This window comes from Megalops cyprinoides, chromosome 3 (assembly GCF_013368585.1).
Source record: "Megalops cyprinoides isolate fMegCyp1 chromosome 3, fMegCyp1.pri, whole genome shotgun sequence".
In the NCBI taxonomy this organism is placed as follows: domain Eukaryota; kingdom Metazoa; phylum Chordata; class Actinopteri; order Elopiformes; family Megalopidae; genus Megalops; species Megalops cyprinoides.
In genome coordinates, this window is record NC_050585.1 from 9573366 (window position 1) to 9697714 (window position 124349).

Consider the following 124349-nt stretch of genomic DNA (forward strand, 5'->3'; position numbering starts at 1 on the left):
TCATTCAGTTGCAGTCCTCAGGTCTGGTATAGACCCACACTAGATACTTAAAGCCAATGATAAATCTCAAGGTTTTCTTCTCATCCTTAAGGAAAAAAAAAACATGATAATACTGTAACAGGTGAGACGCAGAGCAGCAGCATGATCCTTTTCACTAGGAAAGGGGCGCGTCGGTGATAGGGGAGGGGGCTGTGACAGAGGGGGGTAAACCAAATGGAGGAAAAAAAAAATAACAACAAAAAAAATTCAACCTCGATTAAACAAAGCTGGAGCGGCATGCGCTGGACTTCAACCACTGCGGTTGCCATTATTTGATTTTTTTTTTGTTTTTCTCGTTTACTTTTTTTTGTTGTCGTGTCCATTCCTGTCCCTCTGTTGCGGTTGCTTATAAAGATAACTAAAAGTGGAATAATATTGTAATAGTAAAACCTATAGCAGCAAAGTAAAACAAAAACGAAAAGGAAGTAACTGAGATATAGCAACCCCTTGTTTTAAGGAAGGCGTGGGTTAAAAGAGAGGTCCGTGGATGAGTGCCCAGGGTTGGGGGGGTGTGGTGGGGGGGGGAGGGGGTGAAGAGGAGGGGTGGGGAATAGGCGCGCAGCTCATCTCCCGTCAGCAGGTGTTCGGCTCAGGGAGGTCATGACGCGGCTAAAGCGCTCGCACAGTTCCAGGGTGGAGTAGGAGGGCAGCTTGGGCGGGTCGTGGAAGCTTTTGATCTCGGTTGAGCAGTCAAGCAGCTTGGGGAGGAAGTCGGTCAGCTTCTCCTGGAGTTGGGCTGCGGGGGGGAGGGGGGGGGGGGGGGGGTGCAGAGAGAGGTCACACGTTAGAGGGCACGTAACAACCTCCGTTTAACATTTACTTACATCCAGAGCAACTTACAAGGCTAATACGGCACAGCACATTAAACACAGACCACAGGAGTGACCTAGCACAACACCACAGGTTCAGAATATTCAGAAAATTCTGTAAATATGTATCAACAAAAGCAGGGCCAAAATTAATGTACATAACAGTAATAACAATGAGAATATCATTCTTAAGACCAGCACATGTTATACTACTTGAGGGAATTTTAGAGCCTAACACTGATCTATAAATGTAACATTGCCTTAAATCATAGTGTGTACATGGAGCCAAATAATGATCTAAAGGCACAATAACTTGACTCGTACTACAAAAAGTGACTAACGCCGATTTAAAACAGCTGCATTATGCTATATCAGAGTTCACTTAGGGACAAAGTTCTGGGTGCTAGGTTTAGGCCAGGTCCAAGCTCTGGACACCAAGGTGAAGTATGAAGTGAAGTGTGTATTCACACTGGATCTTGTTTCCACTGTTTTGCGGTAGCTACGGGTTCAGGAGATCCACACGATGAGTGCCACTTTAAAACCATACTGGATCACGGGGTGCTGCTCCACGCATTCCCACTTCTGTGCCACATCACCAGGGAACGGTTCAACTACACTCTTACCCGCAGGTAGTTTTAAGGAACCTTTTCGTTTATAATGAGAATGGCTTCCAGAGACAGTGGTTCAGAGGCTCCCATAAAGCGATGAGGACTTAAGATTTGGCAGTGGAAGTTGCAGGAAGGGGGGAAAGCAGGCAAAACCAGATGTTGGTCCCCTCTCGCTGTGACTTACCCTCCATCTCTTGGCCCAGGTAGGAGCACCAGCGGTTCCTCATGTCCTCCACCGCCACCATGTCCTTTTCCTCCGTCTCGTCCACCAGCAGCAGGGGGATGCAGGGCACCACCAGCTCGTTCATGATGCTCAGGCCGTTGTTGACCTCCGGCTCCTCCCCGGACTCGAACAGCGCCGCCGCATGCTCGTTCAGTTTCTGCGCGGGGGGGGGACGAGTTAGCGGGGAAAACCAGGCACCTCCGCTTCGCCGCCCTCGCCGTGGGAAAGGACACGGCGAGGCGCAAGGCGGGGCACAGGACGCCTTCCCCAGCCCGTTCTGCATTTAGGAACCGTGGGGAATCGGAGAGCGTCCTTGTGCGTTAAATGCCTCACCGATATTGATATGTTCCATTAAAACAGACCAAAAGTAAATATTGTGGCTTTAAGAGTAGTCAAAGTGCTTGCTGGAGACGTGACAAGGCAGGCTGAAACTTCAGGCGGGGGTTAAGTCAGGACAGAGAAATGTTTCTCAGTAATGTGTTTACACTTACGGCACTGGAGGCTTCCTATTCCAAGCCTGTTGATTACAGTATAAGTGCACTGCCAGCAAGGAGGTTACTGAGTGCATTAGTATGAGCTACAAAACCGGTCTCTTCTGCACCATCCACCATCTTGGATTAAAATAAAGAAGCATGGCCTAAGCTCCGGTTTGGGAAGACAGGTTGTAAATTCTAGCAATTAAACCAGAAGGTGTTACATGAACATGACTCTGCACTGGGAAACAGGCTATTTTTTAACATTCTAACATGGAGTATATGCAGACCGATACACATCTTTTGCAAGTGCATAACTGTAGGGTAAAAAAGACAATTTATGTATACATTCCCACACCTCTGCTTTCATTCCCATTGTGGGTGATACTATTTCTAGCACTATTTGAAGTTGCAGCGGTTAGCATAATGCCAAAGTAATGTCTGAGAGATGACTTGCTGTTCATGCACTGAGTATGTGCGGTTATCTTAGCCCGACACCAGGTGACAGGAAGTTAGTGGGGGTGGCGTGAGAGACTGGGTCAGCACTGCCGCTCCTTTGTGAGTGGTGACTTCTAGTGCACTCACCAGCAGACACTCTCTCCGGTAATAGGCTATCAGCTCTTCGTCATGCCCGCGGTAAGGACCTTTCGAGAGCAGCTCTTTGTTGTACTGATAGGAGTAGATCAGGTACATCAAGGCCTCCACGTAGCTGGGAGGAAAAACAGGGACATTAAACAAGCACAGCACATGAAAGCGAGGATTCTTTTAATTAGCCCCCAAACCTAAAAAAAAAACATGACTGCCAGCGCTCCTTTGTTTCTGTAATGATGCAGTAGTCACGGATCTCACGCTCGGTGTTCCCCAAAAAGAAAATGACATGTGCTCCCCCCTTCCACACCCCCGACAATACACAAAATTGAAAAATGGAAAAAAAGACTGGTAAATGACAATACTGGAAAGTGGAAAATGGAGGAATGATTTAATAGACTCTGGCCTGAGGAGCAGGAGAAATCTACGCAGCTAGAAGTGGTAAAACCGGGCAAGAGGAGCAGATCTTGGTAGAATTGATTCTTGGAGAAAATTGATCAAGGCCTTCACACCAAAGAGCCTCTACTTAACTCCTCCTGGGAGTGGAATATAAGGGTACAGAGAATGACAGCTATTGATCCATAGCCTTCAACAAATCTATTTTTATCAAAATTGGGACTACGAGGCAGTTAAACATCCACAACATTGTTCTTTCTCCAGTGTATGATTTAAAAGAGCACATGGAACAATTTTAGTGGGAACTTCAGTCATTGTGTTTGGGTATCATGGATGCGTACAGCATCACATATACATGAAAGTATTAACAGTGTCCACTGGCTAAAATGTAAAGAGAAAATTATCTTATGCTATGCAGTGGTGGTAATACTAATGTAACATTATTTCCCAAACTGTATGTAAATCCAAAACATGAAGAGCATTTGAGCACCATGAGTCTATTCAAGGTCACAGAAATACTCATAGATAACGAGTGAGTCTTCCCAGCCTGAAGGTGGCAGTAAACTGCCCGTCTGGCTTGCTTTGGCTCTAAATAACATGAATTCTTATGATCCTATGTTATAAACATCCCCTCTGAAGAACACCTTCGATGCTGAATGCACATTTTCATGAGAGAGTAAAATTTTAATAACAAAACTGCAAAGAAACAGACCACCGGATACTGTCCTCCAGATTTTGGCCTGAATAACAATGGTTATTTTCAAACCATTGTCACTCAGGCCAAAATATCTCATCCCCTGAGACAACCTCAGCAGAATGGAAAGAGGAAGATTTCCAAGCCTTTGCTGCCCTCTGCAGGCAATGGTGGGAATTACAGATTGCCAGAACAGAAGGTGCAAAGTGAACGGTGACGGGTTTGAGCACAGGTAGATTTTGGGAGACTTCTCACCTCCTCTTCTGGAAGAGCTCCAAGCCTATCATTAGGTAGATTGTCGTCTCTCTAAAATTCCTGTAGTCCTGGTGCCACATCTAGCAGGACAACACATTCAAGACGAAAGAAAGATGTAGATACAAAAACAACACTGACCTTAAACAGCACTAACCATACACACCATTATGGGCAAAAATTACATGCAACAACTTGACAAGAAACAATCTAGTGCTGATAGGAACATTAAAACTATAACTTAATATAAATGTCCATTTAATTTTATTTAATATCCATTTTATTTCATCCACAATTAAAGTCTTCTTCTGGAGAACTGTTCAGGACAGTGAAAAGGCAGGTAAGAACAACTAAAAAATTATCTATAGAAAATGGGGAAACCAGCATTACTTCTTCAGGGAACAACATGACTGCAGAAGACAAAACAGTTGGCACTTTAGAAATGCTGACCTCATATTCTTCCATGTTCACCTCATCTGGCTTTATAAGATCTAATTTTTGCCGTGCGACTTTCATGATGTTCTTACATCTGAAAGAAAGACAGACATTACAACAAAGGCATTCATTGGGTGGGGAAAAAAAAAAAAGAAAAAGAAGTGCTTGAAATTTAGCAGTGAGCCGAGCCGATACTCTAAGACCTGGGGCGATGAATCAGCCTTTATTACTGAAAACAAAATGAAACCAGTTCTCTCGAGGTTCCCGTTTAGGCCGCACTGGCACACAAATCTAATTATGTTCCTTAAAATAGAAAGGAGCGGAATCAATTTACTTATAAATATGGAATACGTTTACCGCTCCCCGCCACGTCCCACTGCTCCTGGCACGAAGGGCAGAGACTTTTAGTGGGGAAAAAGCAAAAACATGCAAACAAAACAATAGGGTTTTCCTCGCGTGACCATGACACTCTGACAACTATAGAGCAGAGGGTGACTTGTGCTGAAACCCAGGGAGAGTTAAACCTGTTCCACCTGAGGGCAGCTACAGGGTTCAGGAGAGGTGAGTGACTCTGACAACGGAGGAAGGTAGATATGCACTGAGGAAGAGACAGCTGTGTACACTACCAGGAGTTACAGGTCGTGAGAGTGCCTGAGAGGACTGAAAGCAGGATATGACAGGAAGTAGCCACATAGTGCAGGCACATCCTGAGGTTGTCCATTAACATTGCCAGATCCTGGGCAGCCTGGGTTGTCAAAGCTAAAGCCTGCAGGGACGTCAGCCTCTTTGCTTTCAGCGCTGCCTGAAAACCCTTTCCTCTTCAACATGCTCATCTGCTTATGCCCCAGACCACATTTCTTCTCAAGAGTTTCCTGGAAGCTTTGGGACCATATGGCTTTCCCTCGGACTATAAATGCCATGCTATTAGCTGATTTATTTATTACACCCATCTAGACCAATGTGCTGGTTACACTGAACAGAAGTGATCTCTGCACAGTGCGTATATCAATAAGGTCAAGTTAATGAAACCAAAACACCATGGAGTGGCTGACTTCATGTGAAATCGACAGGTGTGCAATGCTGTTCTGATTTGCTCATTTTTGCTCATATGTAGACTACAGCTCAGATTTGAAACTTGGCCAAATGCAAATCTCATGGAATAAAAGTGAAATCATTTGGAGCATTGGTGTGCAAATCAGGGAACAGGAGATGCTGGTTTTGGAAGTGTATGAAGTAGTATAGAGCTTTGAACTGAGTGGCAAGGAGCTTTTTGGGGAATTCATTGGACATTCAGTTAACAGACAGACAAGAACCGGGGCAGGGATCAAAAGATGGTGAAAGAACAGTGGTCACAGAACACAGCGGGTCTAACTGGTACCGTTCGTCAAAGCCGAGGTTTCGGTCGGCAAACTGCATGAGGAGGGTCCTCTCCAGGATCTTCTTGGGAGCCTGGTTCTGGATGAAGTAGACGATCACATGCTGAAGCCGATAGTCGTTTTCGGGGGCGGTGTCCTCCTGGGCGAATCGCAGTAGGCGGGTGTACTCTACTTTTATGGCCTGAGGGGGAAGAGATGCACATTCTCAACTGCCTGCCCGATACAGCCGGCCAGAAGGGGGCAGCAGCCTGCAGAGAACGGGCACTCCATGCCAGCAGCAGGTTAGGGGAAGCCACACCTTTCAACACAAACCTTTGTTAGAAACTCTGTTCATCTTCCCTGGTCAAGGTTCCCACCGTCACCAGATTTATATTTTCAAATAAAGTACAAATGGGAAATTATGATACTTTTAAGAAACATTAAGTGGGCAAATGTGTCTTTTGAGACATTCGTTCCTAAATATTCTGCCTCTGCCAAAACATACTTGTGGATGTTCTTAGCAGCAAAACCGGCCACCAGAAACAGCTAGCTAGACACTTTGTTAGCTATTTCAGTATACTGCTCTCTCTAGACCTTATAATAAATTACACCAAGATAGTGAGTTAGCAGGAAATGTGGACTAATTTTGCCCACTCTAAGAGGAAATAAAGTTAAAATGAACTTCCAGATTTACGCAATCTTCTGTGACAGGACAGCTGGGTATTTCACCACTTTCCATATCTTTAGGATGAAATTTCTAAGGACCGTGGGGACCCCGTTGTTATATATGTACAGCAGTACAATCAGGCCTTCATTTACAGAGCATTTGTGTAACCGCTCTTGGTGACCCTTCAATGCCAACACTACATATAGCTGCATCTCAGAATTATTCAGTCTCTTTGTGCTTCTCTGCTTCACTCTATATGAGAATAAATACAGCCACAAGTACCACATGCTTCTCCTTTCCCTGCTATATATTACACCTCAGTGCTTACCATGAGGTCAAAGAGGAAGCTGACTAACAGTGGCTAAAAAAAGTGATGTGTGAAGCAGCTGAAAGAAGTGCTGACTTAGTTCCGAAAACAGAACGTTACCCACTACAATAATATCTAGTCACTCACTAGCACATCAGTAAAGGTCATAGCTTTCATAAACTACGGTGGTCATATGTTTTCACATAACTTCAACAATGCAAGCACAGTGTAAATGGAGGCCCAACTTTTTGTGCATTCCAAGACAATACATTACTGTGCAGGTTCTTTACATACTGGAGGTGAGGCTTGTCCTGTCAATGTCTACAAATGTTAATCATACATCAAAACAAACATTGAAATGGAAAGGAAAACAGATCATTGTTATTTTACAGGCACTGCAGCACCATGGCATGTGTAGAGGTCATTTCAGCCACACAGCAGCCAGTGTCACACCAAGCCATTCAACATCATCTGGAGCCACACGGGACACTTCAGGCAGCCAACACAAGGATCTGTGTGAGCATGTAGCTTTTATGTGAAAAGGATCCACTGTCGGATTTCTTTGTTCTCATCTCCTTCATGTATGCTGAATTCCTCTCAATAAATAAGAATGCAACAAGCCCCTGGGCAAGTGTTGAACAGATATGCATACCTATAAAAAGGCCAACATCTTAATACCCCCCCGTAATTCACATCAGAGATGTTCCAACACGTGCCATCTGCAAGTTTTCCTTTGCTACTCCACCACCACAGTCAGTGGTGTGGAATCAAAGAAGCAGAAACCCTGCCTAGTAGGCCAGCACTCAGAAACGTTGCCACCTTTCAGCTCTGTTTGCCATAGGCTTGCTCCAGCCACCGACCTTCAAGACCCGCGAGCGGGAGGATATGCGATACGCTGAAACCTAGGGCATCCGAGCTTTCAAAGAGAGATCAAACGGGACGGCAGCACCTGTCTTTGGATAGGTGTCGGAGACGGTTCTCTTCGCAATGCCCGGTTCGAAAAGAGAGCGTGTGGCAGAGAGGATTACAGAAAAAAAAAAGACGAGAAGAGAGATGAGAAGATGGGAGGCATGCAGAGGCAGGAAGATGGGGAGATGAATTAGAAGCATGCGGGAGAGGAAGACCCGGGAGAGTCTTTGGGAGAGGTGACGGGGCTGTACCTTGAAGAAGGCCGCCTCGGGGCCACTCTTCTCGTAAACACTCGAGGCTTTGCCAATGGCCATTATAATGCCCTGCATGTTTGGGGTCAGCATTGCCTGCCCGGGAGAAGGAAGCGTGTTACTACATCATCGGGAGTGCGCTTCCTCTCCATATATGAGCATGCTCCATAGAAACCACTTCCACGAGTGGCCAGTGCCAGACTTGCACAGCAGTGCGCTCTGAGGACACAGACTTTATCCATCTGAGCAACAGGAAAGGGGACGAAGCAAAGACACATGGGGTATGTCTGTTCCCTTACTGTGTGCAGGACAAACGTGGCTTGTCCAATAACACAATGTCCATGTCTTTTTCCATGTGAGCGTGACTTATTTCAAATTTTATGCAAGTAACTAAATGTGTTCTGCACTATACCCTTCTCATTGGCAAGGACATAAACTAGAGAGACAAATTAATGACATTAGAGATAATAGTTGATCATTTCCAATTCAGCTGAAATTGCATTAAGTAAATGCAGGTCTTGGCCTGGAGTACATGCTTTTAAGAAGGAAATTATGTCAAATATTTATGAATTCATGGTACTTCAAAACATAAAAGTAATGTGATTTTTAAAGAGCTGCTCTCAACATTCAGAAAATGCCATCAAATGTATTTCCATATCATAAAAAGTTCCTTCAAAGATATCTGGTACATCTTATCTGAACTAAGCGAACGCCATTTAGGCAAGAGTTCTCTGGATGCACAGTCCATATCATTTGCACTAAATTAAGATGTGAGTAGCTGAATGGACAGAGTTGCATGTATTTATTCCCTGTATCGCTGTGGGGCTTGACCACTCAAAAAGGACAGGAAAGCAATACTCGCTATGACATGAATGGAGACTCCAGAACTACGGCAGTCTTTTTAAAAGGTAATGGAGTCTAAAGTGAACCACCTACACTCCCCTTCACCTGGTAATAAAAAACGATGGGGGAGGGGCCTCTCAGTGCCCTCCTATAGAGCAGGTGCTACCTCGTCATCGTAACCCCCTTCCTCTGTCTCAATGACGAAGGTGCCCACATGGGGGATGGCCACCTCCACTATGCGCTGGGCGGAGGGGGCCGGGGGGGTGGCCGCCTCCGCCACGTCATTGGGGGGAGGGGTTTCGGGGGGACTGGCCACACCCGTGGGCTGAGGGGGAGATGTTGTGGGGGTGCCGTCAGAAGTACGCTGTAAAGACAGACACAGAGAGACACAGAAAGGGGCAGGGGCAGGCAGGTTTGTGAACTCAAAGCAGGAGGGCAGGAGAAAGAAATAGAAACAAACACGCAGAGAACATGATCCTATCACTGAAGCTCTGCCGACTGGTGGGCAATTTCCATTAAAGTCACACACATACTTAATGATAAGCCTGATTCTGACACGCAACAGAAATGTTGTGATAAATGCTCCAACCATCTGCATCTAGATTAACTTTAGGCAAGTGTTAAGAATACCAGGAATCAATTTTCAACAGTATGTAATACACAAGAGAACCTTGCTTTTATCAAGGTACAAGTTCTAAAGATTCCTGCAAATTGGAAAATCAGCAAATACTGGAGTACAGTGAGCTGGACCGGACTGGAGTGGATCAATACCAAGAGCTTATCAGCAATGGGACACACAAACTTGGATACACAAAGTCTGCTTATCAGCAAGGGGGCCACACAAAATTTGCTCCAGACACAAAGATAACCCCATTTCGAGTATGAAAAATAATGCATTAATGGCATAAAGTTGTGATTAAAATGTGCTTTCAAATGATAATGCAAGTACAAGTGATTTGCATATGTTAATTGTGTAATAACAGGCAAGGAAAAATGAATACTGCCTGATATGAACACTTGTAACCGCAAATCCAAAATTCACAAATGGTGAGGGTGCTCTGCTCTGGGTATGGCTTAAGCTCTCCAAACACTAAAGTTCCTTCTTGTCCCCTTACAATGTTTATGCTCAGTACAGAGCAAACTGTACGAGAAACATTTTCTCTCTTGGCAGAAACAGAGAAGTATAAAGGAATGACTCATTCCTCAGAGACGAGGTCTAGAGCGGCACTACCATCAATAATTGCAGTATCGTAGCTGGGTGCTACTTTAAAGCATACTTTGCAGCAGACTCACTTGGGTAATGTAATCCTGCCAAATCAAATGGAGAAAATAATAACAATGTGCTTGTTCTTATGTTGTCTTGGAAACCTCTGGTGAATACATAGTGCATTTCAATTAATCTGCTTTAATGATGCCATCAACCAGGGCATATATATTTTACATACAGCTGACTAATGGATAGAATTCTGTCTTGCTAGACAGCTACAGCACTGTCCTGTCTGATACGAACACATGGCCCACAGGTCCAGAGCCCAGGGCTTGGACTGCTACTCTAGGTAGCATGTATCATTCACAGAGCAGCATACACAGCCTTTTAACCTTACAGTTAGTGCACATCAAAGCCAGTAAGAATCTAAAAGAAAACAGAGCTCAAACCATTAAAAAATCCTCTCAACAGCACCTCATTTTTAATGGTGCAGAGGGCACTTAAGATTTTTATTTGAGGCAGGCCCCTTCTCAATATCAGTCCTTGGCATATAGCAGCTTCTTTTTACCACAAGTAAGTCGAAAGAAATGGAAAAAAACAATATCAACATATTCACTCACAACACTGGCCTGAGTGGGAGAGTTTTCTATGGTATATCTTAAAGACACTGTGCCAAGTGTCCCTTCAGTGTCTGAAAAGCAGGCCTTTTCTTGGCTTTCTGGGTGGCACTTTCAATATTCACAGGGAGCTCAGTAACAGTCATTTAAGTAAATGCACTGAAATGTGAGCAAAAAGTCTGAGGAGTGAAATGTGTTTGAAAGCCAATGACATGGGGTGAGGTGTGACCGCAAATGACTTAAAGCGGGTAGTCTGAAAATACAAGGACCTAGTAAACCTTGCTGCAAAGCTCAACTCAATAAAGCCCAGTAGTAAAACCCCTGATAGCTGTAACTGCAAAGAACAAAGAGCACACAATTCCAGTCTGTGAAGATAAAGGACTCCGTGGAGGTGTCCTGCACCTTGAACAAAACGCTCACATATGAATCCAAGCAGAAGCTTGCTCTTACTCTAGATATCTGTGAGTATGTGAGCCATACAATTCCTGCTACCTGTGTACTGGGAAAGCAAGAGGATTTTAACAAAAAATCATTCAGAAAATGAATTCTAGGGAGCGGGTGGATGAAGAAGGGGCGTTATCTGAGGAAGAGGAGAGAACGGCTGTGGGGGGGGGGGGGGTACGTGGTCCCCGCCACAGCTCCGCTGCCCTTACTGCGGTTAGCAGGGCCTCCGGGCTCCTCTCCTCCTGCTCGGCTGCGGCCTTGGAGATGGCCCTTTCCATGTCCTCCTTCAGGTGCTTGGAGTCATCGGTGGGGGAGGGCTGCTCCATGTACTCTGGGTCCTGCAGGGGGGCTGTGAAGCAGAGGGATCGGGGTTACTGTATAAGTAAGCACACCCATGCCCATACGCAAGTGCACATACACACACACACACACACACACGCACACACGCACACACACACGCACAGGCGCCCGCATGTGCACGCACTAAACACAAATGCAACAGACAACATCGAGTTCCCATGGTACGCACACGACAGGCCTCACTCACACTGACGCACACTGCGTCACATCATTCACACTACCGAGTCTGCAAATGTGTGAGGTGAGAGATCGCCGCTCTGTGATAAGCTGCCTGGGAAGTTCCACATGACACTTTTTTTTTTTCTTTTTCAGCATGCGGGCACTGTGCGGCTGGGCGCGGCGGCTGACCTGCACTCTCTGGAGGGCTTGGCTCCGTGCTCATGGGCTGGGAGGAGAGCGTAGCCGCTGCTGCCGCCAGCTTCTCCTGCTGGGCCTTGCGGGCCTGCATGGCGTCCCACTCCTCCAGCTCCTTCTCGAACAGTTGGTTGTCCTCCTTCACGTACTCCTTCAGGTCCGGTGGGAGCTTGTCCAGCCCACTCAGCATCTGACCCGTCTCCTTATCAAACTCCTCTGGACAGACAAGAGCCAGGCCACATTCATACTCTACTATTGGTGACTTAGAAATATGCAGTTCTACAGGCCCCTACAGACTCCATTAGATGCATCAATAATATAATACTAACTTGAAACAAATGTTAATAATAATAATACTAAAAACAATGGCTGTAAATTTACTGTAATGGTGGAAACAGTCCTACAAAAAGGAAGCGGTCAAATGAAACGATGCCCCACCTTCTATCAAAAAGGGCTTTTTGTCGTTGATGTACATGAGGCAGTAGGCGCTGGCGTTCCTGTAACCCCCGAAGGAGTCCCGCATCAGCTCCTCCCAGGACGACTTGGTGACGGAGATGTCGTTGTACTTCATCCAGCGCCGGTGGTGCGGGTTGTAGATGTAGGCCCAGTAGTGTCCGGCGTTGGCCTGGCCCTCGTGGACCAGAACCGCATGCAGCCGGTATGGGACCTGCAAGTAACAACACCCTCAACAGGCCTGTTTGGGGTTTCTCAAAGATGCAAACAACGGACACTGATAATCACACAAACCTGTTTTATCTGTCAAATAGTATGTACAGTATTTTGGTTTTTTTTCCCACAAACTAAGTAAAAAAAATTGGTAAAATTAAGATGCATATATATCTTACATACCAGTTATTATTATCATTACGAAAAATGCTGATATAAATTATTATCATTACGATAAATGCTTATATATCCATGTGTTTTTGGAACAATATGGTGAAAGTTTAAAAGCATATGCGTAAAAGCAGTAAAAGGCACTCACCTGCATCATTGACTTGTCAGAGTACATGAGCTCTATGGTTCTGTGGATCCTGGAGATACTCGCCTGCAGGTCTGGAGCGGGAGAGGAGAGGCAGACAGAAAAGAAGTTCACAGGAGTCAGTGCATGCCAGGTGAGGTGAGCGAGATCACAGAAGAGTATGCATATGAATGATAGGAAAATGATAACTAGCTCACAAGATACGCTGTTTGTGAAGCAAACAGGCTCACAGGGGAGGCTACGCGCTTGAGGGGGAAGGGAAGCGGGGTCGTGTGAGGAGAGGTGAGGCGAGGCGGGGTGAGGCTCGTACCCCGGGTGTCATTCTCCACCTCGCTCCTCCAGCGGTGCAGACAGCCCTCCAGCACCCGCAGCTCCTCCTCGGTGATGTGGCGCGGCGCCGGGTGCATGGGAAGGTCCGGCGGGAGGCGGGACTGTGTGAAGGGCTTGTGGATGGAGACCCGCTGCTGCGACAGGGGGCCCACGGCGGGGGTCTCGGGGGAACTCGAGGGGCCCTGGTCGGCTGTGCTACAGGGTCAAGAGCAAGCATGCCTTTGTAAAGTTTGTGAAGAATGACTTCCTAAAATCATAAAACATTTTCTGAAGAGCCAGAAAAGAAAGAGGCCATAAATTATTCATCACATTATAATTAGTTCTGCCACAGCAGGCTGACAGCCTCTGGACTTTTATTTAAATAGCGCTCTGTGTTGGGAAAATGAAAGAGCATGCCTTGGAGCTGGCTGCAGCTGTGCCGTTGTGCCACCAGGTGGTGCTGATGTGTCAATGTCCTCCACAGGTGAGGTGCAGACAGGCTTGCTGGAGGCAAACTCCATGGCATACTGGAGCACGTCTGCCAGAGGGAACCTCTTAGGACCAGAACCATAGCTGAGATATCTGGGGAGGGAGAAGAAACAGCTTAACATACGACCCCTTAAACATTCTCCTCCACGGAAACCAAAAATTCCAAGGACATCATGATCCTGGAGATACAGTTCACATAATAAAGGCCACTGACATTACGAATTCACTCTGTTAATGTTAACCACACTTGCAACAACCTATTTTTTTCAAAAAGCACTGATATCAAACAACTGTGCAGTAATGTGAAATTCAGATCAGTCTTTGATCAGTAGCTCTATCAAACTGAATAAACTGCTTGGATGGAATGAACACCAGCATAAAGAGCTGGTCTCCAGGGCCATGGAGAAGTTTCTGCGGTTGTAGTGATGCGATAGTGTGGCATAATGAAACCTAAACCGGGGTGAGCCATCACATGTTAACAGCAACCTACTGGCCACATTGTACTAGAATGGATAACTATGCCTTCTTATTGCTTCACTGACAGCGCATGATTGACAGCCGGGTTGACTGACAGCACACGATAGTTCCACCCTGTGAGATGTTCGTGAAGTTGCACTCGGATCACTGCAGCAATTTCAGTCTTTGAATTTTAGCATTTCCTGACTACTATGAACAATGAGGCCCTCTCATCTAACACCCACATAAGTGCCCCTTTATTAGCCGTGTGCTCTGCCACTAAAACGCGTATTGCAGAGGCACTCAGACGCTCCGTTTCAAACAGAACTCGAAAGTAATCGCAGCCGTTTCGCAACGTGGCGCGAGTGCACATACCTCTCCAGCCGCTGCTGAAGTACTGTCAGGTGCTCCTTCAGCCTCCTGATCTCCTCACGCTTAATTCTGGTGATATCTCTATTCCTGTCCATGTACCTGCAACCAGACAGAGAGGGCAAGAATTACAACCATTTGTAATAGCTCTATGTTGTATGCAACACCTTCTTAAAGGTTGCCTAAGGCTGCTGATCGGTAGCTTACTCTTCGGTTATCATTAAAGATGTAGATCTAATTGGAATTTGGAATTCATTGAAAGCGCTCTGGAACAAGCCACAAACTGCTCGAAAACACATGCCAGGGCAAGTCTGTAGTTACAGGTGCTAACCCTGCGCCAAACCCTTAAAAGGTAGACACAGAAATGCTCAGGGCGTCCTAACACACACTCTCCCTGTTTTTTTTTTTTTTTTTTTTTTCTCTCACAGAGTGCAAACGGACCTGTCCATGTATAGCATGGCAGGGAACTCCAGCTTGTTGTGGATCTTCTCGGGTCGCCCCAGCGCCTGATTGAACTCGAACCGAGAGAGCTCAAACGTCAACACGGGTGGGAGCTCGGTAAACCAGTGCTGAAACACAAAGGAAAGAAAGACGCTTTACCATCAGAGTATACGTTCATCTACAATTTGATAGAGAGTGACTCGCAATGGGACACCAGATTGTTTCATTTGTCATTGATTTTCATCTTTTTAAAACAGCCTTTAAGGGACCATGTCTGAAAGCGGCTTATGATCTGTTAAGTGTCTCTGTGTTCAAAGCTGTCTGCTGCAGCTGATCTGCGCGCTGCAAGCACACAAAATGTTACAAATGACTTATCTGGAACCAGCAGTGTGTAAAAAAGAGAGCAGGCTCCCGCTTTTATTGAATCTCGACTCCACTGGCTGCAGGGTGAGCCCTGCTGTCTGAAGTTTATACTTTCCATCTGTGCATGAGTGCAGTCATTAGCAAAGAAGCAGCTGGCAAGTGAGGGCATGGGCAAGGCTTGCTGGAGAGAGGTGCACTGATTGGCAGCCCAGCGACAAGGGATCTGGAAACCTGCGAGGTTAACTGTGAAGAATGAATTTTTGCAGCTTTGGGTTCAAATGAGGTTACAGAAAAAAAAGCTTATTGTATTTGATTATTATACAAAGTAAACTGGATCCAGAAACCACTTCCTGTCCTTGTTACATCAACTCATAAAACTAATGACATAAATAGATAGCATATGTGTCTCAATGCTGCACTCTCCTGGTCACCCTCTGCAACTACAAGACCCATGCCTTGAATATACCCTCCAATAAAACTCCTACATTCAACAACTTAAGAAAATAATATCAGTAAAAAGTGGCACAGTGGAAGCGTGCCTATGCGTGTGTTGCTCTCCTGTAGGCTGGGCACTGACCTCCTGTCCGGACTTTGCCGAGTTCTCGGAGTGTAGGGACTCGATCTCTCCCTCGATCATGGCTGCCTCCAAGCATTCGTGAAGATCCTTAAAACCATTCACCTGCAGAGGGTACTGACCGAACATCTCAGAGTTCTCAAACTTCTTTCCTGAAAGCACACACACATGCAAATATGCACCGTGAGGCACATTCAGTTACCCATAAAAGCACTGACCTGCAGAGCCCATAAATTAATAGCAAGCTACACGCAACAAAAAAGTCAGGGGGGCCATGATTGTTTTGCATATTCAAGGACAGCACAGTGGATTGTGTATATTACATGGAACCATAAAAGAAATGACTGCACTAATGTGATTGGCAAGGGGCCATGTTTATATGACTAGATACCATGGACACCTGTCCGTTGGACAACTGGACAACGAACAAATGCGCTGAGGACCTATTCTAAAGTTAGCTGATACACTAAATTAGAAACAGTTCAGAGGAGAAGGAGGAAGATTGGGGGTAAAAAAAAGGAAAAAATGCAACAAAGTCAGCTGGAGGAGGACACCGAACCTGCTCAAGTCAACTCTTTGGCTAGATAAAAGCACAGCAGGCCGGAGCACAGGCTGCCTCTCAGCGGTACAAAGGTGAAGCTGAATTTATGCGCGAACTACGGCCGTCCCCTGTTCGCGGCTGTGTCACGGCTCAGAGCTGGTATTGTCAGGCATTGTAATCAGTGCCAATCAGACATCAAGGATCTCTCAGATCAATAAAGGAGCCCAGGCCTTTAGAGATGTTCCATCTCATTAATCCAAGGTCACCTTTCCTTACCTGGGGCAATGATATTCCAGCTCTTACACGGGAGGAATAGTTAAGTCCCCACCCCCTTGACTCACCTTCAAGGACACCCACAGCCAAGAAGCGACCGTAGAAGAGCTCCACCATCGGATTCTTTGGCTTTTCTCCCTCCCTGCAGAATGGGAAACCAGGAGAAGTTTTAATAAGTGCAGATAAGTGACCATGTTCCATATAAGAAAAACAAAAAACAACAAGATTATGTTCACTACTTCGTTTGAAAGTGTTTTTGTCCCACAGAAAACCAGTTACTCTCTTTTAAATGAAAAAAGTAAAAAAAAAAAAAAAATATTCAGAGATAAGAATTTGTGTTAGTATTTTATGGGCCAATGGGACAAAAATAATTCCTTGAATAGTCATCGTCAGTTGGATCATCATACTACAGCTACTTGATGAGGCATATAAGCTAGTGTTTGTGTGAGGCCTTAATGCCAGTAATAATGGTTGCCATGTTCGGATGTTCCTTTACCTGTCCTCCTCAGCTTTCATCTGGAAGGCGTCCTCCAGCCAGTCCAGCAGCTTGTGGGTGAACTCACTCACATCCTGCTGTGGAATAAAAAGCAGAGAGCAGATGAGCAGGACCGAGGGGCCCCCATTCACTCCTGCCTCAGAGTCACACTCAAAAAGGACAGACACACCAGGCCATGAACTACTCCCTGTCATTTTCAGTGTGATCAATGCGCCGACTTTAAGCATGAGTATTTTGGGTACAGAAATGTTAATGCAAATTGGCAAAACATCTGATATTGCAGCCGGCGACTTAAACGCTCAGTCCCGTTTAATCTCGTCAATATCTGTTCACGATGCCGCCGGCAGGTGCTGAAACACAATAAGGCTTCGTTGACATTATAGACAGGAGGAGTTTGACCCAGGCAGAGCCAGGGACAGGGACGAGCCCCTGCTTCAAGGGTCGGTGCTTTTCTGCCAAGTCTGCAAAGCTGTCTGGGGGGCGGACTGCCCCCCCCCCCCCCCCCCCCCCCGACCGCCAGCGTGGAGGGCGAGAGGCCTACCTGCTGAGAGTCGCTGGACTTGAAGGCGTCCTTCAGAATCTCCACAGCCCGGGATGGGTCCACGTACTTCCGTTTGGAGCCCACCATCAGGGAGAAGAGGTGCCTCAGCTCCTGCATGAAGGGCAGGTTCCTGTGCTCCTGGGGGTCCACACACAGACACACAGCATGTTAATGTCAAAGGACTGCACCCTGGTGGCCATGGCGGAAACTTGGAGCAGATTCAGTCAAACTGTAATGCACTTCCATGTTACGTCTGAATATGTTTGGATTATTATACATTTTTCAACAATATTTAAAACAACAAATCATTAGTTTTGCCATCGGTTTCAGTGAATCTGGGGGAATAAAGGTCATTTCTCAATAGGAAACTGAAAGGACCAGTTAGGAGCCTTCACTGAAATTCAATTCATGCGCTTTTGCCACATGCTGTGAATAAAGATGATTATGCGTCGACTTTCGGGAAGTGATGCTACTTAGCACTCTGAGACGCACAAAGAGGAAAGCTCTGCCTGGTCAATGGCATGTCACAGAAGCCAGAACACCTGCATATGCTTAGCCCAAATGACATATGTACACAACAACCTCCTCCTAAGCACTTATGATCAACATTTTCTCTTGTCTCAGGCATGTTTGAGGCAGCTAAGGGGTTAAAGGCTGTAGGTGTCCTTTTACCTGCAGGGGAACAGGGCAGACGATCTGATGGGGACTAAATGTGCTCAGAGCAAGAGCTTGGAGCAGATCTTGGGTGCTGCGGCTGCAGTCGTAGCTAAGCTGAGATTAGTGGGAGTGCACTAAGTACTCTCTGGTGGTCTGAGGAGCAGGGAAATCGCTGCGCCAACGAGATTGCTCCCCAGCTGGTAAATGAGCTAAGCTGCTCAGAGTCCTGGATCCCACTGAATGAGGAACTGTCACCAACAGTGTCTGACACCGACCAAACACAGAGTGCCTGTGATTGCGTGAATCTGTCTGTCGCTTTGGCGTTGCGTGGAGGCGGGGCTAATCTTCCTCGCGGCCGGTTTCACATCGCACACGTCTGGCGAGTTGCCGCCGCTCTGGAGCGAAATGGGGATTGCAGAAGAAACCGGAATGAGCCGTGAGAGATTCGTTCCAGGAGTTGTCACAAGGGCGACTGCGCGACCTCACTACTCATTCTGTCCCACTTCTGAAGGTTCTGCCACTCTGGGCCCCAGGCCTCTCTCTGCGTCACCAAGCATGAAGGTCATAACGAGACGTATCCGGTGAGAGGAAGTGCTCTGTGGGTGACGGGCACAGCAGGGACGTGGGCCGGGGGGTGGGGGGAGGGGATGGGGCGGTGGTAGGCTGGGGGTGGTCTCTCACCTTCTGGTTGCGTGGGAGGTCCTGTACTCGCGAAGGCGGGGAGTAGTGCAGCACCAGCCTCTGGAACTCCAGCAGGTTAAAGAGAGACTGTGAAGAGAGGAGGAGAAATCGCTGAGTGGCCTGGAGACCTCGGGCGTCACGACGGCGTTTGTCAGGCCCGCTGACTGGCGCACCGCTGGGACAGCACAGCTCAGTCGGGCCTCCATCTCTAACAGCCCCCCGAAGATCAGTACACTTCTCTGTGACACAGCAAACCGCACATCTGAGACGAAAGATCAAGCAGTCACAGACATTCCTGTTTTGATGAAATATCAGGAATATGTGATTCACAGACACATGGAAGATCTAAAACCGGGAATAAACCAACAGCACTCTGATATTTCTCACGGCTCAGGAGGTATATTTCTGAGCATATTTGTGTGTGCGTGTGTGTGTCCACCTTCAGCACAGAGATGGGTGTTAGCAGAGCCCCTAGAGGGCTATGCCAAACCACAGGCTCCCTAATGAGTCCTGACAGAGTGGAGCACCAGGAACTCTGACACCGGGAGTCAAAGAGCACAGCTGCCTGGCCCTTCCCCCTCCATCCCTCTGCCTTTAGCAGGTGAGCGCAAAAATCGCAGAGCGTGCCATTCCCGAGACCCGCGCTCTCGCAGCGCTGGTCTGCCTGGCTGGCTTTGGCGCGCCCCGCTCACATTTCTCATGTCATCAATCACATGCTTGCAAAGGCAAATGAAATTAAGCCATTGTATCACACACGACTTTGACCAAAATCCGATACCGCCCAATGTGTTTAACACGTCAACAAGATTAAGCCCTTGATACATGGTGGCGTACAAGTTATATATATACTACAAAAAAGTTTTTTGGAACTGTAAATAATATGCAAAACTAATGGAAAAATGACAATTTTAAATTCCATCACACAAAATGGAAGATTTATTTTGTTTTTGCCTGGTTATCATCAGTCAAAACAAATCATCATACTCAATTCTAAATTAATGTAAAAACAAATGTTGACGAATGAAAATGTACTTCATATAAAAGGGCTCCCAGGGCTACAGGAGGGTTTCGTTGCGTGGTAAATATGCTCTGCCTCCTTTAAGAATTGAATTACACCCGGTAGGCAAACAGCATGTGACCGCATATCTTGGGTTTGTGTTCCCTGGACATATCTCAACAAGGCAGTTTGTTTTCTGACAGGGGGGCTTTTAGGTATGCATTACATCATACAATGTGTCCCTCCGCTTAAAGCCACAGCGGCGGTTCTGATGATTGCAAATCACTCTTCAGCCCTGTTCACATGTAACGCAGTTCCCTTCTGGATGAAAACAAGCAAATCCGCTGTGGCGGCGGTGGTTAGCAGCGGGGGCGTCGCTTACTGGCCACGCCTACGTGTGAACTTCATTCTAATCGTTATCGTGCAAAGTGTGCAAGCTCCAAGGAATCTTTCTGTTAATTTCACACATGCGACTCGGACCTTGTGTACAACCGTTACGCTGAGGTTACATAAAGGAACTAAGGCGCAGATCTGCAATTATGTTTCCCCTTGGCAATAATCGTTTGGGTACAGAGTACAGTCAGCCTAGTTTATAATCTTCCAGTTGAATTTTTTTTAAAGAGAGCCACATTTTACATATCGCTTGTGTGGTCCATCAAAAACATATTTGTTATCATGCGAGTACACATTTGAATAAATAAACACAGAAAAAAAAAATCCCTCAGAAAAAAACAAAAATGTTTGGGTTGGTGTGCAGAACCAAAAAAATGTTAACAAGATGATAAGGAGGCCCACCCAATAAAAAAATATTTTGTTCATTGTTTGTTTTTACTGGCAGACAGCATACCATGCTGATGAACGCCCAACAGCTGAAAAGCCTGTGGTCATTCTGCGCAGTTGTGAAAATTATAAACTTAAAATAAACAGGATGCTTATGAAACATAGAGAAGACTTTTGAGTGCCGATCTGCTTATCTTCAGCAGTAAATAGCAGGAAATGCACATGGCAGCAGTCGCTCAGTCTGAATGTGTGGAGCTTGTGAGCGCAAGGCCTGCTTCTCACCTGGATGACAGCACTGAACCAGCATGTGTTGCCAACATTCTTTAGCCCAACCGGGCAGTTCTCCAGCCTCTTCCTCTCGTGAGGGTTGGGCGAATCACTCCACACCTCTGTGTGGGTCCGCTTCAGGCTGGCCTTGTTTTCTGCTATGCTGGCCTCCAGGACTCTGTAAAATCGAAATAGGATTTGCCACACATGTAGAACTGCCGGCACTCACTCTGCTCTGTCACACTATGGCCTGTGGTTCTACATTATCTGCCATTTCAAAACATATCAGTACGTCAGTGAGCACAGTTCGTGTTTGTCATGAGCAAAATGGATCTGCCGTTTCAATGTAAAAACTACAATGACCAGAATGCTTCATGTGGCAGGCAATCAGCCAGCAGCGGGCTTGTTCTCAGCTCTCCCACCTGCTGATGGCCTGCTCCTCGTCCGTGATGCCCGTCTCCCTGAAGGCCCGGTTGGACTCCTCCAGGCTGAGTGCAATTGCTCTCTGAAGGTCATCCTTGTCATCTCCAGTCAGATCTATGACATCTGAAAGAATACCCACACATACTCTCTGATAAGCCCATAAAGAATCAGGAGACAGGCACGACATTCCTTCAATAGATACGGAAGCATTTTACCTCTGTTGCATTCAAGTGAGCAAAGACATTTCTGTGTTCCTTTTGTGTTCAGAACTCAATGACACATAAATCATAACACACATCAATATGCAGATCAGCAATAATTTGTAAATGGTTATATTTAGCTAAACTCCTGGCATGAGAAGTTCAAACTGTTGCCCGCGTTAAAAAAAAAAAAAAACCTTTTCATGTACACCAATGTCAAAACTCCATAAAGCCTAAATCACCCATTTCTGACTGTGTTATCAAAAACGGAACTGTCTAATACAGACTAAAATGCAGATATAATCGTAACAATCTCCCAAATCTGCCATGGCAGAATCTTACACAGGTTGTAAAACCTTTAATATAACCATAGTAATACTTGAAAAATCCTTTCAATATCATCCAAATTTTTCTACAAGTTAAGCCATAATCCAACAAAATTTCACAGAATGTTCCACATGTTATTCCAGCTTTACTGAGTGCATTTGTAATATGTTGTCAACAGCCTGTTAGAAGGCGTGGGACTGGGCTGATAGTACAGGCTCCTTGTTTCCCTCTGTTCTGTTGAGGGTGACTACCTTCATACAGCAGTCTGAACTATATCAGACTGAACCACAGGGGCAATGGCAGTGACATTGTGAGAGTAAGACCTTAAAAGACATGGTCTTTGTCAGCAGTAGTTGTCAGCAGATTCACAAGAACAAGAGTTGAGGTTGAACAGAGAACAATTCGCAAAAAATCTATGAGACACTTTCACAATATAAACCCAACATATGAAACACTTTCACAATATAAATCATTCAAACAAATAAATTTACACCAGCTGAAGGCAGTACTTTTGTTCTGAATGTTTATCTCGATTCAGGGATGGGAAGTGTGTGATACAGTGAAGTGCAGTTTTGCTCTGCATTGGCTACTGTATACATTTGATGTGGTAACACAAGAAACCGCCACAATCAGCGTTTTCATCTTAGAGTGGTGAACAGCCACTTTTTTTCAGAAAACCCATAACCACCTCATCAAGAAGCAACAATTTGCAAAGCTACTGTCAGGCTGGCTTTGAATACAACCCAAAGAGGGCTAGTCCTTGCTCTTCTCGAGCATGGGTTGGCTTCATGCACATGAAGGGAAATATTCTCGTGCCTCTTGGCCCACTAAATCCGACAGCAGTTATTGTTGCCACGTTTACACAGTTCCAGTGAAGTACTGTATGTTTGGGGAAAAAATACTCTTAGTTAGTCAAAGTTTGAGATGGGACCACTGGTGCTTTTAGACAACACATTACAAACAATGTTACAAACAACTGGTACCAACGCAGTTTACCTCGTGCTAAATTTGCCATCACACAAACAGTGCAGCACATCTGCATAGTCTCCCTGGACTTGTAATACTTACTTGTGTCCGCCTGGCTGCCCACGCTGATGTATCTGTCATTCCCGATCTGCGCCGTCTGGTAGTAAGTGGTCTCACCCTGCTGGGGCACCTTGGCGTTCTTCTCCGTCAGAAAGGCCACCGCCTCTGCAAGGTCTCCATTACTGACCTTAAGAAAGGTACAAACGCCGAAGGCAGAGAAAGCAAACATTATCCTTTATTGTCAGGTGTAGCTAATTCCGGGCCCCCGGCGTTTGCGAATCCCAAACCACAAAGTTGTCTCCCACAGCTTGTAAACAACTTTGAGGTCAGTAAGTGTGCGAGTCTTGTAACACTTCAGTCGTGCTTGGGTGGATGAACAAATCAACCTGGGACTGGTTAGAAAATGCCTGGGGTTTCCATCTAAACATTAATTCAAGGATTATTTATAAAAAAAAATAAAAAAAATAAATAATTCAGTGCTTTTTGCTATGATGTTTTACAGACAACTTAGAACTAATGTGAAGCCTACAGTGGGTTTTGTAACACAATACTTTAAACAAGTAACTCTCTTTTTCCACTAAACGAGGAATCCTTTAACACACAAATATGTTCATTTCACACAAACTTGAAGTAATATAAAGATAAGACAGGAGGAAGGATCTGAACTGAAAGGAAGTATGTGAGCAGCATGCACTGTGCTATGCTGGATTGCACTGTACCTGCAGGGCCTGCTGTAAGAGCTGGGCATCTGTGGTTCCGGTGACCTCTCTCAGCTGGTTCAGTAGTGTCTGTTGGTGCTGTCAAGAGGAGTACACACACCTTTCATCAACACACGCACACGGCCAGAGTCAGCACACCTTCAATAAAAAATTACACACGAGAAGGCCAGACAGTACATTAACACCATCACATACATGGCCAAGTATGTTGGATGTTGCTATCAATCATTGTCAGATTAAGGACCGATGTCTGTCTGTAACAACTATTAACCTCCCATGAAAAAGCTGTGTATCTTAGGAATTTCAAGTTCTCTGATCTCTTCAAATGAGACTGTCTGCCTCTTAAGCGAATATGGCATATTATTCTTTGGGGGTGATCAGTGAAATCTGACAGATTCTAATTAAGTCCCTGGTATAACAAAGGCATGGCTTCAAGAAAACATCCACAAGCAAACAAGAAACACACTCTTTATTGTATTAATGAATTGAACTGGCCTTACACTGTTGTGATCTAACACTCTATAAAATTAATGTGGACACACTTAGAGAGCATCTCCGTGGCAAAGTAAGACTCGGAATCAGCAAGCCTAAAATGCTGTCAGAAGGATTTAGGTTGGGGAGATAGTGATAAAGGAAGACCTGGAAGTAAATGCTGTGACGCCAAACACAACAGCAAAAGAACCAGATGACCATGCAATATAATAACCAGAACAGAGCAACAACAACAGCTATAAACAGGGGTGCACATAAATTATCATATATAAGTATTATACATATGTTTATACAGATTTTGAAAAGCACGAGAAGAGTAAAGAGCGCATGAACATAGTGCAAACTAGATTTGTGCAGTGTAAAAGGAGAGCACCAGGCAACATCTTCAGGAGCTCCTTTGAGAACCAGACAAAAAAATGTTATGTGCACCCCTGACTATAAACTTAGATAGGCAAAATAAGGTACTTTCAGCTTAGGCCACCACGTAATGTGCAACGCAAAAGTATAAAGACAGAACTGAAATGTTTTTGTGCGAATACATGCACCAAAAACACAAATGTCGAACTTGACTGCTGAGGTTTTCAGTCAATAAGTAAACTAAACCCATGACGGCGCCAATAAGGCCAGCCCATGCTCATGTGAACCACACAAGTATTTAGGCTTGCGCTTTAGGTCGGCCCAGGTCACGTTCATCTCCCTCTGACAGTTGCCAAAAACAGCTGATGCACTGGTTTCCACGGCAGCAGGCACCGCAAGCAGGTCAACTCGAGTGTGACGGCTATTTGCACTTAACGTCAAGAACTCTTTGTGGCCACTTCAGGACGAGCACCTGTCACGGCTTCTTAGAAAAGTTAGTGGAAGGAAACAAGGCTCACATCTCTCTTAAAATCCAAGGCTTATTAATAATGCAACATCACTCTCCCTCCAGCATGTCTGCAGACAGAATATGTAGCTGACCATCTACAAGCACAGAAACCCCTTTTCATCTGTTAGACACAGGAGAGTAGAACTGGTAAAATCAGTCGCATTAACTATCAGATTGAAAAAAAAAAAAAACGGGGAACTATGGAGTACTGTGGGACACTGACGTCACTAACACAGGCCTGCCTAGGTCTGACATGAAATGTGAGAGTTAAGCTAAGGGCACCAGATCGGTAAACCCTCTGAATGGCATCATGGCAGGTTTTCGCCTAGCGAGGCTGAAACGAATCCCCAGCACATATCGTTTCCACAGCGCCTGACTGTCGCCTCGGCTGTCTCCGCTTACCGAGCGGCCAGTTCAAGTGAATGAAAGGAACCGCTTCAGTTGGGGTGAACTGAAACTGAGAGTGGAGCGGGCAACCAGGGAGAAACAGCCCTCCTCTCTGTGCCAGGCAAGCATTCCATGGCAACTGTTACCAAACTTACTGTGGACTTCACAGAGCTGCCCACAACTCTTCCAGTGTGTAGTTTCAAAGCAACCCAACTACTTATAACAAATATATTATATATGGACTTCAGATACACCACTGAGTTCTGAATTAATCTGACTCCACTGTTTTTGCTAAGCCACTGTGTGGGCATGTTGTCCCGTGGCATCGCTCATAATCATAACTTGGTCATTTTCTCACAGAGATGCTTTCTTAAGCTTCATTGCTGGGGTTTCCTGGTTGAGAATTAAATTCAAAATATACCATGATCTTTAGTAAAATAAATAATAAACTGCTTGCGTATATTACTACATTCACTGTGCAGCATTCAACACTGGGATTTTTGGCAAAAACTTTTAAGTATAAAAAATAATATAATACACCGCCCTGAAATTTGCTTCACTTCCACTTATATTCCATTTATAATCATGCCGTGAGTACTTGGTGTAATTGTGTAAACCATAGAATCGTACTGTGCTTTACTGATTTTTGGAGGAAAGACTGAAGCATAATGTGCATATGTAACATTCAGCCTGAGTCAAGTCATGAACACAAACAAATCAGTTGTGCATATTGAGCCACAACTTGGAGGGCTGATTATCTGGACATAACACTGAACGCCAGTGTAAAATTGTGTCGACATCCTTTAAAGCACGATAACAATGTCCCATGTTCAAAAAAATGTATTACTGAACTGTCAGTAACACTGTAACTAAACCCTACTAAACTGTATCGGTCCAGTTATATAACCAATTATGTGGTTTACAAGCCAAAGATAGCAATGGGGTATGTTAAAGGCTCGCAGGACCTTTATACGGGATAGGTTAACTCCAATACCACTCCAATACTTTCCAGCGTTCCTTCAAAATCAATTGACCCAACATGAAAACTGACACAATGCGGCACAGCGAACTGTTCAAGAAATCTAGACACATTCATCTTTAGACACAAAAAGTCAGCTTATCCTGCGAAGTAGCTACAAAGGCAACCCTTCAAATACGCACATAACGATTGCGCACTTACATTTAGCCAACTACGGCTAAGCAAATACTGCAGTACAAAATAACTGAGTGACATTGTTAATGCATGTTCCAGCGAAATGTAAGGGAGATTGTAAACGCAGAGATCAAGCATAGCTAACTCGTTAGCTGGCTAACTTGTTTGTAATACAAACAAACCTATGAGAATAACTGCACACACCCTTCGGCTATGATTCAGACCGTGGACCGCGTTCAAAATACTAGGTTCGTGCTTGGCCTTAGCGTGGCTACACTATACGTAAACAAATATTTCATACATGTAATATGAGTCGCTAGCAGTCAAGTTATCCAACACAACAAGGCGCATGGCCAGATTCTGCGCATCTTGAAGTCCAAGCTCCGATCCTAGCAGTGCTCCTTTGCACGTAACTTAGGTAAAGCTAGCTAGCATAACTAACAATCATAACCAATAATGTTACACTTTTCAAAATCACAGCTATAGCCAGCTCTGCATTGATCACAGAGTAGCTCGCAAGTCAACTCGATGAGCAACCCAGCATCTCACTATTCGTTTCAAAAATCATGTCAGCAGCTGTCACGCCTATAAACCAAGTTAGTGTAGCAAACCGAAATGCCAGGGAGCACTATAAACGAGATCCAATCAATCTACCTAGCCCGTTATCTTTTGGGGAAAAAGGGAAATTGCATAATGTGAACCGATAATGATGAACACGTAAAATGTTCAGTCCGTCTAACTAAAAAGGTAAATCGTTAGCTTAAAGCTAACAGCGATCATTTCGCTCAGCTAACGTTAGCTTGCTACATATCAAAACATTAGCTAGCTCGCTAGCTAACGTTACTTATCAAAACATTAGCTAGCTAGCTGTCTACCTAGCTGCGTATGCCTGCGTAATGGGGCAATGTCAAAGGCAAGAGCTAGCGAACGCTAGGTAGCTAGTAAGTGAAGCCCTTGGAAAAAAATTGAATCCTCGGACTCAATTGCAGGAGCAACCGAGGATCTCATCCCCTCTTTCAGCTACACAGCTGCTCCTTTTCCATCCTGCATGACGCTAGCACTGGTGCCAAACGCAAGCTTACCTTCTGAGAATGCTGCTGGAGGACATTCTGCTCCACGGTCATGGCCGGTTGAGAAGGAAATGAAATAAAATAAAATAAAACCAAGCGTAAAATACTTTTCTAAAACCAACAGAGTAAAAATTGACAGTTAAGATGTCCCCCTTTTAATCAGCGCAACAGCGGGCGCCATGGGAAATGCAGGCGAGGGAGGAAAAATGCATGTAAGCCATCAACACAATTGCCTTTCTGTGTTCCATTAGTCGAGCCTGGATAGACTGCATTTACGTCATGACCATAACCCTCGAGCACTACGTGACCACAGGAACTTAGGTGGCGTCACAAACTCTTCTGGATTTTAATTCAAAAGCGATCGTTTATCATGAAGTGATCGGTGCTTTCATAATGTGGCTACCTTACTCGAATGCACAATATTTGCTTTCTTTTTGTAATTAATATTGATTAAACATGTAGAATATTTTCAAAAACTTGCACTGTAATGTGAGGAGCTTGTAAGGAATATTCTGCTTTAACACTCTAAACATTCTGACCATTTTCCACACTTTTGAAGGGACTCTTCACTAGAACGTAAAACTAACGTTATGAGAATGTCAGGGGAACCTAGCAGAAACATTCAAGGGTTGCCAACGGAACCTAAAACGAATATCATATTTGTTGGGAAACTAACATTCTGGAATGTCCGCCTAACAAAACCTCATCTAAAAATGATCTAAATGATGATCTATGATCTAAAAATGAATCACAGTGATCGTTCTGGCAACGTTAGGTGAGAAGACCTGAGAACCTAGTTTAGAAGTAAAGTTCTGGGAACGCCAAGAAATAAAACAAACGCCAATTTTTTTCTGTCCTGGTGTTCATGCCTAACTTTCCATAACGTTCTGGGAAATGAAAATTGTTTGCTGGATAGCTACGCAATGACAAATAAAACATTTACAAATACATAAAAGTAGTAATGCTTTTCACTCAGGGTTATTAACTTTTACTTCTTAGGCAGCAAGCTCACTCTAGCCACGTATTGGAATTTTTGTTTCTTGTCTCCTGAAGAACCATTAGTTAGTTATGTTCTTACGTCTGGTGCGTCGTTTTCCTACCGTCACTGTTAACTTAAAAATTCAGATGAAGGGCAATGAAATGTGCTTTAACATCTTGAAATGAAATGTGCTTTAACATCATTGTAATCATATTAAATAATAGTAATTACGTAAACATATAGGATTTCACCATTACTTACGGTTTTTCTTTGACCTCTCTAAAATGGCACCTTATATCATCCCAGTAATAATAATAATAATAATACTATAATCCTTTTCCCTGGATGAGGTATGTGCATGCACACACGAGGTAATGGTTTGTGTGTATGTGTGTGTGGTGGACAGCACTTGTTTGCTTTGGACATTTATGAAATTCAGAATTCAAGAGTTTCGTCAAAATAAATAACTACTTTTCCTATAATAGTGACTATAATATCAACATGATAGTGTTGTGACTATAATATCAGATTAAATCCAGCTTTTAATTACGAATGGCAAAAAAACAGTACATATTTTGTCTTTTGTTTTTATTTGCAATGTCTATTTATGTAAAACACATGTGCTCACTTGTCAGGGAAGAGCCAGGAACATAAATGTAGCGGACAGCAGTATAAAAGGAAAAAGCCAGAGAAATATTTATTTTAGCAGAAATGTCGGGTGTCATGCACACAAACGTGGACTTGAGAAGGGAATGACACATCCAGTAACAATGTGTTTCCAGAGGAAGGGATCCCTCTCTGTCTCTCACGGCTAGCATTGGTTGCTGTTACAGTAGCTGCTGGTTCTGCCATCACAGCCTCCTTTGTTCCCAGTGCTGGAGCACTGCTTCATGGGGCCAAGCTTGTCAGCGAGCAGGAAAGGGTTGAGGTGGCAGTACTGGAAGTTAGAGGGGAGAGCAGATGATAGCAGAGGTGGTTCTCACAAATGAGGGGTGCACTTCTTTCCAGTTGAGCATCAGCCACAATTTTTTTTTTCCAGAGGGAGAGATTTGGAAACGTGGAGGCACACAGAGTGAGGTTACGGCGTGGGCAGGGATGAGTGGTGTAATAGCTGCTTAAAGTTGTGGTGCAACCTTGCGTGTGGGAGGGAGGTTGTGCGTGTGGTAGACATGAGTTGCACTGTGGGCTGAAGGATACAGCGGAAAGTATATTGTGTTTTGTACTACCTGTTACAAAAAAGTGGCTGTTATGAATCCTTATCAGAGCCATTAGTAAAGAAGGATTTCAGATCTGCTTTTTGTGTGTGTGTGTGTGTATATGTGTGGTAGACATGGGTTGCACTGTGGGCTGAAGCATACAGCAGAAAGTATTGTGTTTTCCACAACCTGTTACTAGAATATTGCAAAAAAAGTGGCTCTTATAAATTCTCGCCAGAACCATTAGTGTAAGAAGGACACTTTGTGTGCATTTATATTGTATTTCAGTGATAATGACAGAGATACATAAATAAAATCTGAGGCGATTACATGGCAGATGCTTTGCATTATGAATTTGCATGTAAAGCCACACAATTAGACTACAAAAAATATTACAACTAATGTTTCATCTGTTCCACCACACATCCTCTTACCTGGGATGTACATTTAGGACCAGGGGCTGGGTTGTCTGAGCTCTGAATGGAGAAGTCAGTGGAGAAGCGAGAGTAACGGAGCACAGCAGCCATCTCTGCATCAATCAGGACTGATACATTTTTCTGCAGGTGACAGAGCCATTTGGCAGCGTGGTTCCAAGGAATCAAAATGAGGACTAGACAGTACTGACCAGCCATACATGTATCTGAATTGGCCAAGGGGAGCAAGTCTCACTGAAGGGAATGGTTTTGGCAGCATGTCATCAATGGAACATCAGGCAAAGGTTTTGCTAAACCATTGTTACAGCACTACTCTTTGATCACTCTACTGTAGTGCTCTCTGTCTGACGCTCAACTTTAAATTTGAACGCAAAAGGTGCTACACTAAAAGGAAGTTAACTGACAACACTTAAAACTGGCATGACAAATGAGGTGAAACATACCTTAAACGAATGCGACACATCAAAATCCAGCCCATCAGGGTGATCAGGAACTGTTCCCTTATAAAGCACCACTGCGTCCGACTGCTTTGGGTTTTTTGGCAGTTTGAAGACACGATAAGTGCCAGAGGCATAGTTGATACCACCTATACCGAGGTTTCAAACAGAGATGAGGGTGGCAGCAGTTGTGAAAGGTTTCCATTTTCCATTTTTTGATTTGGCCATTTCAGACATGACTGTACTTGTGTCTCTAACCATCATTTTGCCCTGTTACAGTGAAGAGATTACCTGTTTTTCTCTGCAGTTCACTGTTGTGGACCACAATGTGACAGGCCGTGACCAAGTAAGGGGTAGTGAAGCCTACCTCTCGTACCAGAGAGATGAGGTCTCGCCAGTAGAGACAGCCACCCATTCCTTCCCCTATCACAACACATACAGACACAATCAGATGTGCCAAACCCACTAAACCAACTTTATTCAAATGACTGAAGACAGCTGATCTGTTGCTATTGGTTACAGAGTGACTACCATTATACTTGTAAATAAAAAAATTATTTCCCTGTAAAGTATCCATAAATACATGGAGGTAATATGCACCATGATTTGTGCATAAGTAAATATATTTTTGCAGCATAGGTAGCATGACAGTATTGACATATTAGCTCATATGTACCCCACAAAACTGGATCCCTTTTTAGATTTTGAGGTATAGTTTTGCTGGAGTAAATGTCACTAAAGTAGAATTCACCACCATCCTGTTAATTAAAAAGAAAACATTGTTTCAGCAATGAAACCCTTGTAACAACCTATTACACAAAAATGTTGGAAATACTCCAGGAAGTTAAGACATATCATAATATAACAGAGATCTATTACTTTTATTTTAACTGATATTTCATTTACAAAAATTAATATTATTATATTGTAGTTTTCATACGGCTTTATCTGATCGAAACATGTCACGTATTACCTAAAACGTATTTCCTAAAACTCCCAGCAGGTGGCGGCAATGTATAAGGTTGCATATGATTGCTACCAACGCTTCTAATGTCAAGATCAGAAAGGAGACAAAAATGTGTTTGAAGCAAGTGAACTCAGGTTAGCCCACAAAACTATATAGAAGGTTTTTTTTTTGTTTTTCACACGTTTATTTATTTATTTATTCATTTATTAAGTTAAACATTTATTAAAAAAACATGCTAAATAAATAAATGTAAATGTAAATGTAAAAAACATGCTGTGGCCAGTGGCCTTAAACAGTGGAAGGTTACCTTGAGAACTCTGTGGGCCTCCTTAAGGACTGCCCTCTTGTCTGGGCACAGGCATATCACACAGTTTGACCTGGATAAAGAAAGCAGCCCTGCAGGTAATATGATGTAAACCCAATTTCCCTCTCACAATGAACTACACCAGCAATATCTATGATATTTTCATATTCACTTCCTGAAAATGGTTAGCAAGAAAAAATCATGACAGCTCTGTAAAAAAAAAAAGAAAAACTGGTGTCACTTCTGACAAACCGATCTGTGATTTACTTCATAAAACAAAACAGAATGGAACATGAAAGAAAAGAAAAACAAGATTGTGCTTTCAGGAACTCTAAGCTACATACACCAGGATGTCCAAAGAGCCTCCCTGTATGCCCGTTTCCCATAGCTTCTCCATGTATCCATGGACGAAGATGGTGTTGGGTCTCTCAAAGCCAAACCTTTCTTGGTGGTACTGTATGTATTTACGGGAGGCCAGGACCTGAGTAAAACACAGTGACAAAGGATTTAAGCCCTTTGATACAGAAAGATATAGCAGTGGGCACTGAGGCAAGGCTACTCTCAAAGGACATTTGGCTGCGGTACCAGCTCCTCTGTCATGTCGATGCCGATGACATGGCCGCTCATCCCCACCAGCTTGCTGAGGACGTAGCAGTCCCGGCCAGACCCGCAGCCCAGGTCCAGGACCTTACAGCCCTGCAGCTTCTCTGGAACCACCAGACCACAGCCAGAGTAGCTGCAGGAGAACAGCTCATGTCAGCAGCTGAGACACGGCAGCTCATTTATATAGGCCAGGGAACCATATGACTGCGCTGAATCTGCTAATGTAACCCTGCACTTATATTTCAAAAGCCAATTTAATAGCCATTTAAATTGAAATGCCATTTCCCATATTTTATCATTGTTTTATCACTTTTAAAAATGGCCATTTGGGTCGTAACATGATTCCTCATCATATTTGATACAAGGTTATTTTAATACCATTTTGTTTTTTGCTAAGCATCTTTCAGTCTTCTGCAAGAATTTTCAATCTATCAAAATGAACTGTTTGAAATGCTTTGGTAAAGTGCATTGATATGTTCCACCAAGTATTTGTGATTGATTTCTAGTTGTAAATTGATCACTTGTATTAGGATAATGAAATTAACCATATTAATTTAATGTCAGAATCTTACTTCTTGCAAACCTTTGGGTGGACTAGTTTAAGGGCATTAAAAGCACTGGCGGGTATGGGACGAGATGGCAAAGCACAAGATGCACTTGTCTGCAGGCTGTTAGACACATCCAGCCGAGAGCTGTAGTATTTCTGAGGATGTGTAAAGCAGAGAGCAAACAAACATTATTTACGAGAACATTCCTATTAAAATATTCTTTTACATATAAATACATTGCACATGTTTACCTGCTTTGAAAATATATATAGAAATATACATATTTACAAATTTTACATGAAATAAGTCTGTAACGTTTTAGTATCTGGTCATACAACAATATAAAGAAGTGCTTGCCTGAACATTTTGATGTACCAGTGTACCCATGTCACAGATGAAGTTCTGTGGCTGATGCAGCCAAAGTTTTATAGCTATTCCAATTATTCTGTAAAACAAAACAAATTTGACCCCAGCTGAGCTCAATCAGAGAAAACATTAACACAAAAAAGGAGAGATAAAATCATAGTAGAGATAATCATTGCATAGTGGTAAGGAACAGTAGTGGTAAACGCTAGTAACCAACAGGTTGCTGGTTTTATTCCCCACTGGGCCACTGCTGCTGTAACCTTGAGCAAGGTACTTAACCCATATGTGCCTCAGTAAATATGCAGCTGCATAAATACATAACATGTAAAAACTGAAACTTTTGTAAGTCGCTCTAGATAAGGGCATCTGCTAAATTATATTAATGTATAATGATATGCAGCCCCTCTTGATTAATCAGCAGCTTCTTAGAAAGTAGGTTTATTAGACATCTGGATAGTAAACTAAATAGTTATCCAGGTATTATTGTTTGGTTTGCCCACCAGTTTGAAAAAAGAGCCAATATGTAGGTTGCAATGTGAAACAAATCTCTCTGCATCTCCCTGCATGTGTTGGGAAGGTAGGAAGGGAGGGTAAGCAATGCAGATAAAATAGCTAAACAGCAAATTAACATTACTTTTTATATTTGCCCATAGGTATTAATTCATTACACCTAGCGAGCAATCAGTTATAGCTATAGCAACTGGTCGGGCAAAATAGTGTACCTCTACACTGTGTCTATTTACAAGAGACTTTAAGCTATGCAACATAGCTAATGTTACATAGCTAACAAGCAAGCAATTTCTGTTTAAATTTTAAATAATGTAACAAGTGCAAGGCTTTAAAACAACTGGGTATGTTGTTATCCTTGCTAGTTAAGTTAAAAGTTAGCTAAAAAGAGAAGAGAAACTATTTTAAGGGTAAGATATGTTTTTATTTATTTATTTATTTATTTTTTATAACAAGAGCAGCCATAGCATTGGCAAGCAGCTGTAGAAAGTAATGTCAAACTTGTCAAAGTTTTTAAACGAACATGTCAGCTCCCTTGTTAAATTCAGTAGGTTGTTTATTTACTTTTTATTTTCAATATGCAGCCCTCCATATTACAGGATATTGTTCACTGTTTAAAGTTAGACACCAAAAAGCTATGAAATGTGTAGTTTACTATTGGAGGTACCTTTTAAATAACACCGCATTTCAGTGTCTGAAATGTCAGTATATAAAATGGAAATCATGTAGAAGCAGCCTTGGGTATTACTGAAAACCTGCTAACAGAGTGATCAAATACATACAAGGGAATGGCACTCATTTGCAATAGCATTTCACAAACACAAAGCATGGAATCGTTTAAGCAGGTTAATTAATCGAATAAGAACGCTTACCTGCAGTAGCCTGATACACTCCTTTATCACAGGCAATCCATAGCGCTGGTTTTCTCTCAGCTTTTATTGTGAACGCTGAGCATCGATGATGTTGACTTGAAGACAGCAGAATGAATGAACTAGATGAAGCTGGCTGAATGCAGCTGAAGGCCATGGTTATTTGCCTATTGGGTAATTTTGTTTAACACCAGGGCCTGCTGCTGCTGGATTTAGATCTTCCTCAAACATTGCAGTGTTTTGGAAGTGTTGGAAGCAATCCACTGACAGAACCTAAGCTCTACAGGGTTTTGGTCCTTCAAAAAGGCTCATGGGATTTCATACAATTTTTCAAATGATCACTAAATATATCTATCTGAAAATAAAAAAAGGAAAAAATCATTCTGATCTTTTATATGCATACCATGCTATATTACGTGACCTTTGGGAGTACTTGCAAATAATTGCTTGTGTCTTCGCTGTTACCAGAAATGCTGTCTAGTTTGCATTATGTTCAAAGGATCTTGCAACACCATTTCAGAACTGACAAGCTCTCAAAATGAATCTGCAATACGACAAGTTATGAGCATCTCTGGACTCAGCTTGTTACAAATAGGTGTGCATCTCAAAATATTCAATACAAAGATGAAATATTTGGCAATGGACTTAGGAGACATTTGGTTTCCACTTGACAACAGGCAAAAAATGGAGAAAAAAAGGCTGCCTGGTCACAGCAAGTTTTGTTGACACAGTGAAAGTACTTGAAGTACCAGTTTAAGTTGGTTCACGTTGTCAAAGTTAAGTCGAACTCGCAGGCGGTGCATTTTCAGGTGCGTTTCATCGGTTAAGGAAAATAATTGTGTCGAGCCTGCATCTAAAATTCGTATGAGCATAGATAGCACTGTGATAAACACGCGTGATTTGTCTGAAGTCCACGCTGGGCTAGTTTCATCGCATGTTTAACCTGATGGCAACAGAAAGAGTGCGTACAGTAAGTGGGCACGTTTCTCTGCATTCTTGACAAGATGGCTCAAAACATGGATAGATGGATGTCTTTTTTTTATTTCAAGGTTTTGGATGGTTTATGGATAGATTTTTTTTTTATTTCAAGAAAATATAAAAACGTAGACTTAATTTAAAATATACTCTAAAACATTCTCTTATTTTCCGAGCCGGTTTAGACTGGTACGCGTTTAATGTTAAACTATGAGATGCATTGCCTTGCAATGTATCACACATGGACGCCACCACACAATAATATAATTCTACTATTTCCTGTATTACCATCACCACTTTTAACAGTTGTCCTGCTTCATTTTCATCTTATAATAAAATGAATAACCATTCTCAAGAGCAATAAAAAAGAAGGAGAGGGATTCCTGCAAAATAACAATGCTTTGCAATAATAAAGGATTTCCGGGTAATTAACACATTGAATTGTTTTAAGATAATCTAAAAGGTTCTGTAAAGAATTTCCTGCGGTACACGTTTACATTAGGACAGTATCCCAAAAAATGGAAATAGAAATAGCACTTCAACGTGGAGGAAAATAATCACAAAAGAATATTCCATTGCACTCATTGCGCTCTCTTTACGAAAAAAGAAGTCTTTAATAAAATGGAAATATCCATTTGTCTTAATGCAGTATAACATTTCAAGTAATGGCCACTGGGTGGTGCGCATGCTTTTTATTCTTTAATTTTAAGGATTCAAAAACAGGCACAGGAGAAAATGGCTGGGATTATTCGTAAAACGTTTAATCTGAAGGTACCGTTTAAGTAAATACTTAACCTTATGGGGTCAAAATCTAATTACATCCGGATATAAATTCCCTTTAGAACCGGTGTAGAGAAGCTGACCGATACTTTTCCAGTAAACGAGCCCAAAAGAATAAATGTTTTAACAACCAATAATTTATTTTAAAACCAAACAAAGAAACCAGCCTATGCACAGCCAGCCGCAGGGACAAAGTGAGCCTCTCCGCTCTGTAGCCACACCTGTATTTAGTCCTCAATCAGTCAGGTGTGGCTTGTTATCCAATAGGCTGGTCCCCCTACAAATTGCCAACTCCCAATATGTGCACATATTTAACCAATTATTAATACACAATTGACAATCAGCACTTAGGGAGAGGTGGTAAAGGCTCTCCTTCACAACCAGTGTCATAATATTACAGTGACATGGGGCTGATGTATATTTTTGTGATAGATCATTGCTAACCATAACCACCCTTTGGAAAACTTGCATTTACAATTAACCTGCCTGTATTGAGTATACAACTCACATTTGGTACGGTTTCTTATGATCCTGTATGCATGGTTATAGTACTTTGAAATTGCAGTATTAGGCATTTGTTGTCCACTGACCTGATACAGACATTTTATGATGTGTTGTTTTCCCAGTATTGCTCTTTGAACTTGGCTTGCATAGCAGAATCCTGTTATTGACCTGCCATTACAAAACAGATCTAGAATATCCCTCAGATAGCTTGGTGCTTTAGGGTATCGCACAGTTTTGCTCATCTTGGTCTTTTGTGTGTGTGTTTAATTGACGTATTCTTAACTTTTTTTGGCTAATATGTGAACTTTTATGGAAACGCTTAAATGAGCGAGTTAGAACTGTTCCTAATGTATGCACTGAAATCAATTAGGAGACACAAACCTTTGTAATCGTTCTCATTAATGGATGTGTTTGACCTTCACGCACTAGTTAACATCTTTAACCCTCGTACTCTGGTTAAGTGGTGACTTCCCTACCCATAAAGTGTGCTGGTATTCGTAGTAAAACAGTGCTTCGGAAAAAAAGCATTTATGCACTTAGCTAATATTGATCAAGCTCTGTTAAGCCGTATTGACCAAAAAGCTAATGTGTACTCTTTCACAACGCTGGGTTGTGGTTTCAGATTATGTAATAAAATGTTTGTGCAATGGCTAGCTCTGTAGGAGCTGATGGTCTGATTTTCAATAAAAAGTAAGAGCTGAACATAAAGATGATGTCACATCCTAATATAGAGATGTCCCTGTTAATTGAGACTTAGTAGTTTTGGGGTTGCATTGGGCCCTGAACATTGTGAATTAATGAGCAGGCTTGAAGGTTTAATAAAGCTTGGTTCAATAATTAACTGTGTAACATCATGAATTCTTGTTCTATTAAAAGAAGAAAGAATAATAATTAGAGAAAAGCCTTAACAAGAAAATTAATCTTTTGCTACAGGCAATTAAGCGTGCCAGTGGAAACCTGGATAGTCATAGAGTTAAAAAAAATTCATTCTTTTTACTGGTTAAAGGCTTGAGAACTTGCTTACATTAAGAGCAACAAAGATGGGCCTGATATCAATCATTTTTATCAAGGGTACATTCACAAACCGTGCCATTTCCTTGCTGTCCAGGTGTCACAGATGAGCAATTATTGGTTTGGATTTTACATATTCATTTTCCCTATTGTACAAAAAACTATCATGTTTGCGACAAAATCTCTTTGAGCTTAAATAAGGTAGCAGTAATAAGGGCAAAGCTGGGCTGCTGTAAGATTTGAAGGGCCTCGCTTGCTGACTACTGACATTGTTAGTTCTCCCTTGGCTTGCACTTTAGAACTCTTCCCAGAGAACCATGTTTGGCATTCTGCACATGTAGTCAGCCATGACCTCTCTTTGCCCTCAATGTCAGCCTGGTTCCTCACAAAATAGTAGGCTGTAGCCTGCTAGGGCTGGTTAGATGTGTCAACTTTTACCTTGTTACAAACAGATTTCTCTGGGATGAACTGTGCGAAGCGACTTTGTCCAAACAGGAGTATGAAAATCCAATGTTTTTAGGAAGTACATCAGATTATTTTGATTACCTTTCACAAGATGGTAGTCTCTTTTAAAAAATGATGTCAAAAAAGATCTGCACTGTAAAGCATTAAAACCATTGTCAGCTGGTAAGCCACCAGACAAACAGGAGTGACAGAGGACTTACCTTTGACCTTTTTGATATTTACCTTGCCTTATCTCCACTCGATCATCAACAACCTTGCCAATTTCACTATGGGTTACCCATCAGTAGTGGATGCTGTTTTACTTCATTGTGTCTAATGTGGTAGCATGACCTTTGAGCTGTTCACATTACATAATTTTAATTATAACAAAGAGATCGGGTTACATTGAATAACTATGATTACAGTGTGACAAGGACATTGGATATCTTAACATAAAACCCTTTTTCACCATTCCCAAAATTATTTCAGATGATTTGTCTAAAGACAATATCCATATTAAGTGCAATCTAGCAAAAAGGAATCAACTGCTAATGGATGATCCTTATTTAAATTGGATTACATGCAAATCAATAACAAATCAGGTTTAGGATATATATCCTACAAATGTAAGTTCTCTGCCTACCCTATATGTAGCTCACCAGTTGCTACTGAATTGTAAAAATACAGCAGAAAAAAAACAACCCACCAACACACAGCAATGAATAGGCGCTCAGCAAATGTTTTTTTGCGATACAAAGGCGTCTATCAATACATCACCATGAGATCTGCAGGTCAAAAGGTTATCCAGGGTTGTTTTTAAAAGGATTAATAATGCTGTGTCTTGACAAACATAGGGGTGCCTTTGAAGATATTAGCAGTAGCAGTAGGTTCACAAACACAGGCTGTCACTTGATCCTCTGTGGTGAGGCTAGAGGAAAATTACTGGACCGCAGCGGTCAAGACAGGGTGACTCTGATCAGGCAAAGGTCACGACCCTGGAGGAGAGGGCATGGACTTCTCAAGGGGAGTACCTTCACCGGCAGCGATCTTTGAAGAATTTGTATCCAGAAAAGCCGAAACAGAGGTTTTTGTTTTAATCATTCATAACTATTTTTCTTTACTGTTCATACTGTGGGGATTTAATCTTGATGTAATGTTTTGCAACCTTTGAATGGTGTAGGTGGCTTTGTTAAATAGCCACAGTATAGGGATCTATCAGTTTGTCTTCCCAGATAAGTTCTGTTTATTTCCCCAAGCCCATACTGTGCCCGATTATTGGCATATACCTGTATTTCAAAACCCATAAGTCTGTTTACATGTCTCCTTTAAATGTCTCCTTTTGGATAAGAGGAATTCCTACATTGGATTTGCACCTCAATTAAAGATTTTCTATAAAACTATACATTTTTTATTATTATTATTATTATTAACCTTACCTAAAAGGGTGCACTGAAGCTGAACAGCATCTTTCCCTAACATTTCATAATGTTAATGAAACCGTTTATGTGAAATATTCACATATTCAAGACCACGTTAGGCTCAGTTTTTTAGTTGTTGTTTACAAGTCCTTCCCCAATCATACTGGTGAATTTACCATCCCTAACCATGAGGATATGTTACTGATACTTTTTTTTTTTTCGTAAAGATGACAACTGATAAAAGTTACATTTCTAAAGATGCTCTCTGATAAGAAGGCTATGTTTATTTTGCATGTGCTCTGTGGGTTGCTGGGTGATGTGATAAGGAAGGAAGCACACCTGTGCATGGCGTGTGCTGTGGTTTGCAACTGAAATGCCCTCGTTTGCTGTTTAAGGGATAGCAGCTGAGACATGAGCCATGAAGAGAAGTCTGTTTACAAACTGTCACGCAATGAATGCTTACAAAAGTTGAATATAATTACCTATATAAGAGAATGAAATAAAACAGGGTTCTGACAACTGTTGAGGTCTTAAACTCAAGAAAGTCAAAATCAATGAATTCTTTTAAAGATTTCAACGATTTTTATTCAATTTCTGTGTTTTGCTACTGAGCCCATTTTATCAGAAGGTCCTGGCCACCAGCAGAGGCCAGGATGTCATGAACAAAATCTGTGCCATTTTTACAATTCATAATTGCCAACAACCAGCTAATTGTCCAGATTTAGACCTTAACCTTAGTTTAAACCTGTGACTGATTAGTTGAATTTTCTCTGTTCTGCAGTCAAAGGAAGTGAGGGGTTATTGGCAGTTCAAGCCCGATAAACATCTACGAATGGAGAAGTTCACGGCGGGAAGAAAGGTCACATGAAGTTTAAGGAAAGAGAAGTCATTGGAAGATCAAATAAAGAGCGAGCCAAGGGGGTGGAGGGGGGTTCTGTGTACAGTACCAAAAGTGCACGGGCAGACAAACCCTCACTGTTTCACCCCAGCACACACAGCCTCTGTTCTCATTGCTCACACAAAACAAGCCTGGGTTTAACCTCCGCTCTGCCTTTGAACTCTCCAAGCCACTCTCGTGAAAGCAGGCTGTAGAAACACGTCTACGTCATTCACGTCCTGCCATTCTGTTGATCAGAGTCAGAGTGCCAGGAAATACAATGACTGACGCTCTCATTTGAACTGTGTGAGTACGGCGACACATTCTATATTTTGTGTGGAGAGACATACATTTAAAAGATTAACCCACCTGTTGTTCATAGCTGATGCAGAGCAGACTCGGGAGCTTTTGAACATGCTTATATATCATGTTTGTAATGGCTGATTTACGTCAAACCCTCAGGCTACTTTAAGTAATTATATAGAGATAAAGCAAAACGTTTAATAAATCAAACTGATGTTCTCAGTTCCATTGTTTGTGGAGAAAATGGCAGATGATGAGAGAGGTAGAAATAGGGCAAGAAGAGAATATGTTTCACTTCCAGTATCGCTGTTAAATATTGAGAAACATTACACTGCAGGAGGTCAATGCAGCTTGAACACAGGGGTCACTGGGTATCATCAACCCCCTTGAGCATTTGTGTAGTTGTGTATTTTTCCACTTCGCCACTGTCAACATGCCAACTGTCGAGCACACTGCCATTCAGATAATGACCGAAAGGAAGACCAGTGAAACCCCCAGCTGGGAAATAAACTGAAACTGTGCTGATTTTGGTAGTGCCTGAACTTGATGTTGCTTGAGCGCGGCCTGCTCCATGATAATTGTTTCACAGAAAGTAATTTTTAGACTGTGTCACAGGGGCTTCGACCAATCAGATACCAATGTTTACTGAGCTGAACTCAATGGCAGTGCCTACCATTTTTCAGTAATGCAATACAGTCTATAGGGCAGAAGAAAATCTATTGTAAACTCTTGTATCTTCAGTTGTGATGGCAGTGGCCTCTCTGATACCACAAGCCTTAATTATCTTAATTATAATTGATTATATCTCCTCCCTAGAGTAGGTATATTCCTGCTAGTTAAAATAATCTCAGTGTATGTGAAAGCTATATTTTTGCACCCTTGAAAGCAGCCCTTCTTGGGACTTCTGGACTGTTTTTCTTAATCCATTAGCATACTGAATGAATAATGGCAACAGGAAGAAAAAAAGCATGTGAATGGAGAGGAAAACAGGAGTCGTTGTTGATTTTGACATTGAGAGTTTTGCTGTTGTCAGAGGCAAGTGTCTGTTCTATTCCAGCTACCGGTAGGTTTGCACCCCATTCAGAAACAATCTTTCTTCTTGTCTGCAAAACTCAGGGAGTCTTTCATTTTGTTTATGTCAGACATAATCAAACAAGCCCACTTGCTGTTCAGGATCAGACTCATGCCTGAATACCTGTTGATATGATCTGTATGCACCCTCATGTCATACTGAAAAAGCAGTGGGCTGTAGGCTTTAGGCTGCTCCCAGAAATATTATTCTAATGAGCCATTAAGAAGAACACAAATGATTCTCAGAAATAGCTCTTATTTTGTAAATAAAATGATAAAATTAGGCAATCAATTATCTGTGCCCCAAAAATTCAGCGAGACTGACCTTTGAGAACTTTTATCGTGATTTGGTGCTCTGAATACCAAATTAAGAAATGTCACGCACCATCCATAATTTAACTTAGAAATGTAATCAACAAATTGAACTGTTCTCAAAAAATTATGATTAAGCGCTCCACATTTTCTGAGGCTTACACCTGACCTTGGTTATTATCTGCCTTCATGATGTTCACAGATCAACTCCAACAGATCATCTCTGAGCTCAGTGTATAATATTGACAGAAAAAAATTACTAACAACAGAAAATGACTTATGCAGTTGATACTGTAGAAGAATACAACCAGAAAGTTATGCATGGAAATACATGTAAAATCACAGGAAGACATGTAAGCTTAAAGAAAGAGGAGGAAGTCGATACTAGGTCAACAGAGGATGACTAAACGTTACTGCAGTGTAAATGGGGTTTTGCAGTGCCCTTTGGGCATTTGTCCTCAGCCCATTATTTACTGCATAGTACACTAAGGGGTGGTAGGGAGGGCTCTTTTATATGCTCTCTCATGATGACGTCATCCAGTATTGTTTTTTTTTTAAATCACTCAGAAAAAAAGTTGGGGGTGGCAAAACAGAAACAACGACAGCGGTCACTGGGAAATCCTGTAGGCACACACCAAAACACTCTTAAGGCTGATTTACAAGCAGCCGTAAGTATCGGAGGAGTCTGTCACACCCATGTCAGATAGGACACTCTTTAAGCCAGAGGCAAGATGCTTGTTTTTCCTGGGTGTATCTGTGAACAATTCCACTTCCACCCTCACAACCTGTTTAGATGATGACCCAGCAGGGAAAGAGGGCAGTCTCTCTGCTTTGTTTTTTTTTCCATGTGTTTGCGTCAAGTCAAAGCTACTGTACCAGCAGGAATTAAGGTCACAACTTAAAGCTTGATTGTGAATGTAGGTCAGCTGAGTGCTTCACTGTTGGGTCCAAGTTGAACTTTCAGTCCCTGTCTGCTTGCTTTGTTTGTTGCCCTCTTAATGAAGTGCAGGACCTGGATTCAGTGTGTCAGAGAATCTGGGGAAGGGTTAAAAATAGGAAGAGTTTCTGAGAGAAGACAAGAAACAATCACACAGCTTGGCAGGATCTCAGAAAGTACAGGAACCGATTAAAGTTTGAAGTAAAGGGAGTGATTATTGTCCCAGTAATACAAAATAATAATATACTAACCAGTGATTTCAGATCCTACAGATATTATATATACTGACAATGTTAAACTGGAAAAAAGGAATTGTGTATATGTATTGATCCTGTAATGCTACAATATAAAATTAAAGCAAATAGGTAAAAGGGGGACTTTTAACATACAATAAACAGCATCAGTAACTACAACCCCAAAACATGTCTCAACACAGATTAGTAGAAATTATTTATTTATTCATAATGATCTGGTGAGACTGTTGCTGATGTAAGCAAAATGTCACAGTGAGAGGGTGAAAAGGAAACAACTCAGATTTATTCAAACTGTGCATTTTAGTACTTTATTTAAAATCTGTGCAAGTGAACACCAAAAATGAAAAACATAAAAAAATGAAGTACATGTTTCAAGTTGTCGCATGTAAAGATCTCGGCATAAATGTCCATTTTTTTGCAGCCTAATGCAGATATTACAACTCACTGCGCTGCCCCCAGACTTCCTGAATTTGCACTGTACTAAATGTGCCGTACTCAGACTGGTAAACAAGTCCTGTTTGATGCTGATTAAAAAGAAGAAAACAACAAACAAATAGTCAATGCACATTTGTTTTCAGAGTTTAAATATTCGCTCATCAGTCAATAATTTCATTTTAGCGAACGTTCACGTTTTAAGTAATGAGCACTCTGTGATAGAAGACCTATTGTTAAGACTTTACATTTTCCCCACATCCAGAATTGATACACAGGGGGCTTCCCATGCATCTGCATGCAACAGGCAGCAGTGTAGAGCATCAGACATAACACAACGTGTTGCCAAACAAAGATTATCATAAGCTTACAACATAGAGACACATGCAAAAAAGAGCATTTCATCCTCTGTCATGGTATGTACATTATTACAGAATTTACATTGGTTTAGGGAATTGAAAACTAGTACATTGTCTTTCTCTTAAACGATACAAAATAGCTATCTTTCATAAGGAAAGCACTGTTTACACAAATATATATCTTTTTTTTTTTTTAAAACCACTCTTTTAACCTTATTTAATATAAAGAACATATACAAATAATATAGAAAAAAGAATAATATCACACTTAAGACTTTAAAATGTCATGAAAGTGACTGGATGTTGCGTCTTATCTGACCTGCTTTCTTTCTGGAGTGGAAAAAAGAACTTAATGAACTACATCAGGCTCATGCAGGTGTCAGATTTGGTTTCTGACACTTTTTTTAACTTGCCAATGTGCCCTTGCTCACAGTAATGGCATTGTACTCATACATTAAGGTGTGTGAAGGGATGCTGACAAGATCTAGCCTCTACTATTAACATATAAAGAACAGCTGGATCAAATGGAAATGTTGGGGCCTAACCCTAGTTTCACTTTCCATACAGACATTACCTTTCATACTGTCTTTACTAATGATGACTAACAATCTTCTACTACACAGAGCTCACCCCTTCATTTGTGTAATAAGCACATTGTCCATGATGCCTCTTCTCCACAGTTTCACAGTTTTAAAATGGTTTATTTCTAATTTGGCTTTGTTGCAATGTTAATGGGTGACTAAAGAGCACAATTCATCACAACATAACCTACAACATAATAAATAAAATACATTTCTAAAGCAAAGGTCACAACACTGATATACAGATCTCTCATTACATGCCAAAAACACCTTACGACACCAAGAGGTTCAATTAGAAACCAAAGAAAAATGTATGTGATATGCAAGGGGACTGTTAAACTGATTGCTAACTTAAACTGTCACCTCTTAAACTGCCCTTGACTGACTTGTATCCTGGACTTTCTCTAAGTTAGGGATGGGCAAGGGGGACCTTTTACAGTTATCTTTCACTTAGACACTGTGAGCCCCCAAGGTCAGAACTGCCCATCCCTGGCCTACATGCTGTCACTTACCGATTCCCATCTGGTTTCAGGGACAGCAAAGAAAAAAAAAATCAATAACGCAGGATCTTTCCAGGGAGTTGAATCTGAAGCACTGAAAATATGTATATGCTACATCCATATATTCCAGGGTTAAAATGTTTTCAAACGGTGGTATTTTCACAGTAAATCCGCCATGCATAGTGCACAAATGAGATTCTGATATGGACATGATTTTAATGATTTGCTGTCCTTCCCATCACCAGCCCTCTGCAGCTCACTGAAGCATTTCTGTGTGTGGTTAAATCGAATCATGTAGTACTTGGCCCTGTACAGCAGGGGTTAATTAACAAGGCCACAGTGCTTTCAGAAGAGTTTACAGTCTCTTTGTAAATGTTCAGATTTCTGAAAATGTCCAACAGAAGTACAACACAAAGTAGAACAATTCAGTATTAATTTTATGGAATTAGTAATAAGTGTGCCTTTTAATACTTCATTTCACTGCATTATGGGAAATCTGAAAGGTAAGGAGGACACATCAAGTGGTAAGTGTGTGAAATACTCATCTAACTTATAATCACATATTACTGGAATCACTTCATAGAAGACAGGGCAGCACAGAAGTGTTCAAATAATGTATTAACGGAGATAGTGGGTGCTGGTGATAGTCACCAAATTTGGGGAATTAAATTTTTAAAATCCTCAGCATTAGGAGTTCTTACAGTTCAACTTCTTACAGTTCAACTACACTAAACTTTAAGATTAAGACCTAAACCAGAGAAATACTTATGGATTACAGACAAAGGTAAACCATTCTGATTATAAAAGATGCTTTGGGTTTTGTTAATTGGTCTGATTACCAGTATTTGTAATCTCCTTGCCTCCACTGCTTATGTTTCCTTCTAAACAAAATTGAAATAATCAAACCAGTTTAAGCAAAATGGACACAAACTGAAAATGATACAACTTTTCAGTCTGGGGTAGAAGTCCCTTCTCTTGTCTTTAGGTTTAATAATTAGCATTTTTCCAGAGACCCATTGAGCCTTTCCCCATCATAGCCTTGTGTCTCATCGTGTGACGGAGAGTGACGTTTCCAGCTCAGTCTACGGTCATAAGCCCTCCTCTCCGCCACAGGCTCCTCCTTCACCTTCATTGCACACTGCTCCATGTCCCCCTGCTCTCTGCCCTCCTTTCGAAGGCGAGAATGACCCTTCTGAAGCATATAGTACAAAATGGGGTTAGACCTAGTCAGTCGTGGAGAATCAGGGCAGGGGTCCTGTTTCTCCTCACTGCTGATCGTCCACTGGATGGGCCCCTCGCTCTCTCTTTTGATGGGGATGAGGTTCAGTTTGGGAGACTCCTGATGCACCCCGTGGGAGCCCCAAGGCGACCCCGGGGTGCTGTTGCTCACTGAGGCCGTGGTCACAGTTCTGAAGTCTGTGCGACTGGGCCCCAGGGGACCGGGGCTCCACTGCGAGCTGATGAGCTCATGATTGTAGCCCGGCTTGTTTGCAACGTTTCCATTGATCCTGTAGCCGCCCTGCACAGTGGAAGGGCTGGCAGCACTCCTGGGCTGGGAGAGATCCTTCAGGCAGTTGTCAGAAAGGAGGAGCTGCTTCAAGACGTTGAAATTCCTCCCGTCCCGAGGAGGAGACTGGACTGGAGTGTGGACCTCTGGCGAGCTTGTTGGCCTTCTTCGATCGGGCGTCCCAGAAACAGAGCGGCTATCACTGCTGTCCTGATGTGCAACTCTGTCCACCATTCGCAGACCAGGCTCACTGATCATGGGATCCTCAAACCCCCAGCAGAGCTTCCTCTTTTTCGGGACCGATGCTCCCTGATGCTCCTCCCGCTCTTCTTTCACACTGCCTTTGTGCAAATCCAGCTGGGTGTCTGCTGGGTAGGTTCTGGTCCGTTGTTTCAAAAGCTGGCTCAGGAGACCATCTTTAGGGACAGCTTCTGTAGAAGAGGGCTCTACTTTTACCTCTCTCCAGGGAACCAAGAGGGGGCTGAGTCTCTCATATCCCCTGCTCTCTGTTTGGCATTTTTCCAGCTCTTCGTAACTGTTTGACAACTGACCCTCCTCTCTAGGCTCAGTCTTGATCTTAATATCCAACAAGGGCCCATTGGGGCTGTCACAAGTCACTGATTTGTCAGCCTGCCTTTCCAAGGAGCCCTTAGCTGCTGATCCATTCCGCTTGCTGCTTGGTTTCTCTTTGTGGGTGGTAGTCCCCAAAAGAAGCTGCAAAACCGTGCGTCTCTCCAGGAGATTCTCAATCTCTGACGCGGGGGGTGAAGATTCTGGCACATACGGCATACAGTTCCCATGGGGTCCCTCCAAAACCGGGGTTCTGTTGCGCTGGATTGGAGCATTGAGTCTCTCCAGCAAAGTCACAGGTTTTTCCACCTGAAGCTCCTGGCTCAGCCTTTTACTAGGAGCCATCGGGGCCTTCAGTGGAGGGGAAGGGGATGCATTTTGTAATCCACACTGGGCTAAATTTTGTAATAGTTTACTAGCGCTAAATGCGGGCTCTCGAACCTTTTCACCTGAGTAGGACTTAGATTTACACAGATCCAAAGGGATAGACTGCACATGAGGAGATGTGTACAAACTGTATGGCGATGCTGTACCATTTGTGTCTCTTCCATGAGAGAATGTTGGCAAGGGATGAAGACTTCTACCAGCTACCCCATTTGGAGGGCTCTGTGTCCTAGTCTCCTCACACACAGCACCTGGTGTAAGTCGGCCTGCAGGTGCGTTATTGGGTTTAGCGGTTATGTCAGGCTGTAAATCTGGATTATCTGTAATTTTGTTTACCTTCTCATTATTTTTGTGATCCAGAAGCAACTGCATGAGGGTGACCTCATGATGGGATTTCACGTCTGGGCTTTTCTCAGGTTCCCTGGACTCGCTGACCCGCAGCCTGGGAGTGTCCGGCTTCCACTTGTTTATCAGAGACTCTGTGAGTTTGTCCAGAGAAGACGAGGAGGACCCTGGCACCGTGCCGCAGGCCCTGCTCTTCACAGAGAGGTCAATGGGAGAGCAGCTGGAGTACGAGCTCTCGGCATCACTGCTGTCTTTGGTCAGGCTGTTCTCGTGGTTGGAGTACTCGCTGTCGGACAGCAGAGGTGAACTACGGCTAGGAAAGACACCATAGTCGTCATCCAGGTGACCGCTGCCGTTGATCTGCTTCTGTGGGTTGTGGCTGTTCAGGAGGAGCAAGAGCAGGCTGCTGCAATTCTGTGTGGGCCTCGTACCGTGTTTGTCGAAGGGCCGTTTTTCCCTGAAAGGATGTGCAGTCCGTGGGGAGCTGGCCGCTCTGCTCTGTCCTGGAATGAGGGTCGGGCTCTGTTTACTGGAGTCTAATGCCGGTTGCGGGAGTGTTCCCTTTTGGGCATTTAAGGAGCTTAACATGTCTGGGGCCATCTGAGGCTGTCCTATGTTGGGCAGCTTCTTATCCTGTGTTTTCTGTGTGGCTATGGCCGCAAGCCTCTCACTGGCTGATCGGGCAGATAATTGTGCTTTTAAGGTCTGCTCTCGGGAATACTGCTGCAGATGAGCTTCGCTGGAGAGCAGCAGAGCCAGCTGACTGCAGGCCACGCTGGGTTTTGGGGAGGGGGCAGGGCTGGATCTGATTTTCACCAGATTGGCCACAGCTTTTAGCCGCGCTGCGCAGGAGACAGAGTCAGAAGCAGCTGGCCGAGCTGCATTTTGCGTTGTGTGGGGGGACTCTGTGAGCCTCTCCTGGCTGGTCCGCCGGCGGTAAGGCACACTGTTATGGTTCTGGAGTTTGCTCTTCTTCATCAAGCCCTTCAGGCGACTGGAGGCAGCTCCGAAGCATGGCGCGGCCTCCTTATCCCCCTGGGAGCCTTCATTGACCTGGGCGTCCTGCCCTTTCAGGTTGTGTGTGATCTGCTGTGACATTGCCACGCTCTGCAACCGGGAGCTGAATGACTGGAGCAGGGACGCCAGCATGGTGCTCTCCCCCTGAGGCGAGCCGTCCAGAGCTCCAGTGTGGCGGTCTCTGCTCTGACCGTTGAGGTCCCCCACAGGGGCAGCCATCCGCTGGCTTTCAGGCTCGCTCCAGGCCTCCGAGCGGAGCAGCCTGGCCTTTTTAAGGTGCTGTGTGGCTCCTCCCGAAGGCGCGCGCCTGTCTTCCTGTTTAGTGCCATGGTTTGGCAGTTGGTAGGTCCTTACAGCCTTGTTGCCCTGCTCCTGGTTGCCATGCCCCGCCTCAGATCTCCTTGTAGCCGTGGCCCCTGGCCCACTCGCCACCTGATGCATTAGTAAACCTTCCAGATAAGTTAAAACAGCTGAATCCTGGTGCGTCTCAGAGCCAGGCTCTTCCCCATGAGTCATGTTCAATATTAGGCTCCCTTCTATGGTTTGTTATGATTATTAAAAAAAACAATATGTAAATTTAATATAAACAAACTTAGAAAAACAGCAAGAACATAAAAAATGGTCTGGAGTCTCTAAAGTTGCAAAAGCCACAGACTGAATCGTACCCCGTTCCAAGCGTGAGAGTGCTTTTATGCAGAAACTTCAGGCATGAGTAAGTGGCTTTGGAGGGCTATCCAGCTGGCATTCCTCTGTGCCAGCAAACTTTGACAGTCCTCAGTCCTCTGTGATTTTGAATGAGCTTATTCCAGCAGCTAGTGAGGAGTCAGCAGGATTTCACCAAGGCCCCGGTGATGCGTTCCATGATGGTGGATGTTTGGGATATCCGTTAGGAGGCCCTGGGGGTGGGTGTGGACTTTTGGCTTCCCCGCTCTCCTGTCCTCAGGCCGGGGCAGAGAAAGACCTACAGGAATGAGAATGACGAGAATTTAAAATCATGGATTTGCAAGACAACACATCACTTTCATTAGATGCCTCTCCCACCTACAAGCTTATTAAATATCTGATTGTTCTCTTCACACACTCTTTTAATGCTTTTATCATCCCTTTTAAGCCTTTGCTTTTTGGCAGGTCCCTGGTAAATAATTTTCCTAAAGAACCATCAACAATTAAAATAATCAAACAACTAATGGTAGTACTTTTGTTGAGTATTGATTTTCAATTTCTGCTAAGTGGTATCCGCTTGTACTGTAACCGTAATGCATTTGATGATGGGAATGAAACAATATTGATTTTATTTCAAGAAAAAACCCAAATGATTGCTTAGACAAAGGAAGTCAAAATTAAATTCTCTGTTTTGCTACTTTTCTGTCTTTTTGCCACATACAAAGTTTTGCAAAGTAAAGATAAAATGCACATTAACGGCAAATTGAACTGGTCTTTGCCATTGGGAAGGCAGCACGCGAACTGAAGACCCTGGCCTTGAATCGGCTGTCAGTACCATATGAAAGGTGGGTCTGCTGCTTTGAGTGTGCAGAGCTTTTGAGTGCTTTGACGCTTATTCCGCATGCGAAGGGCAATTTTCTGAGGATAAGCCCCACTCACGCACTCATGTGAAGTCTCACACAACACTATCTCCCACCACCCAGCTGCCACTGGCACACCAGCCAGAGCTGCTTGTGGTTAGAAAAGAAGTGCATTTCAGCACTCTGGGTTACATCAATGGTGTTCGGTTTGCTTTTTAGAGGCCATTTTACAGCGAAGACATGCATGCTGTTCATAAAGGATGCACATGCTCACATATTGCAGAACACTGGCCGATTTATCTAAAAGGGATATCTCATGTGTTGAGTCTGCCATGGCATAATGCTGTACATAAAGATTAGAATCTACATATTTCTTTGGGCATGCTTCCGTGTGAAAGATTGCAAGTCCTCCTGTGAAACAGTTCAGCAAAATAGAAGTTTTCATGGAGATAAATCGACAATAGAGCTGTACTGAATGCATAACTCTACAAAGCCAGATTTGGCTGTTTTGAGATCAGGGATCAGGGACCCATGTATTTACAGAAACTGCCTGTAGATTGCAATAAAAAAAATAAATGCTACTGAGCTGCTGTCTACACAGACATGAAGGTCACATGGTTTAATGTTCAGATACCAGGATTAATTACTGACATTAGGAAACAACATACTATTCAAGTGTCAACATATCCATAATACATTTGTAGATGGATTCTCTCTTTTGAATTATTAGTAGTGCAGTCTAAAAAAGCTATTTCAAAAAATTGTTTTTATTTATACCCGAGCCTTGTGCGGAGCTGTAGAAATACATCAAAACTTAAAATGACACTGAAATCATTGTTATTCATTAAGTAACCATGGCATTCCTTTTCTGTTTTTTTTTCATTTGAATACAATAAATTAAATCATGATGATCTCCACATTTATGGGATAGCGATGTGAGTATAAATGTATCCACTGCTCTATGAGAATGAGAATAAACAAACAGCACAAGACTGTGGTGCCGGTGCCTGGATGTCAGTGTGGAGGTAGCACGTGTTCTGCCTCGCACCGTGTGGCAGTTTCTGAAGAGCCCGCAGATAAAGCGCTCTCAGGTCAGCCCCCTCTGCCCCTGCTCCCACTCTGCAGCTGCGTGTCTCTGAGGCTGCCTAACACATCGGCAGACAGCAAGCGGGCTAGTTGCACCTTCAGCCCGAGACTTGCGAACCAGCACCGCTGCTGTTCGTTCCGCAAGTCACAAAGAAGTCCGCCTTTAGTACAAACTGAGGCCTTAACAAACTGCATAAGCAGACGAGGCTCATCACTCTTCTTATATGCATATGCATGTATTGCGTGGTGCCTGTGTGTGTGTGTGTGTGTGTGTGTGTCTATATATACCGTACACTACAACCTTTGTGTAGAATTTGTTTAATTGTCTGAATATTATGCAAATGCCTGAGAGAGCTATGAGAGGCTGTCAAATTTCAAGGAGAAAAAAAAAGTGAAAAACAGTAAACAACATTCAATTGCAGATGGAAAATGCCTGGGGAACTGCACTTAAATCTTGGGGGGAAAAAAATCATTTTTGAGTCTAAAAGTACATTTGTATCCCTAGCCTTAGAGGATTTTTTCAAACCTGCATATAATGAAGCGCAGGTGGAGCAATACTAATTGCGTACAATGCTGTATGGCTACTGCAGTCAACAAAATGAAACAAAGACAAAAGTGTAAAGGTTGATTTTGATGTGACACCTCCTTCTGGACCAGACACGGAGAGGCCTAATTCTCATCCTTCACAGGAGCTATGGCTTCCAGACACGGATTCAACTAATACAAATGAGAGGTGACCCCGCAGGGCCTCTTCCCCGCCGTCAGTGTCACCGAGACAGTCTGGTGCGAGTCCTGTCCGTGTCCGATGGTCACCTCAGAAGTGGAGGTGGCTGTCACCGGCCAGCTCCAACCTTCAGCGTTGCTGGCAGTGGCGTGGAGGGAGAGAGGCAGGTGCGAGGGAGAGAGGCAGGTGCGAGGGGGACCCGGTGCCCCTGTCAGGCCGTGGCTCCGCGGGGCAGGGCCGCGCGCCTCAAACGCCAGCGTCCCGTCACACACTGGGGCCGACGTGAGAGGCTGTCTGAGCCTGAACCCTGTCTCCATCTTCAGTGAGGGGAGAGGTCTCGCAGCCGGGGCCACCTCCTCACAGATCCATTAAACCTGACCTGTCAAACCGCGACCCGGCGCCGCTTAGCTCCCGGCCCCTCTGTGTTCCCCTTTACCAATGTCATGTTTGTACTTTGAGTGCTGTGTACTCTAAATGGCCTATCTACTTGATATAGGCGAGGACAATACTGCCTTCTATAAAGCAGAGCATATACATGCAACATGTTGCATCCTCTTTATGGTTGACTTTTTCCTTAGTTCACTCTTGTTCTAACCTTAGGCTTTGAAGTACGACACAAAGAAAGAGCTGAGGAAAAGCAAGAGATGTGGTGAAACCTCATTAACACATAGCCTATCCAATTATGCAAAAAAATCATGCAGGTGTTATCACGCAGGGACACCACTGTGATAAAAACGAACCACGGGTATCTAAAAGAAGAGGGAATGAAGGAATTAAGTACTGCAGACGCTACCATTTCAAAACATTTTATCATTGTGGAACAGAAACCAAAATTCAAGGGGATTGACAATCGCCATCACAATAGCTTGAACTGACCACGAGTGCCACTCACAAGTGTAACCTAAATTTGACCACAGCAACTAATTAAAGGTAACTTGTTTAATCTGGGGCACCAGACGTCCAAGAATAACCTGTACTGCCAGGATTAAGTTTATTTTCTGCACACTGTTTCCGTCTCACAACAATAGGGACACTGCTCTGTGTAAGAGGTATTTACTCATATCCTTCACCTTGACGACTGTTGGTACCTAGACATTTAAAATAAAAATGGTCTTTTACATGTATTTGTTACTAAAATGCCTACTGACAATAGACTACAACAAAAATAAAAATAAAGACACATAACTGTACATCCTCTATTCCAAAAAGGCCTGTTTCAGTAACAATATGGTGCTGCTCTGAATGGTTTTCAGAATGGTACATGCGTCTAGACTCGCATTACCATTTTAAAAAAGTACAAATGAATCGGATTTATTATTACTGAAACAGCCTTTGCAGATGCTCTACATCTCTGATGACAAATCCCATTATTCAAGAGCTCTTGAACAAGCACTGCAAGACCTGGCAAGCGAAGACAGTAAATATGTGGCTATAACAGGACCTTGCAGTGCAAATGCTCAGAATGACCTTCTGTCTGTCTAAATCCATCCTTTGGACAAGAAAGGTAATGCACTGCCTCTGAGCCTCTGCGCTTCCAGTAATTGTTATTATCTTTGATGATGTCAAGCTATAACGTCTACCGTGCCAGTATTCTAAATGATTTTACTGACCACTAGCAAAAAAAAAAAAGAAAGAAAGAAATAAGCCAGCTACATCATCTGAGAGTGCTCTTCCCTCATTTTTTTGCCGTTCAGTGACAGGGGCCCAACATTATCAGTAGGTGTAAGACAGTCTGGAATACAGAGCTGAAAGAAAAGGGATGATTCAGGTGAAAACGGGAGCCGACACAAATGGCCAGGATTTCGTATCCAAAGCCAATCTTCCATCGCTCACATGAGAGGTACAAGATTAATTGTCCCAAAAATACTGGATAATAAATGGCTTCCATTGTCCAGATTTGTAATCCATTTAAGCTATTTAAAATGCATGATGAAAAAAGGAAAAAGCTGCAGGACCCACAGTTAAAGTCAAGGTCATTCGCGCAGGCTTTCGACTTGATGCAACAGCTGGCGTCCATACAAAGCTCTTGGTCTTAATAAAAAGTGACAAACCTGCCCTTGCTGTGTGTACTGCTAATATCTGAAAACTCTTGCTTAGCAGATGTGTCCAGTGCATTAATGGTGCATCAAGGTTAGAGTTTAAAGGAGAGACAAGGGCTAAACATTATTAGAACACATAATCTGTAGCCAGGTTGCTGCATTTACTCAATTCCCGTCAGCAGCATGCTCACTGAGAGATGAGGTACAGTATGATCATGTTAGAAATTCACAGCTCTGATATTTCCATTACTATATACAAAAAAAGAAAATTGTACTACTCTCCGGAACAGAACTTCTTGAGCAGCTATGCTGTTATACAAAGAAGGACTAATTCCTCTGTCACCTTGGGGAAATCAGTTAACAGTTGTTTTTGTAAAAGCCATGAAAAAAACCCCACTATGAAACTGCAACAACCTTCCTAAGACATTGTTCAGAGTCACAGTCACATTAAAAAAAAGTGACTTAATTCCAAGGATATGATACACGCACGCACGCACACACACACACACACACACACACACACACACACACACACACACACACACACACACAAACACACAAACACACACACACACTGCATTGTTCATTAGACCCACCAATTCCTACTTCAAACTCGAACAAACAGCACGTCCACATGACCTACATTCCCAAAGCCCATCCCCCCTGCAGTGCCCACACTTCTGGAGCAAAGGGTCCTGATGACTGACACAATGGAGAAGAAGGACTCACATCTCTTCTGCGCGCCCAAAACAGTGCGGAGGCAAGACGGTCAGGCGCCTCCGCAGAATTTCACCGCCGTTTCAGGATGATGGCGGACTTCATCTTAACGACAGAGCGACCTCCTCGCCTGTCTGCAGCGGCCCTGACTCGAAAGAGCAGCACCAGCACAGTTCAGACGGGACCTGGCTGTGTGATCCTGCCTTCCTGTGGAACGCTCCTTCAGTTCTCGGTGCGTGACACACAGGGGTGCTGAGACTGATGGATCTGCACAGATTAATCATTTCACCAACTCGGTGTCAGACCAGAGTGCTGAGGAATCGCCCACGTCACGTAACCTGACATGGCCGCACTTTCCACATGCCCTCCAAAAGATCTCAAGAGCTAGGATCTGGCCGGATTAGTGATGTAGCTATAATGAAGTGTTTGTGTTTGTCGTAAATATTTGCACGGCTGTGGAAAACCCACCCAGAACCCATTTCCTGAAAAGAGGACAATTACAGTGAACCGGTAATGGAAATGAACCGCAGCACATCAGCTCATGATGTCCCTTTATAATTTAAGGCTGGGGGTCAGTGCATTAGAGCACTCATATTGTACTTGCGAATTTCCTTTTGGCAGAAGCTACTGCTGAAAAAAAAAAAAAAAGAATTTGGGGGGGGTCACAATATTACGTGTCCTCTCTCTTTTCAATGATTGTAATTTGCAGGCTTCAAGCTCTTCACAGAAAAGGTCAGGATGACTATAACTGGACCTCGCTAACAGTACTAAACAATAAAGCCTAATATTTGGGCCCACTTTAGCTGCAATATGAACGTCTGTCCGTATGAACCAAATGAACTATGGCCTGAAAAGATGAGACTGGACATGATGATAGTTTTTTTTCATGAATGTTGTCTACCCTCTTAGTGATCTCTTCCCACACAGTTACCAAACCCAACAGGCCCTTGGTACCAAAAACCAACAGACACACTGTAATGGAAAGAACAAAAACCCAGGGAACTATTCAAAGTCTTATTTTTGTTTTTTCCCTAACTTTAACAAAGACATCTGAGCAGGTGTTTGTTCGATACACAACATCCTGAGCTTCAGTGGTATTTACCAAAAAATGCTACAAATCTAAGGAAAATGTACCGCATACTGCAGTTAAAAAAACTGGCCTTTAACTTCTTCCACATCTTCTTTCTGCCCCTTCTTGACATGATCTTTCATAACATAATCACACATGGTGACAGACAGGAAGAATATTCTTAGCATTAGATACCACATAAGTCCCATGGGCTTACCACCTCCACTAACAGCGCAAAAAGAGGTTCAGCATTTTTTAACCACAGGCAAGGGTTAGTATTCAGCCAATAAGTTGCACCTACCGATATGTGACTTACACCAACCGAATGTGCAAGTTTAGGAACTGTAAAGAATTTGCGTGCGAATGCATGCAAAATTAGCTGGGTTATCGACTGCCTCAATGTCTGAACGCAGTTTGAAGTAGAATAGATATAGCAGATGCAGCCTTCGCAGCATGTTGGAGATCATGGCCTTCGCTGATAAACTCACCAGCGCCTGGGAGTCTCATTAGTTTTAAAAACACAATTCTCGCCACAGTCTGCATTAGAGATTTAACCTTAACTATTTCCTGTGTCACCGGGGCAAGTTCTGATCGACAAATTGAGTGAAAAACAGCATTTAAAAGGATGAAATGATCACTCAGTTGCAATCATATACAGCTTTCCCTCCCCATTGGGCTATGTTCAGGTGAACTCTCCAATGTCTCCAGGGCATGTTTTTCATCTCAGAAGTTTAAAAGACCAACTTGCAAATGGACTATGCAGTATGAAAAATGGTTGGTGCTGAGTTTTTTTGGAAAAGTGTTCTGATGTACCATTTGATGTTATGATGTACCACTTAGCAGAGCACTCTACACAAAGCTAAATGAAAATATCCACTGTTTATCCAAACCTAAAAAGAATGAGCACGGAGACAATGCACACAGGCCTTGGCTCTGTGTGATTAAATGTCCTGTTTTTAATATCTTTGAGATCGTCCTTTAAACCAAACTGACATTATTAATTGAATCTCTTTAATCAATTATATGCACTTAACCTACTAAAAGATAAAACGATTAAGTATAACCTTTCAGAGGAAACTTGAGGTAACGTCATCCCAGTTGGCAGGTCGGCCCCATAGCACAAGCCAAGAAACACCACGGGACATCTCAACCCACTGACCTCTGCCCTTCCCCCTCCCCAGGCAAACCTTACACTAACGCAAACATCAGAGGAAACGCATCCACTCCTATACCAAAACAGAGCACATCACCCATTTCCATGAAAACCCTGCTGGTTTTGTCCAGGATTGCAGCAACGCTTCTTTTGAAGCATACTTAGTCATGTCTGCAAGTCAGTCGGGTGATGTCACAAGAAGTTTTGGCCATCTGCGATGATCTAATGTAACAGTGTAAACGGCCGTTTGGAGAGGTCAGTCACGAGAAAGGTAAATGCTGTGTGCGGCATGTTTGGGGAGCTTCTTTCCACTGTGCAAAAAGTTTTGACAAAAGACTGATAAGAACATACTCATATATTTTCATTTATACACTTATACATACAACATTTCATATACATAAATTCCTCAAATGACTCAATTTCTCAACCCTGCCTCAATGAAAAACAAAACATCTTGTAATGCTCTTAGTCATATCATTTAATTATATACAACTACATTCCACTGTCTTAAAATGCATGCTGTCCAACGATCCTACAGATTAAGTGATCTAAAGAAGCTTGTGGTAACTGACGTATTCAGAGAATGTTGTGGTACAGGTTAGCTTTTGCCCCTGTGCACAGATCACCCTCATGATATTGTATAATTAGCATTGAGACGAGGAGCTAGGTTTACCAACACGTCTCTGCTTTCACTGCCATAATCTACACAAAGTTTAGAAGATGGCAAAATTAGGCAAACTACATTTCACAACACCAGAGGTAGTGGTGCTACAATGGGGGCCTAAAAATTCCCGTCAACTGCTCAAACATGTGCACTTACATGGGAGAATGCGGGAAAGCTGATTCTGAACACTGAAATACTAATTTATGTTGCTATTAGACTAACACAGCTGCTCTCTAACCCAGGTTGATCTTTTCTGTGAATATAAAAGGAAGACAGCTGCATCTTATTACATCGACAACACGGCAGGAGATGCCATACCAGCCACACTGAGGAAACCAGGCATGTTTCTTGCGTGTAACGCAAACACAGAGACCCAATATGCAGCCCTACCTTTTTTTTTCCCCCAGAGCTGAGATGCCAAGTGCAGGTAGAGTGTGGTAATCAATTTGCTCTACAGGCAGGAATGCTCCACTGGAATACTAATGCGGCTCTCTCTCTCTCTCTCTCTCTTTCTCTGTCTCTCTCTTTCCCTCTCTCCGTCTCCCCTACAGTTTGACACCCATCCGTGCCCCAGTCGTGAACAATGCGAGGGGAGGGCGGACTGTCTTCTGCCCAGATAACTGCTGCCACTAATCAAGTCTACGTGTATCAGGGCATGGGATTAGAGAGCTCACGCAGCTTGACTCAGACACTGAAAAGCAGCTACGTGCACAACAAGGTCAACAGTAAACCTACAGTAACCCAGCCATCCTTCTCTCCCTCCCTCCTCCCTCCCTCCCTCGCTCTCCCTCTTTCTCTCTGTCTGCGCACACGCACACGCACTAATGCGCACACGTACACACGCGCAGACACACACAGGGTGAGGGGGGGTGGGGGGGTGGGGTGGTGAGTCCACTGGAGTGATCTAATTCATCACATTTTACTACTGATGGCTTTTGTACCTCGAGGGAAACAAATTGCATCGTGGAGGACAGAAACCGGTAAGGCACTGACCGCAGATACTGCTGCTATGGGTTTGCTTTCTTATGGGGTGGGGGAAGGGGGGGGTTGCAATGATGACAGAGCTGAAAGAGGGAAGATATCAGTACCCTTCTATACACATGCATAAAGGGGCAATCCCCTGACTGCTTTAACTTGCCCTCTGGCACCTTCCATAGGATATAGCATTAATGGTCCCTTCTTTTGAGAAGTTAAAAGACATCTCTAGAGTGGTGAAACTGGCTATATGGCCACAAATGGGCAAAGACTTCCATTTTAATGGGAAGTATTTTTTAACCTTAATTCACCGGTGTGTGATGCAATCACATTCGCACCAGGCCTTATCTGCAACATTGATGTTTTTAAGTGGTTTTGTGTTAAACTACTCCCTGGTTAATTTGTTGAAATTTGAAGAGGACAAAAAAAAACAACTCTACAAAGACCGCAGCAGGTCCTAGAGCATATGGCACTTTTAATCGCTGAAGATACTGTGAAATAAAATTCCACGTTTGGCAAGTATTTCACAGTGTAACATCCATGAAGGTCAGACAAAGTGCAGCCACACTGTGGATGAGAGAAGAAAGGATATGAGGACACCACCTCCTACGTTTCACTATGAGCCCAACGAGTGTGATTACTCTCACACAACACCAGAGCGTAACCCCTGCCTGGCAGCCTCCTATACAGCCAGGCAGAAGTACCCTCAATGAGCTAATACTTTAGCCTGAAAAGGCTAATGCGTTTTCAGTAAAGGCTAAAGAGTTAGCCAGAAAGGCTAATGCTGTCTAAAGTACTGGCACCCAGGACTCAGACAGCAGAGGGGAGGGGAAACACACACACACACACACAAGCCTAATGAAAAAAATACAAATTGTAAACGTTGCGCTCAGGATTGGTTTCCCTCTGCTTCTGCTGGCTGTCGCTGAGCTGAAGCACAGATACAGCCGGGAGCGAGAAACTGTAACAAAACACCCAAAAGAAAAAAAAGGTCGGGGATAGTGCCAATAGCTCTACCCTTGACATACTGACATCGGGCTACTGTCAGGTGACACTTTGTCATCTGCCACCTGGCAGTATCCCCACCTTCTCACGACCTCATCCTGCAGTGACCCGCCGCCGCTGAGCGTGCGCGAGGCCCCTCCCACCCCTCCGTGGGAAGGTCGAGCGGGTCACCGTGTCCTCATCTGTAATCCGCTGCCATTCGTCAGCAGCCGGGCTGGAGGAGGCAGGCTCGCTACAAGGGGAGAATGCCCAATTAGGCAGCTGTCACACAAAGCAGACGCTGCAGAGCCATCCCTTGTCGAACGGAGCAGCAGCTGCGGGTGCCAATTACAGCGACGCGTTAACCCATTCGGCTCCGGCGGGCGGGGGGGTGCCGCCGCCCACCTAAGCCAGCCCGGACGCCGGGCCTTTCTGTTTTCTGGTTCAGACATTAGCGCTATTATCATATTCGTCTGACCTGAATATTAAAGCTGTCACACGCTTCAAAAAACGCGCCCAATGAACTGTCAAGGTGCTAACGAGCAGCCTCTCTGAGCTGACAAACAGGAATCGGACAAGCCTTTTACCCGGGCTTTGCAGTCTTCCTTTCCCCGGTTTTTACACTCGGCGTCTGCGCTCTGTTCTGGGGCCAGAAGGAACAGGCAATACAGCACCAGAATTAGACAAGTTTAATCAGAGATAAATGAGACCCTGGAAGGCAGAAGGCACTGACTCCGGGCTGAATAATCTCGCCATCCTTAATTAAATGACTGAGGAAAAGGCAGTGCATTAAAAAAGGAGTGCGCCTGGGTCTCCTGCCTTTTCCCATATGAGGGAAGTAGTTAATAAGAAAAGCTCGCGAAAGCCCTCTTTGCAGTGATCAGCGCAAACGCGCGGCGAAGAGCCACAGAGGAGTTTTCAAGGAAACTTAAAGGAGGACGACCACAAGTGTGCCTCACGGTGTGACAGCCGTCAGCCGCGTGACAAGGTCGAGCGCCAGGGTACTTCATGATCTACACATTCAGCTCTTTCAGGCAGCGGGAGCTCTGCACTCCACAAACTTGCACTGAACGTGACCAGGGTGAAACTGAAACTCTGCTTAGGTATTTCGACTCATTCTTTTGTATTTACCAATTTCTAACATTTAACTGAAGCGCTCGACATTTTGATAAACACTCTGCTTATATTCATGTTCCGTAATATATATTTTCTGTTATATTTACAGAAGCTAACAAGGTTATGGGCTTTGCTCAGGGTTTCAGTGGCAAAGCCCTACCCTAGATTCAAACCTGCAACCTTGTGATTAAAAGGTCAGTTGCCTCACCACAACACCATACTGCTGTCTCCATTGCATCAAAATGACAGAATGGGGACAAACGGTACCGATATGACTTTAAAACCCGAACAGCCTATAATACTTACCCGTGTGGATAAAGTGCTGCCATTTTGCTTCATCCAGCAATATTTACCACAGGTCACCAAGGTCCTCCAACACTTCAAATCCAGATTTGAGGGAAGTAAGCATTTCAATGTTTTGCAAGAGGAGTAATGGATACTTATTCAGCAAATCCTGTCTGAGCTGAAAGTTTAATTCAGTGTGACTCAAAATAGATGCAACTTTGACAACTTGGGTTGGCGTTTTCTCTCACAGTGACATCTCTCCTCAGATGCAGAGGCGTCATGAATAATCCAACATTTTCCCCCACCATCAGCTGGAAAGCCTATTCTTTCCCAACCAACTATTTTGCACATTTTTTTTTCTTGCGAATGACCCAAAATAACTTTCCTGCAGAGTCAAGGGGAACTGTATCTTCAGCGGACCAACACATGATACAACTCAACCCCAGAAGCAGAGGCAGAAGGGACAGAAAAGAACACATACACATACTTTTAAGCGACCCTTTCTACCTCTTTTCCACAGAACATCTGCCAAGAAGGAACTTCAACCAGGGCAATCCTGCCAAACGCCTCCTACCACTGCATCTATAAACCTGACCTGTGAACCTGGTCAAAACTCTACACATTGTTAAGTTGGTGATGGTTGACTGACCTGACAGCCCACTGCTGTTAGTGTTAGAGGAAGTGACTGCACTCTTGGCTTTTGTTTTATTCAAATAACTGCTCTGCGCTCTTGAGGGACTGAGGAAGACAAAAATAACGGCGGATGGAGGAGGAGTACCATTGAACGGGCAGAGGTGGGAGGGCTCGCTGTTGCCAAATCAAAAAAGTCCCACTCGCGCGGCACAAGGCACCGATTCAGCAGGCCTCAGATTCCTGCCTCTTTAAATAATCTAAATCTCTCCCTCGCTCTCGCTCACTTGCCCACTTCTCCACTCCGTGTGCATGCGTGCGTGTGTGCGTGTGTGCATGTGTGTGCGTGCCTTTGGCATGCGTGTCAACCACAAAGCAGTTTCCCGGCTTTCCAGCTTCACCCCACGCATGTGTACTCAGTAAGTACAAGAGACACTGACCACGGCTGTAAGGGAAAAAAAAAAAAACGGTTCAAGCCGTTGGCAGGTGGCAGTTCTGAGCATGAGGCGCGGGCGGGCTGAGACACAGAGGGAGTTAAAGGCTGCGTTTCTGTGCGCGCGGGGCGGGTGATGAATCTCGCGGCGTCTCTTTTCCCCCCTTCCTCTCCCCGTCGTTGCTGAATGTCACGGGGCGAGCGCGTGTGACCTTGAGCCGCATCACTGGCACAGCCAGAGCTGCTCTGCCTGCAGGCATCCTTGAACTGGATCTGCAAGACAAAAACCTTCACACCCGCCTGATAGACATCTCAAATCTCCTCAAATGATTTTTTTTTTTTTTTAATCTGCGCCACTCTTATCTCCAGCCCGGTGGGGGGAGAAAAAAAAATTATCAGGATGCTGTATCTTTAACCTTACTACTGAGCCGATAGAGACGGCATTCGAAATGTCTGGCCAATATATTTTTAACCTCCTCACAAAGTCATTTGCTATTTGAGGAGTGGAAGCGGCTTCGGCGCGCGTGTTGAAAATGGTTGACGGTGCTGAGCGCAATCTGACTCTTGCGAGGAAAGCGCTGGGTTTGGACTCTCTGCTCCGCGTTTGCTACGGCCATGATACAAAGTCGGACAGTCACAAACATCTTCACGTGGCTCGAGTGACTTCTGTACGAGCTGCTTTGAGCTCATGCTCTTCCAACGACATTCTGGTATAGGACTGAAGAAGGTTTCGCAAAACTACACCATCCCCTCAGACCGGAACAGTAGTTGCTTTACTGTAACAACCAATAGATCTATAATAATAATATGCCTTTCACATAGGAAGGACACTGTAAATGACTTACTCCAAGGGAGGGCTTTTAGAAATACGGAACCTCTACATGGTACAAAATTCATCCCACCCACGTTTAAGTGTTGCGAACAAACACTATGGAGTGTGTATATTCAAATGACTGGAGAGGACAGACATGAATACTTTACCTGCAAACAGTGGCCGTTCTACGTATTCTCCACTGAAGCTGATAGGCAACCTTGACTGAGCCCATTCAAACTGTGTGTACAGTGTTCCATGCATGCCTTATCTTGCCTGACAACCCGTTCGACTGCTGCATGAAACCATGCACCTGTGTCAGCCAGTGGGTCGCCGCCCTCTCTCCCGTGAGGGACCACATTTAGCTAATTTGCATCAAATTACCTTTTCTGATCCGATTTGTAAGACTGGTCATGCCACCGGTTGTTCAGAGGAATCCATTTTCACAGGAGGGTCGGGGGCAGCATTATTTCCACAGGGAGCAAGGTGGAACGAATTATGTTTTAGGTGAACTATATTTGAAGCGGCGAGCTCTGCCTACGTAATCATAAATTAAAAGCACAATCCGCAAAATTCGATTTGGGCCGACCAAATATGTTTTCTAGGCATTATTTACATTCCAAGTCAGTGTGGTTTGCAGAAGGACTGGATGCACTGGAGCTCTCAGACAGTGAGAGATGGCAGATTCCCAGCGTCCCCCGGCTCTCCTCATGACTGTAATGTTATCACATGTCAAGCCCCCATCCTGCCTGTGACCAGCTGTTCCTGTCCTGCTCTCAGGAGCACCCCAAGCCTCATAGGAGGCCGCGTGTCGCCACAAGCACTCCTCAGCTCCCTGCCAGGGTTTTGTAAGAGCAGGGTGTCCCTCACTTCGACTTGGACGCTTATCTAGAACTGCCATTAAGGCACGCAAAAACATCTCCATGCGTACTGTTCGGGGACTGGGTCCCTGGAATTAGTCCTCATTACTACAGATTATGTAGAACGTAGATGTACTTGCCACAATGAATAACAGACTTGCAGAAATTCTGAGAGATACAGTAAGAGATTCTCTCCGAGCAGGCTAGATTCCCAAAGCATAATACATTTATCAAAAGATGGAGAGAATGTGATAAGAGTTTCTCACTGAAGTAGAGAAAGTTACTTCCAGAAATATCCATGATTCAAGGGGAAGCCTTTTGAGCTCCAGTTCACACTCCTCACCAAATTGCAGCTAGTCCATCCTTTATATTAGACATATTCTGCCTTTCTGCACCTCCCCCTGGATGCCTGTCCTTCTGTCCCTTCCACAAATGGCATGACTCACTTTCTCCCTGAAGTGTGGAGTCAAATAAATCCAGCTAGGTCACCGTGGTAGGCACACGGCAATCGTGGGCCGTCCCCAGTTTCACAATCCGAAACTGACGTGAATCTGCGAGGACACTGCGCACGGCTTGGAAACTAGGCAAACATCAGTAACATCATTAGTCTTAATTTAGCCTGCAAAATTTAAATAGGGGTTGCTTCCGAAGCCAAATGATGTCAGATAAAGGATTAGGTTGCACGCAGCGTATAACGTGAACACCTGTCAGGGACTCTGATAAGCAACAGAGGAGCTTTCACGGTAGAGGTGAAGGTTTCAGAGAAAGGTCAGGGCCATATCGCTGAGGCTGTGGCTCTCCTTCACGCAGACAGTGAGATGCATGGCAGGTATCAAAACACACAAAGCGAAGACCATGTAGACCAAACACACAAACACTGAAACAGCTGAAAGACTGCAGCAGGACATCGTATGAAAAAGTGCAGCAAATACTAGTGCCTTTCAAAGTCATAGGTTACAGTGAGAAGGACTGTCAGACTCAAGACACATGCATGTATACGAATACACACACACACAGTTCCTACAGCAATAGGAAAATAGAGTTAAAAAAAGACCAAATAGCAACCAAATGGTTCAATCAAAAATAAACTTCCTGAACAATCTAACCTCTTGGGAAGTACAAGAGTGGTGGATTTTCAATCCCAAAGCAGTATTTTTACTTGATAAATGTCATCAAATGAGTGGCATGACTTAAGTCCATGAAAAGGCAGAAAAACCTGGACTGCTACACAAAATACAAGGCTGTACGACTTCTATAAAAATGACATAATCATAATACATGACCTACAGTGGACAATGACGACACTCTGCTTATTTCTGTTACGTTAAAAAAGACAATTAATTATGAATCAATGTCCATGATGATGAATGAGGTCATATCAGCAGACTACACACAAACACCCATTCCCATATACATATACTATGTGTTTCAGAGTGGGTCAGAGCAGCTGAAAGCTCATGTGAATGAATCAGATGCTTCATAGAACTGTAGTTCTGCATACTTTAAAGGGAAAACATGAGACCGTGACATATATTCGATGTTTGGCATGGGGCTGGCGCAGCATTTAAACTTGAAATGTGTCTCTTTTTAACCTTGCCGAGCCTGAATAAACTTCACCAACACTGATGACAAATGTCTGTTAGCTTTCCACCTTCTGAAAACCTGGACATAATATTGTAAACAAAGGGGGATCACTTTGCTGAATGCCCAATTATGCTGGTGTAAGGAACTTAAGAACAAAACAGACCCCAGCAATCAACCAACTAAACTTACAGAAATGAAAAAAATCATCTGACAGCCTTGATACACACACACACCTATTCATAAACTACATACTGCACAGACTGATCGAATAAATAAGTGTAATTTAATTAATCATAAAATAATCAGTAAGAGTAATCTCAACAGTATGCTTTAAATACAATGCTCTAAATGATGGACCCATTTATGAAATGCTGCCCATTAATTCTAATCTATGTAGAATTAATCTAGGAATATATTATGTACATTGTGGATCTGGTCCCAGATGAGTCATTCTGGCAGTAGCATAATAAAGAATCTTCCAGTGCCAATCCTGCCCTTTTATAGCTCTGATAAAAAATTAGGTATGGTGTGGATGTGGTCATATCATACACAGGAGGAGGATTCCTAATAACAGCCCCATCAGTGTTGATAAACAAGTTTATGTTATAAACTTGAACTAAGGACCCACCAGATAACCAAATCAATAGGGCCAGTGTTTGGTATCTCAGGGAGTGGAAGGTTAATGTTGACTGGGAGGCAGATATAAGATGCCAGGGAGATTAGCTAAATGCCCTGCATTTATTTTATGCCACTACACGTAATTATATCCAGAAACATTATGTAAACATCAAGCTTTTTAATTAAGGTCCTTGTGAACAACAGGCAATCTCATTCACAGTGCAGGTGTTAGCCAGCCAGTTAGCTAGCAATGAAAACACTACAGAAATGGACAAAATACAGGATCCTATGCGACTACAACAGGTGCGGGTAAAATGCACTCACTCATTGGGCTACACTGTAGTCACATGATGATCCCATCTAACAATCTTTCCCTGTTCAAATTAACTTGCACACTCCATGCCAGAAGAGTCTTATACTGCTGATAGGACTAGAACAGGACTGCCCACTATACACATGGAGCAGAAACAACAGCTAGAGAACTATCCTGTGCCCGCTCTACAGTCCTGTCAAGCTATTTTTTGCCTGGCTGGAATGCTTAGGCTCAGAAATGGTTTGAGAAAAACTTTTGGTGTACCTGATCTACTTTCTTATGAAGCTCCCACACTGTGGCACAACTGGAACAGGTACCTTCTAGCTCATGCCTGAGTGCCACAAAGTTTATATCAAGATGATGGGCAAACACCCTTAGTGGACTGCACTTGACGAGCTGACGTAAGGGTCAGGCTTTGAGAAAACAGAAAGCTGTATCATTTCTAGCACTTAAACCATTTTTTTTATACTCTAACAGCTAACACTTGTGATTTAACCAAGGCGATGGAATGACGGTGCACTCTGTCCCTACCATATATAACCACTATATAGACCTATATAAGCCAATATAACCACTAGCACCATGACAGCAACAGACACAAACATTTATTCCCCCTCACCGCCAAGCAGCAGGAGACCTAGCTCATGTTTTGTCCCTTTATGCTCAGCGCATGTGAACAGAAGACCACGTTTTCCATCAAATAAAACGCAGGGGAAAAAAAAAAATCCAGGTGCCAGAGCAGAAAGGACGAAAGAAAAGAGAAAAAAACGGCACCAGCCCAAGAAGGGGAGCAAATGCCACGGGCTATTCTACATGCCGAAATGTGACAGGAGCTGGGAGAGCGGGACCTCGCGGCACAGCGTGAGGCAGCTAATCTACGACTCATTTACAGCCTCCTTCGCACAGCAAGACAAGCCCTTCGCGAGGCGGAGCCCTTTTCACGCTGACCCCATTTTGTGTCGCTACGTGTCACGACATGACCCCGCGCGATAACTCCCTCCGAATCCTCCCCCCTGCCACCCCCCACCACCCTGCAAAGTAGCAAACAGCTCCGCTGCCGCCCCCGTGAACTGTGAGAAAAATAGGTCACCCTGACCCACTTTCCACGGAGTTCTGCTGAGTCCGATCAAGCAGCTCTAACGAGACTACCTTCATTAACCCCACCAATCAAAGAGCGGGACTCTCATGCCTTCAGAAACGTATAAAATCCTTATCAGCGAGCCAGCGTGTAAGCCGCGCCCGCCTTAATTAAATACCGCTCCCAGCCAAGGCTGTCAGCCGAGACGCCCGTTTCACCGGGTTCGCGCTTGCCGTTCCTCATTCGGTTTGAAGATTATTACATCTGCTAATGGCGCGATTTTTTCAGTGTCGTATAAAACCCTTAGCCTTATTAAAAAAACATATTGAGCAGAATACAGTCTGAGGAGAGGAAATCTTTATTCATTAACTTCCATTTCTACAGGCGCTGGCTTCCAAATCTCAACAAGCTTTGATAGTGTTCAACAGTTGCTTTTCGCAGCGTCTGCCCGTTTGTTTTGTAGTTTCACCATGTAGGAGACTGTGTCTGCTGATAACGTGAGAACACACTTAGCTGCCGTCGAGCGCCTCGCAATTTAATTCCTGCAACATGATAATTTGTTTTTGCGTGACATAAACAAGCGAATGGTCAGATATTGATCTTTTCCCGTCTGCACAAGCGAACGACATGTCTTGCAAGGGAGTGCAGCTGTTATTCGAGTTGAGGACATGCTTTCATGTATGGCTGCCAGGGACACAGACTGATCCTCTACATCATTTAAAATATAAATGACCGGAGGAATAAAAATAGACTTTTGTGAACCTGGAGCTGCACTCACTTTCTGTGCTGTGCGCTCTCGCTCCCTCGCTCGCCCGCTCGCCGTCTGCGTGCTTTCTGCAGAGCTGACCTCAGTGTGGCCTTCAGTCTCAGGCAAACAAGTCTGATCTGCCGCTAAACTTTCCTCGGCTGACGATAAGCATTTGCCTGATTATATCCATCTCCGCAGATGTGACGTAGCTCCAGAATGAAGTCAGCGCTCTGCGAGCTCAGTGGGAGCTGGGAGGGTATGGATTAAAAGCCTCTGTATTGTGAGGCCAAGTAACATGCTATGTTTTTGGGGAGCTGAGATTGTGGCGTTTCACTGACTATTAGTTATGGGTAAAAGACGTGGTATTAACTGTATCTGATATGTTGAACAGGAAAAATCTTTATGGTAGTTATTTTCATATCCACATTATTAAAATGGTCTGATGTGTTTTTTTTTTTTCCACTCAGTACAAAGCATATTAATGCGACAATGTAATGAACTGACATTCAAAGGACAAATCTGACTGAAATGTTTATGTTTGTGAAAGTCAAGGAAGGGCTAGTACATGCAGTCAACACAGTATTACACCAATAAAGTTATAGAATAGTGACAGTGCACTTTTAAAGACCAGCACCACGTGGCACTGTGTCACTACAGGTGACCTGAAAACAAGACGGGAGATCTCTCTTGCAAGTAGATGACAGGATTAATAAACTTGTGCTTAATTTGATATTTCTGCCCTTTCTAAAATGAAGTCGACCGTTTCCAGGTCAGACCTAACCTCAACCCAACCAGCAAGGTCAACCCACAATGAGGGCTTAGAAAAAGTCCCCGTTACACTAAATCCAAGGTGTCTGGCTACCCTGCCAACCTCAGACCTGAAAAGAGTGTTACACAAGCCGCCGAGCTGCATGCTAGCGAATGTGTCACAGGACCTGTCTTCCTCTTCAGGCTGAAAAATAAGTCTGCAGTCGCAACCACCTTGGAGCGGTGTCAAAAACTGTTAGAAAAGGTTTGGAGCTGCCCCCTTAATCCTCACGGTTGTGAGGTCTTTGGGGTGGTATGCTTTCACAAGCCCCCCTCTCTCAGACTGTGTCTTCACGTCCCCACAGATTCAGCTAGCTCTTCTGGAAACACCACCACAGCAGACTGTGAAGCCAGATTAAAAGAGGCCTCTACAGGAAAGGGGGGGGGGGGGGGGGGGGGGGCACAGGCAAAACGAACCTTCTTGCAAGAATGAATCCTGTTCATTCATTTGCTGTGAAAACTGGCATCCTATCTAGTAAAGACATAATTTGGTGAACTCGTTGAAAACCAAGAGAGCGCCTCAAATGCCACTGTTGCATTCAGGCTGCCCTCCTGATGGCTTAATATTGGTATTGCATAGCTCTTAAGCAGGAGGACATGAGAAAGAAAGCCACTTAAAAGTATGTAAAGAATCAAATTTCACTCAACCTGTCAATTTTGTATAATATGGATTAGACTTGAATACTAAAATATGTGACTATTCAAAATGAGATCATTAATTAATTACTTGGATCAGTATTCAAATGTTGTTCATTCAAACAAAATGAAGAAAAAACCCAGTTGTATTTTTTCATCAATATTCTCATCATTTTCTCATCAATATTCATCAAGGACAGTCCAAAAGCCCTGCATAAAGTCAGTTAATTTACTGATGTTATTCATTTTACTGCCTTAAAGTGTGACTGAATGCAGTGACTCATTATTTACGCAGAACTGAAGTTTCATGCATTCGGTGCATAGAACATTCAAACAGGAAATTCCATATTACTTTAACTAATCCTACCTGCCTTTCAATGAAAAAAGCTACAGCTTTAGAAGAAAATTTCATTTACAACCATTGCTTTAAAGCACATTTGTAGAGAGTGGACTTATTGTATCTCCTAAAAGCGCCAAGGTAATTTTTTCCACTGTGGATGCACTTCACTGGACACATAATGGTGATACAAATGCAACAAATTTTCTGCGCGAAAGACAAATGATGTCATGTGGAGTTAGTAGCAGCACACGTTCTACACGCCTGCCGCATCCATCAAGGGGTCTTGATTTGTTAATGATTAATAATTTAACTGCTAAGCACAAACAGTATGAGAACATCACATCCACATAAATCAGCTGGGTAGAAGTTTCTACGACATAGCGTAAACATCTATTGTTCCACAGCCTTCGGGTGAAGTAACGAGCCCATTACACAAAGTCCCAACAGCTGCTGTCCAAATTGCTGCTGCAAGTCTAAATTTATTCACTTTTCTGGGGCCTACAGCACTGTAATGGGGATAGCAGAAGCCTCTGTTGTGTCACATGTCACATCACATGTCCCAATGACATTGACTATTCTTCTTATTTTATTATTGTATTATTCTTAAAATGAATGTTATGTGAAGGTGATACCCTCCCATTCCTACAATACATTTCAAAGACTTAATATACTCAAAACCAGTATACTGCACATCTGAAAGTTATCAACGTACAAGTATATTTCAGCAAAGCTGTTCGTAATCAACTGAAATTGCAGAATTAGACAAGAGCATGTTTTCTTCAGGCAGGTCATAACATCTTATGAAACTGCTGACCTTGCCGTGATTCTTCTGAATAGAACATCAACCTAGAGTTACAAGCAAGAGACGACAAAAGCCTGGGTGCTCTTTCACTTACTCACATAAGCATGTAATTTTAAGTCACATGACTAGATTGGGGGGGTGGGGGGGGGGTGGGTGGAGTGTTGCTAAACAGCAGCCTCGATGATCCGATCAAGGTCAGGTCATTATTTCAGGACCTGAAAGGGGCTCTTTTGATTGGCTCCGGCTCTAAAAGTCTGAAGCGCTTCGCTGGGACCGGGATGCATTTATCTTCAGCGCTCTGCCAAGGACATCTTCAAAAACCGCTTGCTGAGTCCCGGATAGGCCGCAGCTGAAAAATATTTCGCCAACCATGAAAAGCTAATTGAGATGCAAGAAAGTGATTGCGCCGCTCCACTGATGAATATAAAATGCAGGGTTCAGAACGGGGAGAGCACCACAGTGACTCAAAGGCTAATTCATAGAGGGCAGAGGGAAACTTAACGTGGCTGCTGCACTCTCGGCGCAAAGCATGAAATATTCACTTTTTAGCCTGTCTGTGTTAAATGTGAAAATTCACACTGTAAAACCTGGTGCATATTTTGAATCCATGTATAAGTTACTCACCGTTTCCTGAGGCAACAAATCCAGGAAAATGCCATAGAAACACACTTGGGTATAAGTCGCCACTCTGCTTCATTTGCCTCTAAGGTTGCCCCATGAGCAGACCTGTGCTCTGTGCTACTTGTTTCTGTAAAACTTGTTCAGCTTTCCTCTGTGATACCCCCATCTTGTTTTTACACTGTGACAAAGCGAACATCAGACAGAGTGAGACTTCGGCTCTGTTGAGTGCCTCTTTGGAGTCCCCTGAGGGAAAGCCTACACTGTATGTGCACTTGAGTTTCGAAGATGTCCCGTGTTGCCCACAGATAGACCCAGGTCAGTGACCCTGCTTCCCCTATCCTCACTCACAGTGCATTATAGTTCAAAGATGTCCTGTTTTTGCCAGAGAGAGCCCAGGTCAGCGGCCCTGCCTCCACTACTCTCAGTCCCAGTGCACTGCAGTTCAATAGGCTGGCATAACATGCATTCTGTATGGACCTCAGTGGGAGTAGTTGAAAGTTGAGCAAAAAGAGTTGTGTGTTCATGTCCCACAAATTGATTTCCCATTAAAATCGATGCCAATACCTGTTTTCAACTTTCAAACATGACATTTGTACAACAACAGTACAAAAATGTAACCTGACACTTGACAATATGCTCCACCAGTCAGAGTAGAGCTTGATCAGACAAGTCAGACATCTCATCCAATACATCTCACCCAAACAGATGTGCATTTTAGTCAAACAGAAACACCCAAACAGGATACAGAGTTGAGAACTGTGCTAGAAAACTTTCTATTATTTGTGAATATTTTGCATATAGTTCAAAACGGATAAAGGTGGTGTCTCATTTGATATGTGTATTTGTACAAGTATCTTGCCAACATTATTCACCTCCCCTCTATGCCCCCTCTATTTTATGTTACGGGGGGTAGTATCTCTCTCACACACCTACACACATACATGCTTTTGGCACCTGCTGCTACATCATCACGCAGCTGAAGGTCCCTCGAAGGGTGGGGCTACCTCTGATTGCCTTCATAGGAGCTCCAGGTGATCAAAGGTGTGGTGGAGTTTGGCATGTGAATGGCGGCAAGTTTCAAACCGAGCAAGTGGTTTGCCTCCAAGGGAGAGGAGGATACAAGCTTGATCAACTCGTGGGCACTGAGCCGACTCAATGTATGAGCTAGCGGTAAAATAATTTCAAGTATATGCGCATTTTGTTGTTGGAATAGAATAGTGACGGCACGCCACTGAACCACACCACGACGGACGCCAACGCCATCCACATACCCCTCCAGACTGGGCAATTTTTTTCATGTCTACACGGTGGGTGCTGCCACACTACTTTTAGGGGAAAAAAAACTTAAAAAATAATAAAAACAAACCTTGAACACATACAACAACCGCAGAGCTGGCCGCCAACGCAGGTCAAGATCGAGCTGGCCCAGACTGGTCGAGAACACAGACCCGAAGGCAACAGGTAGGCTCCATTCCTTCCGAGGGCCGTCCGGTGCCAGTTTTATTTTGAATTTGAATTTTGAATTTCCTTTTGTACATTTACACTCATGTCAGTTTGCAGCCCTACTTCTCGTACATACACTACATAACAACGAGCCGGGGAAGTAGCGAGTCTGTGACAGTTACTATAATGAATTAGAGTCACACTTAAAAATCATGGCCACAAATGTTCACAGAAATGATACATGAATAATGCTGTGAGAAGGCTACACACACATATCTCATGATACAAGAAATGAATATTACATTTCTAGCTCATATCTGAAAGCTCAGACGCTGGATCAGGGTAAATAGTAACATTATACACATTTCCATTTCTTGGATACTGACCATAAGCAGTGTTGTTTTAAGAAGTAGCTCTGGTCAACATTCTGCCATTTCTTCAAAGTTTCATCACAGCAGACAACCACAGAAAACTAGATGTCCTCTCACAACCCAGTGTGCTTATCTGCTCCTTAGAGTTAATGCGGTTTGACAAATGTATGTAGCAATGTGTGTTGCATTGTTACCAAAGATAACTGCTGCAGACAAAGTGCAGCAGCTTACAAGACAAAGTGCAGCGGCACTGAGGTCACGCGAGGAGGTGAGGATGGAAGAGAAACGCAGCCCTGCAGATGACACCGTCACCAGGCCGTGGGTGTCTCCACAGGTGCTTCTGTCAGGGTGGCAGCTGTGATGAGACAGGTTTGCAGCCTCTGTATTGGATGAGATGTCTGACTTGTCCAGTCAAGCTCTACTCTGATTGGTGGAGCATATTGTCAAGTGTCAGGTTACATTTTACTGTTTTACTAACTCTTTCTCTGTCTGAGATAAACGATGAACTTCTTCAAAGCACAGTGGCTCTGGCCCTGTTCACACCTGGCATTAACATGCGTCTTGGGTGATCTGATCACAAGTGGACAGCTCTAAGTACAGGTGTGAATACACTCAAGACGCATCAAGATCCAACCACTCAGACCACATTCAGAGGTGGTCTGGGCCGCATATGGCCACATTCTTTTAGCAGTGTGTACGCGAATGTGTCCTGGGCCACACTGAAGTACCACCTACTCAACTGACGTCCTCTGCGTAAGTGAAAGTACGTACTCATTTGCACGCTAACGGCGTCATATTAAACCCTTTCGCGCGTACGGTCACACCGGTCTGATTAGCTGTTTAGCGCATATGCTAAAACCGGTGCGATTAGAATACGAGATTGGAAAAATTCTAGCTAATTTTAGCTTTGAGAAAGTAGCGATTTAACGTTAAAAATGCTAACTGAAAACTATGAGAAGCTTAATAACGCTAATGAAAACATAACCATGTAACGCAACACGTGTGCTACACAGCATGAAAAATAACTTACATGAGAAAAGGTTAAGTGCGACAACAGGCAACAACAACAACTAGAGTTCGCAAGCTACCTCAAATGTTTCCAAGCCCCAAAGGTTTAATGCAATATATTACATGGAAAAATGGTATTATGAATAATACATGAAGTGCTGTAGTTCTAGACTATTGTGGGAGTCATAACAACATTTATGATATCATGAATATCAGATTACGTAGACCCTTAACTCTGCACAAGTTGCTCCTTAGGTAATGCATGCACTTCTTTCCTCGAATACGTTCTTCCATAACAAGCGCACTTCAGTTTTAGAAAAGTAATTCATATTTATTCACAATACTAGTAAACCAGCAAACACCCTTTGATATTAAACTACATTATGAAACATTTTCATTGCAGTGAATTACGTAAGAAACTTTGGAAACATAATATCTTGCTTAGCCTATTTAATTCAACCATACTGGCAAGGTGCCAGACAAATACCGTGAAGTTGAAAATTTTCTAATCTAACGTTTCTGCTTTTTCCAATGATAAACAGAATTTAACAAAAGATCAGCTGCAGCTGAGTTATTTAATTTCAGTGATGAACGGAATCTAGCTTGCTAGGCAACTAGGTTTTCATTTACAGATACAACACGCATTATTTCATAGTGACAGTCATAACAAGATTCGTTCAAACAGACCTTTAAATGATGCTTAAACTTACATTTGCTAACGGAAATGATGTACATGTTTGTTTGCATACAGAGCAGGGAAGTGAGATCCGATCACAAGTGGACACTCGAGATGCACGTGGAGATGCATTCTAATGCCAGGTGTGAACTGACGTACTTAGAGCTGTTCACTTGTGATTGGATCTCACTTCCCCGCTCTATAAGCAAAGATGCATGTTAATGCCAGGTGTGAACAGGGCCTCTGTGTCTTTGTGTTGCACTGGCCACAGGACCTAAGCAAAACCATTCTTCACCCCTAAATAAAGTTCTAATACGCAGCGAGATAGGTATGTTCGTATTATAGGTATTTAGCTCTCTGTGGCTCATTCAAAGCACCTTATTTGTAGCACAATTGCTTGTAGGCTCAAACAAGTTTTGCCCATAATTATTCAAGCCGCACAAAAGACCTAGGGAACATTCTCCCCGACCTGGCCATCACCTCCAACTCAGATGGCCATTTTTGAGACATTGCTTTGTGGGGGGGGGGGGGGGGGGGGGTTGTTTCCATGGCACAGGAAGCTGCTCTGTTTCCTGAAAGGCTACACTAAGGTGGATTTTGGAAACACCTCTACCAGGGCTAGATGTGCTGAGAACTACCCTTTTAACTAAACTAAGGGGAGAAGATTTGTGTCAATCCAAATCTGTAGAGGGGGAAATCCCAAATCCCAGCACAGACAGACACTGTTGCCTTAATTCTCCCTCTGAACATGGCTATCCATTTTCTCTAATCACCCTTCTCTGTCTGTTACATGTAAGTCTAAGGGGAAAAAATATTCTGACAGCTGTAAGACAAGGGAACACAGCGAAAAAAAAAAATCACCTTCTTACTTGTTCTTACTGCCATAAGAATACTGTCTGATTATATAATCATGAAACCTTGAAAGAAATCATGGACTGTGTGCTGAGGTCTGTGTGTTGCCTGTGCTTTAAGTATTACACATATCTCAGGGTACAAACAAGTTTTACCCCTGTGTTATTTTTCCTAAATGGAATGCTCCTATGCACATAAATCTAAAACTTGCAGATGCAATTCCATTGCATGCACCGCCATCTTCTTGTGCAATATATCAATCTTCTCAGTTATTCATACATTCTAAAAATTCCTTTTTAGTTAATTGCTTGGCAGATTTAATTTAAAATAAAAGCTTTTAAAAGAGAAAGACGTAATTAAGTTGGGATATTCCCCCCTCCTCCTCCTCCTCCTGCTGCCTCTATGCAAGGCAGGAGCGAGTACGTGTGCAGTGTCAGATGCCTGCATTAAAGTCAGATCATTACGTAAATCTCTCCTCGCACGGCTTATTGTACCAGACACACTGCCCTTGCCTGCGCTCTGAAGGTTCCCGAAAGGACAGCCAGCTAAGAAGTTGTGAAGGACATTGCCTCTAATAGGCCAGCACTGCAGTGGCCTTGGACTTTGAATTCTTCACAAGACAGCCTCATACATCAATCCCTCAGCTCACACTGTAACCTTCACACGACTCGGGATTCGCCAAGAATGACTGGCATTTCAGTGAGCCCTACTGCTCTTTGAGCTTCGCTGGATATAACCTAGTTAAATTAAGGCGTTGTTGAATAACAGGCCCAAGTCTGGTAAAAATCCCGCCGCGGTGTTACAGGGCCCTTTTAATCGTACTTTGCGACCCGCTGTTCTAACCTTTGCCCTTCTGTACTTTTGAACGTGGTGGAAAACACACAAAAACAAATATGATAATTGTGGTCAGAGGGTCAGCCGGCAAATCTTTCCACGAGTTTGTCCGACAAATCTTTCCATGATTTCCATACTTATCATACACTTGCACCTTGCATGAAAGCCTGCTTTTTTCTGTGTTGGAAGGCAAAGGGAATTGCAGTTTTAAAAATTCGTGCATAAACCTTTGATCTAAGAAGATCCATTTTTGCTCCCTTAAAAATACATCTGGCCCTTCATTTTAGAGTCTGCAAACTGTTCGATGGTACCCTTCCAAAAACCACAGCACATGAGTATTTATGCCTATTTGCAGTGACAACAAGCATTCATAGATGTATTTTAAACATGACCTTTTGGTTGCTGTGCTCCAACACTTGTCAATGAACATGTGTAACCTTCTTAACCATAAAGGTGGAGAAACAACTCAGGCGTTTTATTTCTAGGCTGTGGACAGAAAAGTCATCTCTATGTTGTACTAATGTCACAGTTGAGTAGGAGGTGAGAGACATGCTTTCAGGTATCTTTTCCCCCCTCCAATTACGCTTACATCCCTTTCTAAGCAGGGATCCTTGGCATAACTTTTCTCTTCCTTTATTAAGTGACGAACACCAGCGGACATACTCAGATGGCTACAATTAACACCTTCTCCAAAACTTGCGGACCTGTTTTCTTATCGCCTGTATTAATTGAATTGTAAAGCGCTGTACCGTTGTTGTTGCTGTTCTGAAACGGGCGAGGATGGTGTGGGCTGCTTCGCTTAATTTATCTGACCCGCATCAGGGCCTGCGCGACTCGTTCCTGCGAAGTAATAAAGTATAAACAATTAAGCACAAACTCAATCACCAGGAATCAATTCGATGCGATAATTGGGGAGCTTGTCACCGCTCCAAAGCGCAGCGCGGTCCAGCGGACGAGCCTGGCTGTTACCTTGCGAGCCGAGACGTCGCTCCGCCATCCCTCCGTGCCGTGTTTCATTACGGCCACTAACAGGATGGTACAACAAGGACACATTTACCTGCTCCTGCCTCATCATCGCACTCCAACTGTCCGATCTCATCTGCTTCCCTGTGGCATTCACTCATTTCCATTTAGCAGGGTTAAAGTCTACCGTCTGACTCCTGTTGTAAACACCATAGTATGATAACTGGAAAAAGGAAAGAATGCTACTAGGCAAGCCTTAAACTGTTTTGAAGCTTATTTTGAAGCTGTTGTACGTTTCCAGACACAGGTTTTTTAGGACCATGACTTATTCATGTGTTTGGGCGCTGTGCCACCTAAGGCATATAGCGACATGATCACATTCGATTTGTATGGTAGCTTTTTTCCCCTACATCTTCTTTTGTGAATGATTTGCTATTACTACATACACAATTAAGCAGGTGCTGTTATCCAGGGGAACAGAAACATACAGCATATCTACTTATAAGGCTGCACTCACACCATCACCCTAACCTTACAAAGACAAAACATTCTGAATTGGTGTGCACATTTCAAAACAAATCTGCTGATTGGGGGCTATATAATGTCAGCATGACCGTACAATTCTCAAGTCGAGCAGCTGGAAAAATAAGGATCCTTGATGCGAGCACGCTTCCTTTGTTTTTAAAAACACAGCACAGACGAACACGCAAAGCAAATGGCAACACAATTACACAATAAACAACGCACACACAGTACCAAACAATCAACAGCCACAAACAGACGAACAAAACAACTCCCACCAAGACTTCAGCAAGATGGACTCCCACACAGACACCCCCTGGGTCTTTTGTGTCTGGAGTTCTCTGAGAACGGGGTGGGGCTTAATCACTGCCATTAAATCTGGCCGATTGCGTTTACACTAAAATCCTCAAACTGGAGAAATGGAAAAAAAAAAACCCAGGTACTAAAACAGGTGTGTTCCCCTGGTCTCAGGCAACATTGGTGCAGACACTAAGTTAAGCTATCAAAACACCAGTTGCCATGTGTGAGAACTGGAGGACAGCACTTCATAACATTACATTCACTTCAGAATGCTTACTCCAAAATCAAGAATTCAAATGTAATCAATAACATACAGATTATCATACTATGTAGAAAATGCAATAACCTTAATCCCTTCCTGACTTCCCTTATAAAATTTAGAGTTTAGATATTGTAAGTACGCTAGTTGCCCATTTTAACCATGGACAAAGCACAGAGGTTTATCTGAACACTTGATATGATGATGGATTCAAATATATTCTGTAGCTGTCTTAAGCTTTCTCTGTGGGCACAATAGTTGTTACTGAAATTCCATAAAAATTCTCTATTTGATCGAATTTGCTTCCAGATTCTAGAGAAGTAATTTGATCGCAGTCTCAAGATCAACAAGATAATTCAGACAACTGTACTGGGACCTACAGTACCTCCCATTAATGACACTAATGCTAGCCACATAAATGTACACCAAACACCCACTTCATGAGTGACAGACAGCCAAGCTAATGAACGGAATTAATAAGTAATGTTCCTAGCCTTAATGTGGAATGTTGAAGCTGCATTGCAGCCTTTTACACAAAGGTGTAAGTCTTGCCTGGTTAATGTGCAATTAATCTTCTCCTTTGGTCTTCACTTAGAGGATCATTTTTTAAAGATAAATTTAGGACACCCACTCTCTCTTTTTCCACAAAAGAATAAATCACATTCAGTATATACACAAACTGCTTTGCTGATGTTTATCTTTATTTCAGCTGTACTCATTTGTTTTTAAAAGTTGTGTGCACGCAGAACCCATGCACTATTACCCCCAAACAAAGCACAGGGAACTGACACAGAATCGTTTTTCCTTTGCTGAACATTTTCATTGAAATCCTCAAATCTTACAAACAAGTGATATAAAGCACCTGCCAGGGGCTGCAGTCGAGGTCACTGTACCATTACAGGCTTCAGTCTGAGAGCTAGACTCCCCCCCCCCCCCCCCCCAAAATAAATGATTTAAGTCATGAGTGCCACAGTCATTAACGGGGCAAGAATGCACTAACGAAGTGAGGCAAACATGTTCTGAAATGAGATTTCTTGAGGCTTCCCACTTTTTTCTGCTGGGGTATACTCTCTCGTTTGCTCCAGTTGCCCAGTGGTGCACTACGGCACATCTTAACGCAACGCGTAGCACAAAATCATCTTGTGTTTGGCTGTGGAACACACAGAGGACATGACACTGCTGCCCCACTTAGTCAGCCTGAAAGACATTTGTTGATACAAAACAAAATGCACTTTATTCAACCCCACATTCTCCAAACAACTGTCAACAACACTCATGGAGACAATCTCACACCTCAACAAAGCCATGCACAGCACTCACAAAAGGCCACGACCCGTGAGTAACTACTCGGCACTGTAACATCAGTTCTGGGCCCGTGTTATGATTACAGCCAGTGTACTTCTTTAGCTCTGGCATTTTTATTTTTTTATCCGAGGAAGAAACATTGTCATTCCACCACTGAAATAATACATCCAGCTTTCTGAGAACCGGTATGTCCTCTTGGAAAAGAAACTACTTGTACTGACAGCAGGGTTATGTGAACTGGGCATGTGACATTTTTTAAACCGATCAGCCGGTAAAAGTAATCAGGCATCATCATACGAGAGTACAACCTGATTCTGTTAAGGGTGAGCGGTCATTCACAAATGGGCACGTCAAACATCTAAATGTAGTCTGAACAGGAGAGAGCAGAAGTGAAATACTTGTTTAACTGAGAGAAAAGGATTAAATGGTTCAAGACAGATATGCCCACTAAAAGGGCTAATCCAAGTCAATTTCTATCTTAAATTTAGCCATTACTCCACAAAAAATTAAACAAACCAGGTCCACTTCATCACAGCACAATGCTTATTTTACAGGTCTGTTAGTGGACCGGGCCTCCTGGCATTCTGTGCTGTGTTTCACTAAGACAGCTACTGATTAAAAAAATGTTGGAAAATACAAGATTACATAAAATAACCACAAGAAGAGCAGATGCAGGGAAATCAGTTGCATACTACCACAATAAAAATAAGACTTCAAAAATTATAGGCTATAGACCAAGTGAGTCTGTATTTTCAAAGCCCCAAGAGAAAATGCATTCATACAGATAAATAATTGGCCTATCTATGGAGAGTGGCAATGTACTTTTCCTTGCATAAATAATACATAGCACAGTCATTTGTTGTGAAAACGGAGCTAGACAGCACACATGGGAGCACCTGAACTAACAAAGAGAGGCCTGAATATGACCTTTCCCCAGTGACTCTCACAACCTTTTGACTTCAGCCTTTGGCTCCTCCATCCCACTTATTGATTGGAATGAGAAAATAACTCGTAATAACTCTCAACTTGGCAAATCGAAAATCCATGCAATTGTGCCATTTGCCAATACTAAATCCAGTCTTCCTAAACTAACCAAAACAAACAAAACTTGAGAAGAAGTATATAATTACAGAAACTCTTTAACAAATCAAAATAGCAAACTAGCAACAAGTTAATGTCATCTACATTCAATCTGGAATTGCACATGTTAGAATATCAGCAATCAATGACCAGTTCTCTGGATGAGACACACAGTATATCTTCAAGAGAGACCACTGAATATTTGTATTTAATTTACCACGTAGATAAATGGTTGGGTGACTGTAAATGAACTGTATCCAGCAAACACTGCTGAAATAAATGTTTATTTAGTTTTTTTATATATATATAACAGCATGCAATGGTTAGCCACACTATGACACCATCATACCATCACTTAACAGTTAAATTAAAGAAGCACTGCTTTGCAAATAGTTGTACAGATGCCATTACTCTATCACAATAATAACGCAACTCCTTGTACAAAGCGTGGTTTCTGAAAATAACCAAGTTATTGTCAGCAATCATCGCAGAGAATTTTCCTCTAACTTATGCAGACCACTAAACCCAAAGCAAGGAAATGCAGCGCTGCTCAGGCTTTAGAAACGATGTGGTCAGAAAGCATATAGCAGTGTGCACGTTTGTACAGTATGTGTGCATATCAACTGTGCACTTCAAACTGTAAACTATAGGTGTGTCTCCATTAACTACATTAATTTCAAAACCAAATATAAAGATATTGACTTTAAATGTGTACTGTACCACTTACAATATAGCGAAGTCACACACACTTCAATAATAACAATAATAATAAGTATACTGATGTACTGACGGTTTCGGAAACATACCATATTGACGTACTATATTATTATAACGTTCTATAATTCAACTAGGAAGCCAGATACCTAGATGCCTAACTGACCTATTTCCTCAACCGCAGCAATTCAGTGAATGCTTTATTAAACCAAAAGACAAATTTGATCAATGCAGTGTTAGCTAGTCAAGCCGTAAAAGCCACCTTGGGTTGACAGAAAGATCGTTAGATAGATCTACCTAAACACCCATACATTACTGAAAATATTTTTAACACTGCTATCTAACTAGCAAGCTAAATAGTGGAAAAGTCGCCAGCTACATCAGCCCGGTTTCAATTTGATAACGAATGTGCAGCTACAGCTAGCTTTTCTACAGACAGCGACGAGGCGAAACAACATAATCTTGCCATTTACCTTTTCCAAGCGCACTGACGCGAATATCCGCGCACCAGCAAAAATGTAACATTTTGTTGCTAAAACCAAAAACAAAATGGAAACTACCGTTACAATACCACTGGGTGACACATCACTTATTCCCCACTTTTTACGCAGCGCTTCAGTGGCTACCAATGTGCACCCAACCGTGCGTTACAATTAGACCAAACAGAAATACAACGAAGACGTAGTTGGTCAGCGTTGTAAAAACTATACCATAGACAATGAATGGGGCCCTTTCGAGTTTTACAGACTCGTAATTTCACCGCCTGCCTCGCACATTCAGTTCTACACGTACCTGCTTCGGGAGAATGTACACAGCGCTCCGAGGGAAATATGCTGCATCTCTTGGAAGCGGGGAAATCCTTCGACTGGCTGTGGTTCAGTTCGCATACGCAGATTTAAATAAGAGGGGCATTAAGATTAAAAGATACATGTGTAAAACGACCGTAAACGTCCCAAACGAGTAATAGAATTATTATATTTTTTAAATCGAAGCAATCAGGATCCGCGCCCTATAGTAGGGTCTGACGGAATTGTTTATTCTAGGAATCCCCCAGCACTCGAGAACTCTGCAATGTATACTCCTCCTCTCCTCAGCGCGGACGCCACCCTTAAAGGTGCAGTGACATTATTGACCTGTCTCACTGTTGACGCGCTATCCGTCATAAACAACACATTTTCTGATTATTTTCAACCACTTCGGTCCGCGGGAGGTGTGTATATAACCGATTTTTGGAATTAAAACACTATTCTTGTTGCAGGCACTTGGCCAATTGGGATTAAAAAAAAAAAAAGTCCAGCAGCCAGAGCTAACTAGGAAAAGTAACGGCATAACAAACATAAGACAACGTGTAAACTACTTTCTCAAAGTCCAGTGATAGTTCAGATTGTAGTGCTAACTGGGATCGTTTGCTTTAGCTTGCAAATTATTCATGAATTAAAGGAGGAGGTGTATGAACGTATTTATGTTGTTATAAAAAGAAGAATGGAAATACGAGTAGACAAAGCAATAATTTAGAAACAACGGCACTGAATGTCGAGTCAAGTTGTTGAAAAGGGTTCTTACTCCTAGAGTAGTACTCGAAAAGGATATGAAAAGCGAATTGTTCTGGAATTATTTATTAATCGAGAAGTGCTCTGATTTGGCCCCCACGCCGCCGCCGCCACTAGTGGTCTCTCACACCCACGCATCCCCACGTCTTCCACGTGCTCATTCAAAGGCTTGTCTGACGAGACGTGAAGAGCATCATGGTGTTCCCACATCAAGGAGGAAAAAAAAAACCTTGTTAACCTGCTTAACCTGCTTCTCCCCTCGGGAAAATCTGGCCCTAAAAACAGGGCAACACACGCCCTGGCGCCCCACGGTTTAATTGTGAAAGCGAACTCTTGCTGTGCTATGATCCGGGATGTTAAGGGATATGCACGCAGCTATATTTAACCCATGCCTACAGTTCGCGCTTGCTGAGGAAACTGCTTTCCGCAGTATTTACTTCACTTAATGATGTTTTAACGGGGACAGGAGGTCAGAGTATACGCTATGGTGGTTAAACAGAATTTTCTCGTGATGGAGCTCGTGGAGCTGGAGCTGTAAAAGCTGTAGCTTGTCTGTAGTCCCACACATTATCAGTCTAGCATATTAAAAATGAAACCTTACAGGGACAATTCAAAGAAAACCAATTTATTGTAGTTTCCATCCAAAGAAAACACAAAACATGAGCAGGTTATACAAAAGGCTTATCATTCCCAAGGTTTACCGCAAATAGGAGTGCAGAGATGTACATTCCAACGATAGCTGTTTATTCAGACTAATTGTTTACGCATTTAATGTTGCTCTACGTTGTAGCAACATTCGTTGCGCAATATTTGCACATATAATGTAAACATATTAATGACATTAAAATCATCCGTGTGGGCTAGGAGTAGCTTCCAAGGTGGGAGTGTTAAATGGAGTTAAAAGATGAAGAATGCTTTGTTCATTTGTTGACCTTTGCTGTTCGCTATTATTTGTGATATGAATACCTTTTCTGTTAACTTTGCCGATAGTTTCTCTTAAGTACAGCCGGGGCCCCCCGGCCTGAGGTAGAAACAGCTGAATGTGACTTTGAGCCAGAAGTCCATAAAGGCCAGTAGGGCCTGAAGGGTGAATACCCTCACCGCAGCACACTGGACTAGCATGAGGACAGTGACATAAAGACCTAAAGAGCTAATATATATATATATATATATATATATATATATATATATATATATATATATATATATATGAATTTGTGCGTGAGACCTCTTGGCTGAACACCTGCTTTGTGCTGGATGCTTGCTTTGCAGCATGTTCTGCCACAAGTTTGTTAGTACCTCCTGCTTGTGAAATTTGTAATTAAACATGGGGATTATGCATAAAGTATTCATATACTCTTACACCATTCACCCCTTTTACTACTTCAAAGAGACAAAATCAGGTCAAATATCAACAGAGTAGAAAACAAGAGACTTAAATCTTAAATTAGCATGCCCTAGCTGAACAGTGACATTTCTGAAGTAGCTTCTAATTTATTGAAGGACACGCATGTGATCAAATTAAGTTCATTAATACTTTACAAATACCTCCTACATTAATGTTTCACCTTTATGTCACCAATATAATATGTACTGTCGTTTCAGTAAACGTCGTTGGATTTTAGTGTACAGTTTACATTTTAAGGGCACTCTTTCAAATGAACAGTTTGCCACACATTAGCTCTCTGTTTTCACTTTGTGTCTTCTCCATTATCTATGAACAGATCTAAAACCTGGGTCATGCAGAGGAAATTTAAACTGTATCTGGCCTGAGTAACCTTTAAACTCTAATGACCTTTCATCTTTGAACTTTGACATCAAATGCCCTTTGAATGGAAATGCAATATCCGCCCATTCATTCCTTACCTCACAGGAACTCTCTAACCTTTACCCCTTAAAGCCATTCAAAGAAATGTGGTTTATGGAACTTTAACCTTTGACCTCAGAATAGGTTACACAAGTTGTTTCTTTGGGTGGAAAGACTCCTGGGTGCCTTTCTTACAATTTCTAGATATTTTAACATTGTAACAGACCAACAGATACATTGATATGTACAGTATATCTAATAATTGTCATATATTGACTATGTACTTATTTTTATAGAGTTTGGTGTAGGAGGTCAAAACCTTTAAATGTGGTTATGTCTCACTAGTCTTGATTTTACATAAAACACATGACAGAAAGCATGGTGAAGTTCTGGAAGATACTTAAAGTAACATCATCTGAAATGTGCATCTTTTCCATCATGTTTCATGAGTCTATATGTTTGTAATCAGACAGACCATGGTCTGCCTGTAAAGGCTGGCAGAAACCCTTTCCCACTGTGCTGAAATAACATTTAGAATGTCCACGGTCCAGTGCTTGTTCATTCCCATGATGACAGATCCAGTTCAGTCCCTCACGAGCACAAGGTGAGGTGGCACTCTGTTCAGTGTAATCTCAATGCATTTTGTCCTTGTTGCCTACAAGGCAACTTCTAAAGAAATCCCTTATGGATCAATTAGATTGTCATCAGCGTGCACCTTTTAAACTTTAATCTACAATATTTAAGGTAATGTATTTAAATAAATAAATAAGTAAATAAGTTAAAGTGGTACCAGGAGGGTAGCCTTATCTGTTAACATACACTAGAAGTGAGCAAAATATATAGTTTTTCATAAAGATACAGCATGGTATACTGTATAGGATTTTATCTTTATTATGAACATTGTCCTGTTAATGACAGAAACATATGAAAAAAATGTTTCTGAAATGGAAGTCATGGTGCTGGATTCTTTTGTAAGAATAATATGCCTGTAGTATTCAGTGCTTCAAATTTTAGAACCTATCGTTTTAATTTTGAAAATGCCTTTCATAATGTTAGGTCATCTGCTAACTCAAGCATAAAACACCACATGATAAGCCTTCTAAGAACCTTCTATGAATGAATTAAAGTTCAGTCTATGGTCACCGAGGCAGATTATCCACTAACTGTCTGAATCCAAAGGTGTCACACACATTTACAGCCTGGGCTTGAAACTGGCCGTGTCATTTGCCAGCAATGACCTGAGCCCACATTGGTGAAAGCAATTGGCTTCATTCTGTTGGGGAAATGGTTGCATAGTTCATCTAGGGTTTCCTTGTCTCACTGGTCTCAGGTACCCTGTAATTTTTCAGGGGCATGCAAGTTGTTCGGATAATGTCCCTGGAGGTCCACCTATCCTCCAATTGGCAGAATTATGAGATTTAAGTAAAAAAAATTGGCTTGTGTACTAGTGTATCAGAGAAAACTCTCACTTTGCCACTCATACACAACTGCAGAGGTTATTACAGTGAGACAAATGGTGATTCCAAAAATGGTTATGCAAAGAAAAAGGATTCAAAAATAGACAAATTCAAAACTTTTGCCCTTTCAACACATTCAAAAAGAAAAAGTGTAAGGATTATTGTGTCTTGGGCAAGTGTCTCATGGTGGGTAAGCATCGGGAACTTTGGACTCAAACACCTGATTTTCTCGAAGGGGAAGCAATTGGAGTGTCAGTTGACATTAACCTTTGAACCCTTACATTCAGCTGAATTGACTCTCAACAGGAAGTGCAAAGGGCTTTGAGAGCAAGCAGGTGCAAACAGGGATAGGGAGGGATAGAACCTTTCACTGTAACATGACCTTTGGACATAAATACAGGGTAGCTTGTCTGGTCTTAAAAGCTGGGAGGAGAAGTGGATTACTCATTAACAAGTTAAATGTGGCTTTGTTTGGGCTGCTAACAATGGATGGGAAACAGTTTGGGTTTGCCGCTGTGAAGGTGCAGGTAGCAAAAAAGCTGTGGTCAAATTTAACAAGGTAAATTAAATTCGAGGTAAATAATTTTACGTGGATAGACTCCTTGTGTCCTTTTAGTTTTGAGGTGTTTAAAATAGTGCCATTTGGATTAGTTGAAGTGTTATATCCAAGTGCCTGAAAGGCATTCAAGTACATGCAATATAAAACAAACACAGTAGGAAGATTAAACTCTGCATATACATGCCTGAACAGGTGAACACAAGGAAACGCCCTCACAAACGCCTGCTGCTATTGTGATTATGAAGTGACTGGTGTCTGAGGAGAATTAAGTCATACATGCAAATGGGTTCTTATTTGACAGTTTAAACAAGTTAATCTGAACTAGGGGATTGCTGTTTGACAGATATGTCTGCTGCCTTATCTTTTTCCGATAAGTTGATCCAAACAATGAAAGTGTGTTCCTGCCAGATCTCCTTCAAGGAAGCAGGGAACGTTCAAGGAAGATGCACTGCAAGGTCTTTGCAGTTGAAGAGATGAAGTCAAACAGATGCTCTTTAACTTTACTACGAAAGTCCAGACACAAGGCAAATTTAACCTTTCTCATCATAGTGTAACCGCTGTTGTTTCTCAGAATAATCAATAAGGTATTGTTTGCATATGCACCTCATGCACGCCACTTTTCACAGAATGAAATGTTGCTGCTATGAATGCTCAGGAACTGGCAATGATATTGATATGTAAATATGGCCTCAGAAAGAAGAGCGTCTGACAATGGGCTGTGATGTTTTAAAAGAAGTCATTATATTAATGCATTCCTAGTGTGTGTTGATATTTTAGGAAAAACAAGCCATATGACTGACTGAGGGTCAATGTAAGACAGGGTAAGGGAAAATAAGTAGGAGAAAACAATTGTTTTGTATTGTGTACATCTTGCACCAAATACTGTAACTGCAGTGTACTGCTTTATCAGCTATTTGTGAGCAGTAGTAAGTTGAAAGTTCTCGACATTTGAAAGTGTGCAATTTTATCTTTTCATCACTGGACCTTTCCTCTCAATTTTTGTTGCTGTGTGGTAAGCTTTCCAACACAAAATGGCTGCTATGCTACACATTGGTGCAATTAAACACCTACAAATAAAAAAAAAAAAGTTTTCTGTTCATTAAGTTTTAAGGTCATCTTTAAATGACAGTTTATTGATGTTACAGGATCTGTGTGAGAGGCTACACACATTCTCATATGTGTTGTCCTATAGGTTAACACTCTGAATTCAGTGCCTGAGGGTCCGCCTGTCTCCTGTGAAGGATCTCTTATTTTCATGTTTGGACTCCAAATGGGGTGCATATCTCATTACCTTTTGTATGGCGTTTCAGCTATTTCCCCATATGTATTGCCGTGAAAAATGAAAGCGAGGACAGTAAGGTTGGCCTTGAATGGAAATCCAAGGCTTTATCATGTCAAATTATTTTATTGACATTAGAGTGAAAAATTCAGACTAAAAAAATGTGATATTAAATTCTCTGTCCCACACACACCCACACATGCACACAGACATTCCTCTGTCCTATACAATATGATTCTCTGGTTGTTACATGCCATTAATTGAAACTGTATACCATTCCTAAAAGAAAAGGCTGAGAAGCTGCTATTGCTATCTTCAGTCTACACACACCTATGTGTAGAATATGTTTTTTTTGTGTGTTTCCAAAAGCTTCCACTGATAACAAAACCATGTTGTATTTTTAGAGTGGCCTAAATTCTTTTGAAATAAAGCGCAAGTCATCTCTCCATCACTCTCGCAGCATGAAAAGCAGGTCAGGGCTGATCCGCACGTGAGTGAATGTATGCCAGGAGAGAAGCAAGCGGGGCGAACCGTGCCACTGCCGACCTGCTGCTTTGCACTGCGTTATGCATTCTTCTCTGAGCGCATTGTTTCCGCATCTTGTTGACCTACTTTGTGCTCTTTGACTAATCCCTGACTGCTCCACGGGTGGCCTCTGAGCTGCACACTCCTCGCCCCCTCATTTGAATATGAGAGGGTACAAATGGAATCCACGTGGAAACTGTCCCAAAACTGCCGGTTGATTAGGAAGTGAAGAGGTGGCACGTGAATCACACTGGGTTTTGTTTTTGTGCTCACGCTGTTGCGCCCCTCATCTCGTGATGTTGAAACCCGTGGAGTCCTATCCTGTTCTGGCAGTCGGTCTTCTCCGGATCCTACTCAGTCACACACATCCCATTTACTTTTTGCGAAGAATCAATGCAAAATACAATGAAAATGCAAATGAGTGATTGGAAGAAACAGTACAATTCTCAATAAATTATTGACATGAGATAATAGGCCTCCAAGTCTTTAATAAAGATGAAAAATAGGATGTGGCTCAATTAATACATGCACATCTTGATTGACGATTTTCCTTCTTCATTTTTTTCCCATTTTTCCCTGACCTTAGCAATGCCAGTTCCACATTAAGCTCGCATCACCACACCATCTTCTACGCTTATTCAGGAGTGCTGAAGCATGAGGAATGCAATCTCTTATGTACTCACATGCACCCAATGGCTATTTTTCACACTGCAAGTCCCAAAGTGGAGCGTAGGAGAGTGAACACAGAATGGCGGATAGGCACACTTCTCACTGAAGTCATCTGAGGAATTTCCACATGCCCAGCAAGTCAGCAGAGCACGGAGACGAGGGGACCCTTGCCAACGTAACCCACCCTACTCTGGTGAAGTAGAACTATTTGTGATCTGGACTCCCAAACCCCTTTCAGACATGCACTGGAAGCCAAAACTTACTGTATCTAGCCATTAGCCGGAGGAGCTGTATGTGAGAACGCAAACGTCCGAATCAGTCAGACTGGACATGAGACGGATTTTGTTCTGCCAGCTCCCTAGTACAAAGTCCGTCTAATGACGGATTGGGTCCATGTGTGAATAGAGCAGGTCATGTTCCGGAGAATCCACGGCGAGCGAGTGGGCGTGTTGATGACGTTTCTATCTTTCTATCATGCAACTGGCGGGAAACCGGAAGAATACAAACATCTGCTTCATACTCTTTTCTGCGTGCCTGTATATTACTTTCCACTCTTTCATTGACATTGTGCCGCCCCTCGCCTAAACCAACCAGAATATTTCCAATATGTGAGAACGCGTCTGTCATGGACAATCTCCTGTTGTGTGCTACATGTGTGAAAGGGTAATTCTGACCAATTTCCGAACCTGATTCTCCAGACATTTGTCCAGAGTTCATATGCAAAAACAGCTCCAGTCAATGTTGGCCAGTAACACCGCCTGACAAAAGCTTGCAATTTCTTAGGGTGTAGGGCTTCCTTGCAGTAAGCACCTTTACCAGCCTGGGAGCAACTTCATGATAGCTCAAGACTGGATCATCCATGTATATGGAAGTGCAACCAGTGCAACATGACCCTTCTTTTTGTTTGATCCTTACTGGCTTTCTCAGCCATTTCGGATGAACTTGCCTTGTCAATAATCGGTCAATAAATCTCTTTTGACTTTTTCGATTTAGTAATTTTTTTCCATCTTGACATGCCTTATCAGGGAACTTTTGATGGATCTTGCTGGCTGACACAGCCTTTATTGCAACCTTTGAATAGCTGAAAAAGAACAGAATAAAATCTCATGGTGTTGCACTTTGGCATTAAAATCTCATTAACTTAAGGGCATGGCACGGCCACATCCTTTGAGCATTCTGCCTGTTATGGGGTAGTTATGACAGTCCTGCTTCAGAACTCCAGGGGTGGTCAAGTATAAGGATAGGAGTGGCCAACTGTAGCTGTGGATTTAAGTGTTCACTGCATGCTTCATCTCACAAATCACTACCTTTTGAAGCATTGAGAACATATTTGATGCATCCACAAAAATGATCAGCACTTAAAGTTTGAAAATAAACACAAAATTAATTAACTTAATGGCTGACATAATTTCTATATCTGTTGCCTGTGGTCACTATCTCTGTCCTTTGACCTTAAAAAAACACACAACACAAACACTGGCAGTAGGTTTCCATGTTGTTCATACAAACAACAGTTGTCTTGCTTAAATCCCTCTACTGGTTTCCTGTCGCTGCCAAGATCAGATTCAAGATGCTGACCCTTGCCTTCTCTGCAGTCAACAGGACAGCCCCTACCTACCCCCAAGTCCTCATCCAGCCCGACACACCTGCCCGACCCCTATGCTCAGCAGCAACTGGATGTCTTGCTCCTTGCACAGACAAAGCGGGAGGTTCTCACTCTGCAAGGCAAAGGTGTTTCTCCTAAATCACTCCCCAGTGGTGCAACGAACTCCCTGTCCCACTACAGACAGCTCTATCACTCCAATCCTTCAGACGTGGTCTGAAGACACATCTCTTCAGACTCTAGCTGGACTGACCTATCACACAATCGCTGCCTCCCCCCCGACAACCACGCACTTCCCAACTCCTGTCTGCTGTCATCTTTCAGCTCCCCATCTGGATCAGTGCTGTTTAAAAATTGCTGTGTGCTTTTTGTGTTTTTGTTTTCTTGTTACCGCCTTTACTCTGGCACTCATTGCGCTGTTTTGAGGTTGGATCTTGTTAGTTGCCCTATACCCTGTAGCTGTATAAATGAACTAGTACTGTGCCCTCAAACAGACTTTGCTCTCAGCTGAGAACTACTGTCTCATTGTGGAACTGCACACATGCTGTCCCCGTTCTGTTGCTATACTTACTGTATGCAGTTTTGTTCGTAACTTTGGATAAAAGCGTCTGCTAAATAAATAAATGTAAATGTAAATGTCTTTGTGGTCTGTGAAAACATTTGCTGGTCGTGGTCATGGTTGTTTAACACCACACCTGATGAGATTTAATTGGCATTATTCTCCTTACTTCTTGTTATGGTCAGCCAGTAAAATCACAGGCAATAACTCTAAAGGTCCATCCTGATAGCCCTTTTTTTCCACTGTAGAGCTGGGACATGCCTAAAATGAGCTGGAGCCGAAACTTACTAACCTGGAACATTTCCATTGCAACCTCAGACATCAAAAACAGAGCTGTAGAGTGTAATGTCACACTGGACTGTGGTATCTTCTTAGATTAAGACTGCCTAGACTGCCAAAACTTGCTAAAAGAAATCTTCATTTTTGTGTACTTCCGGGTGCTGTGATGGCCGTATGGATCTGTCTCTCTTTCGTGTGTATGTCCTCAGAGGGAGCACTGAAGCCAGATGAAGCAATAGAGCCACCCAATGATCTAACTCCACCCACAGCTTGCCTGTATGTAAGCCTGTGCCAGAAATTCTAGCAAGCTGAGCCGACAAGGGTCAGCACAACAAAAAAAGATTAAGGGAAAACAAAGCAAGCCAACCTGATTCTACAGTGTTATCGTGGAGAAGGGGTGTCGGAGGCGTTCCAAGCAGGCAAGAGGTTAGGTAGTTAAATGGATTCTTTCATTCTTTGACTATTGACAAATAAGACCACCCACAAAAAAGAGGCTTGCGCTGGAAAAAAGTTTTCTAATCGCTTGGCCTCACTACGCACTCTGTTCACCATGTGCACAGGAAACATAAAAATAATTTCCACTTACTTTGTGCAGTATGTAGACAGCCTCTTTTCATTGTACTGCAGGTTTTGTTTTTGAACAGCTGGTTTCAAACTTCTGAGTGATGCGATACACACATACCCCCCACTTACCGTGTTAGTAAATCCACTTTGTTACCTATTTCCTGTTATGTTGGTTTTGTCAATGCACAAAGGACCCACTTTCTAGGTGAGAAGGACATTCAGTCCCACATTGATATTATCAATTTCAGGAGTCTCCCCTACAGTACATACAGTACTTACCGTGACATTGCTGTAAATGATACCGTATCATCTTGCACATATAATGTATTTTCCCCACAGACAGGAGATAATATCAGATGTTGTCTTGTATGTTGGCTTGATCTTTCAATATTTTTTTCTACATGTGCTTTAATGGTTTTTAACCTTCTCAATCCCTTGCAATGTGCAAATATAATAATTATTAACCATAAATTATTTACAGTTATTTTTTTCATGTATTTTCACATAATCAAAACCTCTACACTGGCAAATGATAGAAAAAAAGGTATTGAGCATGGATCCCTGGCTTAACAGGATGACAATGCCACTGTTATCCCCTACTGTGATTTTTCCATGGTTAATAAATTGGATCCCATTTAGCCCCAATTCGTTCAAAAAGGAACTACTGTAATTACCAAACTGGAGTCTAATTAGAGCAAAGAGAATAATTAACCTACCGTGGCTGATGAGGTCATCAGTTCCATCATTTTCTCTTTTTTTGGGGACTTCCTTTTTTATTCCTTTTTTATCCTTTTTTATTTTTTTGTCTTTGACCATCATTTCCAACCTCAAAGTTGGAGGTTCCAACCTCACAGAATCTAGTGCTCTGTCTGAATAAATGTCAAATGTAAAATGTGCATTAAAGTGATCCAGCTTCCCTGGTATATTTGTCAGAATGTGTCCTGAGTGCTACTGCATAAGGGGGTCTCAGAGCTGTTACACAGGCTGTCTGATATGGAGATGTACACGCAGACCACAGAATCCAGAATACAAAATGTCAGCGGGTGAAACGGCTTGTTTTTTTCTGTGACATGGCGAGCTGAGGACTGAGCCAGGGGTTACCTCAGTTTGCACAGAGCCCTTTACATTCAGCAGCCCTGATTTCCCATGATTAACCAACTAGAGGCATTTTAACACTTTGGACATTGCACCAATGACACAGTTGTTCTGGGGATGTGTGATTCTGTGCCTGAAGACAGAACAAACCTGCTACTAAATTCAAGCAAGAGCTGGATCACAGGCTGAGGGTTACCCCCCAGCACTGTGGAAATGCATTGCAGGACATGACAAAGGAGAAAATGTGGATACATTGACAGCCCCCAGCTCATCCTTAGAGTAATCCTAAGCAATAAAAAGAGCAAACCTAAATGTAATAGCATTAATGATGTCAGCATGTGACGCTCACAGCAAGATAAAGGTAATTAAAATGTGGAGTGAGGTACAAAGACAAGAGTCCACATGCTCCTTGCTTTGATTGCACACCATAGGACAGTTGTATATTACACCTGTATATTGTACATTGTAGCTACATGGTGCGTGACAGTATGATATATGACAGTGACTTGAGTTTTTTTTTTTAACCTTTAACCTAACAGTATTAGCACTAGCTTTATCTAGTGGTATATATGTTTATTTGCTTGATGTGTATTCCTGAGATGTAATATGTGCAGGGAAGACATGTTTCCAGAAACATCTGCAGAACCCAATGGACATTCTTTGCTAACATTGCTCTCGTTAAGGACCATTAAGACTGGAGCTCTATGAAGTGAATATACCCAAAACCTTTAGCCATTATAGAGAAGGGCACCGTGCGTATTTAAAAAAATGTAACCGTAAACAATAAATTTTATATTGTTGCAATTAGCAGTCCAACAACAGAACATGGAGTGAAATCAATGTTATATCTTTAGCAAGTTGCTTCAGGGAACACAGATGACAGTTGCAACACTGGATTTGTAAAGGATTTAAGCGAACAGTAAGAGATGTGATGAGTGTACAGAGATGTCCGACAGTTCCCAGTGTTTTTGCAATATAAAATACAAAGCAGGGTATGGAAAATGGCAGTAGGTAGCCTGACCTTGCACTCAATGTGAAATACAATCCCCATAATGATCGGCGGGTCAGTAATATTGTCCTCTGTATCTCTCTCCCTCTCTTCTGCTTGGCTTGACTGTGTGCCTGAGAAAGCGCGACAACACTGGTAGGTCCTTTTTATGCTTTGCTACTTCCAGTATCAGTTTTGTCTCCCGGTGTCATCCTTTCCATTCCCCATGCTGAATGTGTTCATTCGGACATGCCATTAAAGCCATTCTGTCAGTTCTTTCTCTGACAAAGTGCAGCTGCACTGGCCTGTCTCCATCGATGTGATATCTCAGGAAGTTCGCCAGCTGTGAATGCCAGATGCAAATGTGGAACAGCCATTGCTGCCTTGTTAGGCAGCCCGGGTTCCGTATGTCTGTACAGGAGGAATATATGTTGCCAGGTGAGCTTGACACAGAGTAGGTTTAGAATTGCTGTATTTGCTGAAAAAATGTTATCGCATCAGCAGCTTTCAGATGTCAGTCAAGCAACGTCTAATTACTAACATATGCGTGCCAGCTGGAAACAGTTTGATAACTCAAAGAAGATGAGCTACATGGTGAAGTTTTTTTATAATGTGATATAGAAACTATAGAAACTGCTGGCTGTCTTTAAAACCTACTTTTAAATTGCATTATTAGCTTGATAGATGACCTTCACCAGGGCAATTTTGTAATGTCAAAGTTGATAGTTTTTGATAGCTGAATTTCTCCTGCATTGATGTGAGATCAAGTTCTTGCTCCTCTTCCGAGATTTGATCTCATAACCAACTGGTGTATCTGTTCCCTATTATTTTTCCACACTTGTGCCATTTGTGCCACAAAAGGATCAATATCATTGGTAATTTTCTTGCAAAAAAAAAAAAACGTTAACCTACTTAAAGACACATAGACATTTCAACATTTGCAGAAAGTCAAATGTCAAATATGGGGACAAAATTGGTGTGTGTGTGTGTGTGTGTGTGTGAATTGCATGAAAAGCATTTGTCAGAGTGTTCATTACATAGAGGATAGTACGTCTCTAGCTTGACATGCATTTGTATGCTTTTTTGCTGTTGGTCCACCGCAAAATTCTTATTGTTATCAACAGCACCCAGCACTAGCAGAGTATGTTCCTGCATACTTTCCTTTGCAACAAACATTAAAATACTGCCAGTACAAGTAAAGTAAGTAAGCCAATAAAGAAAGAGAATAACTTCAATTTGCTCCTTTACATGGCTAAGACAGAAAGAATGGCAATTGTGAATAAAAGGAACAGTATTCCAAATGTGTATCTCATACATATGGTAATCCTTGTATATTTAATGTGTAATTGCACATATTAAGTGTAGCCTGCTATCCATGTTTTGCCAGAAGGCCGTTTCCTTCTGAATTAGTCAGCTAACAAATTGATGATGGAGCGTGGGAGTAATGGTAGAACTGTTTAATGCTCAGTTCCGGAGCTGTGATATATTTAATTCGGACCATTGTGCTGAACCTATTTTTTTTCCAGAATTGGCAAAGGATTTCCCCAGGCAGGCATTTTTCATTTAAAGATTCGGAGCCATATGGGTGCTTTTTCTAACATTAATGTTGTTTTGTTGTGATATGTAATGGACATATGCCTCTCTCTCTCATTCTCTCTTAAATGTCTCTCTCTTAAAATGTCCAATATAATGCCAGAGAGCGCAGAAGCCAGTTAGAGTGAGTGAAATAGTAGTATTATAGAAGTGATATAGAAATAGAAGTATTATCATAGAATGTGAATCGCTGTATATTATTTTATCTCCAGTTGTGATCTTCCCATATATTTGTTCCAATGAGTATTAGTTTGGCATGTATCTGTGAATGCATCTACAGTAATTTGCAATTAGCTGAACTGAAGCACTACAAAGTTGCTAGCAGCTTTCTAGGTTTTATCCATGGTCTCTTTTCACATGGTTTTTTTTGAGGATCATGGCTATTAGTGCTGTGTTTTATACAAATAAAAATGAAATCCTTAATAATGTCATCTATTTGCAGTGGATAAAATTTAAAAATACAGGTCATGTCCTCCCTTGTCTTTTGGAGTAACTAATGACCCAATTGTCCATATTTAAAATTTTCCAAAGTCCAAAATTAGGTTAGAGATGAATAATGTAACCAACTTCAGCGATGCATTTACTGTGTTCAAATGGTTGAGTTTCACATCATTTTGTCAGATGAAATCCATGTATTATTACATGGCTCTGTTTTGGAGGAATCAACAAAAATACATATTTCAATGAAATAAAACAATAAAACACAGTCCAGTCATGACAAAACAATTACTTTCTATTGGGGGGTTGAGGAGGACCTTAATTGAAAGTACAAAGGAAAAGAATTAAATGCTCTGAATAAATGCTCTGTAAATATTACTGTAAATTTCCATCATGTGTTCAGAGGGCTACACTGCGTGGGTTTTTCATTAAAAGAGAACACATTAAAAAGCAGACTGAAGTTCACATGCAGTGCCTTGAAAAAGTATTCAGCCCCCAATACAGTTTTTTCACAATTTATTATCTCAGATTCCAAATTTAAAATATATTAAAATAAGATTTTTATCCAGCTGGTCCACACAGTATTGTACATCATGACAAATCAAAAGAAATGTCCCAAACCTTTCACAAATTTAGAAAAAAAAAAAAAAAAACTAAAACTTTGAGTTTTAAAAAGTATTCATACCCTTCATAATTATAAGGCTAATCTTGTTCAGGTGCAAGATATTGTCTTATAAACTCATCCAATTTGTTGATGATCTCCACCTGTGTAGGAAATTAGTGGATGGCATGTTTTGAATTACTTCATGAAAATAAATACCTTCCCTCTCAATGAGGTCAAACAGTATGGTTGGAGTTTTCACTGAACAAACCAAAATGAAGAGAAAAGGCATTCAAAACAAGTGAGGGACATAATTGTGGAGGAGCACAAATCTGGGGAAGGATACAAGAACATTTCAAAGGCACTGAATATACATCACAGCTTAGTGCAGAGGTATATAGAAACATACAGAATACAGATACAGAAGTGGAAGAAATATGGAACTACAGCCATACTGCCTAAGGCAGGCCACCCCATTAACTTAGTCACTGAACAAGAATGGCACTTTTCAGAGAAGCTACTGTGATGCCAACTGTCACTCTAACAGAGCTACATAAGTTAGTGGCTGCAACTGAAAATGATGTCCATGGCTCAATAATCTCCAAGCTATTGCACAACAAGGGCCTTTATGGCAAGGAAGAAGCCCTTGCTGAAAAAAACACATGCTTGCCCATAAAGACTTGTAAACCGTCACTTGGAAGATACTACAAAGATATAGCAGAAGGTCTTGGGGTCTGATAAGACTAAAGTGTAACTTTTTGGCTCAAACACTAAGCAGTATGTGTGACACAAAGCTAACACTGCACATCAGCCACGAAACCATCCCCACAGTGAAATACACTGGTACGCTAGCGTCATGTTATGGGGGTACCTTTCAGTGGCAAGAACTGGCAAGATTGATGGGAAGAAGAATGCTGCACAATACATGGAGATTCTGGATAAAAACCTACTCCCATCTGTCAGAAAGTGTAAACTAGGGAGGAAGTCTGTGTTTCAGCAGAACAACGACCCAAAGCACACTGCCAGAGCAACACTGGATTGGCTTAAAATGAAGAAAATTGATGTCCTTGAGTGGCCCAGCCAGAGTTGACCTCAAAATTGCTGTCCATCGCCGCTCCCCAACTAACCTGGTACAGATTTAGCAATTTTGCAAGGAGGAATGGGCTAATATTGCTCCATCACGTTGTGCAAAATTAGAGACTTATTCAAAAAAGTGATGACTGTAACAGCTGCGAAAGGTGGTTCAACCAAGTACTAAAGAAGGGGGATGAATACTTATTAATTGTTGACATTATTTCTTTTTTGGCTGCACTGTTGCAAAGTTGTGTGATTAATAACCAAAAAATCTCAGTCTAATTAGTCAAAATATCAGGTTGTGGAATTCATTTGTGTGAAACAAGGGTTGGGGGCTGAATACCTTTTCAAGGTACTGTATATTATATAACCATATTTCAGATCTTTTAATCTTGGATTATTCTCAAATTACAGTTTTATTCTCTCATATTAACTTTTAAACAGTAACACAATAATAACAGAAGTTTCTGTAATTTATACACAAATGAGGAATGTCTTGGGAAAACCTAATAACCCACACATATTTTTTGAACATGAAGGCCAGTCATCAGTGTTGTCGCCTGTGGGTCAGCAATTGAATTAAAATCACCTCAAGATAATCATATGCCCCATGAAGTCAAAATAGGATTGACGAAAAAAAAATGCGGGTTGTGAAATTATTTGCAAAATGTTTTCTGTTATCTTTGACAATTCATTACAGGATAACTGCAGAGATGTCACAGTGGAAGTGAAAAGGTATAACAGATTTAGTACTGTTACTACTATCTGACACATGTTAAATCCTGGTGATAATAAGATCACTGTCTGATCAGATAACAAAGGCTCAGGTAGGAAGGGGTTAAGGAAGACTCATGTTTTTTTTTTTTTGCGGATTTCAGCGTAAAGTGAATAACCTTTGTGAATTATTTAGTTTATTGACCTCTGCAGGGATTTGATATGAAGGTCGTTGCCTACCAGCGGAGTGAGCTCTGGCAGGTCCTCAGGTGACACGGGCAAGGTCGCACGTCTCTCTCAAGTTAATAATATATTTGTCACACGCTGCGTATTAGGTGGTGACTCTGCACCGTTCTTCCACTTGATTAGCACGACCAATAAGGGCTGCCAAAGATGATAAAGTAGATATTGGCTTAAGGAGATGTGTCAAATGTCCCCCAGCATCTCATTCGTCTGTGCTTGTTGTATTGTTCTGGGATGAAGGTTACAGCAGCCTCTGAACAAACAGAGAGCGCCTAGCCTTCGAGCAGACCCTCGCAGAGCTGAATGCAGGCTACAGTTCTGCCAGCCTCCTAATTGGTCTGTGTGAAGTGATTGTTTCATGCCATGGGGCTCTGTGTATGTGTGTGTGCTCGCAAGTGTGTGTGTGTGTGTGTGTGTGTGTGTGTGTGTGTGTGTGTGTGTGTGTGGTGGAGGGGTGAAACAGGGGCTAATTCCTGACCCAGCCATCACAGATAAGAATCTAGAAAAGCCATTGAGCGTTATTAACAGTACCATTTTGGCACCATAAAGAGGCACTTTGTAAGAAAGCTTGAATAAAGAATGGATTTATAGCACAATAAATTACATTAGGTTTTGAAATATCAAGACTGTTGTATTGTAATTTAGTTTTCAGAGTTTGGGACGGCTGAGGCACAGGTAATGTGGCTTTAAATCTTTCTACACAACCACTGCCCCCCACTCCCCCCACCCACCCCAAGGCCATTACAGACAAAGGCTGCACATTATCGATTTAATTATATTAAAGGCATCAAAACTGGGAAATTACTGCAACTAAATTGCAAGGTTCTTGTTTAATTTCCAGGCTCCAAGGTCTCATTCCTTTCCTTCCATAGAAGTGACCGCCTGGGATGTGAGCTTCAGGGTAAAAGGTGAAAGTGGCAACGAGAGAAAGAGGACCACTGCCATTTCAACCAAGCATCTGACAAGGCCCCCCTAACCCTGAGCAGCCTGTGAGGTGAACTGGTCTGGAAACAGTCGAAGCTAAAATGCTGAATAAAAGGTTTACCTGAGTAGCATTCAATCCAGTGACGCATTGGCCCTCGGCGTGCAGGGGCGCGTGGAACATTCCACAACACCGTGGGAGGCCACGGAATGTAAATCGTAATCAAATTTTAGAGATCCACGGTGCTGTACTTGAGGTGAAAGCGAAAAAGCCATGCTGGGCCCAGGGGGGGTGTGGGGAGACAGGGTGAGTGAGAATGATGGTGGCGGGACAGACACAAAGGGTAAGGAGCCAGAGGTGGCAGTCAGTCAATGACAGTGTATAACTCAATGACATTTACCTAACAGAAGAGCTGAAGAGGTGTACAGGAGACCGTTGGGCATTGTGCTGTTTGTGCCGTAGCCAAATAGCCTGGCTTAGGAGGTGTACTGGAGTGGAGATCAAAGGCAGCGGATATTCTAGTTCTGTTCATGGCTTTGGGCACCAGCTTCAGTAGCAGACACTGTCCCCGCCCTCCTCCCCCCAGGGACTACACTCCAATTTCAGGTTATCCCCACACTTTGTTCTTTGACATATGCTGGGAATTGTGAGCCCCGATTGACAACAATGTGAAGGAAAACAATATAAAGGGCAGCCACATGAAGTCATGAGCTATTTGAACTGAGAGAAATGGCAATTCATCAGTACACATCGGGGTGGAGTACTTTTGTAAATTCCAAAATTTCCCTGAGGATTTGAAATGAAGCACTGGGCCCGATTAAATCAAAATTTTGTTCCACCCATCCACTAATTATGAACATTTTGACTGGCGCCAATGCCTTTTAGAGGAGAAGGCTAAAAAGAAAAAAAAACTATCTTTTAATAATACAAGTTTTTCCACAAATGCAGGGGCAAGGTTCATGTTCAGTGTTGCCTGCAGAGGCAGAAGCAACAAAAACTGATATGGCTACATAGAGAGTGAAATAAGGGTGGGATGTACATACTAATGAACATATTTACACTGTACAGGAAACAGGAATTGGTTGTAAGTCATATAGTCTGTGCACTGTGCTTAGTTTGTGTAACTGTGTAAGTAAATGTTTACCTGGTGAAAATTTCTCTAGTCAGAGAGTATTTTACCTCTCATTGAGAAATAGTGTTCTGTCACATAGCATTAACAATTTTTGCAAGAGACTAAGCAGATATCTCATCGTCCTACCTATGAACTGGATCTGCAGTGGATAGGAAAAGGATAAGCATGAATATTTCTTCTTCCTTCATAAGCTACCACGCATCCATTCACATCTGATTGATCTTGGTCATTTATTTATAAACTTAAGGGTGACGGGTGGATGTGGAAAGAGTTCAGCTGTGGAGATGCTCATTGTTCAGCAGCACTTAAGCACAAGGTGAGACTGTCAGCTGAAATGCAAAGCACCATGTTGTCTGCATCACAATGGGCCACATATAGCTCAGGCAGATAAGTGGTAATCAAATTTAATTATGCATGTTCCACTCACCCATTAAGAATGCCAGTTGTTTCCTTTGTTGTTAGAGCTTTGTTGGACTTCCTCAGCACTGACACCTTCAACCATGAAATGCAAAACAAGTGGGGTGTTGTCCTGTACCAAATGGACTCATTCATATCTCCTGAATGTTAAGTCAAGACCCTGGGTGTTAATGTGAACAAGGCATGTCTGAGCAAACTAAAACTTCTGATAGAATTGAACAGGCACTGGAAGACAATTGCTCCATTTACTTTTCAGTTTATCACTGAGGAAATCACTTGAAGTTTACCTCCAAAGGACCTTTTCTTGATTTGAGTCATTCCCTTTAATTGTCTGGAGACAACAGCTACCTGAGAGAACAAAGGTCCCGCGGAATTTCCTAAGGAGAAATTCTGAAGAATTTCAGTTGATTCTCCCTGGTGTGCAAGGTCATAGATCAAAGGTCAACTGCCAGGAAGACTGTGAGTGAGTCATTGAGTCATATCAGGTCAAGAAATGCTGTCATAAATCTTGGAGACAGCGTAATTCCATATTTTATTTAATCCCATGAGAACCTGGCATGTTAACAATTTTAGGTGCCCAATTTGGAATGAGATGCAGACCAAACATATAGAGGATATATCTGTCAAGGGCATCTATGGTAAATACATCTTCACAGTTATTATTAGGCTATAGCCCATCAGTCTGTGATTGACTGAGCCAAAATATCAATGCAATCTTTGCTTTATATTTCAGTCTCTGAAAGACGTTTCTCCTATTAGCACTTACAAAATACCAAATAGTGGTCTCTTGCGCCTGTGTAAAACAAACATTGCTTGTTTTGTTAAAGATGTGAGCTCACCCCAAATCACTAGGGGATTGAGAGATGAGACAATGATTGACCTATTTATTAGAATAGGCCCAGACTTCTCTGGTTAAGCTCTAATTTCAAGCAACTCTGTTTCAAACCTCATTTGCAACAAGACAGCCCATTGCAACAGCAAATAAAACAATATTGAATTTGCCATTAATAGCACCCTGCTTTGTATTGATCAGTATAAAGCCTTATCATTCACTGGGCCCTGAACTTTCCAGTGTTAGCTTTGTATTTCAGATCTTACTGACTGCCATAAACTTTTAATCAAGTAGCAATCATGCTAGTATGTTCAGTCTCATTTCAATGGTTTTGAGGGTAAGAAATGGCATCTGAAGTTTATCTTATGTGTCCTGTAACCACAGTTTTCATTAAACTATATGCTGCATTGTATTTCATATTTACATAATTTCATACCTGCAGGTTTTGTAGACATTGTTCAGTTATTTGTTTTTGATAATTAAGTTATTTTGATATTGTGGAGTTACTGCGCTGGTGTTCACTTATCTATTTCTTCATGCATGTGGTTGATGGGGTCAGTTTACAATCAGCTGTCTATTATGGTACTCTTCCCTCAGGAGACTGGCTGTTTGATTCACCATTCATATAGTCAAACACCAGACACCAGTCTACCTTATCTTGTCTCAGATGCTACAGGCATGGTGAAAATTGAGAACATTTACAGCTCATCTCATCTCTGGCTGACACATCACCCACAATAGTGTCCTACTGTGGTTTCAAACAGAGACAATTCAATTTATTGAAGATTATGTGTGTCTGACTGGACGATTAGTTGTGATGTTTTTCTTTTACTTATTACGTGGGTTTTGACTGGCTGCATCTGCTTACATAATGTTTCAGAATTGAAATATTCATCTTTCAAATCCAACAGCTGGGTGCCCCCCCCCCCCCCCAAAACTGGAATGACAGAAAGTGATGACTTGTCTGCTTTCTCGGTTATGTTCAAATGCCCGTTCGCCATGAAGTCATTGTGTGTCCAGATGTTGTTGGCAGGATTTGCAAGGCCGGGGTCGTGCGTGTGAGTCAATGTTCATCGACAGCCGGGGCCGCGCGGCTTACTCAGTGGACGGCCCCTCCTGTAGACGCCGTGGTCCTCCGCTGAACTTCAGGGCACGGTCAATCAAAAGATCCTTTCCCCCTCGTCTTAGTGTTCACAACAAAATCGATGGGGTAATGCATCACTGAGTGGAAGACAAGGGATGGGTTCAGGCCTGGCTAGTTGTCTGAGGTCTATTTCATGCATCAGCGGGTGAAACACAAACATGCCGCGCTTGCTGTCCTCAGATCTCCATCACAAGCAGCGCCCACCACCCTCGTGACCTACTCCTCCCTAGAGGGAACTCCCAGAGTGCACTGCAGTAAGCATCAGCAGCCCCCCCTGCCGCCTCACATTGATCTGTAACCACATGTGCTCTCACAGTCTGGCCTCCTCATTCTTTGCCGTGCCTTTGATCTGACGGTCGTATGCCCTCCTTCAGTATTGACATACGCAGTCCGTGTTTTGACTTGTTGGTTGAATTAAATGGCTTATGTGGCCATATTAAAGATATGGCTCAAGTGACACCCACAGCTACGTGCAAGTCTTGATCATAAGGCCATTGGGTGTGCTGTTTCAAAAAAAGGTTACAGTGCATAGCAGGGTGTAGGTAAATATAACCAGCTCTCAAATAGTTAGGGTGTACTTTATTAGATTTATTAGATTAGATCAAAAGCTGTTTTCTCATATGAACTCCAAGACAATGTCCGGAGAATCGGGTCCGGACATTGTCCGGAGTTGCCCTTTCACACATGTAGAACACAACAGGAGATTGTCTGTGTCAGACGCGTTCTCACCTACTGGAAATACTCCGTTTGGTTTAGGCGAGGGGTGGTGCCTGGGTAGACCATGCAGGAGGCGGAAATCACAGTGTTTTGTTTACAGCAGTAGCCGGTTCATAATTTGGTCATCAACAACCGCGTGTCTTTCCGTTCCTTGAATTTGTCTGATGATTTTGGCATCGGCCCTTACCGACAGAAGTTCCCGAATCTTGTCGTCTCTCCAGTTAGACATTTTCATTGGCGTCTTCGTGTAAATGACCCTTCTTCTTCAACCTCGAATGTTTGTATTCTTCCGGTTTCACGCATGATAGAAACGGCATCAACACGCCCACTTGCTTGCTGTGAATTCTCTGGACAATGACCTGCTCTATTCACACATGGACTCAATCGGACATTACACGGACTTTGTACTATGGAGCTGGCAGGGTAAAGTCTGTTTAATGTCTGGTCCAGCTGATTCGGACATTTGTGTTCTCACATACAGCTTCTCCGGGTAATGTCTAGATAAGTTCTGGCTTCCAGTGCATGTCTGAAAAGGGCTAAAGTCAGACCTTCCAGAGCATGGATCCGACTTTACTGACAGCTCCACAGCTCCCTGCTACCGCAGTTCCCAACAAGGTAAAATTCAACTCATGACATCCGCTGATATCTAGATCTAATGACTGATCACTCTCCAGTTCTTCACATGAAGCCTAACGCATGGCCCCGTTTCTGGTCTTATTTAAGAACTGAACCACAGACTTGTAATGATTAAACCAGTACACGATCACAGATGGTGACAAATCATAGTCAATGAGGATCACACCTACACCCCCAGAAATTCATAAATGAGCTTCAGGTCAGCCACCGGAAACCTGCACCCCACAAGAACAGAGAGGCTACAAACTGAGGAACTGAAGTTCACAGGCCTGTGCATTCATATCAATTACACATCCATCAATTCACTGGTAGTCATTAAAATGTGTTATTTTTAATATTTCATATTTATATTGAATTATTAGTTTAATTTGAATATCTGCTTTGTTCCTTATGGCTTGTTTCTATGAGATCTTTATATTATACAGAGAAGATACGTACTCTGAAAATCCAGCAGCCTTAAATGACAGAAACTCTTGCTTTGCTTGCTCTGTGCTCCCGGTAGTAAATACTCTCTGCATAGAGTATCTGAAACCTTGATGAAAAGTAGAATTGGGAACGTGACGGCAATCTTTGTAACCTTTCAGAAGTGTTAGGAACACCTGGTTGGCTCGCTCAAGCAGCACGGGGCCCGTGTCTGTAAAACACTCCGAGTGCTGCCCCAGCCCACATGAGTCAGCCCCCACCTGCAAAACAACATGACATTTGTTCTGTTCGCCTCCTCGAATGACCTTCACCCTCCCAGCTTCCTGTCTGACAACAGACTGCAGGGAGACCGGCGCACATCAATACACAGATCCCTCACAGTCCTGACTATAATGATGGGGCTAAGCACTGCCTGCACTACAGTTTGGAAATTTCACACTGACTTGCTCTATCCTTCGTGTGCTTTCTGTGACATAAAGATTATACAGATTACACACGAAATGAATACATTGTTGGAAATAAGATTTTTTGAGGTTTTCTTGCATTGAAACAAACCTAGTTGGCTCCCATTACAGTGTTTTATAAATATAAAGAATGACATGCACGATTTCTATTGTCATTTGAGTTGTGTGTTTTGGACATTTGAATATTTGAGTGTTAGAACGATTATTTATTAGTCTTTCGTAGTTGCCCTACATTCAGGACAAAGGGCTTGAAGAGGTAAAATTACCCATCTGGCTTCCTTTTATTCTTCGCAACCACAATGGGTCCTTACTGCTCAGCAGAGAAAAATGACAGGTTCTGTGTCTCCCTTATCACCCTGCCTGCTGAGTTGTTTTTTTATGAGTTTGTGACGGTGGTGCTGCCTCTGCTTAAAAGCGCGTTGGCCTTGTTATTTTCAGAAAAGGTCAGCTGGAATGATGACTCCCAAGTTTGTGTCAGTGGTTCGATTAAACGGGCGCTGCCTTTCAGGCTTCTCTTCTGCTCTGGCAGGAGATGTTCCTGAGCGGTGCAGGGTCACCGCGATCCCTGCCTGCAGATCTCTCTCCTCTCTCTGTTTTTGCCGCGCTATCTTATCTCTGCCTCCTACTCACTGCTGTTCCTTGAAGCCATCTCGAGCTGAACAGGCCACAACACTGCCTCTGCCTCTCTGCTTTGTCCTTGTGCCAATATCCAAATCTGGCAGTTCACTCTAGGCATTTAACCAGTTGCTAAATCTACGTCTTGAAAGTAAGGGGGCCAAAAAATTTGGATTCGGCTGCATCAAACTGGTTGATTATGGTTTGCCTTTTAGTAAGTAGCATAAAATCCCTTCATTTCCACAAAGCGAGACTATCAAATGTTCATCCTGGAGTGTCAAAATGCAGCAGGTTTCCCAGTTCTCTTTAAACCACTTACATTCTCCGGACTGGAGAGAATGAGATTGATTCAATCAAGAAAATGATTAGTTGGATCTGCTGGTTCAATGTCTGGCTGGAATAAAAGCTTGCAGAATTCATGGCCCTCCAAAAGCAGGGCTGAGTAGCAGGAATAAATACATTATCATAAGAATCTTGAAAAACAAACCACCAGTGAAAATACTGATTGCACCCAGAACTCCAGAGTTCACTCAGTGGGTAGCATGCATTTGGACATAGAAGGACCAAGCGTCCAGCGTTGTCTGTGATCCTCCGCCTGCAAAGCCTCAAGTGACATTCATCTGATGCCACACACAGCCCGGGGCAATTTCCCTGTCATGAGGGCTGCATTGGCCAGGTGGTCCCTGGGGTACAATAAGTTTCCATTCAACGGCAGTCAGGCGATCATGGAGCCAGTTGCTGACCTGTCATAGCAATGAGCAGCCAGCGTGCAGGGCATTGCTCCGTCTGGATACAGTTGGGCTGTGCTTGCAGAACCGGGCCTGAGCCTCTGTGGGTTTTCCAGTGCAGAGGTCCAGAACCCCACTGTGCACTTTAGACATGATTAAAACCCCACAGTCTTAAAAGAGTTAAAATCGTGTGCATGTGCTAGCATGTATGTGTGTGCATGTGTGCATGTATGGATGAATGATAAAATCTCTAATCCAAAAAGGAATTAGGAATAATATCTGAATAAATGTGATATTTGAATTTCAAAAATATGAAAGAGTATGATGATTACTGTACTGCCACTTTCATATATGCAACTGTATGAATGTTTTGTAGAATACATTTCACCATGTATCCAATAATAAATCACATACACACACCTGCACCCACAATTGCACATATGTAATGTAAAAATTAAAATCTTATTTAGACTACTTCTTATATTTTAGGCCTTATTTCTGCATATTTTTTTTTTAATTTAATGGGAGGCCAGTACAATATGATTCAGTTTGCATAAGCATGGTATTTCTGTTTATTTGTTCAGAAAAGGGCAAATTGTGACAGATAAAATAACGAAAAATAATTCTAAAGGGTCTTTATTCTGATTCCACACATTCAATAAATGTACAAACCTCCAGAAAGCATGAAAGTCAACTCTCCATGGGAGGCAGACTGACTGAGAGGAAAACATGGTGTTCCTCTGCAGTGCTCTAAAAATTGATATGCCCTTTTTGCTCCTCTGAGGGTGACCTTAAAAACAACAGCACAAATAGATTATTATTTTGTTACAAACAACAGTCTTATACATACCCTATTTACATCTGATTGGTCCTATTTACATGGTTATGAGGTATTTAAAAGAAGGGGAGTGTATTTAGCTTTAAAATTGTACCATTCAACTCATTTAGACATATTTAATTTAAACGGCCACTCGTGGAACTTACTGGGAATGGGCATCCCATAATGCAACACTCAATTAACACTTGGAAGGAGCCGGCTGAAGAGTATTTGGGGAAATCTAATCCCATTTAAACTATTCCTCACAGGGTACGAGGCAGTGAGAACCTTTATCTAATACATGCCTGGAATAATTAGGTTATTTCAGCCTTGCCTGTTGTTACTCAATAATTAGCCCAGTCCCTGGTGGATTCTCATCAGGGCGTGTTGACCTTGGAGAAGCGCACGCACAATTGACATCTCCACAAAAGGCCGGAACACATTTCCGGAACAAGCAGAGATGCCTGGGTCACGTTCACTTCAGCCCGGCCGCTGCGGAAAGCTGTCGTGAGTTCAGGATGTTCAGATAAAAGGGGAGTGTGATGAAGTGATACAAGGACAAGATGTCTTCACCCCCACCACCCCCCCCCAACCCTGCCCCGCCCAATCTCCACCTCCTGCCCCGCCCCCGTCTCGACTTTCTGCTCCATTGTCCAAATAATGCTGCTCATTTGTCCAGCGATACCAAATGCTGACCTTTCATGTGCTCCTTTTATCACAAAAAAGTGATTTTTCACTTCTAAATTACATATCAGGGGCCTGTAATTACTCACAGCGGGCAAGTTTCAAAGAATGATGTGAGGGCAGCCAAAAATTTTCAGAGTAATCCCTCCAATATTAACAAGAAATATAAGTATAATAAGACTGTGTGCGCAGCTAATATTAATGTGCATTTTGGCCTTCCCGATTAAATATGTCTGGTTAATAGTTTTCCACTGAAAAACTCAAGGTTTTATAACTTTTGTGCTTGACCAATAAATGAGTTCATTAACTCAGTCATTAATGAAGTGAGCAAAGTGAAGCGTGAGACATCTCCTTGCCAATTAAGTTCTAATAGCAGTGCATTTAACTGCCGTAGCACAGACACATGGCAGTACTTCCTCTTTTAATCAAAAAGGCCACAGTGGGCATTCAATGGGAATTCAGCCCAAAAATTAAAACAGGATACATTGTTTCAGTTGGTGTTAGTGTAATTTCTTTTATGTGACAAGTCCAGTACTTTGGTCCAGAATTGAAGCACATGATTTGGGCTTGGAGACACACTGTCTGGCTCATTACTGTGGTGAATGAGATTTTGCTGCTTTCTGGAAGATTATGTTCCAGCTAAAATTCCAAGGACCTTTGTTGATTTTAATAACTTACATATTTTTTAGAAAAAAATACTGGCAAACTAGCTGATGAATGATGATGATTGCCCTTTCCAAACACCGAAAACGTTCAGTTTTGTTGGAAAATGAAAGAATTTAGATTGAAACCTGTATTCTGCCAGAGAGTTGTGCACTTACTGCACTGATCGAAGTTAATGAACGTTAACCAATCACTAGAACAGCACTGGTCCACTGCGGACCAGGAAGCTGGGGTGACTGTGCCAGCACACTTCCCTGGCATGTCTCAGCCAGTGTGGTCTTCCCTGCCAATACTAGAGTTTCATCTAATGTTGCCAATCCAGGAAAGATTTGTTGGCAAAAAGCCTCTAGCGCCAAGTCTAAACTTCGCGGAATCAGTAAAAGCCATTATCTTCCATATCCTCTCCAATCACCATTCAGCTCTATATAACATAACCTCTTTATACACTGTATTGGCTGATATTTACTGTAACAGCATGATTATTCCTTGCCTAATTATGTAACTCTTCTAATTTTTTGTAAGTGACCTATATCTTGCAAAACCTGCATGATACATTAACTAATGACTCTCTGGGAGTGTTTAACTAAATAGAACTGAGCCATATGATCATGCCATTTTTATGCCCATTGCATAGGAGGGACTGACAGTTGCACCTACAAGTAAAAGCAATTCAAATTTCCACTATGAAAAAATAAGCAAATTGCCTCAGTGAAAAGCAATACAAATGGGCCAAATGAGTAGCAACGTGAAATGAGAATATTGCATGTCTTGCCATTTTGCGTGCTGTTAAATTCTGGCACAAACCAGCCACATTGTACGAAGATGCAAATGAGCACATCAAAAAAAAGTAATGTCCATTTGCAATTACTTCTTCCCTTTTGTGTTTGCCTTTTCATTTTGGCACAAATGTGCCTCCATCAAATGAAGTTCTCTATTGCTTTTGCTGCAGCCTCACTCTCAGCATGTAGGTGTTGTTGTAAGCATTCAAAAGATTTAGCCTCTATCCAAAATGCATATCTTTTTATCTTTTCCTTGTTCTATGACGTGCACGCAACATGGTTGATAAACAGTGTCAGTCAGGATGCTTGTGGTCATGGAAGTCTTTCGTCTTGTTGTGGTGAATGTGATAGGTTCATTGTCATTGGTAGTCCAGTGTAGGAGTTTTGTTTGAATAAAACAGTTGTTGAGGTTTTGGGATGGGCAAAATGTTCAAGTGTGCTAATGTATCCTCTGCTGTACATTTGTGCCTCTCTCACTTCCCACAAACATGGCTGAATGCCACCTGTGTGGCATTCTGTTCAGATATGTTCATAAGTTCTCTGGAGACTGTTCTGTAACTGAAGACAGCAGAAAACTGTACCATTTAATTTAATAATGAAAGACCTAACAAATCGAGTTAGTATCTCTACAATAATATCGGTCCAGTCAGTAATTGTCTGTCAAATAGTTCTGTAGGTCTAAATTTCTAACTTTCCCTCACAGCTGTACACCCCAAGACATATCGCATTTTTAATAGTTGATAGCTGCTCGAGCATATGTGTCTGGAAGCTGTTTATGGGCCAGAAGTTAACCCTTCATAGGCTGTGTGTGGCCTGTGGGCTGCCTGATGGGGACCAGCTCTGCATATCTTCATGCAGTTTGACAGCTACAAAATCGCTGCAGGACTAGGACTTCAGACATTTTTTTCCTCACTCTCATTTCTCCTCTATTCCAGTCTCAATGGCAGAGTGGAGGAATGCCACTTTAGGAAGGTTAGTTTAATCAAACAAAAAAAAAAAAAAAGAGAGAAGGAGCCAAGCATTGTTAAGATTTCTCTTGTTTGCAAAAGGCCTGGCATAAAGAGGAAATTTAACAATTTTTTGGTTACAATTTACACACAATGGAAGATTTTGAATGATGAATGTGCTGGATGTGATACAGCAGTGGCTCTGAGCGAAGGCCGGCATTTTTAATCCCCGTAGACCTCCACTATGTAGGGCAAAGGTTCACACCTCGTCAGTGGACAAGGTCGTTATAACCCTTCAGGAGACCTATGGGGGAAAAAAAATGACCTGATGAATTGCACAAAAATGCCATTCGCATGGTGCTCCAACATGAAGCCGAGCAAAATGCACTTCACATTTGTGTCTTAGATGTCTGTGTACTCAGTGGCTCGGTACAGTGTTACCGAGTGCTGTGTGGCAGTGCACTGGAATCCCTCTCAAAAGGAGACAGGGGATTTGACAATTACCAGACGACGCCGTATATGTCTTATTCATAAAGGGAAACGCAACCGTTAATTTGAACACTCTGTACAGTACCCCCTCTGAACTCCAAATAGCCTCGCTAAGCTTCTTTAATGCAGCTTTTCCCTAATTCATGCGGCCTAAAAGAATGGGTAATTGGTGACCAGAAAACAGGTTTATGTCAATATCCTATTAAAAATACATGGTGAAAATGACATTGTTCATTTGGAAAGTTATCAGAGAAGGAGCAATAATTTCATGCGGTTTGTACATCTGAATACACGGACGGTGTGGGAATAGCGGATTTAGAGCGAGAATCATGTTGTGAAGCACACGCTCGTTTGTTTTTTGGAGAGCCCCCCCCATCCCCTTTTCCTACTTGGAAGTCCTCATTTCCCCCGTTCCCAAAAGTATCAGGCTCTCGGTAGGTGATGAAAGCTTTGTACATATCTACTGTATGCACATGGGGAAATTCAGTTTGTTTTGTATTTCAAACAATAGAAGTCCATCTGAGACTGAAATGGGCCACAGAAGGATTATGACCTTTTGAATAATAACATTCAAACTCCAAGCTCTGTCTTAATCGTAACCTGGGGTCTAGGAGCTTTTTATTTATTGGACAGCTATCACAACTCCACCGTGTTTTTAATCCATGCCGTAAATATATATTTGGCCAGTTGTCATTTTAAAGGTATGAACATTTGCCCCCAACAGATTTTGATGTAAATACCTTGATAAACTCCAACAGAACAGAAATATTATAAGACAAACCACAGCTGGCTGCCTCTTGGACAGCTTTTGCTCATTTCAGTAACCCTTGGTGATGTGCAGGAAATGGGAAAATGTAACACATAAATTTGCTCCTCAAAGTCAAACACAAAGCCCTGTAGCAGCTGGAATCAATGTCCCCTCATAACCAGAGATTGCTTAACCATAGTGGCATAAATTGTACAATAGGGCAACAATGCCATCATATTCCTGTTGCCCTGATAGTTTATCTACATTGTCAGGGCTTCAGACAGGCTGTGTGTTTAACTCTTTTGCCTGTGCAGTGCGTTTCAGCAACATCTGCGTCAGTGACGTTTATTAGTCCATTAGCTGTGCTGTGCTGTACCGGAGCAGCGGAGCTTCAGGGACTTTAAAAGGTCATTGGGTCGGACTTTACGCATGCTTTGTGTAATTAGTCGCACCGTCACCAGTGTGCTGGGAACTCGAAGCACTGTCTGAAGGTTGCATGTGGGTCAGAGATCATGCAGGGACCCATGATGAAAATTGATGCAAACGGGAGCACAACATTGTGCAAACAAACAGCTTTCACCATTGTAACGTAATAAAAAAATGTACTACTGTTTGAAGAGATATAGCAAGGACAGAGGACTCTCTGGGAAAGACAGAAGCCAATAACTGGGACTGTATATGATTTCCGGTACAGAGGTCCATAGGACGACTCTAGGGCATCTGGACCTCATAAAAACAAGCATTTCAGGTAAGCATTCGGGCGTTTGTGTGGTTCAGTTTAAAAGGTGTCCGCTGACCGAGAGCGCGAGAGTGGCACCGCAGAGGGCAGGGGACCATGAAGATGCTCTTCACGGGCGGACGAGCGCGCTCCCCTTTTCTCCCCGGCCTTCGGTGCAGACTTGAAGGGTGAACGCACCCTTCAGGAGAGGGGGCACGGGTGACATTTCCCAGTAAGAGAGACATAAAGCCCGTCCACCCTGGAGGCGGCACAGCCGTGTCAGGCTAATCTGGGCCGAGGTACGCAAGATGCAGAGAAGCTGCGCAGCACCCCCACCCCACGCCCCCCCCCCCCACCCCCACCCCGCCTGCTCCCAGCCCCCAGCCCCGGACAGCCTTGTGACTGCCAGCTACATCTCACGTCAAGCGACGGGTCGATGATTGACGTCTCCTTCGCGACAAATGTGGGTCACATGGGCTGGGCGGAATTGCCGCAGTGGTTAGACGGAGTGCCGTGCCTTTGGACAAGGTGCTGCTGTGAAATATTGCTCCTCGGATACCTGCAGTCCGAACACCTCTGCCCATCAGAATGTTTCCAGACGGATGTTTTGGTCACAGAGTTCAGTATTCATTTGTTAAGTAATTTTGGTTAGGTCTCCAATTATTGATCAGAATTCTTAAATAATGCAATCCACCACCGACCGCATATTGACCGACAAAAGCCTGTGTCAGGTCTCTTCCTCTTGCATGCAGCCATACCCAAACTGTTCTGTTTCTGGGGATAAGAGGTATGGACTAGTCTCCTCTCACACTCCTTATTTTACAGGCTACAGTGCAGTGCCCAGAAACTTTTACTATGGTACCAAACTTACACATAATACATTATAAGAAATAAAATCATTTTCATTGTTTTGTGGGTAGTGTCAGCATTGATTCCATCAAGCCTGTGACAAGATATTATCACACGAATTATAGTGTCTCTACATATCAATTTATTAGAAACAAGGCTGCATAAGATAATTATTTTGGCTCTTTGATTTCATCATTATTCATTAAATGTGAGCCCCATAAGCAAATCAAAAAACTGTCCCTGGAGGACAATAGTATGTAGGCTTGTTGCTTGACATCTCTGATCTTAAAAATCACCAATTAAAATACTGGGACAAATACTGACATTTATTAGGATATTTTAATTATTATTTAAATATAATTCAACTATTACTCATATTAACTATTTGAATTTTTAAAAATTCACAAATTTTGTGAATAGGTCATTCTTTCCTCTATATTTTATGCATAAAAATACCTTTGAAAAACAGTTATGATTTACTAAAAACCTAAATGTAACTTCTTATGGAAAGGTGTGTTTAGAATTCCTGGCATATCTATGAAGAGGGTAAATATAAGAAAACCCTTACTGTCTTTGCATGGCTTTGATATTTTACAGCACTATCAGCATTTGTTAAGAAGGGAGAAAAAAAAAAACTTCTCAACTCACAAAAAGTCAGAAGGAAGAGAATAAAGAGCTTAGATCTCACAGAAATCTCACAGGAACTCTGAGGCTTACAAACCTAAACACAGCCCCACTTACCCTACAAAGTGTAGCCTGCATTCTAAAATGGGCACCAGAACAAACAGTGACAGAGACAGGATGCAGCTGGGCTGTTCTTGTGGTTCCTAAATACTGAGATTATAAAAAGTACAAATGAGATCAGGGGAGTCAGAACACGTTATGTTTGCGGTGCTCTCTGTGCACCTGACTAGGGCTCCACAAACCTGCCACCATTTCAACACCGTTAATTAAATAACAGCTGAACTGAGACTAGCATCAATGTTGGTATTGCCGCGCTGCTCAGTCGTACATGTGTATAACACTGCGAAATGCCATATTCCACTTCAAATCCTCAGACACACACACCTGATAATCCCCATCAGTGGTGTGGTTCTTTTAAATCCCTTCCAAAGCTTATCTTTACATAAACCAAAGAGGTCCCAAATTGTCCCAGTGTCCTTGGTGACACGTGAGCACGTCACAGGGCTGACACCGAGGCAGGGTCAGCAGTGCTGTGGGGGGACGTGGGACGGGGGCGGGGGGGGGGGGGGGGGGGGGGGGGGCGGTCATTAAGGACGACGGGAGGTGCTGGGAGAAGTTGGGCCGCGGACCCGTTGTCTGACCGGGGCCTCCTCTCACCCTCTGAAGTGCTGACGGGGCAGCTGGGAGGAAACGGCCGCAATAAAGGGAAGCGCTAATGAAAGGTCAGCCAAGGTCAGCGGCCTCAAATACCTCAGAGGGACAGGAGGAGGGGGGGCGGGGGTGGGGAGGGGGCGGTGGGGGGTGAGGAGTCATCCACTCCAGGGGCAAAATGTTTCACTCTATGGCGAAAGGGCGTTGGATGTATAGGGGGTCGTAAGAACGGGCAGGGGTCGCGACCCCAGAGACCAGATTCTGAGAACACTGGGGGATCAGAGGTCAGCAAAGGTATGAAGCAGCCAGTACAGGGGCTGACAAGAACACATCATTGCTCAATTCTGACAAGCGATGCTGTTTCTCACTCTCTGTTTTAAGAGCACCACATAGCTGAGGGTGCCAGTTTCTCTTCTGCTTCAAAAAAAAAAAAAACATCACGCAACAAAAACTCTACACTGACTTACACGAAGCAGTCATGACCCGGTAACACACAGATGAGGCATTTGTTGAAAGCACAGATGTGACATAGGCAATATTCCTGTATCTTAGCCTGGACTGAACTGTGGAATGACAGCTCAGGCTATTTAGAGACAGAACAACTGGTTGATACAAAGGGATCAGTCCCGTTCGTTATGAATTTAGCATTCAATCCTGATCTGTTCCTCAAAATAAACACTCTACAATGTGGCTTGCCAATGCACTGTTCCCAGAAATCCTCAGCCAGGAATCAGACAAGTCCATGAGACACCATACCGATCCCTCCTGGGCATTAGATAATTAACGCAAGATATAAACAAGATTAAACTCTAAACTGGAACAAACCAGCAAAATGGGGCTTAATTACTGAATCTGACATTTTGTCTGATTTCCAGCCCATCAAAAGATATCGTAACAAAATGTAGGGTTTTCACTGGGCTCACGCTGGACTGTCTGAATTCAGCAAAAGATATTTACTGTAGCTATGTGACCCTGTTTATGGAAACTGCTAAAGGCAAAATCAAGCATGCTGATGTATTCATGCAGAGGGTTTGGGAGAGAACCCTTGGAGAATGTCTGTGGAGTCATTATATATCAATCCTGAAAAGATTGCTGATGTAACTGTCATACACTTGGGTGAGTGTTCTTCTTCTGCCCTCCTTTCAACTTCCCTATATCACTGACACACATGAATGCAACAAAATTAAGAGTCATTGCACGCAATGGCCATGCTCACGCAGACTGACAGCATATACATGTAGAGTAGAAATGAAATATGCTGTGGTAGTGTACGTGACACTATGCGACTGGAAGGGAATTGTTATTAAAAGCATGGTCTGTCAAGTTTAGAATCACACATCAGCAAAGAATTCTTTTTCACTTAATTACTATCTGTCTCATGCATATGTTTATTAAAATGGTAGGTAAATCTCTCATATTTTATCTCATTTGGGGTTAAAATAATGTACGAAAGTGGAAGTTTACTTTTTTAATTTTGTGGTTAATTAAGTTAATTAACTTTTTCCCATCAGTTCACATAAAGGCTGTGTCTGAGGGGAGTGATAGGGGAAAGCAGACATTAACATTAGCACAATAAAGAATCAGTCAGAACAGCCGACAGAGACTAATTCAACACAACAAACCATCAAATGTGCTCATAAGGGTCTAAAGAAGCGATATGAGATAATTAGAAGTGTACAAGTTTTGAAGTTGAGAAAGTAAGGTTGTATTCTCTGTGCACAAATAAGTACATAGTGCTTGTGATGGCTAATGTGAAGTCATTGCGTATGCATACTTCACATTCAGTTAAATGAAAAACATTTGTTCTTAACTTAAATCAAATTGCTGGCCTCTTAAGATCAAAATTATTCCCGGCACTGTTTTTTACTCTTAGCAACAGTATATATAAAATGTTAGCAACATTGATATAATTAAACAATTTAATATAACTTGCACAAAGTGAGCTTGGGTGATCCTTACCAATACCGGCAAGCATTTTAATAAAAAACAACAACAAATAAGCAATAACATATAGGATAAGGTCAGTGGAAAGGGATGGAAGGCATAGGTTGAAAGGCATGCTCTCATTCCCCCTTGCTCAATGCAAGCTGCACCCTCAAGAATGAGGCTGTCTCTGGTCCAATTGGTTGAGCGTGACCAGGACCATTTATTTTAGTCTCTCTCTCCTCTACTTTGCATGCCGTTTTTAATTTGCTGACAAACTGGAAGCCAGGAGATAAGCTTTATTGCCCATCCGTCATGTATCACAGCCAATGTGTTATTCCTAATGCGAAAGCCTGTTTGGACAACGGCTCGGATTCTGGGAGAGGAGTCAGGGAGTCAGTGCTGTTTTAGCCTGGCAATAACACAGAGTACGCGGAAATGGCGCATCGTATAGGATCTTGGCACTTTCCCCCCCTTGACCTCACCTGACCCCAGCTCCCAGCAGCAACGGCGGACAAGTGTAGGCCACAGCAACGTGTTGCTGTTAAATATGCACTGTTCTCACTGCTTCCCCCTCACAGCTGTTTCTTTCAGAAAATGCAAATGCTGCATCACTCTCTTTCAGTGGCCACTCGAAGCTAGTCAACATCTTTCCAGGAAAAGTAAACGCTGAAAATATCTGAATTCATGTTCACGTTGTCCGTTTCAGAGAAGAACATGCTAGTTTGATGTAAAAACAATTGCTTTAAAAACATTGCAGGGAAACACATAAATCTGAGGAGGAACTATCATAACTGTGATACCTAGGAACTGAGTGCCAAAAGTTTTCATAATTTCCCTGTTTTGCTCAGTTATTGCAAACTCATTTTTAGATGAACTGGGATGGCAGGTATTCTGTTTGCAAAGTTATGGAGTGGGGACCCATATGTATACAGCATGGAGAGTTACAGCCTTTGTGGGGCTTCCAAGAGTAATGGCCACAATGGCCCTGGGGTCTGACTCATTACAAACAGTAACTTCTGTGCCATCTATCCTCATTTAAATGAAATAAGCGGGGTTGTTGGGTGCAAAACTGAGGGGAAAAAAGTGACAACAGCACCCTCTATTGCACAAGTACATAACATGCAACCCAGCAGCCCGAATTTTCAAACATTAAGATGGCTCCTAGAAACTGTCACAGCATTAAGTCCACGCCTTGGCACCAAGTTGAATTTGCACCACCATGTTGAGTCAAGAATACAGCAGTACAAAAAAAGAGTCATTAATCATGGGCTGACAAAAGACGTTCAAATTTAACTGCAGAAAGATAGTAACGCTGCTGATATCTCATTTTCATTTTCATTGTTAAGAAATACAGCCAACTCTTAAGCTCCCCCACACACATCTGAATTTAAGAAAGAGAAAGCTTTTTATCTGAGGTTGGTAAGTTACATGATTATTTCAGTTTATCAAGTTTAAAGACGGCATCTCAGACGCCACATACACACGCCAATAGAGGGCGCTACTGGTCAACCGATTAGAACTCTCGGCGATATTTACTCTCTCAATGAAAAATGTGAAATCTACCTTCATAAAATGTTTTACAGTCCATTTCTGGTTGCTCCCTTAAGCCAACTTCTTATATTTATCTCCAAATATTGTTGTGCAAGTTCTAGTGTTGCACCATAAGTGTTAAATATGCAAATGACTGAAAGTGAATGAAACAAACATGCAAATTTCCATAACTCTAATTGTTTAGCATTTCAATGTAGTAGCATAGTACTATGCTATCATTACATAATGTGTCTCCTTTGGCATTTCAGTAGGGCCAGTATATGTCCATTCTACATGCACACAGTTGTCGATACAATAATCACAATAAATCTTTACAGTGACATTTGACAGTATTTTACAATGACATTAGACATTTTACTATGAGAAAATACCAAATGATTGCAAATGGGAAACGATTGTACTGAAGAGTTTCATTTAGTTTCATTCATCCAGACCAGGAGAGTTCATCCTCCATGCTCAAGAATCTCAGTTTCAAAAACTCAAGTTACATCCGTACATCAGGCCATCAGTGCAATAAGTTCAGCTGTCGTTGCAGGATTTGACATAGATCATACTGAAACCCCCGATATGATATTTTAGCTGATTCTTGCTTTTCCACAAGCAGTACACAAATATATCACAAATTGTGTGTTTAGAGGAATGTGTACTGCTGTATCAGCAAGAGGTACCTGATGTATCCTTCTCTCGTTTACATGTAGTTCACTTATAGCTCAAACTACATGGATACATGTGGTGGAATCTTTAACTTGGCCACAGCAGTTAAACAGTCCATGACCAAAGTCTACCCACACTTAAAGCACATAGAATTTAAAAAATATGAGCCATTTCTTTTTAAAATTCTCTTGTTATAGGGAAGTTATGGACCATCCTTTCTTGGTTGAGACAGACCTTTATTAAAAACTTTCAATTAAAACCTATTGTCAGCTTCTGCACTTAAGACCTAACCGATCCTTGAGTCTGTGGGACCTTGAGAATCAAATCAATAGGAAAAAAAAATCAGGAAAACATGACATTTAGACATAACAGAGGAGATAAAAAAATAAAAATATAAAATAAAATAAAAACTTAGTGGCCCCAACCATCAAACGTTGGCCTCAAAAGCCTATCCAGCGGATGTGGTCATAGATTTATGGTATGGTGTGAGAGCTGTAATTAAATATAAATATTTACACACACAATATGATCAGTGGTCAGTGGTTTAAATCTCTTTTTTGGTGAAGGGATTAACACAACACTTTCTAATATCATCTGCAGTTGGTTTTTGTGAGAGATTTCTGTCCCTTCTAATAGTTCCAATTTGGTTTGGTTCTAAGCACTGCTTTTTAACATGTGCTTCCTGTGACAGTCATGAACCAGTTATCCCATTGCTGGGAACATCAAGGTTTTTTCTGTTGATATACAGAGACATGACACCCAGTGAGTGCTTTTCCAAGCTGTGCTCTCAGTTTTACTTGTGAATTAAGGCCTGAAGGCACATAGGGGCAGACACCCATGATCTTCCTGCATGAACGTGTCTCAAGGGGTACGGGAGGTGCCAGACAGCAGCTTTGCAACAATAGGCCAGGTGTTTGAATCTGTGCTGGTGGAATTATTGAGGCCAAATCCCCCACCAGCAAGCAGAGACTGACTATAGGGAGTGTACCAAGACATGAATACAATGGGTTTCCCCCTACATGCAAGCTATACACTTTTATATCAAGGGGGGGGGTAGCAATAATGTGTAAATATATGCAAATACACACATGCTCACACTACATGACTTTAACAAGCTGAAAATTATTGTACAGAAATAACATCAAGTATCAGACATGCAAGTCAAGAGGACTTAAACTAAACAAATTCACCTCCAAAGAGCTCTCAGTGTAGCACAATGAAAAAGTGTAGACCCAGGACTGTGAAGCATTTCATTTCCAATCTAAACAGCACTTTACCAGCTGACTTCATTCATGCTTAAAATGCAATCAGAAAGGGCCAAGGACTACTACTGGACTGCTGCAAATACAGGTAGCATTTTCAGTAGGTGAGTGAGAACAGATCTGCAGAATTCCCAATAGATGACTAATAAATTTAATATAATTGCCTGGTTGGGCCAAGCACTAGCTAGAAGTATTTTGGTTATTAGTGCAATTTCTTTGCTAATCCAAATATTCCTGCTGATATTCCTAAAATAATTACAACAATCCTTAATCATTACTGGACAGTAACATTAAGTGAATTAACAATCTTCAGCCTTTGTTATTTTTATCCCTTTCTTGGTGATCCCCTGTCCTCCCTGGGCTTGGAGGAAACAGTTCACTGTGTGCAGGTTTAAACACAAATAGCCTTTTCGCTTCAAAGAAGTCAGTCAGTGGTTCCTAATCTTAATAGAACACAGGAATGTGGGTCAGATTTGTATTAATCTTCCAGCATTCATTTTCCCATCTCCCCTGGTGCTTCAGATATTAAGAGATTGGAGATGGTGAAAAAAAACAACCCCTGCTGCCAGACCACCTACACGTTGCCACACAAGCACAAAATGCATTTCATCCATCACAATGTCACTAATGGAAAATATAAGACCAAAGAAAAAAAGGAACCTACCACGAAGCGGTAGACCACGCAAACTTACAGAGTGGGGCCGCCAAGTGCTGAAGCACGTAGCATGTAAAAACCGGCTATCCTCTGTTGAATCACTCACTACAGAGTTCCAAACTGTCTCTGGCTGCAACATCAGCACAAAAACTGTGCGCCGGGAGCTTCATGAAATGGGTTTCCATGGCTGAGCAGCTGCACACAAGCCCATGTTCACTATGTGCAATGCCAAGTGATGGGTGGAGTGGTGCAAAGCCACTGGACCACCACTGGACTCTGGAGCAGTGGAAACACGTTCTCTGGAGTGATGAATCACACTTCACTATCTGGCAGTCTGGTGGATGAATCTGGGTTTGGCGGATGCCAGGAGGGAGCTACCGACCAGAATGTACAGTGCCTACTGTAAAGTTTGGTGGAGGAGGAATAATGGTCTGGGGCTGTTTTTCAGGATTTGGGCTAGGCCCCTTAGTTCCAGTGAAGGGAAACATTAATGCTACAGCATACGAAGACATTTTAGACAATTGTATGCTTCCAGCTTTGTGGCAACAGTTTGGGGAAGGCCCTTTTCTATTCCAACATGACTATGCCCCTGTGCACAAAGCAACGTCCATAAAGACATGGTTTGACAAGTATGGTGTGGAGGAACTCCAGTGGCCTGCACAGAGCCCTGAGCTCAACCCCATTGAACATCTTTGGGACGAATTAGAACGCCGGCTGTGAGCCGGGCCTTCTTGTCCAACATCAGTGCCTGACCTCACAAATGCTCTTTTGGCTGAATGGGCACAAATTCCCACAGACACACTCCAAAATCTTGTGGAAAACCTTCCCAGAAGAGTGAAGGCTGTTATAGCTGTAAAGGGGGGGAGGGGGCAACTCCATATTAATGCCCATGGTTTTGGAATGGAATGTCCAATAAGCTCATATAGGTGTGATGGTCAGGTGTCCACATACTTTTGACCATATAGTGTAGATTCAAATGTAGAGGAGTGTTAATCTCTTACACAATAGTGATACGTGGTTCAAAACAAAACAGCTCGCCTGGTACTGTGGTTTTTTAGGACACCGCCACAATGTGGGAAAGGGCTTTAATGAAGGACACGAGCAAAGCCCTCACTTAAGCTACTGCCGCATGAAAAACTTCCTTTTCTGTTTCACCTTCAAGGTCTGCCCTCATGGTCTTGGTCCCCGGTGAGTCACTAGTGGAACAGATCCGACACCCTCGTTTAAATAATCGCTCAACCTACTCGCCCTTCCGCAACACCTGGGAATTCTGCCACCTGCTCTTTCTCAATAATGACATCAATTAGTAGCCTTTGTTTGGCAACTGGTGTCAATTAGGGATGCAAACGCAGCTCCGCGTTGGAGCCAAGGTCACATTCGTGAGCATCACATTCGCCCGGCAATTGTGCAGATCAATTGATCTTGATGTCCTCTTGATGAGGTCACCTCACTCTCTGAGCGCACGTCGTAAAGAGTAGTGAGTCTGTGACGTTGTCTCTCAGCTCTGATGGCCGTGATCGCACCCTCAGATCCACAGCCTCAAGTTTCTGAATTGCTCTAAAGTGTGCACAAATGAGGCCTTCACCCCATTGCAGCATCACTGTTAACAGCCAAGCAATGCACCTAACATGAGACAATGCAATATGAAGTATCTTATCGCACTCAGAGCAGACAGCAATCTAGCACAGCTATCTATCCATTAACTGAAAACGGATGGCATGCAATCATTCAAAATTGTTCCATTTTTAATGAGACAAATGCCAAAGAAGGCTTTGTGGCCCTCATTTAAGCGTTTCTTGGAGTGCTACTCAGATGTGCTTTTGTTGTAACAGCACACATGTCTAAGACATGAAGCCACTCTGCACATTGCCTCAGAGAAGGCTATGCCACAGTGGCTGCGACTCAAGCAGTGATCCTCTTTGTCAATCTCAGAATGACTCGAAGGAAATTGTCAGCACAACACATAACTGCTGTTTCAGACAGATACTGGAAAGAGAAAGGAGGCAACATTCTGCATGAACAGCAATGCTGTAGCCAGTGCCTTCACTTCCCATCACAAGTCCTGAATAGCTACATTACGGAGAATGAGGCCTAAAGCCTGGCCATCACATATGAAAATTATGAAAGAGATTAAAGTTCCTCTTTGTCTGATGGGATTTTCCAAAGACGAGTGGATGCAGTATTACAGTTTATGGTGCCAGT

General features: G+C 42.7%; 3 protein-coding genes across 6 annotated transcripts; all 3 read right to left on the reverse strand.

Moving 5' to 3' along the window:
- Positions 1-565: 565 nt before the first annotated feature.
- On the reverse strand, positions 566-27949 carry usp25 (ubiquitin specific peptidase 25). 2 transcript variants are annotated; one of them, XM_036523603.1, is made up of 26 exons: positions 27722-27949; positions 23743-23820; positions 23066-23210; positions 21470-21593; positions 21063-21225; positions 19004-19090; positions 17666-17803; positions 17125-17201; positions 16697-16770; positions 15818-15966; positions 14878-15005; positions 14443-14538; positions 13540-13704; positions 13124-13338; positions 12817-12887; positions 12270-12498; positions 11826-12047; positions 11327-11466; positions 9016-9213; positions 8007-8102; positions 5896-6074; positions 4533-4611; positions 4086-4165; positions 2738-2861; positions 1641-1836; positions 566-775 (listed from the first exon to the last, which is right to left on the reverse strand). In XM_036523603.1, the coding sequence occupies exons 1-26, from the start codon at positions 27761-27763 to the stop codon at positions 603-605; spliced, it is 3468 nt and encodes a 1155-aa protein (XP_036379496.1). In that variant the 5' UTR covers positions 27764-27949; the 3' UTR covers positions 566-602. The 2 variants fall into 2 exon arrangements, with proteins under 2 accessions (XP_036379496.1, XP_036379497.1); XM_036523604.1 differs by lacking the exons at positions 8007-8102; positions 9016-9213.
- A 1384-nt stretch (positions 27950-29333) lies between these two features.
- Positions 29334-35018, reverse strand: LOC118775512 (arsenite methyltransferase-like). The gene is made up of 11 exons (XM_036525466.1): positions 34923-35018; positions 33535-33622; positions 33202-33332; positions 32612-32762; positions 32371-32507; positions 32030-32099; positions 31432-31513; positions 31047-31178; positions 30762-30904; positions 30319-30441; positions 29334-29625 (listed from the first exon to the last, which is right to left on the reverse strand). The coding sequence occupies exons 2-11, from the start codon at positions 33562-33564 to the stop codon at positions 29500-29502; spliced, it is 1125 nt and encodes a 374-aa protein (XP_036381359.1). The 5' UTR covers positions 33565-33622; positions 34923-35018; the 3' UTR covers positions 29334-29499.
- A 9880-nt stretch (positions 35019-44898) lies between these two features.
- Positions 44899-83533, reverse strand: LOC118774931 (nuclear receptor-interacting protein 1-like). 3 transcript variants are annotated; one of them, XM_036524550.1, is made up of 2 exons: positions 83236-83533; positions 44899-50461 (listed from the first exon to the last, which is right to left on the reverse strand). In XM_036524550.1, the coding sequence occupies exon 2, from the start codon at positions 50014-50016 to the stop codon at positions 46672-46674; it is 3345 nt and encodes a 1114-aa protein (XP_036380443.1). In that variant the 5' UTR covers positions 50017-50461; positions 83236-83533; the 3' UTR covers positions 44899-46671. The 3 variants fall into 3 exon arrangements, with proteins under 3 accessions (XP_036380443.1, XP_036380445.1, XP_036380444.1); XM_036524552.1 differs by lacking the exon at positions 83236-83533 and adding an exon at positions 64094-64256; XM_036524551.1 differs by lacking the exon at positions 83236-83533 and adding an exon at positions 55602-55977.
- Between the last annotated feature and the right edge of the window lie 40816 nt (positions 83534-124349).

Coding starts and splice junctions, on each gene's coding strand:
- LOC118775512 (XM_036525466.1), bottom strand. CDS start 33,564: ATGGGTACACTGGTACATCAAAATGTTCAG. Junction 31,514..32,029: donor AGGCCCACAGAGTTCTCAAG/GTAACCTTCCAC, acceptor TTTAATTAACAG/GATGGTGGTGAATTCTACTT. Junction 30,905..31,046: donor TGAACTGCAGAGAAAAACAG/GTAATCTCTTCA, acceptor ACCTCGGTATAG/GTGGTATCAACTATGCCTCT.
- LOC118774931 (XM_036524550.1), bottom strand. CDS start 50,016: ATGACTCATGGGGAAGAGCCTGGCTCTGAGACGCACCAGGATTCAGCT.
- usp25 (XM_036523603.1), bottom strand. CDS start 27,763: ATGACCGTGGAGCAGAATGTCCTCCAGCAGCATTCTCAGAAG. Junction 15,967..16,696: donor GGCTGTGGGTGTCCTTGAAG/GTGAGTCAAGGG, acceptor GTGTGCTTTCAG/GAAAGAAGTTTGAGAACTCT. Junction 13,339..13,539: donor CAGCTGCAGCCAGCTCCAAG/GCATGCTCTTTC, acceptor TTGACCCTGTAG/CACAGCCGACCAGGGCCCCT.